Source organism: Vulpes lagopus, chromosome 3 (assembly GCF_018345385.1).
Source record: "Vulpes lagopus strain Blue_001 chromosome 3, ASM1834538v1, whole genome shotgun sequence".
NCBI lineage: Eukaryota > Metazoa > Chordata > Mammalia > Carnivora > Canidae > Vulpes > Vulpes lagopus.
In genome coordinates, this window is record NC_054826.1 from 68,318,445 (window position 1) to 68,442,898 (window position 124,454).

Consider the following 124,454-nt stretch of genomic DNA (forward strand, 5'->3'; position numbering starts at 1 on the left):
TCATCCTTCTGAGTCTTCATAGAGATCTTGTCCCATCCTATATTCTTTCTCTTCCTTGCTCCTTTCTGGTTCCTGCCCATATTAGTCCATGCTCTAATTTTCTTCATCCTTCTCCAATGCACATGTACAAAAATTTGTCATCTCATGTCCTTTCTTTTACATTCACTGTTAGCTTATTCCTCCCTATCTCACAGCCAAGTTTCTGGAAGACGTTTGCTGTCCCTAGTTCTTTCTCTCTCATTTCCTACTGAACCCACTGCTAAATGGTTTCTACTCTCCATACTTCATTATACGGTTGCTCCCCATGTCAAATGTCTCCTTTTTTGCCAAATCGGGTGGCCATCCCAGGCGCATCTTCTGGTTCCTTGAAAGCCTCATATTCCTGGGCTTTCTACCATCTTCTTACCTCCTCTTGATGGTGATGGGATTTCCTTCTTCTGCTATGCAGTAAATACATTAGTCTCTCTGGGTTCCCTCTTTAGTCCTCTTTTCTTACTATACTTTCACTAGATAATCTCTTCCACTGCCTTAAGTACAATTAACATTTTTAAAAGCTATGCCCAAATCTTGACACCTCCAGATCTCTTTCCCGCTTCAAACGTATAAATCCAACTGCCTACTGTTTATCTCCTCTTACATCTTTTATTATCTCAAGTGCTATTCAATATTAAAATATACCCAATATTGAACTAATCATATCCTTTTCTCCCTCCCTGCATCTGTCTCATCCTCCAATTCAATCAAGTACTAGTCCTAACAATTTTATTTCCTACAACTTTGGAGGTGCCTGGTTGGCTGGGTTGGAGGAGTATGTGATTCTTGATCTTGGGATCAAGTTTTGAGTCCCACACTGGGTGTACAGATTACTAAAAAGAAATAAATAAACTTAAAAAAAAAAAACTAAACAAAAAACTTTGGAAATCTATCCATGTTTCTCAGTGTCACCACTGCTATTTAGCATAGTGGTTAAGAATGCAGATTCGGAAACTAGACTTACTTGGGTTTAAATCCTCACTACCCTACTTACTATCCAGCTGTGATTCTGGAACAAGTAATAAGCTCTCGAATGTCTCGGTACTTATCAGTCAAAATGTTACCTAACATTAGTGCAGACCACCATCATCTACTTCAGATTACTCCAACAGCATCTTAAGAGGTTTCCTGACCTCCAGTCTGGCCCTTCTCCAATCCAGTCTCTTTGGTGTAGCTAATAATCTTTCCTAAAACACAGATCTCATCATGTTACTCCTTACTTTAAATCTTTTAATGGTTTGCCACTGTCTTCAAGAGTATGTTTAAACTTAACAATGTACACAAGCCCTTAAAATCTGGTCCCTGTTAAATACTAAATCATTCTCTCTTATGCCTATCTCTGCCTCAGTAAACCAGACTAAACTAACTGTAGGTCCTCACACTTCCTATGGCATTCTCTGGCTCTGGGTATCTGCATATGCTGTTCTCCCTGCCTGTAAACCCTCTCTCTTCTAAACTCTTCTTCCCACTATACACATACTTGCTTAGCTCAACAGATACTTTTGTTCAACTTCTTCTTTTGGGTATCACTTCTTCTAAGCCTTTCCAACTCCTAAGACTGGTTTGGTGCACCCCAACTAGGTCCTTAGCATTCCATACTTGCCTTTGGATGTTAAACTCACTAAATTGCTTGTTTTCAGACTGTAAGTTCCTTTAGGAGAGAGCTGTGCCTTGTGTACTACTAATATCCCTAGCAATTAACATAGTGATAGGCACATAGTAGACTTCAATCATTACCTGGTGAATAAATTGAGTGTACACTGCTTGCACACCCTTTTAATGAACTCTGTCTAGAATTTAAATGCTACATCTAACCAACCAAGTCACCAGTTTCTACAGCCCTTGAATGTAGAAAGGATTTCTTATTTTCTACTATATATCCTATGAAAGGAATGATGTGGATAAAAATACATCATATGGGACGCCTGGGTGGCCCAGGGGTTGGGAGCCTGCCTTCGGCTCAGGTCGTGATCCCAGGATCCAGGATCGAGTCCCACATCAGGGTTCCTGCAGGGAGCCTGCTTCTCTCTCTGCCTGTGTCTCTGACTCTCTCTCAGTCCACGTCTCTCATGAATAAATAAATAAATCTTTAAAATAAATAAATAAATAAATAAATAAATAAATAAATAAATAAATAAATAAATATCACATTTTGCAAAATCCAAGTAATCTCAAGTAAGACTAATTTAAGTGTCACATTTTAGAAGAACCTGTAGAAGACTACATTGACAAAATTCTTAACACATAGTGAAAAGAGACAATAAAAGGCGTTTTTTTTTTATTCAAAGGTATAACTGGATAAGTAGATTTGTTTACAACCATTCTTGTGAAATACTTTTTAAAAAAATATGACCAACTTCTTTGCAAAGAGCAGACACATACCTCAACTATGATGACCTAATTTTTGGTGGATAATGTACATGATTAGGCAGAAATAGGCAAGCTCACACTGGTAGATTAACTATCAAATACTCAGTCAAAACTCCGTTTGTGGCCCCCGCTTCTTGATCGATTTCTATTCCCACTTCGTCTTCTACCATCTTGTCGACTTCCTGACCGACTTCCCTGTCGACTCTGTCTACCGGACCGGCCACCAGATCGACCACCTGACCGGCCTGATCGGCCCGCCCGGCCACTTGACCAGCCACTCCTCTGCCTGGTGTTAGAAGATGTGTTTCCATCATAATATTCTTCAATTTCAGGTAATTTGGCTGGCAATGAAAGTATCCAGTCTGAATCATGCCACTCTGCCTATTGGGGGAATTTACAGGATTAATATAAATGCAAGATGGAAACCATAAGCAAGCATATGAGTACAGGAGATTCTTTTTTAATATCTATCATCTATTAGCTAAAGTCCATCTATCCATTAAATTTAAAGTACCTGGAACAAATCTTAAAACCAGAAAAAAGCATATTAAAAACTCATTCATTAAACTTCCTAAATTTTAGTCTTAGGAGAAACTCTCAGGCTCATTTTGAGGGTCATAATTTCATACTCAGTTTATACATTCTAAAAGTTAAACATTTGGGGTGTCTGGGTGGTTCAGTTGGTTTGAGCATTTGGCTCTTGGTTTCGGCTCAGGTCCTCTTCTCAGGGTTGTGAGATGGAGCCCTGAATCAGGCCTGGTACTCAGTGGGGAGCCTGCTTGAAATTCTCCTTCTCCCTCCCTCCCTCTCTCTCTCTCTCTCTCCCCCTCATCCCCACTCTCACTCTCTCTCAAATAAATATATTTTTAAAGATTTTATTTGATAGAGCGCGCACAAGAGAAAGGGAGTGCACAAACGGGGTAGTGGCAGGCAGAGGGAGAGGGAGAAGCAGGCTTCCCAAGGAGCAAGGGGCAGGATGCAGGACTTGATCCCAGGACCCCAAAACCATGACCTAAGCCAAAGGCATATGCTTAACCAAATGAGCTACCCAGGTGCCCTCAAATAATTTTTTTTTAATTAAAATTAAAAAAAGGGAACACTGATTTCTCAGTATGAAACAAGCAGGCCATCATTAATAAGTAGTGCATTGCTTTCAGTGGTTATATTGACAGAAGCAAGAATTGAGAGCTAATGATGGAGACTAAAAACCTGTCAACATAGCTGAGGATGAAAATATGTAGCCACTGGGAATAATTTGGTGTTGGGAGTAAACAACTCAAGATGTGCGAATTAGTAGCTCAAGAGCATCAATCACTACATTAGATCTTATTAATTAACTATTCTTCACTGTGAACATGAGTTGCCAAGGAAACTGAATATTAAAATACCCTGTTGAAGGGCATCTGGGTGGCTCAGTTGGTTGAACGTCTACCTTCGGCTCAGGTTATGATCACAGGGTTCCTAGATTGGCCCTGCTTTGGGCTCCCTTTTCAGTGGGGAGTCTACTTCTCCCTCTTCCTCTGCCCTTGGCTCGTGCTTTCTCTCCCCCCCCCCCCACCTCACAAAACACACACACACACACACACACACACGTACGTGTATATAATACCTGTTGGTAAGAACGAGCAGAGACAAACACACAAACCACTGGTGGCAATATATGACCAAAGCCTTGAAAATGCACAAACTTTCTGGCCAAGTAGTCATCTTAACAAATTTATCTTAGGGATGCCTGGGTGGCTCAGTCAGTTAAACTACCAACTGTTGATTTTGGTTCAGTAATGGTCTCAGGGTCATAAGATCAAGCCCCAAGATGGGCTTCATACGTGACAGAGTCTGCTTGAGGATTCTCTCTCATCTGCCCCTCTCCTTGCTTATGCACACACGCTTTCTAATAGACAAATAAATCTGTTTTAAAAGTGTCCCTAATTAGGTATGTAGAACTATTTATGGTTGAAATGATAGAATACCTACAATTTGTTTCAAAAAAATACATACAACTCTTAAACTCCTTCATCTATTTCACCCAACCTGCCACCCACCTCCACTCTGGCAACTATGAGTTTGTCTCTGTATTTAAGAGTCTGTTTTTTGTCTTTTTTCTTTGTTCATTTGTTTTATTTCTTAAATTCCATATATGAGTGAAGTCATATGGTATTTGTTTTTCTTTGCCTTAATCTTACTTTGTGTAAAATAAAAAATTATAAAAATTTATTTAAGCATACTGGGTGTCATATGGAAGTACTGAATGTTGTATACCTGAAACTAATGTAACACTGTATGTTAACTATACTGGAATTTTAAAGTTTATTTAAGCTAAATAAAATATTGTCACTTTCTCCCAGTATAATATGAATGAGAAAGAGACAAAGCTGAGTTTGGAAAAAAAATACAGGAGAGTGGGAAAATGGATGGAAGTGAAATGAAACCATGAAACAAACTGGGCATGAGCTTATCACTGTTGCAGCTGGGTGATTGGTACATGAATATTCATTATGCAATTCTTTTTTTTTTCTTTTTTAAAGATTTTATCTATTCATTCATGAGAGACACACAGAGAGAGAGGGCAGACACACAGGCAGAGGGAGAAGCAGGCTCCATGCAAAAGAGCCCAACGTGGGACTCAATCCCAGGACTCCAGGATCATGCCCCGGGCCAAAGGCAGGCGCTAAACTGCTGAGCCACCCAGGGATCCCTTGCAATTCTATTTTTTATATTTAAAATTATTTATAATAAAAAATGTTTTAAATTATGATATAGACTAGATATATTACATTAAGGAATGTTAATTGATTTAGGCATCATAATGATATTGTCATTTTTCATTTTTAAAGATTTTACTTATTTATTCATGAGAGACAGAGAGAGAGAGAGGCAGACACATAGGCAGAGGGAGAAGCAGGCTCCATGTAGGGAGCCCGATGCGGGACTCAATCCCCAGGCTCCAGGATCACGCCCTGAGCCAAAGGCAGACGCCCAACTGCTGAGCCACTCAGGCATCCCTCATTTTTTTTAATTTCTATTTTTTAGAGAGACATTCAATTATTTAACAGATGAAAATTTTCAAATACCTGTAACCTTTCTGACTCAGTTGTGGGAACATCAAAACAAACACCCTAAAAGCAAAATGAAAACATTTTTATTCAAATGCAAACCAGTTAATTTTTTACCAGTACACTAATAGTTGCTAATTATACAGTAGGTACAAAAAAAAAAAAAAAAAAAAGAAAAAAAAGATAAGGTGTGCCTTATGAATGTTTATAAGATTAAAACAGCTAACATATAATAATACATGACACAGAGTAGCTGCTTATTGTATTTTCTAAATCTGAAAAGTAAACACAATTCTAACAGGAATCTACTACTACTATTACTAAGAATCTAGAGTATTCTCTAGAAAAGTTCTTGTAGACACTGTAATGCTTAATATATAAATCCCTTGAAAAATTTAGTGCCAAAAAGTTTCTATTTTAAAGAGGTGTAGTGTTTATCAGACAGTAAGAATGATGTAATCCCAGATGTTTCTTCTTTGGTCCTAGTTGCTAATAAATTAAAAGTTAATTTAATTCTCAAGTACGACAACTAGTTTGGCCTAAGGATCTTGTTATATTTTCTCTCCTTTCCATAATTTTTCTGAATGAGTGTATTTGTCTCATACTTGCCACAAAACTTGATGGTAATAGTAAACTTTGAGATGAAAATAAACAATCAAGTTAATAAATTCTAAGCTAGAATAAACCTATATAGTAAAGTCAGATGAATAAATATAACATCTTCTCTAAAACCATTAAAGAAACAAAATCATTAAGATTAGAGATGTTTTTAACTTTGCTACTTCAAAAATGTATGATACTTAATTTATTTCATTGTCCTCATTAACAACCAACAGGCCACTCTAAAGTCAATATTGCATATTCTCTAATATTAATAGAGCTGTTTAGCTGTTGAAATTGTAAGCTAGTTAGTCATAAAGTAAAACACCACATGCAACCACACACAATCTGTATACAGGAGCAGAAACTTAGGTAACTTAGATAACTATTACACAAACTAAGCAAAATGACTTACAGCTTTCTAGAGGAACAGGTTATTTACATAACTCCCCAAATTCACAACTGGAAACAAACTATCACGCAGAGAAAACTGTATTGTTCATCCCATTAGACTTCAAAAAAAGAAAGAAGGAACAAAATCTGATCTTTAAAAACATTTACAGTAGTTGATTATAAAAGCTTTTTATTTTAATTCTAGAAAAACCTACCATATTTCCTTTTAGGAGGCACATTCTGGTAATTTGGGACACAGCATTACTACTCAGCTTTCTGTTAAGTTCTTTCCATGCACAGCTGACATCCTGTATTTCTTCTGGGCTTTCCAGAGTCATGGTGACAAATCCCTTAAGAAATAAAAGTCACATCATCTTTGAAAAAAAAAAAAAAAAAGCAGCAGCAGCAGGACAATGAAGTTCTAACTCTGCAGCCCTTCATGACTTCACTGTACATTTCTCATGAACCATTAGTATAACATGGCTGCTAAAAAAAAACTTCTTTAAAACTATATTAATAGAAGACTAACGTTTACAGATCATTGAAAAAAACATTCTTTGTATTTCTGTAAAGACTACGTATTTAATTCTAACTATCATGCTTTGAGAAATAAACTACAGCATCAGAGAAAAAGATAAAGTAATAAAGAACTAAGGAAATGCTGAAAGAGTCAAGGTTAGCTTGGGGTAAAAAAACAAGAGGACATTAAATCTCTTTAAACTTTTGAAGAACTATTGTATAACCAAAAATTACTTGTTCTATGAAACTTCACTGGACTGCAAAAGGATCAACATGAAGACAATATAAGGAGGGATTCATCTAATAATTTTGTTTTTGGGGGCACCTGGGTGGCTCAGTGGTTGAGCGTCTGCCTTCGGCTCAGGTTGTGATCCTGGGGTCTTCTATGTCTCTGCCTCTCTGTGGGCCTCATAAATAAATAAATAAATACAATATTTTAAAAATATAATAGTAGCATATTTTTTAAGTTAGCTCTATGCCTAACACGGGGCTTGAACTCATAAACCTGGGATCAAGAGCTGTATGGTCTACCGACTGAGCCAGTCAGGTGCCCCTCATCTAACAAATATCTAATGAGTGTCCCCTACGTATGTGCCAGAGACTGTAGAGATTCAGCAGTAAGTAGTCCTTTCTCTCATGAGGGTTACATTCTATTGTTGGGGGTGGGCATGGTGGGGACAAGGTGGGGTAGACTGTAAACAAATAAGCAAATACATAAAATGCCAAACAGTAATAAGCATCATGAAGAAAAATAAAGCAGGGCAAGGGAATAGAGTTTAAAGGGAAAGGTAAGCTATTTTAGACAGGGTGATTAGGAAAGACCTAATATGCTGATATTTGGAGACCTAAATAAGGTGAAGGAGGAAGCCATGTGGTAAAAACGAATATCTGAAACAGTGCAAGTGCAAAGGTCCTGTGCAGGAGGTTTATGTTTGAGTAACAAGTGGGTTAGGGTAGCTAAAACAACCAAGGATAGAGTGGTAAGAGATGGGTCAAAGAAGTACCAAGGGGAAGACCTTGTAGGACATTAATGATAAAGACTTTGGATTTTGGTTTAACTATAAAAGAAATTTCAAACCCATTAATAAACAGCTTCTGAGGTATTTAATGAGAAGTTAGATGACCCATCTGCCAAAGAGGGATTCTTTTATTAGGTAAGGGCTGGGAATAAATGATCTCTTAGGTACTCCTTAGATCTAAAGGCTATCTTATTATTTTCCTAAAAGATATGGTTTAAGTATTTTCTTAAGAAGTATTTGGTGGTGGGGGGGGGGGAGGGCACCTGAGTGGCTCAGTTGGTTAAGTATCTGCCTTTGGCTCAGGTCATGATTTCAGGGTCTTGGGATTAAACCCTACATTGGGCTCCTTGCTCAGTGGGGAGTCTGCTTCTCCCTCTCCCCCCACTCATGTTCTCCCTCTCAAATAAATAAAACCTTAAAAAAATAAAAAAACAGAAAATAAAGATACACAGTGTGGTGGGCGGGGGGCGGCGCGGCTGGATGGCTCAGTCAGTTAAGATATCCAACTCTTGGGATCCCTGGGTGGCTCAGTGGTTTAGCGCCTGCCTTTGGCCCAGGCATGATCCTGCAGTCCCGGGATCAAGTCCCACGTCGGGCTCCCAGCATGGAGCCTGCTTCTCCCTCCTCCTGTGTCTCTGTCTCTCTCTCTCTCTCTCTCTATCATAAATAAGTAAATAAATCTTAAAAAAAAAAAAAAAAAGATATCCAACTCTTGGTTCTGGCTCAGGCCCTGGTCTCGGGATCATGAGACGGAACCCTAGATCAGGCTCTGCACTGAGTGTGTAGGCTGCTCGGGATCCTCCCTCTCTCCCACAGCTCACACTCTCTCTCTTATTCTACCTCCTTATTCTACCATAACTTCATGTGTTGGGGGGTGGGGTGGACACATGAAGGAAGTTACTCCCAGCAAAATGACATTTCACTAAACTGTTAACACTTGCCAGATGGAAAACATCACACACCCCAGATGTACTCATTTATATTACACCAAATAGTCGCATGCAAGTTTACCAACCCTGACCTTTTTGTTCTCCTCTCCTACCAGCTCTCTTTCTCCCAATTTCTCTGTCCCCACCCAGACATCAGGGAAATTTCTTGCTGAGATGTCCTGTCATCCAGTGACTCTCTTCACTTATACCATGATGAGTAATAAATCTTTCTTTTTTATTTTTTTTTAAACTTTTTTTAAAATTTATTATTTATGATAGTCACAGAGAGAGAGAGAGAGAGAGGCAGAGACACAGGCAGAGGGAGAGGCAGGCTCCATTCACCGGGAGCCCGACGTGGGATTCGATCCCGGGTCTCCAGGATCGCGCGCTGGGCCAAAGGCAGGCGCCAAACCGCTGCGCCACCCAGGGATCCCAGAGTAATAAATCTTTGAACTACTTGCAACCAATGGGTCTGGTGTGGTTTGTTTTAACATCTGATACTGACCCGGCAGGGGTCTGAGTCAGACGGTGTCAACATGACACACACACCCCATCCCCATGCACATACCCCCTCCACATATACAGGCAATCCTTACTTTGCATGGTAATGTGTTAAGTGCACAGAATCTAAGCTCTGATTTGCATGGTTCCATGGCAACTTGAAAAATAAAGAATAGGGTCTAGTGTGTTTCAGTTGATACAGTACTGTGCAGGGACGCCTGGGTGGTTCAGCAGTTGAGTGTCTGCCTTTGGCCCAGGGCGTGATCCTGGAATCCCGGGATCAAGTCCCACATCGGGCTTCCTGCATGGAGCCTGCTTCTCCCTCTGCCTATGTCTCTGCCTCTCTCTCTTTCTCTATGTCTCTCATGAATAAATAAAATTTTAAAAAACAACAACACAGTACTGAACAAAGTGAAAGTTTTCTGTTTTTCTTTCTAGATAGATGGATTATTTATGGCTCAATGTTAATCTTTTCTCAACCATATTCGGATTTTCTCACAGATTTCTACCTTATCAGAGGTGATCAAAGATCGTGGTTCAAAACTTGATGCACCAGAGATGTGGGCTAATGCTGCAGCCAATGCATCCACTGCCCCTTTCTCTTCTATCAGTCTCTGAGCTGATGGTCGGAAAAAATCAACAGCAGCATAAGAAACGGAAGCCAGAGACCTATGGTTTAAAAATAGTAAATTTTCTTGGTCAAGATAAATGTAAAAAATTAAAGATAAGAGAATGAATGGGAAAAGAAAGAGCAACGTTTTCGTATTTTAATATAACTAAAAGTCTGCTGGTAAAACTGGTGATTAAGTTTTCTGATATTTGAACTAGGAGAGCTTAAAGATGAATAGCCTAATACAAAAGAAAAACTTATTCAGCAAGGTCAGAAAGCATACCTGATGGCATCCATGCTTTTAGATTTAACTAAATCCATTGTAGAAGGAACACCTACACGTTTAAAAGTAATTCCCTGAAAATGAAAGAATTACATTAAAGAAAAATGGAAGTCTTTACAATTAATTCCTAAATTCATATAGTTTGTTGAATTTCCATTTCTTGGACTTAAAGATTTCCAAGCCCCAGTAGATCAAAAGACCTGCTTTTTCTAACAAATCAATTACAAATTCTAGGAAGAGAAAAAAAAATTTAATTGCTCTTAGTTACAATCATGAAATTTCACTTGCAAAATAAAGCTGATTCCAAAAAAGGAAATAAGATGCTGATTACCTCTATCAACTTTTTTTATTACCCTATCTCATTTCACAAACTAGGTGAAATAGTGTTTAAAACACGAATCATGAAAACAGGGAAAAATGTAAAATACCACACACAAAAAAATACAGGCCACAAAAATTGTATATAATTTCTTATAGAAACTGGCCATTGTGTCATTATTCAATAAAACTTAACAAATACACCAAGACTATGGCAGTCACCCTTTTACAAAGCTGGACTATGAGATACTGAAATCACAATGCACTTCTGATTTTAGAATCAAGGGAGAAATTCAAGGGAAAAATGAGAAAGTCAGCTCTTCTGTCTTCACAATAAAAGCTGTATCAAAACAAAGTCTTGCAGCTCATATAAATTTAGCTCTCCACATGCTTCACATCCAAATGCAGCTTAAACTGAGAAAAGTTATAAGGATCTATTTGTGAGAACAAATATAAAAAGTGCTCTTTTCTATGGCACCGTTTAGATAATAAGTCTGAAATAATTTAACTGTACTTACTGCTTTTTGCTCCACATATCTTAGTTGACCTCTTTCTCTTGGTTGATAAAAACATATGCAAATCCCTGTCCGGCCAGCTCTACCTGTGCGTCCAGAACGATGAATATAGGACTCAACATCCTGAAAATAAAAGAGGCAATATTTTTTTAAAAATCTAGCAAAAAAAAAGAAATCTGACAAGTTACACAGTCATTGCAACATCCAAATAATAACTAACAATAGCAAAACTACTAGTACCAATAATAATATTTTTATTTCAATCTATTGCTCTTTCAACAACCCAAAGAACTTTTACACTAAAATTTTTTAATAAAAGGAATAGCAGTTAAAATCTTTTTATCCTCCTCATCCTTTATGTGACAATTTTTTATAATCCCCTTGTATGATTCCATGCTTCAATTCCAAATAAAGAAGTGAATCATTTGCTAAGGCATCAGATTCTGACCACTTTAACACTGCATTAATAAATAAAAAAAAAAAGACTAACAGCAAGAACAGATAACATATTTTTCATATCCCAAGCAATATCTTATAAATAAAATGGCAATTTACACAGCTATTCTTGTATTCCCTAAATAAAATCTTATTTCTTACCTGGGGAGGAGAACTTTGAATCACTAGGTCAACCTCAGGAATGTCCAAACCACGAGCAGCCACATTGGTTGCCACCAAAACTTTAAAACTACCTTCTCTGAAGCCTTTCAGTGTAATTTCTCTTTGTGACTGTGCAATGTCTCCATGTAAACACTGGGCATTCTATTTGAAAAAAGGAAAAGGTACAACTCACACCTGGAATTGATAGCGCCCTAACACCATGCAGTCTGTGTTATTTTTTAATCTTTTTTTTTTTTTTTTTTTAAGTAATCTCTATACCCAACATGGGACTCAAATGTTTTGAGTCCAAAATCTAGAATCGGATATTCCACTGACTGAGCCAAACCAGGTGCCCCAATGTACTTATTTTCTGATCATTATAGCAATGCATGTATATTGTTCAAAAAGATCAAACATTACAGAAAATATCTAACACAAAATGTAAAAGCTTTCCTTAATATTAGCCTCCTAATAATTCACTAACAGTTTGGTGAATATTACTCCAGATATATTTTTTTTAAGATTTTTTTTTTTCATGAGAGACAGAAAGAAGCAGAGACATAGGCAGAGGGAGAAGCAGATTCCTCGCAGGGAGCCCAATGCGGGACTTGATTCCCAGACCCAGGATCATACCTTGAGCCGATAGCAGACACTCAACTGCTGGCCACCCAGGCGTCCCCTACTCCAGATATTAAAAAACAAAAACGAGATAAACAAAAAAACCCACCCACACACAATCCACATGAAACAGCATACACTGTAATTTTATGTATTTACTTATAAAATGGGATCATACCATATAATAGCACTGTTTTGAAGCCTGCTCTACAAATTTTCTTAGCCATTTTTCCACATCTATAGAGATAACTCTACTTCATTTTTTTAAACTATATGACTTCATCATATGGATGTAGTACCATTTATTTCAGCAATATCCTATTGATGACCATTTGAGTCACATCTAAGTTTTCACCTTTAGGAACAATACCAGAAGGAACAACATCATACTTACGTCTCTGGACCCCTCAGTATATGTGTATTTCAGTAGGACACATATCTAGAAGGTGAATTTCTGGGTCAAAAATTATGAACATTTAACATTTTAACAGTGACTGCAAAACTGTGTTGTAAGAAGAGGTTTTGGGGAAAGGGGCACAGTAACTGGCTCAGCGGCAAGAGCATGCAACTCAATCTCAGGGTCATGAGTTCGAGCACCATGTTGAGTACAGAGATTATGTAAATAAATACATTAATAAAAAAGGTTGCACCCATTTACTCTTCAACATTTATGAGTCTTTGTTTCATCTTACCCTACATACCCCAAATATTATGAATCATTATAACCTTTGCGAAGCTAAAGAGGCAAAAATGATTTCCTAATGTTGTTTTAATTTACATTTCTGTAATATTTAGCAAAGCTGAACCTATTTTTATACAATTTATATATTATCTTCTACTGAAAATAATTTTCCTGTTATAAACAAATTTTCTGGTATTCTAGCCACTATTAAAATTCAAAAGTTTGGGGGGATCCCTGGGTGGCTTGGGGGTTTGGCACCTGCCTTTGGCCCAGGGCGTGATCCTGGGGTCCCGGGATCGAGTCCCACGTCAGGCTCCCTGCATGGAGCCTGCTTCTCCCTCTTCCTGTGTCTCTGCTTCTCTCTCTCTCTCTCTCTCTCTCTATCATCAATCAATCAATCAATCAATCTTACAAAAAAACAATTCAAAAGTTCGGGCAGCCTGGGTGGCTCAGCGGTTTAGTGCTGCCTTCAGCCCAGGGCCTGATCCTGGAGACCCGGGACTGAGTCCCATGTCAGGCTCCCTGCATGGAGCCTGCTTCTCCCTCTGCTGCTCTCGCTTTCTCTCTCTCTGTGTTTCTCATGAATAAATAAAAACAAAATCTTTTAAATAAATAAATAAATAAATAAATAAATTAAATAAATAAATAAATAAATAAATAGATAGATAAATAAATAAATAAATAAATAAAATAAAATAAAATAAAATAAAATAAAATAAAATTCAAAAGTTCAGGGGAGCCTGGGTGGCACAGTTGGCTGAGTGGCTGACTCTTGGTTTCCACTCAGGTCGTGATCTCAGGGTCCTGTGGTTAAGCCCCACATCAGGCTCTGTGCTCAGCGCAGTCTGCTTGAGACTCTTTCTCCCTCTCATTCTGCCCTTCCTCCCTGCTTGCTCTCTCTAAAATAAAAATCTCTAAAAAAATTTTTTTTAATTTTTTAAAAGTTCATAAGAATGATTTAACCCTTACCATACCCAAACCTTAGTAACTAAGCCTAATGCATTCATAAGTGAATTCACCAAGTACTTGTTATGTACCAGATTCTGGAACAATCATAAAGAAACAGCCCTGGAAGAGTCAAATTGACAGGCATTCTCACTACAGTATGGTATGTACTATAACCAGGTGCAGAGTGCTACTGGAATACTTAAGAGGGAAACTTTGTTTAAGGGGAAGGCAGCACTGAAGGTGAGACCTGACAGATAATAAGGAACTAGTAGGTAAAAAGGAGCCCAGGAGAGGCTCGATCCCACCACCCTGAGATCATGACCTGAGCTGTAATCAAGAGCTGGATGCTTAACCAACTGACCAAGTGCCCCATTAATATCACTTTTTATTTTTTTTTTAATTTTTATCTATTTATGATAGTCACAGAGAGAGAGAGAGAGAGAGAGAGGCAGAGACACAGACAGAGGGAGAAGCAGGCTCCATGCACGGGGAGCCCGATGTGGAATTCGATCCCGGGTCTCCAGGATCGCGCCCTGGGCCAAAGGCAGGCGCCAAACCGCTGTGCCACCCAGGGATCCCTAATATCACTTTTTAAAAGGGACACATGGGCAAAGAAACATGAAGTGACTTGCTGAAGGTTACACAGCAAGTAATACAACTGGGATTTAAACCCTAATATGTTCTACTCCAAAGTCTGTGATATTAATCACTATGCTCACGAAGAATACATTGAGAAGAAACAAATACCAAATAGTCGGCTAATACAGAGGTTAGATCTGTGAGGAATGCCAGGATTTAAAGTTTGAACAAGAAAGTCAGCAAGGCAAGTTCTCCCTATGAGATAAAACAATAACTTCTGCAACACTGCTCCTGCTGAGTATTCTAATGCAGTGACAGGAGGGGAGCCTGGGTTGCTCAGTTAAGCATCTGCCTTTGGCTCAGGTCATGATCCCAGAGTCTCAGGATGGAGCTCCAAGTCAGGCACCCTGCTTCTTCTCCCTCTGCCCCTCTCCCTGCTCATGCTCTTCTCTCAAATAAATAAGTAAAATCTTTTCTAAAATAAAGAAGTAACAAGAAAGGTAGAAAGGTAAATCAACTACCCTCTATCACTATCACTATTTAGCATCCATGTATACTGTATACAAAACTAAAACTATATAGTTAGTTAAAATGATGGGAAAGATGTTGACAGCACAGTCTTTGAACTTCCACTTCCCACATAAAAACAGAGCAATTAGGATAGTAAACTTAAAAATCCACAGACATCTACAACAAAAAAGACAAGTATTTTCACGATTTCCAAAACACGAGCAGGGACAAGACCTGTATATATGGCGGGGCGGCGGGGGGGGGGGGGGGGGGTGTTTCCTGGTCCTAAGAACACATACTCCTCGAAAAGCACAACGGGCCAATTTGAGCATAGCAGTTGAAACCAGGAGCGTTTTTGTACATGGAAGGGTGATTGTGAGGATCGAGAGGTAAGGTCTGAAGGAAGCTGGAGAAGTCTGGACCCTTATGAACTTTCAAAACTAACAAGTCAGTGCTTCCTTGCCAGAACAAAAAGGCTCACAGTGAGGAAAAAGAGCTGGAGCTAGGATCCAAACTGAGGATGCCAGGGATCACAGAAGCAAAGGAACAGAAGATTCAGAGAAAAGTGAGGGAAAAGACAGCCAGAGCTCACAAAGCAGGAGATTTTTTTTTTAAACAGCTTTATTGAGATATAATTTACACACCAAACACTAACAGAAGAAGTAGCTCTAGACCTGTGAGGCTTGAAAACTATTCTGACCCATGCCTCCCCATTTAAAGTTCATAAAGATTAACCTCAACCAAGGGGTGTCTGGCTGGCTTAGTCAGTAGAGCATGTGATTCCTGATCTTAGGGTTGTGAGTTTGAGCCCCAAGTTGAGTGTAGAGATTATTTAAAAATCAAATCTTAAAAGATTAATTTCACCTAAAAATGAGGAACACAAAAGATCAGTTTCCAACACACACACACACACACACACACACACACACACAGAAATCCAATTAAAAAATGGGCAGAAGACATGAACAGACATACAGATGTTCAACAGATACATGAAAAGATGCTTATCGTCACTCACCAACAGGGAGATGCAAATCAAAATTACAATGAGATATCACCATACACCTGTCAGAATGGCTAAAATCAAAAACAAAGAAACGGCAAGTATGGGGAGGATGTACAGAAAATGGAACCCTTGTGTTCCACTATTGGTGGGAACACAAACTGGCACAGCCATTGTGGAAAACAGTATAGAGGTTCCCCAAAAAGTTAAAAATAGAACTACCCTATGATCCAGTAATTGCAATACTCGGTATTCACCTCAAAAATACAAAACACTAATTCAAAGGGATACATGCATCCTTATGTTTACTGCAGCACTATTTACAACAGCCAAACCATGGAAGCAGCCCAAGTGTCCACTGACAGATGAATAAATAAAGAAGATATGGTATGCATATACAATAAAATATTACTTAGCCATAAAAAAAAAAGAACGAAATCTTGTTGCCATTTGCAACATGGTGGAGTAGAGAGCATAATGCTAAGTGAAATAAGTCAGAGAAGGACAAATATGATTTTACTCATACATGGAATTTAAGAAACAAAACAAACAAACAAAGGAAAAAACAAAAAAGGGAGAAAGATAAACCAATAAACACACTCTTACCTATAGTTAAGAGAGAACAAACAGATGGTCACCAGAGGGGAAGACAGAGGGGTGAAACAGGTGATGTGGATTAAAAAGTACACTCATCATGATGAGCACACGAAGTAATGTATAGAATTGGTGAATCACAAAAAAGAAAAAAAAAAGAATTGGTGAATCACTTTACTGTATACCTAGAACTAATATAACACTGTATGTTAACTATACTGGAATTGGGATGCCTGGGTGGCTCAACGGTTGAGTGCCTCCCTTTGGCTCAGGGCGTGATCCTGGCAGGGAGCCTGCTTCTCCCTCTGCCTTTGTCTCTACCTGTCTCTGTGTCTCTCATGAATAAATAAATACAATTAAAAAAAAAAAAAACTATACTGGAATTAAGCTGAAAACTTAAAAAAAATCGCAGCTGAATCCCACAAAAAGTAATCAGAGACAGAAAAAAATAGGCAGAATAATAAACCCATAAATCATGAAAGAGCTCTAGAAAGGCACGCCCACAAAGCAAATGAAAAGTATAGCATTATATTTCTGAATAAGCCAAGAGGAATTTTTTAAGATTTTATTTCTTTGGGAGACAGAGAGAGAGACTACACAAACAGGGAGATGCAGAGGAAGAGGGAGAAGCAGGCTCTTCGCTGAGCAGGGAGCCTGATGCAGGGCTTGATCCCAGAACCCTAGGATCATGACCCAAGCTGAAGGCAGACGCTTAACAGAGTCACCCAGGCACCCCAAGCTAAGAGAAATTTTTATGTGTTTTTTTTTTATTTTTATTTATTTATTTATTTATGATCACAGAGAGAGAGAGAGAGAGGCAGAGACACAAGCAGAGGGAGAGGCAGGCTCCATGCACCGGGAGATAAATTTTTAAATGATATATGAAAAAAACAAGAAAAGTCAAAATGAGAAAAACAAAAAAATGAGGTGAAATGACTCAATAAGATGAAATGACTCAACAAAGAAGTAGAAATAAAGACTTTTCACAAATGATGACTTTATCGGAGGGAATACAAGATTGAACAAACATTAAGAACTAATGCCTTAGGGGATCCCTGGACCGCTCAGCGGTTTAGCACCACCTTCGGCCCAGGGCGTGATCCTGGATACCCGGGATCGAGTCCCACATCACGCTCCCTGCATGAAGCCTGCTTCTCCCTCTGTCTGTGTCTCTGCCTCCCTGTCTCTCACGAATGAATAAATAAAATCTTAAAAAAAAAAAAAAAAAAAAGAACTAATGCCTTAAAAATAGGAAATCTTGAGAAAGTGAGATAAAGAGATGAAAGGGATTTGAGATAAGGTAACAAAGAAGAGAGGAAAAAAAAGAAATCAACATGCACAAAGAGTTCCTAAAGAAAAAAAAAGCAATCAAACCAAATACCAAAATATTATAATTCAAAATAATTTTGCTGAAATATTAAAGAATATATTTGAAGCTACAGTGCACCTGCAAAAAGTGACCATGAACATGCCAAATAACATTCTAATAAAATAATGCGGAGCCTAATGTGGGGCTCTATCTCACAACCACATAAGATAGAACCTGAGCAGAAACCAAGAGTCAGATGCTTAACCAACTGAGCCACCCAGGCGCCCCTGATTTTTAAAGAAAAATTTAAAAAATCTTTTGCCTAAAGGCAAAATCTTCTTTTTTTTTTTTTAAGGCAAAATATTTTTTTTTTAAAAAAAATTTATTTATTCATGAGAGATAGAGAGAGAGAGAGAGAGAGGCAGAGACACAGGCAGAGGAAGAAGCAGACTCCATGAAGGGAGCCTGACGCAGAACTCCATCCCAGGTCTCCAAGATCAGGCCCTGGACCGCCTTCAGCTAAACCGCTGAGCCACCCGGGCTGCCCAAGGCAAAATCTTACAAGGAAACAAAATCAGACTGGAATGAAACTTTTTATAAAATGCTTTACTCAAAAAACAATGGCAAATATATTTAAGATATTGAAGGTAAGAAAATATGAACCAAGAATTTTAATATCCAGCCCAATGATTTTGGGGTATATATTTACAAACATGCCATTATCAACAGGCAGTATGATTTCCATAGCCCTTCTTCAGGAATCTACTAAGTAACAAGTCACCAACAACACAAATGATTGGACAGACATTGACACAGAATTGATAGCATTACTATCAATGGATGTTAATTAGTATAAAAAAAAAAGAGCAAGAACTACACATTATATACATCTATGACCTAGCTTTGCCCTAAATAAACAAACTAACTTGAATTTTCAGGAAATACAGAAAACAGAGGAATATGTTAAATGATTCCACAAGGAAGTAATACTCTAGACTATGAAAACTTGGTTTCTTAAACAATTTTAAAAAGCTACGAGAAAAAAACAGATGAGGAAGGAATCCATATATTAAAGAGATTTAATGGGATCCCTGGGTGGCGCAGCGGTTTGGCGCCTGCCTTTGGCCCAGGGCGCGATCCTGGAGACCCGGGATCGAATCCCACATCAGGCTCCCGGTGCATGGAGCCTGCTTCTCCCTCCGCCTGTGTCTCTGCCTCTCTCTCTCTCTCTGTGACTATCATAAATAAATAAAAAATTAAAAAAAAAAAAAGAGATTTAATGAAATCATACAATTTATGAATCTTATTTGGATCCAGATTCAAGACAAAAACTGTAAAAGAAAAAAGCAGTCGAGGCAATTGACGATCTGAACACTAACGGACATTTGAAGATATTACTTGCTGTTAATTTTTAAATGTGGCATTGAGTTTAAAAAAAAACCTATTCTTTTCTTTTAGGGACATATACCCAAATATTTATGGATGTAATATGTTAACTAGGGTTTTTATCAGAATAATTCAGGAGCAGAAAGTGAGTGGGCATATGGACAAAGTAAGGTAATTGTTGCAACTGGAGTTTGAATGCACAGGGGTTCATTACACTGTCAACTTTTGTATATATTTTAAATTTTCTATTATAAAAAGTTAAAAGAAAAAAGAGATATGGCCTCAGTATTCTGATCCATTCATTCAATAAATAATTGTAATTCATTTTATAACACAGCTTTAAAATATTACCACCTCTTACCCATAGAAACTTATTTTGTTCCAACCTTTATATTTTCAAGATAACATTATGCAAAAAAGTCTTCTTGTGAAAATGGGTAGACTTCTATCCTGACTTAAAAGATCATGATAGACTGGCTACAGCTTCCTTCTCAATTAGACTCAATTCTAAAAATGACTATCTTGAGGCACCTGGGTGGCTCAGTTGGTTAAGCAGAGTCTGACTCTTGATTTCAGCTCAGGTCATGATCTCAGGTCGTGAGATCTCAGGTCGTGAGATCAAGTCCCAAGTTGGGCTCCACACCGGGCATAGGGCCTGCTTGGGATTCTCTATCTCACTCCCTCCATGTTCTCTCCCTTCTCTCTTCTCTCTCAAAAACAAACAAAACAAAACAAAAAAACTATCAAACCTAGCTTGCAATGGACAGTATTTTCATTCATTGAGTCAACCCTATAATGTCAATTAGAGAAGCGTGAGAGAAGGCTTACCTGTTTTATGTGTGGATTCATGGCCATTTCAGTTACATTCTTTTTGGTCTCACAGAAAATAATAGCCCGGCCTTCAGACCCACTGTAGACTTGAAGGACGTCTCCAATAACTGCTGGCCTCTGAGACCAATGGCACTGGATGGCCAAATGCTTTGAGGAAAGAAAATACCAAGTATCTGTTTCATTAAAATTAGTGAAAAAGATTTCTCTTGTATATTTTTTTCTACCTGTTCAAGAATTGGCCTTTTTGGCACACAATAAGACAATTTTCCCCAACTCCATTTAAAAACAATATACAAATGGCCATCAAGAGGTGAAAGGATAAACAAATTGTAGTATATTTATACAATGTAATACTATTCCATAATTAAAAGGACTACTTACACATGCAACCATATGGATTAATCTCAAAACATATGTTAGGTAAGTGAAGTCTTACAGAAAGAGAATACACACAGTAGGATTTCATTTATATCAAGTTCTAGAATAGGCAAAACTAACATACAGTAGGAAAAAAAATCAGAACAAGAGTGCCTGGGTGGCTCAATCGGTTAAGCAGCCAATTCTTGACTTTACCTCAGGTCTCAATCACAGGGTCATGAATTTAAGCCCCACATTTTTAAATAGGCTCTACGCCCACTTAAAAAAATAAAAGGAAAGGGACGCCTGGGTGGCTCAGTGGTTGAGTGCCTCCCTTCCGCCCGGGGTGTGATCTGATCCTGGAGTCCCGGGATTGAGTCCCACATCAGGCTCCCTGCATGGAGCCTGCTTCTCCCTCTACCTAAGTCTCTGCCTCTCTCTGTGTCTCTCATGAATAAACACATAAAATCTTAAATAAATAAATGAAATAAATCAGGATAGTGGCTATCCCTGGATGGGGGACTTGACTGAACAGGGCACGAGGCAAATTTTTGGGATGATGGTAATATTTGTTTTGTAGGGGCTTGGGTTATACACATGTATAAATTTGTCAAAACTAAACAAATGTACTTAAAATTCTGGGCTTTGGGATCCCTGGGTGGCGCAGCGGTTTGGCGCCTGCCTTTGGCCCAGGGCGCGATCCTGGAGACCCGGGATCGAATCCCACATCAGGCTCCCGGTGCATGGAGCCTGCTTCTCCCTCCGCCTGTGTCTCTGCCTCTCTCTCTCTCTGTGACTATCATAAATAAATAAAAAATTAAAAAAAAAAAATAAATAAAATAAAATAAAATTCTGGGCTTTTTGTATGTAAATCTTACCTTTAAAAATTATATTTTATGACCCTCAAAACCCAACACAAAAAAGTCACATATTGTATGATTACATTTCTATGAAGTATCCAAGATACCAAGTTAAGTCCCTAGGGACAGAAACATTGGCGATGCGGGGGCTAGGAAATGAGAAAATGGGGAGGAACTAACTGCTTCATTGTTACAGAGTTTCCTTTAGGGGTGATGAAGTGATCCCGGGGTCCTGGAATCAAGCCCCCTTGTTGGGTTTTCTGCTCAGCAGGGAGTCTGCTTCTCTCTCTCTCCTTCTGCCCCTCCCCATTGTTTGTTCTCTCTCAAGTCTTAAAAAAAAATTGTAAATATTGAACTCTAGTTAACAATATGTCTGCTAAAGTACTTATGAGGAACTGTGCTCATTTCTGCAATATGAAAAGAATCAAAAAATAAAATGGATATAAGGATAGGTAGATATGTGATAAATATAGTAAAATATTAACAGTAGGATCTAACTGGTGGCTATATGAGTATTCCCTTTTGACTTTTCAGTGTTTGAAAATTTTCATGATAAAATGTTAGGGGAGGCATGCTGTGCTGGTTCAGTTGATGGAGCATGCAATTCTTGATTTTGAGGTTGTGAGTTTGAGCCCCATGTTGGGTGTAGAGATTACTTAAAAAATAAAATCTCTAAGGGGCACCTGGATGGCTCAGTCAGTTAAGCATCTGCTTTCAGCTCAGGTCATGATCCCAGGGTCCTGAGATCAAGCCAGGTAGAGCCAGGCAGCCCTATCCCAGATAAGCTAGGAGTCTGTTTATCCCTCTCCTTTTGCCTCTCCCCCTGCTTGTGTGCCCTGTGTCAAGCTTGGTGCTCAATGCAGAGTCCGCTTGTGACTCTCTCTTCTGCTGCCTCTTTCCCTACCCTGTGCGCTCATGTGTTCTCTCAAATCTTAAAAAAAAAAAAAAAAAAAAAATTCTTTTGAGAATTTTCTTGGTATAGGGAATAAGATAGAGATCTAACTTTTTCATCTAAGCTTTAACATATTACCCCCATACTGTTCTCTTCAAATTGATATAAACTGCCTCCTTTGTCCCTTTATACAATACTTTAAGTCTATCTCTACAGCTGCTTGTGTATCACCTGTTAGGACGTGTCTATCAACATACTTTTCTTCTCCAACTTATTCTATTCTACTGCTCAGCCTCAGACCATAGAAGTACATAGGTATCTTACTGACTAAAGGCAGAAAGGAAAGATGTAGCCTGAACTAGTACCCAAAACTTAAATTTAGCTTCAACAAATTTCAAATACCAACTAAAAGCTACAATCTATCATGCTGGAAAGCTACTTACTTCCACAGTAGTTGCAGCCTTTTGAGTCATTTTTCCAACAAGGTCAACCTGTTCGTATCTGGATTTCATGTATTTTTTTGCAACTTTGTATACCCACTGTGGGCAAGTTGCAGAAAAAAGTAAAGTCTGAGGATTGTCTTCAGAATCTCAAATAAACAAAAAGAAATCAAATGCTTTCTTAATATCCATGATGTAGTCAGATTTTGAAAATCCCCCCACAAACTTCAAAGAAATCATAAAAAATTCAAAATTTGGGGTAAATTTGAACATACAAACTAATTATAATTATTAAAACCTTCAATTTTCAAAACTGGGGGAAAATATGAAGAAAACTGAACTCAGAAAAAAGGTGAGAATTTAAGGAGTGACAATGAGCAAAGAAATCAGTAAAATGAGTTAGTAAATCTAACCACTGACTATAATTGCTAATGTTTTTATTTTGAATTAGGATATACCAGTTTTGTAGGATTCATGGATAATATCTTCAACTTGTTCAGCAAAACCTAAATCTAACATTTGATCCACTTCATCAAGCACAACATGGCGCAGTTTAGAAAGATCTAATCGGCCGCTCTGCAGATGGTCTTTGATACGACCAGGAGTCCCCACCAAGATGTCAATACCATTTCGAATATGATTAACTGTGAGAGGAGAGAAATATCAGTAATACATAAAAATCAAATATACATTTTCACACCATTTCTTCAGATTTAAGTAGCAAATACATCTTTGCACTACTATGAGACATATTTACTCACTTTGGCTTTGATAGGATGTTCCACCATAAAAACATGCCACACTGAGTTTCCTAGTGATATCTTTGAAGTCTTTGGCTACTTGGTTTGCCAGTTCCCTTGTAGGAGCCAAAACAAGAACCTAAGCAAGAGGTTTAAAAAATAAAAAGAGACTTTTCTAAAGACATCTAAATTCAAACTGAGAAGGCTTTTTTTTAAGTGCATTTAAAACTAGGAATCTCAACATTAAAGTCATAATATTTAAAGACAGAGTACAAAAAAAATAAAATAAAATAAAAAAAATAAAGACAGAGTACACACACACAAATTAATTTAAAAAAAATAGAGACAGCACAAATGACAACTAGAACAATAGCTTATATTTATAATACCCTCCCCTCTTCCTTCAGGTGTCTTTTCAAAATTCACTTTCTCAATGAGGTTTTTAACCCTTTCATATGCGTCACACTAGTCCCTTAATTACTTCTCTTTAGCATTATGTCATATAAAATATTTCTATTTTACTTATCCATTTATTGTCTATCTTACCCACTAAATTATTAGTTCCATGAAAGCAGGGATTTATATTAATTTAAGTTACTGTATTCCTTATACTTCAAACAGTGCCTGGCACAGAACTAGTGCTTTATGAGAATTACATAATTCAATCCTCACAAAACCCCTGTGAGGTGACATTATCTTAATTATACAGGTAAGGAACCTAATTATTAAAGAAGTTAAGAGTTTTGCCCAAGATCAAACAGCTAGAAGTAGTGGAGCTGGACTCTCCAATAATGTCCTTCTAGCATAAAAGCTTTTTAAGGCAGTATTAGAAATGTGTCCTATTTTCTATTACTTGCAGTCTTTCCTAATTTCACCTAAGAATCAAAACTCTCTAAAAAAAGGTTTTTTCCTAAAAAAAATAAAAAATATAAAAGGTTTATCCTGTTGGCCAACCTGTTCCAAGACCATTATGTCTTAATTACACTCATATATGAATTTATTTGCATAGTGCAATACCATTTAGGAGTCTCAAAGAACAAATTACTTTTACTCATATATCTGTTCAAATACTGATACTGATATTTTTCTTCTTCACTTTATTGACCTTAAAGTGACTATAGGTTCTGAAAACACCAAATTTTAGGCTAGTATTTTACTAGGTCCTCTCTGTTCTCTACTACTTATAAATTAAGACAGATCTCCAGTACCTCAATAACATAGGGTCTAGCAAAATCATTTCTTTAATCTCTTCGTAAAAAGTCAACCAGTGAAACAAATGATATTATTAACTGAATGACTAAATAAATGAATACCTCTTTAGCAAATTCATTGTTTAAAAGCAAAGATCAAGACTGAAAAAAAAAAAAGAAGAAAGGTCACTAAATATACTCACTATACATATACCTAAAATTAGGCATGCTGGCTTCATAACATACATTTATCAAAGACATCTATGGATCCATATACATTACATTCATATGCAATACCTACACTTCATTCAGCTTTACTTGAGATTTATGTTAAAAATCAACTAATTTTTGCTGTCGGACCTAAATTTTTACTTTATGCCACAGAGCTACTTTTCTATCTTGAGGATACTTGAATTTTAGATCAGTATACTCTTCTTTCCCTTTTCATTAGAGTATTATTTAAACCTTTTATTCCCTATAATGGTTACCTTTGGTGAGCGGCTTTTTTTAATTGTCTCTTGATTTCTTTGGAGTCTTTCAATCAAGGGGATGGCAAAAGAAAATGTCTTCCCTGTTCCTGTCCGTGCTTGAGCAATTAAATCTTTTCCTTCATATACAGGATCAAAGGTCTTAACTTGAATAGGAAAGAGATATGATACCCCTCGACCTGTAAAATGAGATTTCATTGAAATATATTTAAGACTAAAATTAGGAAAAAATATTTTTATTTGAAAATGACAATCCAGATTCCTCAATGTCAGCCTAAAAATACACCACCTAGTGACATTTACAGTTATTCCTACCCCAAAGAGGAATTTAAAAAATTGGTCTGAAATCTTTGACAAATACATACAATTATTTAAAGTTAAAAACTGGTCAGAGTACCAAAAAGGATGATGTAGAAATAACTGCAATTAAAGAAGAGCTATTTCTCTTATACTTCCTATATTCTCCTTTTGGTCAGAAGAGGCAAAAATTTTTATAAAATCTAGTTGTAGATTTTCAGTTTTATTTCCATTAAAATTCATAGTACCTTTTAGAAGCTTTATTGTCTCTTCAGAAATAGGGAAATTGGAGAAGGCTCCTTCTTTCTGTTCACGTGTTAGGGTCTGTCAAAATGAAATCAAAGTTCTAACTAATATAGTTCATATTCAACTAGATATTTAGAATCTTATTCATTTACCTTTTGTTTTACTGAATGAGCTAGCAAATCAACTTTAGTTAGTAGGCAAAAAAGTGTATAGATTAACTTACACAATAAATTAGTGGAAAATCCTTTTAATTTCAAAAGTATCCCTTTAAATAGCAAGTTTACTCAATACACTCTCCCACAGTACATTTTTTTTTTCTTTTTCCTTTTTTTTAGGGGTAGGGGGAGGAGGGGAACAGGGAGAGGGAAGGAGAAAGAATCTTAAGAAAGGTTCCATGCCCAGTGCAGAGCCAGACGCCAGGCTCAATCGCACAACTCATGAGATCATGACACGAGCCAAAATCAAGAGTTGGACACTTAACTGACTGAGCCACCCAGGCGCCTCTCCCACAGTACATTTTAAAATGATTAACTCACACATAAAACTCCCTTTGGAAATATATCTACTACATAAATCAAAATATATTTTCCATTTGATTGAGATATTACAGAAGAGCTATCTGATCGTCTAAGTCATATTCACAGATACAGACAATATTAATTACAAGGGCTAACAGAAGCCTATAAACCAGCCTCAAAAAATTACACAATGAGGAAAGTAAATCATTTCTAAAAATAAATGTTAAAAAGTCGTTCTATGGCTCTAAAAAGCATGTTTTAGGTCACCAAAACAAAGAAAAGTTCCTATAAGCTGGAAAATTTCTTTAACACGTATATACAGGTTAGCATGACATAATTAACATCTATTGAAAACTTTATGTACTACTCACTGTGTATATAGAACAAAGACAATATAGCTACCTGTCAACTTTATTATTGGTATGTTTAAAGAAAGTAGTTCCAGAACCATACACAATAGCAGTTTTCAAACAGAGAACCAGATAAAAGACACAATATCAAACTGAAATTGTAAACCATTTAAGCAAGCTTCAAGACTATTACCTTTTTAAGATTAAAAGAAAAAATTTTATTACAAAAATAATACATTTTCATTGTAGAACAGAAGCCACATATGAACAGAAATAAAACTATAATCCAGTCAGCTAAAGCCACATTCGAAACAAACACTCCTCCAAAGCTTACTCTATGTATATATAAATTTATTTATTTATTTAAAAGTAATCTCTAAAAAAAAAAAATAAAAAATAAAAAAAAAATAAAAAATAAAAAAATAAAAAAAAAAAATAAAAGTAATCTCTACACCCAACATGGGGCTCAAACTCATGATCCTGAGATTAAATCACATGCTCTACCAACTGGGCCAGCCAGGCACTCCTAAATTTTTTAAATAAAAATAAGGTAATACTGTATATACTATTTTGTAATATACTTTTCCCATTTAATAAGATACACTGAATTTTTTAATTTTTTTTAAGTAGGCTCCATGCCCAACATAGGGCTTGAACTCATGACCCTGAGATCAAGAGCTACATGCCCTACTGACTGGGCCAGCCAGGCGCACCCTGAATACCTTTTTAACATTCTTCTACAACCTTTAGGATAGATGTCATCTATCGTATAGATACAGCATATTTTCTAAAACCAAATGCCTATGATCAGACATTTAGGATGCATAATTTTTCACTATTATCAATAACACAGTGATAAGAGTTTCATACATCCCTGTACACTTCATGATTATCTCCTTAGGAGGACAAATACCTAAAAGTAGAATTCCTGAACCTGAATGTGATCTAAAACAAAATAATAATTAAGCCTATTATAACAGAGTATTGTACCAGGTAAAATCCCAACAGACCATTGTACCAGGTAAAATCCCAACAGAGCAAAAGCAACCCTGTACATTCTGCTACTAGCAATACAAATTTGTAGGGCCTTATTTAGATCAACTCTCTAACATATGTGCTTCCTGACAAATATCAAATTCACAAATTTAAAAAAACACCATATTTTAAGGCAAAAATTCAACATGATTTCCCAAAGTTCTCCGAAGATTACACATTAAATTAGGCTCAGATGTATTTAAATTATCGGCAACCATCAAATTTTAAAATATAAAGAATTATTAACTACCAAGAATTATTAAGACTATCAAAGTTGTTTCTTTCAGAGGACCTGAGTCCTGACAATTTATGATATCAAGGCAAATCTATGAATTCTGCTAGAGGAAAACTGCAAGAATAAACTGAATAAATTCTGCCCAAGAAAATATCTACTCTTACAGGTATAGGCAAAAGTAGTAACTCCAGTAATGCAAATTCTACACTAAGTATGTTTCATACACCTCCCAAAAAGTTGATATCCAGGAGAACAGACTTCTTCAGATCATTTTTATGTTTCATTGTTTAAAAATATGTAAACACCTTTAAGATTGAGTTACAACAAGATCTAAAGATAACTTAAAGTTGCTATTGTTACGGAAGCAGAAAAAGCAGAAGGCAAAATACACAAAGTCAAGAGGCTTTATGTACCTTGTTTCAGGAAGTCATATGTCAATTCATGAGTACTGGTAGGGACTGAAATAACCATAAGAAATGCAGGAAGGTGACCATCAATAAGCAATTTGGAAAAACTATTTAGGGACCCAAATGTACAGGAAAGGTTTACATTTAACCACCCCTCCCCACCTCCACCCAAAGAAAAAGGCAATATAATGACAAAAGCAAGGGACAAAGAAAAAGGCTCCTCAGGTTTCAGCTGTACAGACTCCTCTGTCCAACTGAGGGTATTGGACACTAGCAGGAAACATTATGGAATCAATTCTAAATAGTCTAAAAATCAAATTAGCCTGTATTTCAAGGATAATGGCAAATGCAAAACAAAAAGTATCCATACCTCCTCTAGTTTATTATCACTTGATTTATGAGTAGAACTATCTAAGGATGACACTCGCTTTGATTTTTTTTCATATTCATCAATATCTCCATTTGACAGATCTTTTCTTCTTGACTTATGAGATTTAGAAAATTCATCTGAAAGTATATTATTACATCCTTCTTCAGTGTCTCCATTTAACTTCTCTTTCATTTTAGCTTTTTTGGGCTTGGGAGCATCCAAGTTATCTGCAACACCATTTTCTCTTGTTTCCGATTTCTCATCTGAGTCATAATGGTGCCTTGATTTCCTTCTATCACTCTGTGAAAAACAAAAAAGCAGTGACAAGAGGGTCACAAGATCTCTTCTTAAGACTCTAGAGAACTTAAGAGTGTGACTCCCCAACCAGCAAAGCTCAATCTATCATCACCTTGAAAAGTTACCTGGTAGAAATCCAGACTGGTTGCTAATGCAGAGCCTAAGTTTCACCTCTTGCTTGCTTTCTTATCCCCTTTCTTGCATTCTCAAGACTTAGCCTCTAACCCCTCTCTGATCCCATTACATGATTTAAGGGAAATCAAAACAGCTCCTTTCAGAAAAAGATGAGAACTCAAGATTTATAAATTAAAAAGCAAAGACCTCTAATATCTCCAAGAGAAAAGAAAAAGTTAATATTATTGAGTACCTACCCAGCATTGTGTAATGTGTTTTCGGCTTGTTTAAATCTTCATAACAACCCTATAAGGGAAGTACAGGTCCATAATCCCTTATCCGAAATTCCGATATCCATAAAGCTCTGAAAACCGAAAGTTTTTTGGTAACTTATTTGGAGACAAAACCTTACCTAACTTGAACTCACTTGGTGGAAAAATTTGACTCGAACTGATGTGAGGCTATTTATAACCTTTATTTATTCCACTTAGTATGCATATTCATATTTGATATTAATTTAAGGTGTTTGATTATTGGTTGGGGGCCCCAAGCCCTACTGCGGTGTTAGCCTTCTAAAAATCCCCAAGGATTTTGGATAAGGGATAGCGAACCTGTATTACCTTTGCCATTTTACTGATGCGGAAACAGAAGTTCTTAGCAGTAAGTAACTTGCCAAAGACTCACGCAGGATTTCCTTCAAGTGGAAGTGCTAGTAATCAAGCTCTGTCAGATTTGAAAGCCCATGCTCTTTTCATACCATGCTTCCTCTTTGAACTTTGATAATTAACAGGTTAAAGAATAAACAAACCAAACAAAACTGTATAATTCACAAAGTTCCAATTGTTATACTCCCATGGAAAGGCAAGTATATTAATAATGCTCAAAACATTTAAAAAAATTTTTTTAGTTAATTAATATAACTTAAAAAAAAGACTACTCTGCAACTTTATTTTTATTATTTTTTAAAAGATTTTTATTTATTTATTCATAAGAGACACAGAGAGAGAGGCAGAGACATAGGCAGAGAGAGAAGCAGGCTCTATGCAGGGAGCCTGATGTGGAACTCGATTCTGGGACTCTGGCATCACGCCCTGGGCTGAAGGCGGCGCTTAACCGCTGAGCCACCCAGGCGTCCCTACAACTTTAGTTTTAAAATGTCTAAATCGTGACCAGTGTTTTAATATTTGCAAGCAGCAAGAAATTATTTGGCAATTTAACACTTCGGAACTACTTGGTCAAATGTTCAATATAAATTAGAAAGTAGTTATTAGTGACAGCAGAAACCATGAAACTAGAACATAAATTTTACAGAGTATTTTCACATACAATTTTCTCATGCAGAAAATGGAGGAGATGCTGTGAAAACAACGTGGAAATGCTTTGTAAACAGTAGAGCTTTACATTAACATAAGTTACGCAGTTACATGTTGTAACATTTGATCTTTCATTAACTGAACTAGCCCATATCCAATAAGTTCTCCCCAAACCAATAAGTTCTATAGAAAAGCAAGGTTATTTACAGAGCCAGCTTTGGGGTTAGAATCACTTTGGAGCCCTGCACTTCAGGAAGATGAAGCAAGGTAAAGTGAGACCTCAAATCCAAGCCCAGCAATATCCCAAGGTGATGAAATATATCATTCCACATCAGATCCATAGAGAGTGCTTGACACTCTCCACTTTCTCAGCTTCCATGACACTCTATATTCCTTCCTTATCCTCTTACATCTACCGCTCCAATGGTTCCTCTCCCCCTTATTTAAGTCTCTATTTTCTTGTATACTTTCAAATCATTTTCATGGCTTCAACAAATACTTCCATGCTTCTTTTGTCACCTGCACTCCAGGTTTGAGAACCTAAGGCTCAGCTCCATAGCTCCGCATATTCAAAGCCAGTTACCTTCAACTCAATGCCAAATCACTACCTGAATGTTGTTTCTATTAGCTGATACTCCAATCTGCTTCCCAATCTTTAGTTATCTTTCATAGTTAGAGGAAAATCAACAAGCATTTCTGGAGGAACTACAATGTGAAAGCCACCAATTTACAACAATGTATTAATATGGATAAACAAATATATGGCCATCTCCCTCAAGAATCTTTGGAAACGTGGGGAAAGACGCGCACTGGAAAAGTGAGCTAACTTTACAAAGAAGCACATAATAGATGCCAACCAAATGATAAAGACAGCACTGGAACAAGACTTCAAAGGAGAATGAGATTCCTGAAGGTGAACACTGAAGTGTTTAGAATAGACACAAACTAAACCTTGACAGATATAGGTAGGATTTGAATGCAAAAAGAGAGAGAAGTATTTGAGGAGCTAAAATTGCAATTGCTTGATGATTGCACTTACATAAGATTATCTAGAGAAGTCAAACACTACTTGCTATCTAGTGGCAGCAAGTAAAATGATTTCCAGGGATCAAGGAGAGAGAGCAATGGGAAGTTGGTGTTTAATGGGAACAGTGTTTCAGTCTAGAGGGTGAAAAAGTTCCAGAGATAAATGGTAGTGATAGCTACAGAACAATGTGAATGTACTTAAGGCTACAAAACTTACACTTTAAGATAGTTAAAATAGTTAATTTTATGTCATGTAGATTTCACAATAAAAAAAAAAATAACTGGTTGACACTAATGGCTAAGTTTACGTTGGTGATAAAGTAGGAAAGGTAAGTTCTGCTCTCTAGAGCTATACAGAATTTTTATTTTATTTATTTATTTATTTTTTTGCCAAATGTCAGCCTTTAAATACCGCCTCCTCACCCACCTAAGGTCTGTTTTCTTTCCTCTGGGCCTTCTTTTTTTTTTTTTTTGGAGGGTTGGGATGAGAATTCTCTGCAACTCCTTTACAGGGTCCTTGAGGACAGGGACTTATTTGAACTTCTTGGTGCCAGCAAAGAGTGTGGCACAAATTAAGCTCCTTAAATACTTGTGGACTGAATGAAAATACTAACAGTAAAGCCTACTGGTGAAACAACCCACACGATCTCCATCACAGCCAAATCCTAGGAATGCTGGCTGTGACACTTTTCCTTAAGCCTCTCAACAGGAGCTATCGAGATATGTAAACCTAAAACCGCTTTCCCCCCAAAATTCTTCCTCACATGCCAGGATGACGGAGAAGTAACACATATTCAAGGCAACCATCTTTTCAAATAGTCTTCTAAGACGGCCAACAAGACACAAATAACAGGCCTCACTGCTTAAGGAAGAAGAGGAAAGAAAGAACAGATTCCGCAGCTATGGGAACTGGAGGCTGCCCATGTCCTACGGGAAAGGCTGAAGGAGCGCGGGAGGCCGGGCCAAAGCCTAGCGCAGCTCTTACCCAGGTTACGGGTGTGGAGGTGGGAATGGGCCCGCAGCAACCTCAAAGGGACGCGGGCTGCGCTGGGGGAGGCCCTGGGATGCTCCGGCCGGGCTGTGACAGGCCATCAGATCGGAAACAACTCCCCTCCCCGCCCAAGCCGGCGCAGCCCAAAAGGAGGCGCGGCCCATCCTCAGCGCACCTTTTGCCTCTCCTTCCTTTGGTTTTCGGTGTCCTCCAAGGGTGCCTCCAGCTCCATAATGTCCCCCCAGAGGAGTTTCCCAGGCATCATTCGCCGCCGCCGCCTCTTTCTGGGCTGGGTGGCCACAACCACCTACGGGCGGCAGCACCGTGAAAGGAAGCGGGGGCAGGGCGGCCGCCCGGCCAGGGCCTACGTCACTTCCGGGACACGCACCGCACGGCGGGGAAAAATAATCCCGGATACTCCGGGTTTAAACTCTTCCTTTGCGTTGCAACGACTCGGCCAATGAGAATGAGTGATCTCGACTGGCCCACCCTTGCTCTAAAGCGATTGGCTGTTAGGGCGAAACGCTGGCCAATCTCCATAAAGGACGCGCGAACTGATTACCACGAAATGAGTCGCGTTTTATTTCCCGCCCCCCCGCCTTCCCTCCCCCCCTCCCCCCTCCCCCCTCCCCCTCCCCCACTGCGAACATTTATCCTAGGTGGCGCGGAGACGCGCTGGGGCTTCCCAGCATGCACTGCCGCAGCAGGGAAGGCCCCCAACCGCGGCGGAGAGGGGTCGCGCGCGGCGCGCCGGCGCGTGGACAGGCCCGAACGAGGCCGATGGGGAGCGCCCCGCGCCGCCCCGCGCCGCCCCGCCCCACCCTGCCGTTCGCCGCCGGAAGCTGCAGGCCTCGGCCCGCCCAGTGCTGGGTGAGGCGTTAACGTCTAACGGCTCCGCGCGAGGTCGGCGGCCGGGCGCTGGTGGGAAGGGGCTTCGCGGACTCTGCCGCGGGGCTGGGGGCGCTTGGCGGGAAGGTCGGGACTGGACGGTCATCCCTCCAGCCTCCGCTTTTAGTCCTGAAGTCGGTCCTTGATTCACTTTAGGTCCTTTCCGCCCTTCCCACCGGCGGGAGGGGAAAGTGAGGGATTTATTTACTCGCCTGGAGACAGGCATCTCGTTAGTGACGCGGTTAGGCCTGAGAGCCCTTCGGAATCCGAGTGGAGGGCTCCCTCGGCCACACCAACCTGGAAGCTTTGTGTCGAAAAGCGTTTTGAGGAAGATGCTCCCACGACACAAAGGAAAGTGGGGGAAACCCTGGAGAAACGTAGAGTGAAAAAAAATAAGCCTCCATGTATTGCAGTGAATTAAAGGATTTCATCTTAACGGATGATGATCGACTGCCCCCTAAATTAAAACCTCCTACAAAAGTGCGGAGACCTTTATGACCTTCATGCAGAAGGCTGATTCCTTAGCATACACCTTGCTCACATCACTGGTGCTGGCTGGTTGGCGTTCTTTATCTCTTCGCGATGTGTCCAGCTACTCTCCCGGGAGTCCTCTCATCCTGAGATATCGGTGCCCTCGACAATGTCTAAGACACCAGCCTTGTAACCTGAGCATCAGACTTGTGTCTTAGCAAAATCGCAAACCTGCTACATGTCGTGGGAGTTGGGGCTTGGTCCTAATAGCTGGAACCACGAATGATTGTGACAAGCCTCTTGCGCCGTTGTGCATTGGGCTGAAGTCAAAGGGCTAGAGATGTAAAAGTTACCTTATGGATTCAGTATCCATACTGTGGACAAAAGGAGGAGTGTCTACTAATGATAGCGGAGAACTGCATCTCTCCTAGAGTAGGAGAACTGCTATGCATCTCTAGATCTGTGCTTTTCTAGACCCTTTCCTTCCATCTCCTCACACCGTCCCCAATTCTAGCATCGTAAACCAAGTCTTTGTAGACCTACAACAGAGTATGATGTGCACAGGGACAAGGAGTATACGTGGCAAAGAATGTCACATGTGTGAAAGTGGGATAGTAATAGGCACAGATGTTAGTGTGCTGTGTTCGAAGATCAACTACAGATGAAGTTTTTAGCTCTTTTTTTTTTTTGGCATTCGTTTGGAGGTCATAGAGCAGGCAGGTATGTGAATAGAAAGATTAGACTGTTCAGTTCTCCCTATGCAAGAGACTAACAAGTATATATATTTTTAAGATTTTATTCATGAGAGACAGAGACACAGGCAGAGGGAGAAGCAGGCTCCATGCAGGGAGTCTCCAGGATCAGGCCCTGGACCGAAGGCAGGCGCTAAACCGCTGCGCCACCGGGGCTGCCCCAAGACTAACAAGTATATTAAGTTTCAGAATCACTTTTCACATTTTTCAGAATGACCTGTGATTCACGACACTCTACAATCCCTGCCTTTCTAAGCCCCAAACCTATTGAATCAAACTTCTGTCTGCCTGAAACCAAGTCATAAGAAACTTCAAGTTGTGGCTTAGCTGGAAAAAAAAAATCTGAGTACTACCAAATTTGGGTAACTATGTTCTCTCCATGGATATCAACTGGAAAACTTGGGAATGATAAGGAATGGAGAATTTTTTTCTCTTATTCTAACTCTCAAAGAGATTTGTATCTGATGATAAAATGTATTGGAGAGAACATGGAGGAGTATAATTTAAATGTACAAGTAATTCAAAATATAATCTTATTAGAATCTTTATTTTCCAAAATATCTTTTTCAAAGAGTTTGTTTATTCATGAAACATGAAGAGGCAGAGAAGCAGGCTCCTTGCAGGGAGCCCCATGTGGGACTCGATCCCGGGACTCCAGGATCACGCCCTGAGCCAAAAGGAGATCTCAACCACTGAGCCACCTAGGCATACCATTTTCCAAAAAATCTTACCAGAGTCACTGATATAATTTATATCTTAAAATATAAGAGTTGGGGTGCTTCATCTATTGCTTTTCCATGAATCTGTAAAGATATCTCTTGCCTTTGGCTTCAGCTCCTTTAACTCCTTGACCTTAAGATATGAAAATAATAGAACTATACACTTACCCCTCTCTGGTCATTCTCAAAGGTACAGGGCTAGATTTTTTTTTTAACTCTATAGTTAAAAAAAAAAGGTTTAAGAAGGTTAGAAGGTTTAAGAAGTCCTTTTGCATCTGCAGGTCAATTTTTTTTTTTTTTTTTTGCAGGTCAATCTTACATGACAAAAGGAATCAAACTATCATTTAAAAGTGTTATAAGATGAAAAAAAAAGTGTTATAAGATGGAAATAGTTTAAGGAGCAATTATAGTTGATTAAAGAATACTGGAGGATTGAATGAGTGTTTTAGGGCTCAGCGGTTTAGCGCCGCCTTCAGCCCAGGGCGTGATCCTGGGGACCCAGAATCGAGTCCCATGTCGGGCTCCCTGCAAGGAGTCTGCTTCTCCCTCTGCCTGGGTCTCTGCCCATCTCTCTCTCTGTCTCTCAGGAATAAATAAAATCCTAAAAAAAAAAAAAAAAAAAATGAGTGTTTTAGAGTACTAAGAAGTAAGGAGAAAATGAAAGAAGGAACAGGAGGGATGTTTCTGCCATTGTTAGCTACATGACTCGGCCAACTCAACTCTAAAACCTGGTCTTTTTTGTTAGTAATATGGAGACAAACATGCCTTCCTCGCTGATAGTGCAGGGGAATTGGGAGGATCAGCTGAAATAGCAATACTGCAAAGATGATATACAGAGCTGCTTACGTTTCTACCTTTAGCTCAGGGTTTTGACAGTTTTTGAAAGCCTTGAAGAAAACATCTTTGAACACATTTAGCACATGTAAATTTATGTATATGTGTAGCTCCTAATTCAAACTTGGAAAAGCTTTTTTTAAGATTTTTAAGTAATCTCTCCACCCAACGTGGGGCTTGTACTCACAACCTCAAGATTAAAGAGTCCCCCACTCCACCAACTGAGCTCGCCTAGAGCCTCTGGAAAAAAGCTTTTTAACTTTAACCTTTGGAAAGAGATCATACAGTTTCTCTAGCCAATTACTTTGTAAATGTTTTGAGTCAAGTGCTGGAAGAGTAGTGACATCAGCAACCCAGACGAGGGCACTATGACCCAAGAAATGGAAGCTGCTACAGAGGCCCATGTTTCTAAGGTTTCAAAAGAGGATTTGTAGAGGCCAGCAAAGTAGTCATGAGTTTGTTTTGGATACTCCCCATTCTTGTTTCATGATTCTTGTGATTCTTGAGTCTCTCTTCCTCACTCATTTTGGCAGTAGTCTCTTCCCCATTCCCCAAAAGCCTTCACAGTAGAAGGGGTTCTCAAAATGTAGTGGTCCCCAATTTTCAAAACTACTGTTCTCTGCATTGTTTTTTTCCTCATAGATCTGACTTTTTAAGATTTTATTTATTCATGAAAGACACAGAGAGAGGCAGAAACACAGGCAGAGGGAGAAGCAGGCTCCATGCAAGGAGCCCGATGTGGGACTCTATCCCGGGTCTCCAGGATCACACCCCGGGCTGCAGGCTGCGGCTAAACCTGTTGCGCCACCGGGGCTGCCCTGACATTTTTTTTTAAAGATTTTATTTATTCATAGAGAGGCAGAGACACAGGCAGAGGGAGAAGCAGGCTCCATACAGGAAGCCTGACGTGGGACTTGATTCCTGGTCTCCAGGATCACACCCCAGGCTGCAGGTGGCACTAAACCGCTGCGCCAAGGGGGCTGCCCAGATCTGACCTTTTTTTTTTTAAGATTTTATTTATTTGAAAGAGAGACAGAGCACAAGCAGGGGGAGCAGGAGAGGGAGAAGTATGCTCTCCACCAAGCAAGGAGCCCAATGTGGGGCTCGATCCCAGGACCCTAAGATCATGACCTGAGCCAAAGGCAGAGGCTTAAACAACTGAGCCACCCAGGTACCCCAGATCTGACATTTTGAAATCTTTGTCTGCTAAACTGCATTTAGTAATAGAATCATAATCATTCTCCTAATCTATACATAAGATAGAAATTTAGTTTAGCAATGTCACACCAGCCTGTGATTGTGTATATTATTGAGCTGGTATCATTTCAACCACTGCCAAAGAAACTTGTTGTAATTAGCAAGGAGTTAATAAGCAAAGGGAATAAACAGTTTCTATTAGGATTTTCGAAATCTAGAAAATACCTCGCAGAAGCCAGCTACTCTCTAAGGATTCCTATGGGTCTGAGATTCCAGATAAGAGAGGATGATCTCAGAATATATGAAATGTCTAAAATAAGCCCACACTTTACATATTTTATTCCTATTATAGCATCAGATGTTAACTGAAAACTTGTTAGCCAAGGCATAATACCTTCCCAGGCAAATCTGGGTTTGAATTGATGAAACTTCTTATAATCTTTTTTTTTAACTTCTTATAATCTTAACCTAAAGGACTGAATCTCTAAATAGAGGAATTCCAGACAACCTAGCAAAAACAGAGGACCTGCATAGTAGGTGATGTATTCACCTGACAAGTTTTGTGAATATATAAATAAAAATATACACACAAATTTATAATATCAGGTGCCTCCTACATTGGGCACTTTGAATAGATCAGCCTCAGATCTTAATTTTTTAATTTTTATTTATTTATGATAGTCACAGAGAGAGAGAGGCAGAGACACAGGCGGAGGGAGAAGCAGGCTCCATGCACCAGGAGCCTGATGTGGGATTCGATCCCGGGTCTCCAGGATCACACCCTGGGCCAAAGGCAGGCGCCAAATCTCTGCGCCACCCAGGGATCCCCAGCCTCAGATCTTACAACAGTTCTGTAAGGTAGATATATCATTACTATCTCCCTTTTACAGATGAGAAAACTGAATCACAGAAGTTTGAAAACTTTTTCACACAGCTCCCAAGGATTGTAATTGGGATTTAAACTTGTCTGACTCCTAAGCTCAGGTCATCATGCTGCCTCAAGAGAACAGTTTTCTCCTTAGAGAATAGACCACAATGGGGAAGAGAAATCAAGAACTAATGTTATCATGCACAAATTAATATTGGGGGGAAAATGCAAGTCACCTTTTTAGAGAATAATCTCCCAAACAACTAACACATATACCCATCTTTAACATCTGTAGTCATATGTTGTATTTTGTAGAAGGAAAGTTTTATTGGTTTCATAATCTTCATTTTATTTTATTATTTTTTTAAAGATTTTATTTATTCATTAGAGTACAGAGAGAGGCGGAGGCGGACACACAGGCAGAGGGAGAAGCAGGCTCCATGCAGGGAGCCTGATGTGGGACTCGATCCTGGGACTCCAGGATTGCGCCCTGGGCCGAAGGCAGGCGCCAAACTGCTGAGCCACCCAGGGATCCCAATAATCTTCATTTTAATACATTCAGAAAGTGTCATAATGCATCTAGTGGCAAAATTAGATGGATTTCATTGGTCTCTACATATGACTAGAGCCACAAAAGACTTTGGATCCCTCCAGTCTATTAAGAAATTTGTCCAACTTCAAAATCAAAGATAGGACAGAGTTGTTGCTCTTTTTTCCCATGGATTGACAGGGATAGGTGTAGAAAAATGGAGAACTAAAAGAACTCAGGAATCTCGCATGTGCTTAGTATTTTGCAGGATCCTTAGTCTTTTTCTTTTTTCCTTGAGACACATTTGACATATAACCCTCACCATATTTTATAAGCACAAAACCTTACAGTTGGAAGGAATCTTCAAAATCATCTAGTTCAGCAATCCTGATAAGTACTGGAAATACCTCTGCAGCATACCAATCAAAGGATTACCAAGCCTCTGCTTGAATGCCCTAAAGAATGAGAAATTCATTCTTTTATAAAAGTGTTTGTTTCATCTATAGATGGTTTTGACTAATGGAAAGTTCTTTAAGTAAGCTGAAATCTTCTTTCATTCGCAGATAATGATTCCAAGCTTATAAGACCCCCCAAAACAATGCCTCCCCCATAAGCCTTTTCTTGGTACTTTGCCCAAGTTTCAAATGTCCTTGGGACCACAGCTGATTTTCTTCGAAAGCCATGGTAGGTTGTTCAGAGCCACTAAAAGCCAACAGTTAGGAGCAAGTGGGCCAACCGCTGCAAAACACAGCAACGTATCTGATCTCCCCTCCACTGCACTACACCACCGCCACCACCACCTGTACCAGGAGACAGTCTCCATGGTGCTGAGCTTCATCTTACCTTCACTGTTATCAGGACAGTGAGAATTAAAAGAGGCACTCTCCAATTATTTAATCATGCTTGAGATCTAAGGCCTTAACAATCCTTAGAAACGCCTTAGAAGAAACATCCCCTCAACCATAAGTCAGCATTAGCATCTATCCAATATGCTGAAGCCAGTCTTGACTGCTCCATGTTCCCCAAACCCAAGAGAATCGACCATTTCCACTATTTGGTCTGAAAAGGCCAGCCAGAAAAAATTCCAACAAAGTTATTTAAGTCTTAGTGGAAACAAATGTAAATGAACTATCCATCTTCCATCTTTTCTCCGAGTCTTTAATTCAGAACCTCCTTTTACTCACAAACCATTCTACAACCATTCTACTTCCTATCTCCACCATCTGAGAACATCCTGACTTCCCACCGCCATGCTATAGAGAGTGCCTCAAATGTGAGAAGAACCAGAAAAATAGTAGACCCAGATGCTGCCACAGGTATTTTGTACATTGACAGTCAGTACAATTTGGGGCCATCTGTTCATATTCAAGGTAGTTGCAGAGAAGATCTTGGCAGCAATGACTGGATAGAAAAAACTCTTATTGCAAAGTACCCAGTACATCTATATAAATTCTTTCTGAGAATAATAAAAGACTTTAGTTGTAAACAAAGCATCTAGACAACCCTAACACACTATTTCTGGATTTCTGTGCTGAACTCTAGCGAGATCCTTAAAAACTTAATGTGGGTAGAGAAATTCACTAACAGCACCCTATGTATTTGAGAAACTAATGAATGTCTGGTAATTTGATTTAATTACATTTAATTGGAAAAGGACCACGGACTTTATGGGGTTTTTTAATTGTGAAAAATCAATATATTCCCAATAAACTTCATAGTACAATAAGCTTTAAAAAAAAGCTTTAAAACATCAAAAAGGGAAAAAAGCCAGCAACTAGAACAAAATATGTAATGAGATTAACAGCACCTATGCTTGGCTTTAGAGAATTCTTCTATACTCAGCTAATTAAAATATTCTATATTAATGCTGTATGTTCTTATCAAAAGGTTTCCAAAAGAAAAAATAAGAATTAGACATTTATGACTGGAGTTAGTTGTAGTAAGGAATTGGATGTGAGTGTTTGACCATTCTTCGTGCCTTCAAAGTTCTGCAGAAAACTCTGTCTTCTTTTTAGTCCATCCAAAATGACTGAATTATTAGATGCCAGACTCTGTGTCCTAAGATATTAAAAATAACAGAATTATTACCTTCCAAAAGGGCCTGCATTTCTAATCAAAGCATTATGCCTTCATTTATTACTTTGAAGCAGCATAACATTTACTAACACTAAGGTGCACTTATCCTTTAAGTTAACCTTTAAAAATCTAAGGTGCTCCTTACATTTTAAAGGCTTCACGATAGCACCTCAGTTATTTGACCGCTACTTTCCAAGAAGTTCGTATTTTCAGAACATCTTTTCTCAGATCCAATATCCTTTATATTCTAGTCAAAAACAATAAGCTCCCAGGGTGCCTAGCTGGCTCCATGGGAAGAGCCTGCAACTGTTGATCTCAGGATTGTGAGTTCAAGCCTCAGTTGGGTGTAGAGATTACTTAAACAAACTTTTAAAAAGAAGAAAAGAAAAAGAATATTGTCCCTGAAAACCTCTTCTATACAACTCAAGTGTAATTTGTTTCTTCTTTGAGAAGTCATATGAAAGAGAAAAGCCAACTATAATATTTTTCACATTGACAATGTTCTTTTCCAAGGAACTAGCTATAGGTTAGGTTAGTCCTTTATCTAAACACATCTGCTTTGCTTCAGCCAAATCAAATTACTTGTTTGGGCATTTTGCTTTCGACATTCCCCATTTCCCACCTATTCTCTCTATTACATGCTCATTACATGGATATGCCTCAAAAATGTGTCCTCCAATTGAAGTGTTCCCTTAAACATCTCATCACTCTAATTCCACATCTCTGGCAGTTATGAAGAGTTTCTGCTTTGTCTTTTTTTTTCTTTTCTTTACCCCCAATGTGGGGCTCCAACTCACAACCCCAAGATCAACAGTCATGTGCCCTATCAACTGAGCCAGCCAAATCCCCCTCTGCTTTGTACTTGAGTTCAATTTGTCTGTTTGTTGGTCTACTTAAGACCAACTTGTCTGTTTTATTGTTTGTTGTTGGTCTACTTAAGTAAAGTGTAAGCTTCCTGTAGGTAGCAACAACATCTTATTCATCTCTATTCCTGTAATTCTTGTAACAGGGCATATAGTTTATGTTCAAATGCTATCTTCCCTCCCTTTTCTTCTACATATCTTTAATGCTTATACTTACAAGTCTTTCAAGAGAACTATATTATAAACAACTTTTAAGAAATTAAATTTCTCAAGATTTCACAAATTTAAATTCTCAGCTGCATGTCAAGGAGTAATATCCCTTAACTGTTTTAGGTTTGATTTTTTGTTGTTGTTGTTCCTGCTTTTGCCAGAGAGAGAGAGGGAACTCATGGCTTGTTGGCTAACACTACCATTGCTTACTTTGCGGACATTATGTTTTGATACTTTATTTTTTTTCTAAACCCAGATTTTATTTATTTGACGAGAAAGAGTGCACAAGCAGGGGGGAACGGCAGGCAGAGGGAGAAGAAGCAGCAGGCTCCCCACTGGGCAGGAAGCCCTATGTGGGGCTTGATCCCAGGACCCTGAGATCATGACCTGTGCTGAAGGCAGACGCTCAACGACTAAGCCATTTAGGCGCCCCATTTTTTGATACTTTAAAGACTTGATATAAATTAAACAATTGTTTCAAGCAGAAAAGATCTGTTGTCTAAAAAAGTGAAGATTATGTTTTAAAAATGCAGACCCCGGGCAGCCCTGGTGGCACAGCAGTTTAGCACCACCTGCAGCCCGGGGTGTGATCCTGGAGACCTAGGATCGAGTCCCGCGTCGGGCTCCCTGCATGGAGCCCGCTTCTCCCTCTGCCTGTGTCTCTGCCTCTCTCTCTCTCTCTCTCTGTCTCTATAAATAAATAAATAAATAAATAAATAAATAAATAAATAAATAAATATTAAATATAATAATAATAAATAAATAAAAAATAAAAATGCAGACCTCCAGGAATTTAGCCAAAGATATAGTCAGAAATACCTTGCAAGCATTTACATGTAAAAAGCAATCCACTGCAGATTGATTTATTACAGCAAAAATTGGGAATCTAAATGTCAAAGGAAGGAAAATAATAGTTATATAAATTCCACATAATGGAATTCTCAGACATGAAAAAGAATGAGCTGGATCTATATGTATTGATTGCAAGATATCCATGGTAAATTAGGTGAAAAAAGAAATGTCTCTCTCTATGTGACTATCATGAATAAATAAATAAAATCTTTTAAAAAAAATAAAAAATAAATAATTCTATTTATAAACACACAGATGTCTGAAAGAACATAAGCCAAACTATTAAAAACGTGTAGGTCACTTCAACAGAAAGGCAATGGCAAAAGTTGGGGAATGGAGACCTCAAATTTTACTATTTATTTAACGATTTTATTTATTCGTGAGAGACAGAGAGGCAGAGACAGAGGCAGAGGGAGAAGCAGGCTCCATGCAGGGAGCCCAAGCAGGACTCCATCCCGGGACTCCGGGATCATGACCTGAGCCGAAGGCAGATGCTCAACTGCTGAGCCATCCAGGCATCCCTATTTATTTATTTTTAAAGATTAATTTACTTTTTTAGTTTTATTTTTTAAAAATTTTATTTATTCATCACACACACACACACACACACACACACACACACAGAGGCAGAGACACAAGCAGAGGGAGAAGCAGGTTCCATGCAGGAAGCCCGACGTGGGACTCGATCCTGCAACTCCAGGATCAGGCCCTTGGCTGAAGGCGGCACTAAACTGCTGAGCCACCCAGGCTGCCCTATTTATTTATTTTAGAGAGAGAAAGCACATGCGCTAGCTGAGGGAGGAGCAGAGGGAGAGGAAGAATCTCAAGCAGATTCCCCACTGAGCATGGAGCCCAACACAGGGCTTGATCCCATGACCCTGAGATCATGACGTGAGCCAAAATCAAAGAGTTGGACACTCAACTGACTGAGCCATCCAGGTGTCTCCATTTTTACTTTTTTATATTTCCTTTTTTAAAAAATATTTGAGAGAGAGAGCACACAAGCGGGGTGTGGGGTGGCAAAGGGAGAGGGAGAAGCAGATTCCCTGCTGAGCTGGGAGCCTGACATGGGACTCAATTCAGGAACCCTGAGACCATGGCGTGAGCTGAAGACAGATGTTTTACTGACTTAGCCACGTAGGCACCCATATCTTTTACATTTCTGTATTACTTTACTTCAAAATGAAGCACACAAGTTTATGTAATAAAAAACTAGTAAAGATATATGCCAAATTTTAAGATGAGCTTTTTAAAAAAGATTTTATTTATTTATTCATGAAAGACACAGAGAGCCAGAGCCAGAGGCAGGGGGAGAAGCAGGCTCCCTAAAGAGAGCATGATGCAGGACTCGCTCCTAGGACCCCAGGGATCATGACCTGAGCAGAAGGCAGATGCTCAACCACCAACCCACCCAGGTGCCCCTAAGATGAACTTTTTGAAAACTAAGAATATGAGAAGAATGTTCACAATGTACTATCATTTGAAAAAAGCACCATGCAAAATAAGAACTACAGTATAGGTAAAACATTTAAACAAAATAAATGGATCAATATATTCAGACTCAAGTGTTATAAATATACCACATATAAAAGTGTTATAAAGATAAAAATATAAAAGGATTTTTAAAAAATATCTAAACAGTAGAGTAATTATAGGTGTTCAGTACTGGGGTGCTTGGGTGGCTCAGTTAGTTAAGCATCCAACTCTTGACTCTGGCTCAAATCATGATCTCAGACTCCTGGGATCAAGCGCCATGTCAGGCTCCAAACTCGGCCGGGAGTCTGCTTGAGGATTTCTCTTCCTCTCCCTCTGCCCCTGCCCCTGTCCACTGGCGTGCTCTCTCTCTCTCAAATCTTTTTTAAAAACCACTTTTCAGGACTTCTCAAACATTCTCTTATGATTATACTACTTTCATAATCTAAACAATGTTATTTAAACAAATTAGCATGGATAATATTGGTGGAAAGTAGATGCATCTCTTTCTCGACCTGTGTAGAACCAAAAATATAAGTGAAAACTTCCAACCTTCAGTTCAGAAAGCACTTCATTTATAGCAGCTCATTCCTGTTTTTTAGAAATAATTCAAGATTTAGGGCAGCCCGGGTGGCTCAGCAGTTTACTGCTGCCTTCAGCCCAGGGCGTGATCCTGGAGTCCCGGGATCGAGTCCCATGTCAGGCTCCCTGCATGGAGCCTCTGCCTCTCTCTGTGTGTCTCATGAATAAATAAATAAAATCTTAATAATTCAAGATTTAGAAGTAGTAAATTTTGGTTAACATAATGAACTCTATCCTATTATATAAGATATTTCATTGTAATTGTATACAATTTATTCAGTAAAGGCTGGTATATCACTATAAAAAGTTTATTCAGGAGTCTCCCACTAGATAATTCAATACATCCTTGATTTTAATAACTCCTGAGGAACACTGGTCCATCAAACACTTGTCCACATACTCACCGTGGAGAATCTATGCCACTGTCTCCTGCCATGCTATGATTTTCTGCTCCTTCCAAATGGCTGTGTTCACGTTGGATATCCTGAGCCAACACTGGCATATGGGAAGTGGTGAAAACTACCTTTTCTGTGAACTGCCTTCTCATTCCCTGACTCTGAGCGCTCGGACTCCAGCTAGCCGGTTTCTTTGCAGTGTCACCAATAGAGTCTTGTAGGGTTTCAGTCTCCGAATTGGCTTTCTTTGTGCTATAGTAATCAAATGTACTTCCCTCAGTTTGGCAAGAGGTCACGAAGCTAGGTTCTTCCTCATAGTTAAAACTGGACTGAGTCCCCAAACTGAGGCCACTGCTTCCAGCCAAGAGATTAGGTGTTTGGCTTTCACCTGGGTTAGTGAAAAACCCAGAGGGTCTATAACACTCATTTCCTTTCAGCACCTGTAGCTCAGACCTGTGTATTTTGCTGTTGTACTCAGTCACAGATCTTTTGGTCACTTTTTGTTTTCCCAAATGATTCCACTTGCTTCTCCCCGTAAAGGAATACTGAATGTGGCCAGGCAGCATTTGACATAAGTCCTCATTCCCAGAAAAGTCTTCCTCATCTAGATACAATGAACTACAGGCACCATCATCATCTTCCAATTCATTCTGATACAAGGCCTCATTATCATCAGAAAGCCCTTCGTTTTCTAGACTTATAGTCTCTGCTTCCTGGACAAGTGCCTTTCTCACTGATATGTCTTCTAAGTCTCCGTCTTGTCTCTCAGGTTGTCTCAAATAGTTCGTACCAACTGGGTAATCCAAAAGACCAAGATTTTGGAACTGGTGAATTGTTTTATCAACTAGTCTACAAGCAGAGGATGCATGGTCTACGGAGGGGGAGCCTTGTGATAACAGGACATGCTGTGTTTCTTTTGCCTCCCCTAAGGCGTCAAAGTGAGAATAACTTTTCCTCAAGACCTCAGGGATTACCTCGTTTTTTCCACCACATACATCATATCTCAACATGCTTTTCCTAAAGGAACATTTACCATCTTGCAAAACACTACATTGACAGTAATTTAAGAGGGGATCTCTTAAGTCATCACTGGTAGGTTTGACAGTAGAGTCACTCATATAAATGGATTCCACCACCGGTTTATCTTTACATGGCTCAGCATGTGGTTGTTTGGCTTCACTCTCAAAGATTAAGGAATCCGGAGACCCTGACCTTTGGAAAGGCTTTCCCTTTGGTCCAGTCTGACCGGCTTTTAGGTCACTGGTTTTCTGGATGTTGTGCCCTTTGGTTTTTGGGGTCCCTCGGTGAGGCAAACCCTGGAAAGGATTACTAATTCGCTTCTTGTAAATCGAGTGGGAACCCAGCACTGGTAGTGGTTTCTCAAGTGGTTTCTCAACTACTGCTTCATTTGGGCTCTTAATCCTGGGGGTGGGCTGTGTGGCAGGGAGCTTGGGATGCTTCTGCAGTCTGAGGCTTCCGGGCTGAGGCTCACTTCCCTGACTCCTGACTTTGTGTCTCTCCCTCTGAGAATGGCCTCGCCGCCTCCGAGACTTTGCAGACTGGCCCCGCCTTTTCCTAACTCCCTCTTTTGAAGTATATTTATGCTTAATAGTCAGCATATCAGTGGAAGTGCCCTGGCTATTACATTGTTTCTGTTCTTCGTATTTTTGCATTAAGACTGTATGTTTGATTAAGTTGTCAACGGTCAGAATGGGATTAATTCGTTTGATAATCTCATGTTCAATGTCTCGAGGGATATTGTCCAAGTTATCTTCATCTCGAACAGGCCATTCTTCTGGTGGGAACTGGGCAGAGAAAGTGCTGTGCTCTGTTCTGGACTTCTCCTTCCTGGATATACTACGCCACAAGAGGCTAAAGCCAAACTTCTTGCCTTTTTCTCTGTCTTTTGCGTATGGTAATGGTTTGGCGCTTTCACAGATGTGATGCTCAGACACTGAAACTGCTCGATTCTGAACCAAAGATTTGGATTCCTGAAGATCTTTCTGGCTTTTCATAGCCACTTCTGCAGCAGCGGGTGTCTCTACATTCGGAGGGCACGGATCAGGGAAACACCGGCAAGACTGGCAATGGGAAATGTGGGCAGCGTTTTCCGCTAACTCCGTACAGCTCGCCATGCTCACCAGATATGTAATGCGAGTTGGCATTGGGTGGCTTTCATCTGATTGGTCTCTCTTACTGTCTTGGGGGGTTGTATTTGTGATGAAGTAAGTCTGAGGAGTGACTATGAAGTATCCCTCTCCAGTGTGATAAATTTTCCTGTCTTTAATCAGAGTTCCCAGGGTGGTATACAGAACATCTTGAGATGGGATTGCAATGCCTAAAACAAAAAAGCATTTTATTGCACCGATAGATTTTGAATTAAAAAAAAAAAACACTTTGATGAGTGAAATCAGTAACTCAGAAATGACCACACATTTGCTTGATGAAACCAGAGCTAACTGTAACCCAATTAATATATGTAAGTAAAATGCCAAAGAAGCATCATAGTCACAATTTAATTGAGTATTGGTCTACACAAATAGATAGTAGTAAATTAATGGTTAAGTAGAGAAAAAAATCTGAGTTCACTTGAATACAAACAAGTTCTACAACCCCATCATGAATTTAAATTTTGATTTCTTGGAAGCAAACATGGGAATTTTTGAAAACTGCAGCTTCATTGCTCAAATCTTAGTAAGAATCTAAAGAGAAAATGGAAACCAGTCTGTGCCAGGTTGAAGGCAAACTACCTAATATCTGTATTATGATAGTTTCTCAAAGTAGGAAGTTAACGATTTTAAAAGAAATTCCATTTTCTAACTAGCAGGGTTCAAAATTGTATTTATACTGTGAAACATGTTTGTATAACACTGGAAGAAAATACATGAATATATTAACATTGATTTTCTTTGGGTGGTGGTACTGTAAGTGGTTACTTTTCTATATTTTCTTGATTTTTCTACAATAAGCATATTCATTTTATAATGGGAAAAATTAAAAATACTATTATACATCCATGCATTGGGATATCATGCAGGTGTGAAAAGAATGAAATAAATCTATATATAATAATATAGAAAGGGTCGCCTGGGTGGCTCACTGGTTGAGCATCTGCCTTTGGCTTGGGTTGTGACCCCAGTCCTAGGATAGAGTCTTATATCAGGCTTCCCTCAGGGAGCCTGCTTCTCCCTCTGCCTGTGTCTCTGCCTCTCTGTATCTCTCATGAATATATAAAATCTGGGCAGCCCAAGTGGCTAGGGGTTTAGCACCGGCTTCAGCCCAGGGTGTGGACCTGGAGACCCAGGATCGAGTCCCACGTGGGGCTCCCTGCATGGAGCCTGCTTCTCCTTCTGCCTGTGTCTCTGCCTCTCTGTGTGTGTCTCTCGTGAATAAATAAAATCTTTACTAACTAACTAAATAAATAAAATCTTTAAAAAAATACAGGAAGATCTCCAAAACTTTTTTTTTAAAAGATTTATTTGAGAGAGCATGTACACATGGGGGGTAGGGCAGGGCAGGGCAGGAGAGAGAGAATCTCAAGCGGACTACTCACTGAACTTGGAGCATGCTGTACGGCTCCACTCAGGGCTCAGTTTTACGACCCTGAGATCATGATCTGAGCCAAAATCAACAGTAAGGCATTCAACTGACTGAGGCACCCAGGCACCCCTCCAAAATATTTTTTTAACTTAGGCAAGGCGCAGACCGACTGTAAGAATGATCCAAGGCAGCCTGGTGGCCCAGTGGTTTAGCGTCTGCCTTCGGCCCAGGGTGTGATCCTGGAGACCCGGGATCAGGTCCCAAGTCAGGCTCCCTGCATGGAGCCTGCTTCTCCCTCTGCCTGTGTCTCTGCCTCTCTCTCTCTCTCTCTCTCTGTCTCTCATGAATAAATAAAATCTTTTAAAAAAATGATTCAATTTATATTATTAAAAGAATACATATACTCAAATACAATTTATGAACATATACACAGTAACTGATAAACAATAGGAGCTGTCGGGGATCCCTGGGTAGCTCATTAGTTTAGTGCAGCCTTCAGCCCAGGGTGTGATCCTGGAGATCCAGGATCGAGTCCCACGTCGGGCTCCCTGTATGGAGCCTGCTTCTTCCTCTGCCTGTGTCTCTGCCTCTCTCTCTCTCTCTCTCTGTGTGTGTGTCTCTCATGAATAAATAAAATCTTAAAAAAAAAAAAAAACAGGTGCTATCACCTCTGGGAAGTGGCAATGGAAGAAAGGGATGGAGGTGGGGGAGAAGATAAACTTTTCCTTTTTTTTGCTTTGTACTCCTTTCTACAGTACAATTTGTCTATTGCCATAAGAACTGGTTTCTAAAAAGCTCATCTGGAAAGTAAAAGAAAAATACCCTTCTTGGGCAGCCCGGGTGGCTCAGTGGTTTAGTGCCTGCCTTCAGCCCAGGGCGTGATCCTGGAGTCCCAGGATCGAGTCCCACATCAGGCTCCCTGCATGGAGCCTGCTTCTCCCTCTGCCTGGGTCTCTGCCTCTCTTTGTCTCTCTGTCTCTCTCTGTCTGTGTGTGTGTGTATGTGTGTCTCATGAATAAATAAATAAAATCTTAAAAAAGAATGCCCTTCTCAAATTGTTGATGCAGGCCTTTTCCTAGCAGGGCTCTAATACAAGGTTCGACAACAGAAGAAAAAAAGTGGTTATTGCCCAGTTTACTTACATATTTAAGATGATTTATAAAGAGAAAGCAAACACATGAAATGAACTAATAAAACTTGTCACGCTACCTGGGTAGTGTTTCATCAAGTGCTCCAATATCGATTCCTGTGTCACCACAATCTGAGCAGCATTCATATCAGATACAGCACAGCAAAGAACTTCAGCCAAAGGTATAAACTGAGACTGAGCTATTGGATTCATTTGCACTGGAAAGACATCACCTAATCGGAGGTTAAAAAAAAAAAAAAAGGAAAAATGATACATTTGTTGTAGAAACTCTTTGGAATTAGTGAATCAAGAATAAAAACTGAATAGCACATGGAATTGCTTTTTTTTTTCCATCAGTTTTTCCTCAGAATCTGATAACATGACATGAACAATGACAGAAAGCATAGAAGAAAAAGGTTTACATTCGGGTCCCTACTTTCTAAGAAGTTTATAGAATTTGTCACTACTTTACATGCAAGAGATAGTAAGTTTCCAGATGAAAGGCACACAGTACTATCAGACTTCAGGTTGGACAATGCTTATACGGTAATTCACATTTTCAAGGCATTTTTTTTCATATGAGCTATCCAAAGCAGCCAGGGATGGGATTCTTCTTTACTTAAAATATAGAAAGCCAAAGAAAGCTCAAGTAATTGTCCCAAGGTCAGAAAGTAGGGAGACAGAAATAGGTCTTCTGACTCCTAACCCAGTATTTCCATCATTCCATATTTTCCTGATTGGAATGATTAGGAAGATTTGAAGAAAGGGCAGTAATGTTTTCCAAAAGCATTAAGACATGGAGCAAAACCATGGAAGGAGGAAATCACAAGGTATATAAAAGCATGAATAGTTACTGCTTGGATAGAGTTTATATGTTCTATCAGACCAAAATGGAAGACAGACTGGAAGTATAAGCTAACTGTATTGTCTTTGCTTCTTGCTATCATCTTATAAATAAGTGTTCTTAACCTGCTACTACTCATGTTAGGAGTTTTAGATCCTGCTGAACAGCCAAGAGAACTATTCAATTACTTGGAAATGAAAGACTAGGGGGCAGCCCAGGTGGCTCAGCGGTTTGGCCCTGCCTTCACCCCAGGGCGTGATCCTGGAGACTCGGGATCAAGTCCTGCATTGGGCTCCCTGCATGGAGCCTGCTTCTCCCTCTGCCTGTATCTCTGCCTCTCTCTCTCTCTCTGGTCTCTCATGAATAAATAAATAAAATATTTAAAAAGAAAGAAATAAAGACTAAGGCTCAGGAAAGGGATCTGGGAATCAACTAATACAGAGGAGATGTGAAGCTAAGGAGTGGCATAAATTCTTCAGTAGAAGAAATAGGAAGAGAGCCAAGAAACACTGGACTATGGGGCTATCTACAGTCAATAGATAGTGGAAAATAAGGACCCACAAAAGAGAGAAGGCCCAATAATGGGGGGAGAGAAGTAAGAGTATGAGAAAAAAAGGCTCCAAAAATGTTTGAAAGGGATCAAAAAGGTTGAGGGAGGAGGGGAAAAGGCCATTGTGTTTCTTGATGAGAAGGTGACCATTGGTGTCAAGAAAACTGTTTTCATAGGAAAGAACACAAACTAAATGTCAGGTTGAAAGAAGGGAGTTGGTGAGAAAAAAAAAGTAAAGTTAACGGATCCCCTTGTTCTAGAGCAGGGCTTCTTAACTTTGGCACTTTTGACATTTGGGACCAGATATAAGGTGACCAAACATCTCAGTACGGCCAGGACTGAGTGGTTTCCTGAGGCATAGGATTTTCAGTGTGATGACCAAGAAAGCCAAAGGCAATCCAAGATGGCCTGCCTAGTCAGATCATTCTTCGTTGTGCGGGGCTGTCCTGTGCATTTTAGCATGTTTATTAGTGTCCTCGGTCTCTACCCACTTCTAGATGCCAGTAGCATCTCCACCAGTCGCAACAACCAAACATGTTTCCAGACATCGCCAAATGTCCCCAGAAGGGTGGGGGGGAGGGTCAAAACTGCCCAAATTATAAACCACTGTTCTATACAGTTTGTCGGAAAAATCTGATTCTGAAACAGGAGAAATAGAACACAAACCAGGAGTAGGATCAAGTGAATGTGAATGTGTGTGTATCTTGTGATTTTCTTAAAAGATCTCTGCACATTTGGATGCAAAAAGGAAGGGCTTAGCGGAAACAATGCACATGATTCTGTGAAAGACCAGTAAGGCACCAAGATCCCAGAAGAGGGGACTAGGAATGCCCAAAAGGTGCCAGTAGAAGTGCCTTAGAAATAAGGAAGATATTACTGCATCCGGACCTGAGAAAAGAATAGAGAGTGGTAGAAGGCCAAAAACCTACTGAAGCATAGAAGGAAACAAATTCTAGCACAGCAAGGTCATCTGACCTCTGCAAAGTTAAGGCAGGGAGAGAGGGGATAGGAATGGGAGGAGAAAAAAACAGGAATGAGGAGCTGAAGAGTGGAAAGGGGGTTTGAGGAGCTGTTCTTTGAGTATACTAGCAGATTATGAAGGAACCCTGAGCCTCAAGATGATTTAAGTATGGTTTCCGGCAGGTGAAGTGGCAATCTGGAATAGAAGAGAGTGAGAGCCAGGGAGGCCATTGATGCTTCTGACATTTTAATGTGCACATGAGAATCACCAGGGGCTTGTGCTAATACACAGATTCTGATTCAGAAGGCCCGAAGCAGAGCCCATGATTCTGCATTTCTAACAACTTCCCAGGTGAAGTCTGCTTGGGAATGGTAGATGGTTCGTGTGTTGATGATGGCAGTGCTAAAGTAGCTCACCATTCAACAAATAAACATGGTCCTGGGGCTGCCTGAAGAGTCAAGAGTAGCCAAGAGGAAGCCAAAGAATAGAGAAAACTTGGTTACACCCTGCAGTTGCCTCTCCCAATGATAGTGGAGAAGCCAATACTTTTACTGGTTGTTGAGGGGGAAGGCAGGTGGTGAGCATTGGCAAGGAGTGAAGGGCTGTAGCCAGAGCTGGTGAGTGGCCCATAGTATTTATTGTATCTGCATGAAGATAGAAGACTTCCATAAGGACACTGATAAGCAGTTTGCCATTATACATAATATTGGGCTGTTTCACTGTGTACTTAAGCTTCTCTATCAGGCAGGCTGGGGCATCTCTGAACACAGAAGGTCATAACACAGAGCAGAACTGCTGTCGCAACCTAGGTTAGGATCTCCTCTTGAGTGCTTGTGGCTATTCCACTAGATGGATACCGGGATACCTATAGCATTCTGAAAAGCTAGGATGACTGGCTAGTCAATTAACATTTCAAAGGGCAGTGATAAGAGATGGTACTATGGGGATCCCTGGGTGGCGCAGCGGTTTGGCGCCTGCCTTTGGCCCAGGGCGCGATCCTGGAGACCTGGGATCGAATCCCACATCGGGCTCCCGGTGCATGGAGCCTGCTTCTCCCTCTGCCTGTGTCTCTGCCTCTCTCTGTGTGTCTCTCATGAATAAATAAATAAAATCTTTAAAAAAATTTTTATTCGTAATTCCCACTGCAACATAGCAAAAGAGTGTTTTAAGAGTAAACAAAGGTATTATCAAGTAGGAAGTGAGGTGCCTAGGTGGCTCAGCGGTTGAGCGTCTGCCTCGATGCCTTTCCTGCATCGAACCTGCTTCTCCCTCTGCCTCTGCCTCTCTCTCTGTGTCTCTCATGAATAAATAAATAAAACCTTTAAAAGAAAAAGTAGGGGCAGCCCGGGTGGCTCAGCGGTATAGTGCCACCTTCAGCCCAGGGTGTGATCCTGGAGACCTGGGATCGAGTCCCATGTCAGGCTCCCTGCATAGAGCCTGCTTCTCCCTGCCTGTGCCTCTGCCTCTCTCTCATGAATAAATAAATAAAATCTAAAGTAATAATAAAAAATGAAAAAAGTAGGAAGCCAAATTGCCTTTTTTTTTTCCTCCTTCAAATTAATACAATGATATGTCCGTTGCATTTCAGAGAACGTGTTAAAATGTATTTAACCTCTGGTTTGGCGCTCCCTCCAAACAAAGCCTGGAGAAAGTTTTTCAGTACATTTCCTTCACAGCAGCCGTTGCTAAGATACGTCTTCAGGTGCATAAATCATCAAGGGTGTTTTTTTTGTGCAGGAGAGCGGAGCGAACCCTGCGCAGGGACATTTGTGATAGACTCAGGAATCACTTTCATGCTCTAGCCATCTTTTTTGTTTCAGTAACTTTCGTTTGGATTTTTAGAATGCAATAACCCTTAATAGAGTTTTCCACCAAAAATCAACTTTCTGTGTAGAATATCCCATTTATAGATGTAAGCAGATTTCATAGCAAGTGAAAGCCAGTCTTTTGGCTTTATCCTCCATTATTATGGAGTAACTGAAGAGCACCCTTCAGTGCAGGCCTGCCATGGACCTTTGCCCCTTGACCTGTTGCAGGGACCAGAAGGCTAGGAGAGGCTGTGTGCCAGAGTAAACAGTCCTCTCTGTTTATACAGTCTTGTACTCTTGGGTGCTGCAGAAATGGGAAAAGCATTTGGCCTGAAAGACTGGTCTGACAAAAAAGCTGACAAAGTACAACCATATATATTGGTGCCTACTACATTTAATGCCATCTTTTCTGCAAAGAATAATTTTGTTGCTACCTTGCTACACTCCCAAAGGATTTAGTTGGTATTTTAATTTTTTTACATTTTTGATGAGTTTTAAAACAAGTATTATTTTAAAATGCACTTTTGAAGAAGAAAAAACAGCACAAGGCAAATAAAATGTGTGTAGTATGTAGCCGCCCAATCAGCAAGTGAAAGTATGGAGTTCTGAACTGTCAAAGATTGTTGATAGGATCCCTGGGTGGCTCAGCAGTTTAGCATCTGCCTTCGGCCCAGGGCATGATCCTGGAGTCCTGGGATCGAGTCCCACATCGGGCTCCCTGCATGGAGCCTGCTTCTCCCTCTGCCTGTGCCTCTGCCTCTCTCTCAGTCTGTGTCTCTCATGAATAAATAAATAAAATCTTTAAAAAAAAAAAAAAAAAGTCCTCATCAAAGCTCTGAGGAAAAGGAGGTGACTTCTTTCTCAGGACCCAAAGGCCTCCTCCATATGCCTCTGGTGGAAGGCCTCTAGAAGAATACCCTATCTTGACAGTTTTCCATCTCTGAAGAAAATGGCTAAAAGAGCCATTTCCTGACCAATTCATGAGGCACAAATATTCATGCCCTGGTGTGAAACATCCAAATGTACGTTCATGACAAATATGGGCACAACCAGGCTGCCTTTCACCAGAAAGCTGCTGGACTAAACAAATTGTCCCCCAAAATTGTGGTACTGGAAAAATCTTCAGCCAAGGACACTGGACTCCTAAATCTGCCAGTTACAGATCATCAATTAGAAGCTTCCACAAAATTAAACAAGCTGATCAACGTGAGACTGGTATCAACATAGTGGCCGGGACAGCAAGATTATTTTCCCAGGAATAGTGGCTGTGGGGAACACAAGCCAAAAGAAATGTGTCAGTCCCAGAGCCCTGAGTGAAGGTCTAGAGCAAGGGCAACGATACCTGGGCTCAAACAACAAACTCTTTCACATCTTGAAAGTGGTTATCAGACAGGTGAAGGGGAGGTTTAGCATCCTGACCATTTTGGAGGAAAGAGCCAGATGTGAAGAAGGCATGTGATCCCAGGTCTCCCAAGTGAGAAAGTCAGAACCAAAATCAAGTGACAGTCTGCCTGGCCCAATCCTGTGTTTGCTTTGTCCACCGAGAAAATTTCTGAGGAAAAACATCTTTACTGAGGGACAAAATTAAAGTTTTATGTAAAAATTAGACCTTAAAAAAAAAAAAACCCTGTACCTTTAGAGGGAAAAAGTTAAATACTATCCAATATTAACATTTATCTTATGCTTTTAAGATGCCTAAACAAATTCTAAGAGGGCCTCCACGTGGGATCTAGATTCTGACATTTTTTATTCAGGGTACTTGAATTCGATTTCAAGGTTCCCAAGAGCCTGTGCTACCAAATATGCAAAAAGAGGGAAGACTTCTTTGCAAATTTGGAAAGCACTCACATCAAGACTTTTTTTGTATCATATTAATATATGAATTTGCCATAAAATTATATTCTAGGCAAAAGTAATCCTAACACTACTTATTTCATATTTAAGACACAAAATTCTCTCTATAATAAAAATGTTGAGTCCCTATACAAGTTTATGGACTCAGTGCTAGGCAGTCTGCCAGAAATTCATGCATTATTGACTTTCAATGGTTTAACTGAGCCGCTCAAACTCAGCTAATTACCCCGGACACATGAAATCTGAGACCATCTTTTTAGGCGCCTGTACTGAATCACACTGTGGGAAAGGTATCTTCTATGTGCATTAGAGATGACAATAGAGCATGAATAAAACAGCCTGCAGATACACTCGAGTTTAATAAAAAAAATTTTTAAAAAAGATGTTTTGTTCTAAGTAATCCAAGAAGTTCCCCTGATTTTTAAACTGCACTTTTATCCAAGACAGAATTTCCAGATTTCTTTAACATTAAAATTAATCCTGTACTTTTAAAAATGCAAGTATTATGTAACAATGTGTATCTCATCAGAGATCAGATGCTGTGCACAAATTTCCATGGCTTTAAATTAATTAGACCTATTGTGTTCAGAAAATCAAATGAAATTGGAACAAAAAGAAAGGTTTCAGGCCAGCAAAACCAAGCCCCTCTCCATGTCTCTCTTTTATTTTAGCAAAATAAAAGATTGCAAACACTTTCCTCCACATTTAGAAACAAAAAGAGGACGAAGACTCAGAAACTGGCTGTAGATCTAAGGGTGGTTGGGTTATCTCCCATGGAAGCTGGAATTCTTTCTCAAGGGCGGTGGTATTTATTTTAAACTCCTAGGCACATACCTCCCCTCCTGGGACATGCCCTCTGTTGAAGAGCTAAAGGCTTCCCTCAGAATGCTGGGCCATTCCAACACCAGGGGTTCTTAGTGCTCCCTTCCCTAATACTTCGACCTCTCAGGATTAGTATATTAACAGCCCCTTTCTTCTCAAGTGATCGATCCACAAATAGCCACTATCAATTAAACTGCAGAGGCTTTGGGCCATTTGTGACCAGGACCCCGCAATTCAGCTGTCAGACACAACATGGGATGTAGAAAAGACACAGAGGTGGCCCGACTTCGGGGAGCCCTTTGGCCTGTAGCACCCTTCCCCCCCTTGACCGCCACCCTCATTGTGGCTAAAGATACAGGGGCTCCTGGCTGGGAGGAGAGAATGTGCATGACTCAAAAACCAGCTGTTTTTTTTTTTTAAGATGCTAAAACTCAGTACTTCAGCCTCCAAAGCCCTCCAGGCCCCATGGTGCCCTTTCCTAACCTCTCTTCCCTTCAGGCCTCCACTTTGGATATGTTAATGATTTTACCCCAGCGGTGTCAGTTTTCTAAGGCTGTCAAAATTAATTACCATAAATGCAGTGGCTTAAAACAACACAAATTTATTATCTCACAGTCTATACATTAGAAATCCGGGGGGGGGGGGGGGGGAGCTCCACTCAGTCCTCTGCTCCGGTCCGTCGCTGGGGCTCTAATCAGAGGCTCTAGGGGAGCAGTCTGCTTCCAATCTCATTCAGATTTTTGGCAGAATTCAGTTTCTTGTGGGTCGTAGGACTCAGGGCCTGGTTCCCCTGGTGGTTTTTAGAAGGGAACCCCTTCCTCAGCGATTTAAAGCCACCTGTATTTGTCCTGTTGTCCCCTTCATCTTCAAAGACAGCGTGGAGTCTTTTTCACACTGCCATTCTCTCTGACTTGCCCTTCTGTTGCTTCACTTCCGTTCCAGTCAGATAAAGTTCTCTGCTTTTAAGGGCTCATGTGATTAGATTGGGCCCACCCAGATAATCCAGGATAATCTTCCTAAAGTCTGTAACATAATCACATCTGCAAAGTCCTTTTTGCCATGTAAGGTAACATATTCACAGGGTCCAGGATTTGGACGGGGACATCTTTGGGGCACCATTCTGCCTACCACCCTAGATACAAGGGTCGGGGGCAAGGAACAGCTGAGGACAGAGGCACAGGTTGTAAACTGCAGCAGTCTTGTATCTCCCTAAAAATGGCCGTGCAGGAAAGTATATTTTCTTTGCCCTCAAGGCCAACCTGGGACTGATTCAATTTAAGGTGAACCTTCTTCCCAAGATTCTGGGGGCCACACATGTAATGACTGTGACTGGCAGCTCAGAGACATGGTGATGAAATAAAATACCATTGAATACCACTGTGCAAAAAAACGGGCAGGGGTGTGTGTGTAGCCTCAAGGCTGTTGTTTGAATAACAAAATTCCCGTGTGATGAAGAAGCTGTCCTTTATGTCCCTAGTCTTCACGTTACAAACCAGCATTATCCTGGGGGTCAAGGGACCTGATTGGGGTTTCAATCCAGGTTCTGCTATGTGGCTCCGAGAAACCACCTCTCTTCTCTGAGTTTCAGTTTTCCTTGTCTAAACATGTGGGGCTGAGCTAGATCAGTGTTTCCCAAGATGTGGTCTGTGGAGAACTCATTCCACGGAATGCTCTGCAAGAAGAGGGTCCCAAGGCCGAATGTTTGAGAAACACTGCCTGCATTGTTAATGGCTCTGAGAACTGTAATGGATAATTTAGTTTATCTAACCCGATGTTTCTCAGTCATACTTGGCCACAATCTCCTTTCTCCCAAACCTGGTATTACCCATCAGCTGTGACTCCTCTCCTTCCAAACCGGCCCTCTCTCTGCATAGTCTGTACTCTCCTCTGGGAGACCTCATCCTTGTCTCCTCCATCTAAAGCACTCCTCCCCCTGCCGGTGTTTCCCATCATGAAGACTGGCTCAAATGCTGACTCGACTCTCCCCTGGACTATTCTCTGAGCCCATCAGCTGGAGTTCTCCTTCCCACAGGGACCACTTATGAAAACTTGAATGAGCAGCTACTGTGGCATAGCATTAGTACTCATAGTACAGCGATATTATAATAGCTTATTATAACAGTCCTTCTATTATTTCTTATCCCGCAAATATTTATTGAGTACCTACTATATGCCAGTTCCTGGGGATACAACTGTGAACAGAACACAGTCTTTGCCTTCAAGGGGCTCTGATTCTAATAGAAGAGCAGTGGTTGGAGGCAATCATAACCCAACGGAGGGCTGCAATGGGCAGGACTGGGACTCAGTCTTCCTGGTCCCCCTTCTGAATGCCACTCTCAGAAGTTTGTGGATAACAGGGCAGGATCACCATGAGTAAGAAGAGCCAGACGTGTTGCTCTGGGGCCTTGGGGTACCGAAGGCAGCATGGGATAAAAAAGGGAGCCCTGCAACTGGTCAGCCTGACCTGGGGCTCACATCTTCCAATTCCACTTACTGACTGTGCCCTCTTCAAGCGTTCATTAGTGACATCGACTGTCCAACACAAATAACAATATCTGACTCAAAGGTTGTTGTTGGAAAACATGCCAAAGAACCTGGGATAATATCTGACACACACCTGCTCTCCTATTGACATTAGTAGTCTTTAACTTTTCTTCTCAAAGGAGGGATATGAAACTTGATCACCCCTGGTTCCATGTTGTTATTGGTACTTGGAGTTTTTCTTGTAGGGCACTGGTTCTGCACATGAATGGGTTTCTCAGCCATTCAAGACTTTTCTTTTCCCAACCCCCATAGCCTATGTGACCAGACACCAGTTATGCCAAGTTCTCCCCACTTGAGAGGAAATAATTCGTGTTGGTCAAGCCTATGGCTAGCCTTGCTTTGTTCTATTTGGGAATAGTTTACTGTGACGCCTTGTGGCAGATATTGTAGGTTGACAGATTCAACACACATTCCCGATCATCTTTTTCCTGGCCTTCCTCCAGTGCAGGGGTAGGAAAATTACTCGATTTCCCAACTGCTCTTGAAACCCATGGAACCGGGACATCACTGTGGTCCGAGATAAGGCAGGCAGCTGCCACTGCTAGAAGCGACTTCACCAGGAAAAGACCCTGCCTTCATCTTGTTTCCTTTCATTCTTAACTCTTTTTTCCAGCCTGGATCTTGAAGAGGATGCAGCCACCTTGTGACCATTAGGTGACAAACATGATGGCAAAAGACCACTCTTTAAGGAAGGCAGAGCAGAAAGAGAGAAAAAGCCCAGATGTATGGTAGCCTTGCTGAGTCCCTATCCCAGGCCCAGCCTGCCAACCTCCAAACCTCTTGTCATGAGACAAATCTACCCCTCATTTGTTCATGCCATTGTTCGAGCGTTTTCTATAATCCACAACAAAACACATCTCCAGCCAAACTACTTAGTCAAGGTCTCTGATATGTGTTTCCTCCTCATATTCTCTGCGGTGGGGAGTGTTTGCCCTGCCGAGGGCCGGAATAAAGCTTCTGGATTCTCCAGCAGCTGGACTTTATTTTAGCAGCTTAAATGCTGTGAAGCTAGAATGCCACAGCGGTGGGTATTCAGAAAAGGTGTTGGGGCTTCAGCAGCTTTACTCTGATCACGCCAAGTCTGGGATGTGCCAATGAGAAGAATGAGAAGCAGAAACTTTAGCTGACATTGCTAATTTTTAACTGCCTGGGGACATCTGTTCTAAGAAGGCTACAATAGGCACTCTCCTCGGGATGAAGGATTTCCTTCTTGCACGTAGAAATAACAGAGGGGAAGATAAAACTATCACAGCGGTACAGCTGGCGCTCTGAATGGGTATCTACGGTTACAGCCCTGAGAACGGGATGCCTTTCAATCTCTCCTGAAAGGAAGTCTTGTGAAATGGAGCCAATAAGTCAGTATCACCGTTCCCATCGATGTAAGATTAACTACGCATTTAAAGAGTCAAATAATAACACCATTTCTGCTTCAGGAGGAGGTAAACCCTACCATTTGTTGAAGAAAGTTGCCTTTGGTCCTGAAAGAGCCTGGATCCACCCACACGTCCCCTTCCCCCTCCCCCCCCTCTCTACAGCTGGGTCTGTACCCAGGTGGATTAAGCCCAGCAGAGGCCTCCTGCTCCGATGAGGACTAGGACTAGGACCTGTGGTGACAGGAGCTGCAAGAGGGCTCTACTTTACATCATGAGACACACACTTAGTGTTGCCTTTTATCCCAGACTATACACACATGCATGCACTCACACACGTGTACTTTACCAAAAGAATCACAAAAATTGTAACCTTGCCTGCACCTTTCCTGTTGATGGAGGATGGGGGTCAGGTGACTCAGAGAAATGAACAGGACCTGCCCCAGAATCCAGGGAGGATTATCCATGGCCACAGGTGCTTGCCCAGGCCCCCGCAGCAGGGTGGCTCAGCCTGTTCAGCCACCCTCACTCCCACCTGGAAACTGCTCCTGCCCCAATCTGGAAAGCATCACTGAGTTTCTGCCTCAATGGTCTCTTTCACTTCTCCCAGACTGCTGTGCTCCAGCTGCTTTCAACTTGATTACAGATTTTTTTGACCTCCTGAAATATTAACTTATAAAAGATAAAAGCTACTCCAGGGATACAATTCATATAAATGTAGTTTTACTGAGAAGCACTTCTAGGCTGCTAGAGAACTTTAAAGATACAAACTTTTCGGTTTTAAGATTGTGGATTCCTTTGATTTGGCCCAGAAGTCTTCACATTACATCTGGGCAGATGTGACTGCACCTTTAGTATATTTTCACAAGGTCACTGCCTTAGAAATGAAATGAAGGTGCACCACCCTGAGAAATCTTGAAAGAAGCTGTAGGTCTTGCTTCATATCAGTGATTCTAATCTTCCTATGTGGGGTCATATAACCATTGCTTCAAGGAGCCAACCCCCTACTTCACACTAAGCCATCTATTACTGCAGCTCTGACCCAAGGCAGCCAGATGTTTTCTCAGGTTACATGCTGGGAGAAAGAGAGTGGGTTCATGCACATCATGTTGTGTGTCCAGGCAGAAACTGCTAGGGCCCATCTGCAACGGTTAGCTGACTCCCCCCCCACCCCCTTGCCTTCCACACAGATATGGTTTCCCTACCCCACTCAAAGCAAATGCACTCTTCTCTTCACTCTCTTGGGTTTCAGCCTAGAAAAGGGGCTCCAACATATCTTTTATTATTTTAATAAAGCTCAACATGGGGCTTGAACTCACAGCCCTGATGTCAAGACCTAAGATAAAGAGTTGGATGCTTAACCAACTGAGCCACCCAAGTGCCCCCAACATATCTTTTAAATACACTACTTCCTAGATTGCTTGTCTAGCCCCTTCTTTTTCCTGTCTCAAAGACTTAAGACTGACATTCTCCTTTTACTTATGAAAGATCCCCTCCTCCAAGGGCTGTGCAGACAGTATTCCTGCTACCAACACACTGCTCACTTCACCAACTCTCTTACTCAGGCCACCCCTCCCTTTCCAGTGTCACCTCATGTTTTTGCCTGGCAGCCCAATGTATGGTGCCGAAACTCAGGTGTAGGAGACCAAGGACAATTCTTGTGGAAGTTCCTGGAACAGCACAGACCTCTGGGTCATGAGAATCCTGCATCCGTCCTGCTTCTAACATGGAACAATGGAGCTAGCTGTTAGCAAGAGAAGCAGAATCTTGAAGAGCTGGAGCTTTCTAGATAAGTGTTGCTGAAATCTTGGGATCCTCAGCTAAGTTAATTTATAACTATATAGCGAGAGAACCCTAGAGAGATTTAACTAACTCTGAAGGTGTGTTTACATTTTAAGGGCAAATGAGGCCCATGACCTTGGAAACAGTTCTAGGTCATAAAAACTGGAGCCACCAAGGTTTGCTCTGGTTCCTGCAGAGATGTGTTTATACTCCAAAAAGTCAGAGGGAGAACCCAGAATCTTTTCCATCCTGTCTCCAAGCAACAAAGGTTTTTCTTCCCGCTGGGGGAGGATAAAGAAGCAGTTGCATCTTTCTCCTGTATACAAGCAAGGAAAATCCCCTTTTCTCCATCCCTCCACCTATGGAGTCTCTAAGCATCTATGCTGGAGATTTTTCCATCTGGCTTTCATCATATTGCCCTAAGCACTGGAGCATGGGGGTGGGGGTGATGATGGTACCATTACAATTATTTACGTAAAAATATTTTTTATTTTTGTGTAGTTTGTGTTTCATGTGCATTCAGAATAAAATTAATAAAGATACTTATTAAAAGCCCAATGGGGGTGGCCCAGGCGACTCAGTGGTTTAGTGCTGCCTTTGGCCCAGGGCATGACCCTGGAGTCCCACATTGGGCTCCCTGCATGGAGCCTGCTTCTCCCTCTGCGTGTCTCTGCCTCTCTCTCTCTCTGTCTCAAATAAATAAATAAAAATAAAATCTTTAAAAAATAAACTAAACTAAAATAAAAGCCCAATGGCTATGGCAGCAAAGATGACGGTATCCTAATATGTCACATAGCTTACTGGAAGAGACCGACAGAGCCCTCAAGCAGGTTAGTAGGATTTGAAGAATATCCACAGGAATTAGCAGCTCTGTTGAAAAAGACTGAGCAATTTATTAGTCCGGGATCAGGAGATAGCCTTGGAAAAACCCAGATTAGGATTTTGCCCTGTGCTCTGGGTGGGACCCAGAAGTCCTTAGAGGTGGGTTTCAAGTGGGACAGGAGGAGCTTGTGTCGCTCTCCTACAGGTGAGGAGAGAGAATAGGCTCCCAAGTCTGAGAGGACCTCAGACCTTTGGGTGTCGAGTCCACACTGCAAGGGAAGGGGTCTGGATTACCACTTTGGAGACCCTTCCCAGCTCCCTTCTGCTCCTTAGTTTCCCTGCGACCCCAGCTGATTTTCCTGTCTCAAGAGGCACTGCACTAGTCCCTTTACATGGCGAGAGAACAGGAAGACTGGAATGTTGACAGCTCTGTTGGATGCTGGCGTCCATGCACCATGTGGAGAGAGGACACGACACGGAGCAAGTGGTGTAAATGGAGATGCTGAGGAATGCAGAGTGGAGTCTCCACGCGTGGGCACAGCGAGTCCTGGAGCATCCTTGCACATGCCAGGCAGAGAAAGGAGAGGCAGGTTATCAAACCTCACCCTGCAGCCTGCATTTTGCCCCGCTTCTGCATTCCCCACCAGGGAGGAAACAGCTCCTCCCTTCCTGCAGCTGTGATTTTATCCCCATAAATGCTGATTTTTAACTGCTAGGAGTTTGTGTAAAAACTTTGAACGTGGGATCCCTGGGTGGCGCAGTGGGGATCCCTGGGTGGCGCAGTGGTTTGGCGCCTGCCTTTGGCCCAGGGCGTGATCCTGGAGACCGGGGATCGAATCCCACGTCGGGTTCCCGGTGCATGGGGCCTGCTTCTCTGTCTCTTTCTCTCTCTCTCTCTCTCTGTGTGTGTGTGTGTGTGTGACTATCCTAAATAAAAAAAAAAAAAAAAAAGATTAAAAACTTTGAACGTACTTGGATGTTATATGCTTGTCCTAAGTGCTTGCGAGGGATTGTCTCACCTCTTCCCTCCATCAGAGAAGGCTGCCCTTGCTTTTTTTTATCACCTGTGAGTGGAGTGGATGTCTCTTAGTCCTGAGGTTCCCTGGCAATTGGGAGAAAACTGTTGGCTCCTTACCATCAATGTGGAGGCCTGAAATCTCACTAGATTCTAGGTGTGGGAGACAGAGCAAGTCTCTGTGCCAGATGAGCGCTCTGATGTTTGCTCAGGATGGGTGGTATGCCAAGAGAAGGGGAGAAGCTCCTAGATTCAGGTACACTTCAGACATTGTTGACATGGATATTAAACAGTACCTTCCTGAAAAGCGGCTTATAAACTTGTTAATGAGCTCTTGTGGAAATCAGATGCTCGCATTTATGGAATGTGTCAACTGGGACCCCAGGGACTTCCACGACTGACAGGTAAAAAGCACTTTTACAAAAATCCTTGCAAGAAAGGCCCTGCTAGCCAGGCATCAGTTCTCCTTTGCATGAGAAAGGGGTAAGCATCTCCTCTTGCTGCCCCAAGCAAGGAAAAGTCATTGGCTTTGGTGGTGGTGGCAGTGGGGTGGGTTCAGCTCTGTTAAACTGCAAACAGGTGTGGTAGCCCTGCTCTGTGGGCTCAACTCTGAGAATGTTGAAAAACCTTTTGTGGGGCTATGAGCTGTGGAAACAAATCATGAATGCTGGATCACACACAGGTGCCACGGGCACAAATGCCATGGGCTGTTGTCTGATGAGGCCGCTGCTGATGGAGCCTGCCTCTCTCCTGGCGGGGTTCCTAGGAAAGCCACAGGGCAGAGGAAGGTCAAATCACCAGACCCTGTCCTCTCTGCCGGCTCAGGCAGGCTGAATCGGATGGGACTTTGGGCCCTCTCTTGGTGAGATCTCATTGCTATTGGCTTTTTGCTTTCGGCCTTTCTGATGTTTGGATCGGGCAATTTGTGCCTTTTCTGGTTCTGCCTGAGGTCACTCAACAACCAGCGGCTGCTCTGACTCACCTTCTCCTAGGGCACAACACCTCAGTAAGGTGGCTTGATTATTCAAGGCAGCAGTCCCCAGGGAGGGCTGATCCTCTCTAGCTTTTCAGTGTCTCATGGTCAGAACAGTAAGTGTGGGGCATATAGATGTATTTCAGGAAATGTTTTAATTCAGAATTCTGCCCTGACCAGATATGATGTAGCTTTCTGTCTCCCCTAACAATAATCCCAGATCAGCTTGCCCAAAAACAGTCTCAGGAGATGCAGAAGTAATAATTAAGTCTGTTTGAATTGTGTGAAAATGTTCTGTGAAAAGGCTTTTTGTCTCTTTTGCACCTAACTCTTGTGGGCAAAATGTCTGGGTGAGGATGACAGAAAAAAACCCGTGAAGTTACAGTCATGAGACACACGGATTTAGTAACAGTGAAAGGAAAGCCAAGAGCAAGGCCCTAGAGAAGGGAAAACTTCAGACCCAGGAGATGAAGGGCGGGGAATTCATGACATTTGTTTTTCAGGATCTGCTCCTGGAGCTCCCAGAACATTCCATGCTGCTCTCCTGACCTGCTGCCCACCATGCTGCTGTCAGCACTCCAAATTCAAACTGACCACTAAGGATGCTCCTGTGCCTGACAGCTGACCAGACAGGAGGGATGATCCCAGCTCCTGCATATTCTACGGAGAACAACTCCAGCTGTCCTCTGCGCCTCAGAAATAGATGAGCCAGCATCGTGAGCAAGCTGGATGGCTTGATATTGCCTGAAGTTATTCCGTCTGAAAATAGGAACTGAATGGAGTTTTTTGGGCCAAAGTGGGGAACCCCCAAATTTAGTAACTGGTGGAAGGCCTCCTTAGGGATCTTGTGCATTTATGTTGCCTAACTGATGTATCATTCCACTTGGGAGCCCTATCAGTTGTAAATGCTTTGTTTCCAGGGATGCCCTGTGTACCCCTGGGGCTCTATGAAAGGCAGGTATTAACTTCTCTCTGGTGAAAATACCAACCTAGGGGCACCTGGGTGGCTCAGTTGTTTAAGCGTCTCTCTGGCTGGTGTCATAATCCCAGGGTCCAGAGATCGAGTTGCACATCCATTGGGCTCCCAGCTCAGTGGGGAGTCTGCTTCTCCCTCTGGTCCTCCCCCCTGCTCGTGCTGTCTCTCATGCTCTCTCTCAAATAAATAATCTTTTTTTTTTAATTTTTATTTATTTATGATAGTCACACAGAGAGAGAAAGGGGGGCAGAGACACAGGCAGAGGGAGAAGCAGGCTCCATACACCGGTAGCCCGACGTGCAATTCGATCCCGGGTCTCCAGGATCGCGCCCTGGGCCAAAGGCAGGCGCCAAACCGCTGCGCCACCCAAGGATCCCTCAAATAATCTTAAAGAAAAAAGAAAAAACATTGACCTACACCTAGAGGGGGTTATCAGATATATTCTAAGGGTTTATAGAAACATCCCAGGTCGACCAAGTATAACCCTCAGACATGTGTTCTGAAGGCAGCTGACCTACAATACGCTATTCCATTAGACGGGGGGTATGAAATTTATTCTTCACTTTTTAGCTGGAAGTGATGATTCATGGCCCTGCCTCAGCCTCAAAGACATTCAGGTCAGCTTTAACTCACAGGGGCCAGTTATATGGATGGCAGAATTTGTTCCAGATTTTCTTCTAGCAGGCCACAGCAAAGTCCACACAAAGCATTAATACATCCAGCTGAAACTGGCCCTATCCTATGCCTCAGGCCAGGTAGGCAAGGTTAATTCAGGAATCTGAGGACACTACCAGCCATTCTCAGGTAGACCTTGATGGTAAATGAGATTTGTTCAATTGACTACAACCAGAAGGAGCCCTGGAGGCTGAGGCTAAGACCACTGCAATGGGAATGCCCTTGTCCTGCCCTTGGAGTTCTGCGGGCAATAGCTAGGTAAGAGTCATTTGCAACAAGCCCCATGAATTTGGTCCTATCGCCTGCTGGTCAGAACAAAATTAAAATGACCAGCGGAGTGGCATATTATGGAAAAATTTATCAGTAGTCAACTATGGAGAAACACAATAGGTAGAATCACTTGGTAGAAAAGTTTTCTGTTCCTGCACAGTTGGGGTTTTCTGAATAAATTTGCTAAAAACATGGGATCCTGGGCTAAGAGCCACATCTTGGAAAATTAATTTTCAACTGCAGAAGTAGAGTGGTTCGGAGAGAGTCACCTAATTCTGGAGGTATGTGTTTATATTTCAAAGGAAATGAGACCCATAACCTTAGAGGTCAAAAAGCTGGAGTTTTTCTGACCTCAGATGTTTACATTGCAAAAGGTTAGAGAACCCAGAATGCTTTTCACTATGTCTCCCAAGTAGCAAAGTTTTTTTCTCCTTTTGAGAGGGAAAGGAGAGGCAACTGTCCTTCTGTGGAAAAACAGAAAACTGATTCTATGGAATTCTAGCCACTTGCGTGGGATGTTTCCCCAACTGCTGCTCATGGTGTTGCCTGAGGACCTATGTAGTTATGTAAGTAATAACTAATCCACTTCAGGATGCCACTTTGGACCATACCTACCAAAACAAAGCTGGTAGAAACCATAAAAAAACAAAGTCTCTGGAAATTCTAAGAGCATATGCCAAATGAAGAAACATTTATTACTGATAAGAGTGGTGGGACACCCAATAAAGCAGACATCTTAACCAAAGAATCCAGGAAAGAGACAAAGGGCCCCAAAGAGCTAAAACCACTGGCAGCCCTTGTGCTTGACCAGGACTGCACTCTACCAGAAGTAACAGCAAAGGGTTCCTGCTGTAGGGGAAACACATCACTAACCTAGCCTACCTAGTCAAGCCACAAAATCAAATACAAGTTCCAGAGAGGGGAAAGAGGAATCTGCACCCAGAGATGCTATAATAGATCACCTGAAAGGTCCAGTTTTCAACATAAGACCTGCAAAGAACCAGGAACCTGTGGCCCACCTGCAGGGGGAAAATCAGGCAACAGAAATGCCTACGAAAGGGACCAAATGTCAGATGTAGATTTCAAAGTAGCCATAATCTGTCCTAGGAACTAAAGGAAACCATGCTTAACGAAGTAACCTATGAAAACAATGTTTCACCAAAGAGAGAATATCGATGAAGAGAAACTATCAAAACTAAATGAAAGTTCTGGAGTTGAGGGATCCCTGGGTGGCACAGCGGTTTGGCGCCTGCCTTTGGCCCAGGGCACGATCCTGGAGACCCGGGATCGAATCACACGTCGGGCTCCCGGTGCATGGAGCCTGCTTCTCCCTCTGCCTGTGTCTCTGCCTCTGTGTGTGTGTGTGTGTGTGTGTGTGTGTGTGTGTGACTATCATTAATTAAAAAAAAAAAAAATCTAGAGTTGAAAAGTACCATGACCCAACTTCAGAATTCATTTGAGGGAGGCTTAACAGTAGACTTGAACAGTAGACTTGAACTGGCAGGGAACTTGAAGATAGATCAACACAGATTATACAAGCAAGCCAAAGGACAGAAAACAGAATGAAGAAAAATGAAAAGAGCCTCAGAGAAATGCAAGACTCCTTTAGGTGTACCAATCTATGTGTAAGGAGGAATACAACAAGGGTAGGAGAAAGAGAAGGGAGCAGAAGAAATATTTGAAGAGATAATAGAAATCTCAGATTTGCCAAAAACCAATCTATATATCCAAGAAGCTCAAAGAACTTCAAGTAGGATAGTGCTACACATGGACACATTGGAATGAAAACACTGAATGCCAAAGACAAGAAGAAAATCTTGAAAGCAGCAAGAGTAAAACAACTCCTCACATACAAAGGAGCCCCAGGTAGATTAACAGCTGACTTCTCACCAAAAACAATAGAGGCCAGAAGGCAGTGTATGATATATTTTTTCAGTGTACAACATAAAGTGATGAAAGAATAAACTGTTTCTGATCCAGGACAACTCAGGTGTGCATTCCAAATAAAATTAATAAAGATGAGTATTAAAAACCCAACAATACTCTAGTCAAAAGATGTTAAATTTTAGGGATCCCTGGGTGGCGCAGCGGTTTAGTGCCTGCCTTTGGCCCAGGGTGTGATCCTGGAGACCCGGGATCGAATCCCACATTGGGCTTCTGGTGCATGGAGCCTGCTTCTCCCTCTGCCTGTGTCTCTGCCTCTTTCTGTGTGACTATCATAAATAAATAAAAATTTAAAAAAAGAGATGTTAAATTTTAATGACTTTTTACTGCCACAATTAGATGACAATTGTATTAGAAAGTGAGTTAAGACCCACCATTCATTTTGTTCATGGAGTAAACTCTCTAGAATATTGGGGCTCCCTCTTCCTCCCATTCTTTTTGAAGGATGGAGTAGTGTTTTAACTTTGTGTGTTTCCCCTTATCTATCATGGAATGATATTTGGTCTCTATCCCCAGTTCTTGGCACAGTTCCTGCTTCCTAAAACCCTTGGAATTTCCTGAGTGATAAGAGTGACTACTAGGCCCTTTTAGATAGCCTCAGGATGGTTGCCAGAACAAGCCTTGATTAGAAGAAGCTTGGAAGTTTCAGCTCCACTCCCCAACCTCTGGGGCTGGGTGAGGGACTGAAGATTACACTCATTACCAATAGCAAAAAATTTAATAAATCATGGGGCAGCTGGCTGGCTCAGCCAGTGGAACGTGTGACTCTTGATCTTGGGTTATAAGTTTGAGCCCCATGTTGGGTGTAGAGATTACTTAATAAAAAAAATTTAAATAATGATTTGATCATGTCCAAATAATAAAACCTCCATGAAACAAAGTTGGGAGAGCTTTCCAGTTAACGATTAGACCAAGGTGCTGGAGAGGGCAGGAAGCTCTGAAACCCTCTCCCCCACTCCTTGCCTTGTGTATCCCTTCCATTTGGCTGTTCCTGTGTTATATCCTTTGTAATAAACCAATAAAAATAAGTAAAGCACTTTCCTGAGTTTTGTGAGTTACTTGAGCAAATTAATGAGCCTGAGGTGGTTGTGGGAACTCCTGATTTTGTAGCTAAGTTAGAAGTGTGGGTAACCTGGGGACCCAATACTTTCGACTGTCATCTAGAGTGGGGCCAGTCTTGTAGGACCATGTGGAGTCTGACACTAACTCCAGTGTCAGAATTAAATGGTAGGACACCCAATTGGCATCTGCAGAGAATGAACTGGTGTCCAGAGAAACCCTACCTCTCACTTGTCCTGCTTCCTTGGTCAGGAAGGCCCCAGCCCTCCCACAGCCCCCATGCTCCAAAAGGCAGGCAAAACTACACAGTCTAAGTATAAACAAATGAGATGTTATGGAATCTCAGCTACTGACAAAGTATCAACTTGAAAATGAGCATGTAACACGATATTCCACCCCAGGGAAGCTTCTGCAACACCAAACCCACCAGGGGGCTCCTTACTGTTTAGGGAAGTCAGAAAGTTAGTGTCTCAGAAACCCTACACCATTGTTTCCTAAACATCAATCATTTGGTTGCCTTTGGGATTTGGGACTTATCCACATATATAATAACATTTATCTTAAAATCAACTGTATTAAAATTATTACTAAGGAAACTTTATGTCCCTACTTTAAGTGGAAAATCAGTACCATTTGCTGTAACAGAGGTATACCTTACACCATTTAAAAAATGCTTGGGGTGCCTGGGAAGCTCAGTCTGTTGGCACCTGACTCTTGGTCTCGGCTCAGGTCATGATCTCAGGGTTGTGAGATCAAGCCTTGAGTCAGGCTCTGAGCTGAGCTCGGAGTCTGCTTCTTTACTTCTCCCTTTTCCCTCTGTCCCTCCCCCTGCTCTCTTTCTCTCAAATAAATAAATCTTTTAAAAAATGCTTAATGTCTAAATGCATATCTAAATCAACTCGTGTACCACCACCAATCCTATACATGCCACACCTTGCCCTAACCCGCTGTGTAGGATGAAAGAGTGAGAATGGAAACAGATGGCACTTTGTGACATGCCCTGAATTTGAGAACCAGGCTTCCTTCTGAGAAGACTGAATTCAACATTTTTCTTTTTTAAATTTTTATTTATGATAGTCACAGTGACTAGAGAGAGAAAGAGGCAGAGACACAGGCAGAGGGAGAAGCAGGCTCCATGCACCGGGAGCCCGACGTGGGATTCGATCCTGGGTCTCCAGGATCGCACCCTGGGCCAAAGGCAGGCACCAAACCGCTGCGCCACCCAGGGATCCCTGAATTCAACATTTTTCTAAAGGCACATGAAGTAAACACTAACCTCTACAGTGCCTTGATTCTGTTAAATCAGAACACTAAATTTTTAAGTAATTTTTAAAAAGTTTTTATTACCAGTCAACTAGCAAATATAACATACAACTATGGGCGAATGCCCATATGGGCGACTGCAGGCTAGACAATTAAGCTCAGTTTAAAAACAAAAAACACAGCCCTGGACTTTCTGAAAAGTGCTATCACCAAATGCTATTGCTCTCCAGCACCGGACCAGTCTATGTGACCTACAGTTACCATTTAAAGACCCACCAGGGTGCTCGCTTTGGCAGCACATATACTAAAGACCCACCAGGGGTGCCTGGCCAGCTCAGTCAGTAGAGCGTGTGATTCTTGATCTCAGGGTCGTGAGTTTGAGATCCACGTTGGATGTAGAGATTACGTAAATAAATAAAATTAAAAAAAAAATAAAGACCACACAACGCCTCTATTTCCTTTCTTAGGTTTATAGAGAGTAAGATGATGAAAAGTTTAAAAGAAATGGATTGTAAAAAAAAAAAGAAAAGAAATGGATTCTGGCAAAGGCTGTGTCAAAAAGCAAAGGCTTGTGTCAAAAGCAAAGGCTGTGTCAAAACAATTTTTTTTTAAAGATTTTATTTATTTATTCATGAGAGACACACACACAGAGAGAGAGAGAGAGAGAGAGAGAGAGAATGGGGCAGAGACACAGGCAGAGGGAGAAGCAGGCTCCATGCAGGGAGCCCGACATGGGACTTGATCCTGGGTCTCCAGATCACGCCCTAGGCCGAAGGCAGCGCCAAATCACTGAGCCACCCAGGCTGCCCAGCAATTTTTCTTTTGTAACCTCTATTGCAATAGGAATCAAAATCTAATACAGGGATAAGAACAATCGTGAAAAGAATGTGAGGAAAAGACACACATGCTCTGTCTTGCTAAGCTCCCACCCTTACTGGCTTTCCATTTCTGTGCACAGGGCCCTCAGCCAGAAGAGGCCTCAGCCAGAAGAGGCCCTCAGACAGAAGAGGGCTCCCATACAGAAGACAAAGCAGGGGCATGCCTCGATGCCCTGGTCCTCTGCAGTCTGATGCAGAGATGAACCTCCTCTGCTTAGGCCTCCTTCTGTAGCTCCCAGAAGCTGCAAGTGCCTCTGGTAGGTGGGATGTGGGCAGAAATCATATAATTTTAAATTTTTCAAAATACAATTTTTATTCACTCTAGATTAAAAGTAATATGGATTATTCTATATTTTTAGGAAATAGTGATTTATATACTAAGTGATAGGAAGAGGTCAGGAATTACTGGCTACAAGAAGTTACTCAATGATTCAGTGGGATGAAACCAGCACAACACTGCACAGAACATGCCCATTCCACAGACAAACTGAAGTGCAGAGACAGCAAGGGACTGGCCAGTGAGGGGACCAGTCAGGACCGGAATCCAGGTCTCATGGGCTCAGAGGCCAACAATGCCTGGTTGAATCTGAAAAAGCAAAGACTGGGACACACTAGTGCAGCCCTGATAAAGAAGAAAGTTGTCTCTGTGTCTATTTTAGCACAGTAGTGATCTTTGTGCATGGAACCCAGATGGCCAAAGTACACACTCCAGAGGACAGAATGAGGCCTCCCGGACAGTGTGATGGCAGGTAAGAACTGGCAGGGTACTGCGCCCTGCCAGCACCTGTGTGATCCACAACAATGAACCACTAGCACTCACTGAGAACTCAACTATTGCCAGGCATTTTTCTAAGTGCTTTACCTACATTGTTCCACTTAATCCTCCAACAACCCAACGTAGTCACAATATCTAAATTTTACCAAAGGGGAAGCAGAGCCATTAAGAGTCAAATAAATTTCACATCTTCTCAGTGCCTTGATATGATGTGAAACCAGGCAGTCTACCCCCAGAGCTGGTGTTCTCAACCAGGGATAATTACTGAGCACTATGTTCTGAAATCCCTCTTCCTCTTTCTTAAATACTGGCCCTGATCAGAGTGGCATCAGAGGCTCCTGCACAGCCCAGGCAAAAGCTGGGAGAAAGCAGGCCTGCAGACCACTTGGACTTTGATGGAAGACAGCAGTGAGGCTGGCTTGGGCCCGATGTGGTTGAGGTCTGGCCAGAATTAGCACCTTCCAGTTTGGGTCAATTAGCAGGAACTAGGGGCAGGCTCCTAGCTTCTGCCCTGAAGGAGACATGAGAACAAAATGACAGATCTGTTTCTCAATGCAGGAAACGCCACTTGGCCTATGCCCACGGGGCAAGGAGACCCAGCACTGCTCACTTTGCCCTGCCTCACACTCAGCTCAGAGCTGGCCTAGCACGGTTCTTGACCAATTCCAGGCAGGGTGCAGACGGGGAAAAATACTTGAAAACACTTTTACCCTCCAAAGAGTCCAAATCCACTCCTAACCTGACAAAATCAACTCCCCAATAACCTGGGAACCACCACAAAAATATATGTATCTGCTGATGCTCTTAAAGCTTAAGCCAGTGTCATCTTTTGTTGCCTTTCAAAATCCTTTCCACCTTCAGTTGATATGGATTTTCTAATTCTTCCTAAGGGATTTGTTCCTTTTTGATCTCAGTGCCTCTTGAGAATTTAAATAGGTCTTCTGAGATTTCTGTTTCCTCTGCTTTCTCCTGCACCTGCATTGCTTACTCCTTGGTATCTGGAAGGCATTTGGTTTCACAGGTTTTCAAAGACTCCAGAGGTTGGAGGTCAAAATTTACATTTGTAACACACAGTCAGAAAAACAGAAGATTTAAGAGAGAGATATACCCATCAGAAGACTCAATATTGTTAAGATATTAATTCTCCTCAAGTTAATCTATAGATTTAACACAATTCTAATAAAAACTCTAGCAGGATTTTATTTTCTGTAGAAATTAACAAAGCAAGTCTAAAGTTTCTACAGAAAAGCAAAGTGGGGGGAGCCTGGATGGCTCAGCGGGTTGAGCATGTAGCTCTTTTTTTTTTTTTTTTTTTTTTGAGATTTTATTTATTCATGAGAAACACAGAGAGAGAGGCAGAGACACCGGCAGAGGGAGAAGCAGGCTCCCTGCATTGAGCCAGATGCAGACCCGATCCCAGGACTCCAGGATCATGCTCTGGGCGGAAGGCAGCGCTAAATCGCTGAGCCACCCAGCCTGCCCAGCATGCAACGCTTGGTCTGGGGCGTAAGTTTGAGCCTGACACTAATGTAGAGATTGCTTGAGTAAATACACTTAAAAAAACTTTAAAAAATAAAAAAAAAGTGGGAGGGGAGAAATAAATAAGTAAAGCAACCCATGTAATTGAGACATTGTCCTAAAATGCAGTTACTGGGATATGACCCTTAAATTAAAATTGAAAAAAAAAATGTGGGGCCCTGGGAGGCTCAATCGGTTAAGTGTCTGCCTTCAGCTCAAGGTATGATCCCAGGGTCCTGAGATCGAGCCCCACTGTCAGGCTCCCAGCTCAGCGGGGAGTCAGCTTGTCCCTCTGCCCCTCCTGCTCGTGCTCTCTCTACCTCTCTCTCTCAAATAAATAAATAAAAATCTTAAAAAAAAAAAAAAAAAGAGGAAGAAATGAAAAGCAAAGGACCTGTAACAGCCAAAACAAAAAGAAACAAAGTTGGATTTCAAGATTTACAATATAGCTACAGTCATCAGGATAATGTAGTATTGGTGAAAGGGTAGGTATATACATCAAAGGAAGAGAACATAGTCCAGAAATATGTGGTCAACTGCTATTTGACAAAGGGCCAATGGAGAAAGGACAGTCTTTTCAACAAATAGTTCTTGAAAAATTAAACATACACACGCAAAACAATGAACCTCGACTCATAACTCACACCATATACAAATATTTACGTGAAATGCATCAGAGAACCAAATAGACCAGAAGTATAAGGTGTCTAAAAGAAAACATAGGGCAAAAATCTTTATGATCTTGGTGAGGTAAATATGTCTTAGGACACAACAAACAAAAAAGAAAAAACTGATCAATTGGACTTCATTAAAATTCAAAACTTCAAAAAAAAAAAAAAATTCAAAACTTCAAAAAAAAAAAAAAATTCAAAACTTCTTCACAAGATGCTGGTAAAAAAATAATAACAAAAAGACCAAACAAAGACTGGGAGAAAACATTTGCAAAACACATATCTGATAAAGAACTTGTATCTAAAAAAAAAAAAATTAAAAAAAAAAAAAAAGAACTTGTATCTATGGGCAGCCCCAGTGGTGCAGCGGTTTAGCGCTGCCTGCAGCCCAGGGCATGATCCTGGAGACTCTGGATCGAGTCCCACGTCGGGCTCCCTGCATGGAGCCTGCTTCTCCCTCTGCCTGTGTCTCTGCCTCTCTCTCTCATAAATAAACAAAATCTTTACCAAAAAAAGCCAAATATTGCATTTTAAAAATATAATTCATAAGCACTCGCAGTTATGTAAGATTAGTCAGCCTAACAGAAAAACTTGTGTTGCCGGGCCCTCCCATCAAATAAATACACTCACAACTGATGGTTTTAAACTTGGCAGAGGGATCCCTGGGTGGCGCAGCTGTTTGGCGCCCGCCTTTGGCCCAGGGCACGATCCTGGAGACCCCGGATCGAATCCCACATCAGGTTCCCGGTGCATGGAGCCTGCCTTCTCCCTCTGCCTGTGTCTCTGCCTCTCTCTCTCTGTGACTATCATAAATAAATAAAAATTAAAAAAAAAAAAAAAACTTGGCAGATAAAAGCTGTTCCAGTTTAAAGAGATTCTCACAAGGGACTTCCTGTTCTTAAATCAACAGCTACAGTGACACTGCAGAGCCACAGAGGGGAGCCAAATATCAGCAAGGGGATCATTTTGCACATTTTCCCCCAACAGATAAATTTTTTAAATTAATCGTGTAAAAAGCTTAATATTGCAAATGATCTTGAGTAAGCAGCTTGTTTCCTCATCTGTAAAAACTCAGCTGACCTAAAGAGTTCCCTGCATGAAAAATTTAAAGTCTCGGCACCTGGTTGGCTCAAGGGGTTGACCATCTGCCTTTGGCTGGTGATCCTGGGGTCCTGGGATCAAGTCCTGCTTCTCCCTCTGCTATGTCTCTGCCTCTCTCTGCGTCTCTCATGAGCAAATAAATAAAATCTCAAAAACAGAAAAAACTTAAAAGCCTGACTTTCCCTAACTAGCACAATTTAGCTGAACCTCCAGGGGGCCTTTGAAAGCCCTCTGATCTATAAAATCTGTGAAGTGAAACTCTACTCCTTGAAACCTCCATTGTGTGTGTGTGGTATGTGTGTCTGTGTCATATCTGATTAGGACATTTCCACATCCAAAGCCACAACTCTGGGGACACCTGGGTAGCTCAGTGGTTGAGTGCCTTTGGCTCAGGGTGTGATCCCGCCGGCCAGGATTGAGTTCTGCATCAGACTCCCTGCATGGAGCCTGCTTCTCTCTCTGCCTATGTCCCTGCCTCTCTCTCTCTCTCTTAAAAATTAATTAATTAATTAATTAATTAAAAAATCTTAAAACAACAACAGAAAACAAAGCCACAACTCTGGGGCAGGGCAAGCATGGTGACAGTCACTAATAGGAGGACTGCAGGATGGTTGTGCTGGGGAAACTCAATCCCGGGTCCCACGTTTAACACTCTTCAAACAGCCCAGATTCTGTCCAGTGTTCCCCAGTGCCTAGCCCCACACTCTATCCTCCGATGCTCATGCTCCCCAGGGGAGGGGTCCTTGGGCAGTTTTTCTCTCTCCAACCATTGCAGCTGCTCAGAAACTGTGAACCTCCGTAGGGCAGGCCTCTGGGCCCACTAGATGAACCTATCAGCTCCTTACACAGGAAGATGCTCCATAGGAACCCAGAGTTCCCAAGAATTCCTCAAACATCACCCCCAGAAGGAGTTTGGCAAAAGGGGTTTCCATGGTAGGATAAGCTTGGAGCACTTAAGAGTTTTCTCCTGTCTTCCAGATGGAGGCAGCCAACAGATTAAGTCTCCCAAAAATCTTTGCAGTAATAAAAACTGTTTAAATATGGTTCCCAAACCCAACCAGGAAACTCTTTTTCATGTAATACCTATTTACATGCCACAGAGCTGGTGTTTCCAGCGGGATCCCTGAGTGGCTCAGCAGTTAAGCATCTGCTTTTGGCTCAGGTTGTGATCTTGGAGTCCTGGGATTGAGTCCCGCATCGGGCTCCTCACAGTGAGCCTGCTTCTTCCTCTGCCTGTGTCTCTGCATCTCTCTGTGTATGTCTCATGAATAAATAAATAAAATCTTAAAAAAAAAAAAAAAAAAAAAAGATGCCTAGAGACCAAGAGCCCAGAGACACATCTGCTACTCCCTCCACACTGGAGACTGCCATGTGTTTGCTGTTTTCTTGATTTTAAGCCTGGAGGAGGCACAGGCTGTGTGCTCTCAGGTACTTGATCTTCAAAACAACCTGCAAAGGACAGATTGGGTCCTTATTTGTACCCATGAAGACAATGGAGCTGAGAGGGGTTAAGCAACTAGCTCAAGGCCAACCATAGCTAGCTAACAAGTGGCAGGAGTATAAACCCAGTTTTTTCTACTAACATGTGGTTCTGGGTGATCTGGAAACTTTAAACTATGACTTTAATGATTCTTCAAATCCATTTTGTTGTCTGCAATTGAAAATAATTTTGAGGACGCCTGGATGGCTCAGCGGTTGAGCATCTGCCTTTGGCTCAGGTCCTGATTCCGGAATCCGGGATCGAGTCCCACATCGGACTCCTTGCGGGGAGCCTGCTTCTCCTTCTGCCTATGTTTCTGCCTCTCTCTCTCTCGTGAATAAATAAATAAAATCTTTTTTTTTTTCATCTGACAAAATATTTTATTCCATGAGCTTTTCTCCTTATTTTTAAAATAAATCTGTACTATTTTTACAAGGATGTTGAGATGATTAAATAAGAAAAAATATAAAGCAGTATAGAATCTGTTATTAATATTAAAACATTGAAGTATAAAGATAAAATGTATTTTAGTATAACAGTATTAAATTTGTGCTATTTTTCCTTGTGGCTATTGCTAGATATTCAGTATGAGATATTTAAATATATTTTAATATTTTTATAAGTCCAAAATGAGGTTAAAAAATAGATTTTAATATTGACATAGGGAATCATTAGTTTTAGTGAGAATGGTTTTCAGTGAGGACTCAAGTAACATTTAATTGTTTTATGGTATCTTTTACAGAAAGAAAGATTCTGTTGCAACCATTTTGGTCTCAAAGGTCCCTTTAGAGAGAGCTAAATACTGTTAGAATCTTTTAATAAGTGAAACTACCAAGAAGTTCATAAAGATAGAACAGATAAAGGTAGAACAGAGGTTACATATAGGATGTCACACAGATTCTCATTTAAATTAATTCCATTACCATATAATGAGGAAGAACTGTATTATATACTAAAATTTCTTTCTATTGTCCTTCTTTTATTATATTTAAAGGTAAAAAGATCTTCACAGTTGAGATGTACTGTATAGTACATATTTATATCATTTTAATAATTCAGATATTTGGCATTTTGGGGGGGTCCTCTTAACATAGGTTGACATCTTAATTTCTAAATATTTGATTGAGCTAACCCCAATAAAGTTCATCTTTATTAGACCTAATACTTTTAGCGTAATATTTACAAATAAATAAAATCTTAAAAAAAGAATTTTGTGCTGGAGTTCTTCAATAGTAATGCACGTGAGATTCACAAGGATATTTAAAAGGCTCAATGGGGGCACTGGGTAGCTCAGATGGCTAAACATCTGACTTGGGCTCAGGTCATGATCTCCAGGTCCTAGGATCAGGCACACATCAGGCTCCCTGCTCAATGGGGAGTCTGCCTCCTACTCTCCCTCTGCACCCCCCCATACGCTCACGTGCTCGGTCTCACTCTCTCAAATGAATAATGAATAAATAAAATCTTTAAAGATAAATAAAAGACTCATGGTACAGCAGGAGAAGGAAGATGACCATCTTTACAAACATCTTGGAGCTGATCAACATCTTCCTGGGACATTGGCCCCTCCAACCAGCAACAGAGGTAAGAACAGAAGTGTCTAAAACTCAAGGATGAGGGGATCCCTGGGTGGCTCAGTGGCTTAGTGCCTGCCTTCAGCCCAGGGTGTTATCCTGGAGCCCTGGGATCGAGTCCCACATGAGGCTCCCTGCATGGAGTCTGCTTCTCCCTCTGCCTGTGCTCTGCCTCTCTCTCTGTGTCTCTCATGAATAAATAAATAAATTCTTGGGATCCCTGGGTGGCGCAGCGGTTTGGCGCCTGCCTTTGGCTCAGGGCGCGATCCTGGAGACCCGGGATCGAATCCCACATCAGGCTCCCGGTGCATGGAGCCTGCTTCTCCCTCCGCCTGTGTCTCTGCCTCTCTCTCTCTCTCTCTCTGTGACTATCATAAATAAATAAAAAAAAAAATTAAAAAAAAATAAATAAAAAATAAATTCTTTTTAAAAAAATAAAATTGTAAAAAAAGAACATAACTGAAGCTTCTCAAAAGAAATCCTACCTATGCATAGTAGCTTTGGCTGTGCCCAAGCATTCCAGAATGCCCTTCATGATGGCTAGGAATACAGATTCTGGGGGTGCCTGGGTGACTCAGTTAAGCGTCTGCTTTGGTCTCAGGTCATGATCCCGGGGTCCTGGAATTAAGCCCCATGTCAGGCTCTCTGCTCACCGGGGAGCCTGCTTCTCCCTCTCTCTCTGTTTGCTGCTCTACCTACTTGTGCACATGCTCTCTCTGTCAAGTAAGTTAAAAAATTTTTTTAAAGATTTTATTTATTTATTCATGAGAGATACACACAGAGAGAGAGAGGCAGAGACCCAGGCAGAGGGAGAAGCAGGCTCCATGCAGGGAGCCTGACGAGGGACTCGATCCCAGGTCTCCAGGATCACACCCTGGGCTGCAGGCTGTGCTAAACCGCTGAGCCACCAGGGCTGCCCAAATTAAATTTTTTTTAAAAAATATGGCTTCTGGACTTGCCTGCCTGGCCCCCACAACCTTGCAAAGCCAATTCCTCATAATAACTCCCTGAATTTGTATCTCATACTGGTTCTGAATCTCTGATTGAACTTTGATAACAGGAAGACAGGTACCTTTCAGAAGATGGGGAGAACAAGAAGGCTCAGGCTGGATCTGGATCAGGGAACACTGCAATGCATGTTAAAGGCTCTGGACTTTTTCTGAAAAGCTAAGGGGAGCAGCAGAGGGATCTGAGCAGATGAAGGGAAGAATTAGATCTGCATTTCAGATGTCGTTCGTCTGGCTACCTGTGGGATGGAGAATGGACTAGAGTGTACAGGGCCAGCCAGGAGGAGGCACCACAAAAAAGGGAAGAAGCTGAAGCCATCACTCAGGTAGGAAATGGTGAGATCTTGGGTGGACAAAGGCCTGGTAGGGAAAACAGAAAGAAATGCGTTTGAGAGACAGAGGAGTTAAGCCTCATGGAACTTGGTGACCTACTGGCCTGGAGTATGAGGAACAGAGTGGAGGAATCCAAGCTGACTTCCGGGTTAATGGTTCTTTTCATCCTACTGGACCTCAATACCACATGGCAGCAACTTGAGGTGTGTTCTCTTATCCACCAGTCGTTAAATCAAAACATGCGGCTAGAAACACTCATTAACTACCCATATGCTACATCCAGATCATCTAACTCGGGGACAATATGCCTACAAGATACCCTGTTGTAAGCCCTTTGGCTCTTTCAGACTGAACCCTTCAGCTGCCCCTGCACAGAATAAGAAGAAAGGTAACATCTGGCAGGACAAAACCAGAAAAACATGGCTGGAAAGATCCTGGGTAGGAAGGAGGGAGGTGAGGGTAGGGGCATGGTCTGAGCAGCTGTTTCTGCCATTTCCTGGGCCTGGAATGGACCAAAGGCACAGTGGGAATCTGAGAGCCTCACAGGGAGAGTGAGGACTAGGGCACTGGCTGATGAAAAATACCAGAACCTTCACAGGACCCCTGGGAAGATTGATAGCAGACAAAAAGTAAGGCAAGAAACCCACACAACAGCAGCACATCACAGCCTAAAGTCCACTTCCTGTCTGCAAAACGGGCAAAATTATTCCATCTACTCACCTAACAGAAGAAAAGGAATAATCAGGCTAGAAAAGACTGGGGATATATCAATATCTATCTGGGAGAAAGAAGAGATGGAACAGAGGTATTTGTTCTTGGTCACTGTCTAAACCATCTTGACATGACCATTAATTTCTCTGTAGGCTAGACATTTCTCATCACCAGAATGACATTTTAAGAGGAAAAGAAAGAATAAATATGCAAAGAATAAAGAGAAAGAAATCCAAATACATTGGGACAGCTGGGTGGCTCAGTGGTTGAGTGACTGCCTTCGGCTCAAGGTGTGATTCCAGAGTCCCAGGATCAAGTCCCATATTGGGCTCCTTGCATAGAGCCTAATTCTGTCTTTGCCTCTCTCTGTCTCTCTTATGAGTAAGTAAATAAAATCTAAAAAAGAAAAAAAGAAAAAAAAAGAAATCGGGCAGCCTGGGTGGCTTAGCAGTTGAGCCTCTGCTTTTGGCTCAGGGCATGATCCCAGGGTCTCTGGATCGAGTCCCACATGGGACTCTTTTCACGGAGCCTGCTTCTCCCTCTGCCTGTGTCTCTGCCTCTCTCTCTCTCTGTGTGTGTGTGTCTCTCATGAGTAAATAAATATGTAAAAAAAATTTTTTTTAAGTTTTATTTATTTATTCATGATAGAGAAAGAGAGAGAGAGGCAGAGATACAGGCAGAGGGAGAAGCAGGCTCCAAGCCAGGAGCCTGATGCAGGACTCAATTCCGGGACTCCAGGATGGTGCCTTGGGCCAAAGGCAGGCGCCAAACCACTGAGCCACCCAGGGATCCCCTAAAAATTTTTTTAATTAAAAAAAATAAAATAATTCCATTTATAATAGCATCAAAGACAAAGTTCTTAGGAACATAAATTTAACAAAATATATTCATATACTATACCGTACAAGTAAAAGCCATTGCTAAGAAAAATTCAGAACACTCAAACAGAGATATACCATGTTCATGGATTGCTTAAGTGTCAATTCTCCCCAAATGAGGGTGACCAATCATCCCAGTTTGCCTGGAACTGAAGGAGTTCCCAAGATGCAAGACTATCATTTCAAAAGTCAGGGCAATCTTGGGCAAATCAGGATGAGTTTCTCTTCTAATTTCATTTTTATTTTATTGTATTTATTTATTCATGAAAATACACAGAGAGGAGAGAGAAGCAGAGACACAGGCAGAGGGAGACGCAGGCTCCATGCAGGGAGCCTGATGTGGGGCTCGATCCTGGGTCTCCAGGATCACACCCTGGGCTGAAGGCAGCACTAAACCACTGAGCCACCGGGGCTGCCCTCTTTTCTAATTTCAAATTGACCTATGGTTTCAACACAATCCCAGCTGGATTTTTTTTTTTTTTTTAAGAAATTAACAGACTGATTCTAAAATTTATGTGGAAAAACAAAGAATCTATAGTAGCCAAAACAATTTGGAGGAAGAACAAAATTAGAGTGTTCACAATATCTGATTTCAAGTTTTACTATAAAGTACAGTAAGACAGTACATTATTGGGCAGCCCAGGTGGCTCAGGGATTTAGCGCTGCCCTCAGCCCAAGGCCTGATCCTGGAGATCCGGGATCGAGTCCCACGTCGGGCTCCCTGCATGGAGCCTGCTTCTCCCTCTGTCTGTGTCTCTGCCTCTCTCTCTCTCTCTCTCTCTCTCTCTCTGTCTCTCATGAATAAATAAATAAAATCTTTAAAAAATAGTATATTATTGATAAAAGGACACAATATCAATGGAAACAGACCCCCATATATATATATTCAATAGACTTTCAACAAAGACAATTCGATGAAAAAGGCTAGTTTTCTCAACGAATTGTCCTTGAATAATTAGACATCCATATGTAGAAAACTGAACCTCACCCACCATATCATTCACAAAAATTAACTTGAAATGGATCATAGACCTAAATGTAAAACAATAAAACTATAAAACTTCTAGGAAAAAAAAAAAAACACAGGAGAAAATCATTAGGTTAGGCAAAATTAATAAAGGATACAAAAAATATGATCCATAATGGAGAAAAAAGGATAAATTAGATTTTTTTAAAAAGATTTTATTTATTCATGAGAGACACAGAGAGAGAGAGGCAGAGATATAGGTAGAGGGAGGAGAAGCAGGCTCCATGTAGGGAGTCCGATGTGGGACTCAATCCCAGGACTCTTGAATCACGTCCTGGGCCAAAGGCAGACGCTCAACCACTGAGCCACCCAGGCATTCCAAGGATAAATTAAATTTAATCAAAATTTAAAATTTCTCTCTAAAAGATGCCACTGAAAAACTACATAGGTAAGCCACATTCTAGGCTGTATTCACAAAACATATATCTAACAAAGGACTGGTATTCAGGGTATATAAAGAACTCCTAAGATGCAATAATAATGAAATAATGAATAATAATAAGATAAAAATACTCTCCAGGGGGAATGCCAGGGTGGTTCAGTGGTTGAGTATCAGCCTTCAGCTCAGGTCGTGATCCCAGGGTCCCAGGATCAAGTCCCACATTGGGCTCCCTGCATGGAGGCTGCTTCTCCCTCTGCCTATGTCTCTGCCTCTTTCTCTGTGTCTCTCATGAATAAATAAATAAATAATCTGTAAAATAAATAAATAAATAAGACACAGGGACACCTGGGTGGCTCAGCGGTTGAGAATCTGCCTCCAACTCAGGGCGTGATCTCGGGGCCTGGGGATCAAGTACCACATCGGGCTCCTAGCAGGGAGCTTGCTTCTCCCTCTGCCTATCTCTCTCTTTCTCGCTCTCTGTCTCTCATGAATAAATAAATAAGATCTTTAAAATAAAATAAAATAGACACACGTAGCACAGTACCTGGTATATGAATGAATTAATGAAGGAAGTATGTAGAAAGAGCCACGGGTATTTTTATTCAATGATAACAGATGGAAGGCCATGCATGCTAGGGATCAAAGAGCAGGGATACCTCAGCTATAAATTTCAGGAGAAAAGAGCAAACTGTTTAACCAAGTGGCCTTCCCCGCCTTACCCCTCGGGAGGCCATCATTAACCTTTCACCTCCCCAGGAGGTGTGGTCCCAGAGTAACAACCCATTCAACCAAACAAATACAGGTGTCCCCCCACCCCTAACCACCTGCAGAGGTTCAGCTTGCTGAGCAGATATTTCCCTCCAGCTTCCAGAGTCATCCTTTTAATTTGTTAATGTCACTTGCTTATTAAAAACAAAAAAGACTGAGTAGCGGAGCACACAAGAAGACTTAGCCCCTGGTCATCAGGCTAAAGATCCTACATCCCTCTTTAGGGGTATATTTACGGGTATGTTCTCAACTTGGGAACTATTTTCCTCACCAGAGGGAAGTTGAGGTGGAGAGTAAAGAGGAAAAGAATAGGCACAAAACATGGAGAAAACATAAACTCCTCCAGGCCTCTTTTTTTTTTTTTTAAGCAATTGTGATTTTATTTTTTTTTTAATTTTTATTTATTCATGATAGGCACACAGTGAGAGAGAGAGAGGCAGAGACATAGGCAGAGGGAGAAGCAGGCTCCATGCACTGGGATGCCCGACGTCGGATTCAATCCTGGGGCTCCAGGATCACGCCCTGGGCCAAAGGCAGGCACCAAACCGCTGCGCCACCCAGGGATCCCTCCTCCAGGCCTTAAATTCAGGTGTGCACCTGAAACTCAGGTCACTCTTGTCTGCTCAACCAGGGCACTCCCTCCTCATATCTTATGAAGTAACAGACCAAATTGATCCTCTGTGTCTTTTGCTAGGATTTTGCTCTTTGCCACAAAGTTAACAATATCTACAAGAGTGCAATGTTGCTCTTCCCTTACCTTCCAGGGAGCCCATTTTAGCTTTTGAAAGTCAGTGCTGCCAGATTCAGGAAAGCAAGTGAACCAAAACTTCCAATTTCTTTAGGGAAAGGCAGCGAGCTCCTCTGGCCTTCTCCACATTCTGGGACTCTAAGACGGCCTAAGAGCTGCCTTAATGCCTCCTCTCCTTTGATCTGACTTAAGGACCTCAAGTTAGACTAGTAATTATCAATTCTATTCAAAATAAACTTCTTCCCCATATGTGTCCATTGGCCTGCCTCAAATAAGATCTATCTCCATTTTGCTTTTCAAATTGTCCTAATAGATGGTTTTGTACCAATTCCAGCTAAATGTCCAAATTCTCATCAGGCCTCTGTTTAAAAAACAAACAAAAAACAACCCTCAAAATATTCCTTCTAAGAGGGACACTTGGGTGGCAAGTGGTTGAGCATCTATGTTTGGCTCAGGGCTGAGATCTTGGGATCCAGGATCCAGGATCAAGTCCCACATTGGGCTCCCTGCATGAATCCTGCTTCTCCCTCTGTCTATGTCTCTGCCTCTGTGTGTGTGTGTGTGTGTGTGTGTGTGTCTCATGAATAAATAATAAATAAATATTTTTTAAAAATTCCTTCAAAAAAAAAATTCCTTCTAAGAGACCCAAGTCAGAGGTGATGGCCCAGCATAAAGACCACTGTTATTGCACACCCCATAGAATACAGTGTCCGTAGTACCCTGAGTTGTACAGTGAGGCAGCATTATCTAGTGGGTGGAGAACTGGAGCACCTGGTAACATGTCTTCTTTGTCCACTACACTGTTCAGATGGCAGCAAACAGGGCCGAGTCAGGAACCACCACTTACCACTGCTTGCTGGGCCCCAGACGGTGGCATCATGGCTGCCTCTGGCTTAGCATGAGTGTTCTCTGTGTCACCCTCAGGTCCAGACCCCCAACTCCATCCTCCCTCTCTGCAACACTCTATACTCACCCTTTGAAAGGGAGTGGGGGAACCAGAGAATGCAACCACTAATTCAAACCAGAAAAACGGAGGGTACGGAACTGAAAAGAGTTTTTCATCCAGCCAGTCTGAAAGACCCCTTCCCGGTGAGAATTTTGGCTTCGCTATTTGGCTCTCTGCTTTCAGAGTCAGAAACCTATTTTCTGCACTAACTCCTGCAAGTAAAAGGAGACGAAATGTGTATGTGGCTTTGCCAATGAGCTCTCTTTTGCTTTTAACATAAGAAAAAGTGGGGCAGGGGCACCAGACAGAATGGAAATGCATGGAGATGAAAAGCCAGGGTGCAGCCTCACTGGTGGGGTTGTTGAGACATCTCTAAGCAGATGATACAGAAGTGCCTCTTGCTACCCTCCCCTCTATCCCATGTCCCTTCTCCCTGGGGACTAAAATAAACGTGTTTTATTTGCTCCATCTGAGGAGGAGGATTTATGGGCTGAGAGAGTGAGGGGTTCCTGGGTAGGAGTCAAAATTCAGGGCTGGAACAACTGGTGACTTGTCGACAACACACCATCAAATGGTCGTCACAACCCCACAAAAATGCAAACAAACCAGAGTGTTGCAGGGAGTGGACATGCCCTCCTGGCTTTAGCGGTGGGTGTCAAAGACACTTAATGGTGCAGTGGTTTCAAATGAAGCTATTTCACACAAGTAAAAAGTTGCTGTCTTCTCACCAGCGGGCTCTCTTAAAAGACTGAAAAGAAGGAATTTTCTCTATTTAGCTAATGGGACGGGATGTGTTCAGAGCATCATTTGTCATTTCTTTTTCCCAAGAAGTTAATGACCTCAAACCTTCACCTAGGCCCTGGGCCGAGACCAGCACACCACCCAGTACAGAAGGGCCTGGAAACCACAGGCTGCTGTCCGCTCCAGGACTGTAACTTTTTAAAATAAATTAAAGTAAATAAATAAATAAGAAGGAAAAGAAAGAAAGAAGAAAGAAAGAAAGAAAGAAAGAAAGAAAGAAAGAAAGAAAGAAAGAAAGAAAGAAAGAAAGAAAGAAAAAGAAAGAAAGAAAGAAAGAAAGAAAGAAAGAAAGAAAGAAAGAAAGAAAGAAAGAAGCAGCCAGTCAGCGGTCCCCTTCCTAAGCGCCCCCAGGGCGCGGGGGGCAGAGGCCTCCACCTCCTGGCCCCAGCCCCGTGCCCCGAGCTCCCCGAGCATCACTTTTCTAAGGAGAAAGCTCCTTCCGCCAGGAACCTGCAGGCTCCCCCGCTGGCAGAGTGGAGACACGGAGGCATCCTGGCGGCGGCCCAAGGCGGCGGCCAGGTGGCTCCGGGGCCCGGCCGGCCCCCCCGCCCCCCTCCGCCGGCTCCCGCGGCCTCTCCCGCCCGGGCCCCGCACTCACCCACCGCCCGGATGCGGAAGCCGCGCGGCGGGCGCAGCGCCCGGCGGCCCCAGGCGTCGCGCAGCACCTGCAGGCTGGCGGGAGGCGCGTGCACCAGCAGCACCGCGCGCGGCAGCCAGCCCTGGAACACCAGCCGCGAGGCGGCGCGCGCCAGCCGCGAGTCCCAGAAGCAGCGCGCGTTGGCGCGTCGGAAGGCGCGGAAGACCGCGCGCCCGCCCGGCTCCTCGGCGCCCGCCGCCGCCTCCGGCGCCTGCAGCCTGCACAGCACCAGCGCCAGCGAGCCCGGCGCCAGCTGCACCGGCCGGGCCATGCCGCCGCGGGAGGCCGGGGCCCCAGCCTGGCGCACGGTCCGGCGCGGCGGTCGCGCAGCCCCGGTGGCCCGGGCGCCGCACGCCCGGCGGGAGGGATCGGCCGACTGCGCGCGCGGCGCCGGCTGCCGGGGAACGGGCTCCGGGGGCGGGGCCGGCTGCGCCCGGGGGCTCGGGGAGCGGAGGGGGGGCGGGCCCGCGGCCGCCGGCTGCCGGGGGAACGGGCTCCGGGGGCGGGGCCGGCTGCGCCCGGGGGCTCGGGGAGCGGGGGGCGGGGGGCGGGCCCGCGGCCGCCGGCTGCCGGGGGAACGGGCTCCGGGGGCGGGGCCGGCTGCGCCCGGGAGCTCGGGGGGGCGGGGGGCGGGCCCCGCGGGGGCTCTTCGAAGCCCTCGGGGAGCCCCGCAGCTCCCGGGAGCCTCCTTCAACCGCGCGCGAGCGGCAGGGCCAGCAGCCCCCAGAGCTGAGAGGACCGGGGTGGCCGCCGTGGTCCCGGCTTCGGGTCGCCCCTGGCGAGCGAGGCGGCGAGGAACAGTCTGCGGGTGTCGGGAGCCTCGCGGGGGCCGGGAGGCCGTAGACCAGGTTTGGGTCTGGGTCTTCTCCTAACCTGTCTTGCTCTTCCTCGCTCTCTGAGCCTCAGTCTACTGTCCTGCAAAATGAGGAATTAGAGGGGCGCCTGGTGGCTCCGTCGGTGAAGCGTCTGGCTTTGACTGAGGTCATGATCCCGGGTCCTGGAGTCGAGCCCCGGATCCTGCTCCTGCTCAGCGGGGAGCCTGCTTCTCCCTCTCCTCTGCTGTTCCTGCTGCTTGTGCTGTCTGGCGCGTTCTCTCTCTCAAGCAGAGATAAAATCTTAAAAAAAAAAAAAAAAAAAGGAGTTCGAACTGAATTCTAAGAACTTTCTTCCATCCGTGACTCCGACGTTCTAGGCTCTGGGCCGGCCCCGGGTAACAGAGGTGAAGGGCTCCAGGGGTGCTCCCCCCACTGGCGAGCGCAGTGATGAAGTCCGCAGGGATTCAGCCTTGGGTTGGATCTGGGCGTTCGGGAAAAGACTGAGAAACCGTCTTGCGCGGGAGCTCCCCGGATCAAAGGCAGAGGGGCTTGTGACCGGGCAGGCCCACTGTGCGAGGCCTCGAAGCAACGACGTCGAGTTCCCATGCTGGGGGACCGAGGCTGGAACTCTGCCTGGGGCCCTGGATGAGGGCTCCTGGAAGAAAGAATAGGAGAGATGAGAGGTTATTACTATTACTGTTATTCGTTATTACTATTAGAAACTGACCCTAGTAGAGGAAGCACAGGTGTTTGGCAAGACCTGGGGGTCATTCCATACTTCCTGTTCCCTCAGCTCATCAGTGAGCAACTATAATAATTCGAGAATATGTGCCCTGCCTCCTCCTGAGTCATCATCACAATAAATGATAGATGATTCTATTAAATAATGATAGCTAGCATTTACTGAACATGGTATGCTGGAGGCATTAATTTCACAACCCGGTGTTACCTACTGTTAGTATCGTTGTATTTTTTAGAAATGAGGAAAACCACAGGCTGTGTTAGCTTAAGAAGTGCATCCTGTGGGGGCGCCCGGGGGCTCAGTTGGTTAAGCGTCTTCCTTTGGCTCTGGTCATGATCTCAGGGTCCTGGGATTGAGCCCCACCTTGGGCTCCCTGCTCAGTGGGCAGTCTGCTTCTCCCTCTCCCTCTGCCTCTCCACCTGCCATACCTCTGTTCATGTGCTCCTTCTTTCTCTTTCTCTCAAATGAATAAAATCTTAAAAGGAAAAAAAAAATAGTGCATCCTGATCACACAGATAGTAAGAGACAGAGTTAGACAATTACCAATCAGGGTTCCCTATGACAAATAAGTCTAACACAATTTTTTTTCTGACACAGTTTTTAATTCAAATAAGCATGCAAACCTGAGACAGCCTTCCCACGTCTGAATTCTGACTCTGGTGGAGATGGATGGATGGATAAATACAACAGAGAGCCTAAATGAACTAAACTCCTATGTCTATAGAAGCTCCATGGGGAGCACAAAGTTTCTTCCACTGAGTTCTCTCTATCATAGCCCTAACCTTGCAAGATCAAGGATATGTTTGCTATGTTTCCCATCCTGGAGAACTGTGACTTATCTCTGTATCTAACATAGTGTCTTTTCCTTTTTTAAAAAAAGATTTATTTACTTATTTATTCATGATAGATGTAGAGAGAGAAAGAGAGAGGCAGAGACACAGGAGGACGGAGAAGCAGGCTCCACACCAGGAGCCCGACGCGGGACTCAATCCCAGGACTCCAGGATCGCGCCCTGGGCCAAAGGCAGGTGCCAAACTGCTGAGCCCCCCAGGAATCCCCTCTTTTCCATTTTAAGAAGGATAATAATACTTCTCATTTACTCTCAGCACACTCCGTGCCTGGAGCTATACTAAGGGTCTTACATGTGTGATCTAATTTTATCCTCAAAATTGACTCTCTGAAAGGTAATGTTATTAAGCCCCATCTTCCACAAGAAAAACAAAAACTTAGAAATGGGGTGAGGGTGTGCCTGGGTGGCTCAGTCAGTAAGAATCCAACTCTTGATCTTAGCTCAGGTCTTGATCTCAGAGTTGTAAGTTCAAGCCCCGTGTTAGTCTCCATGCTGGGCGTAGAGCCTACTAAAAAAGAAAATAAATAAATGAATAAATAAATAAATAAATAAATAAATAAATAAATAAATAAAATTTAAAGAAAATAAAAAGAACTAAAAGCTTAGAAAGCTTAGGTTACTTGCCTATAAGGACAAAGCTAATGGACAATCAGACAGAGATCCCAACATTGTCCACACACCTGGCTAGGCAGGGAAGCCAGAAGACCACACCCTCACCAGACCTGTTGCCTGGTCTGAAAAATTGTCCTGAGCTTGATTCTCACTGTCAGGTAGACCAGGCTTTGAGATTTGAAGGCCTGAAATTATGAGGTAGAACTGTCTTACTGTAGAGACTTTCATTCATATTTGTGACATTTCCATTATCATTTTACTTATGCTAGTCCAGTTAACAAAAGAATAAGGAAGAGTGTAAGGAGAAAAATTTTAAATTACAGCCAAATATGTATCCACTTGTTTTCCCAAAGAATCAGCTACCTCACAAATATCCCGAAACTACTAACAAATGGAACGTTTGATCTTAAGAGTTCATGGAAAAATGAAGATCTCCAAGCTAAATGGCCAGTATTACATGGCAAAACTGTAGTTTGTTTCTCTAAACAGAAACTTTTTTTTTTGAGTAAACAGAAACTTCTCAAGAGCTTTCGTCTTTGTGATCTCTGAAGACCAAACAGAAACATTTTTATTTTTTAAAAAGGATTTTTTGGGAACGTCTGGGTGGCTCAGCGGTTAAGCTCCTGCTTCGGCCGAGGGCGCGATCCTGGAGTCCCAGGATTGAGTCCCAAAATCGAGTCCCACATCAGGCTCCCTGCATGGAGCCTGCTTCTCTCTCTGCTTATGTCTCTGCCTCTCTCTGTGTGTGTCTCTCATGAATAAATAAATAAATAAAATCTTTTTAAAAAAAAAGATTTTTAAAATTCATTTGAGAGAGAACACAAGCAGAAGAGAGAGTCGGAGGGAGAGGCAGACTTCCTGATGGGCAGGGAGCCCAATGCAATGTGGGCCAATCCCAGGACCCTGAGATCATGACCTGAGCCAAAGGCAGATGCTTAATCATCTGAGCCATCCAGGTGTCCCCAGAAACATTTTTAGAAGACAGATTTGGTATCATTCTCCACTTTAGAGAGGCACACAGTAGTCAAACTAAAAGCTATACTTAAAAGTCTCAAAGGGATTTTTAAATTTTTTTAAATTTTCAATGGAGTCTATGCCTGAGAAAGGACAAAGTAATTCTAACACTATATGCAAATCTAAACAGCATACTATGCAATTGTTTAAAAAGATTGAGACAAAAAAAAAAGATTGAGACAAAATTTTATGCAGTGACTGATACAATATCCCAGATATGTTTTTTTAAGTTAATTTTTTTAGTAATCTCCATACCCAATGTGGGGATCAAACTCATGACCCTGAGATCAAGAGTCACACCCTCTTCTGACTAAGTCAGACAGACACCCCCAAAATATATTTTTAAGTAAAAAAGAAAGGTAGACCCACTACTTGCATTTTAAAAATGGGCATTTAAAAATGTGGCTGGAGAATCTCTGGAAGGGTACCTAAGAAGCTGGTGATAATAGTGGTTACCTCTAGAGAGAGGAATGAGGAACAGGGTAAAAGGAAGGCTTATTTTTCACTGTGTATTATCATGTGCAAATACTTCTTGTTCAAAAAATACTTTCAAAAACATATCAAGAAAAAAAAACATATCAGGACATTAAGAGATTAGCTCTGGTCATTTTGAGAAATAGGATTAACAACTGTCCTATTTATTCCCTCCAAAGTAAATAGTTACTAATGAGTTACCTCATTTTTCTCCTCTCCTATTTCTACGTGATCCCTCTCTTGCTCACCTTATCAGTCCTAAAATTCCTGGCCAGAAAAAAAAGAAAAAAAAAATTCCTGGCGAGAAATTCCTGCCCAGATAATCTCACTTTAGAAAAGATCATGTCTCCAAAGGCACTGTTAAGGGCATATACGTTGCCTTTCCCATTATCACATCTTTGTGAAGATTTATTGAGTTCATCCAATTTGCTGTTGACTTCAAAATTACAGTGGCCTAAAAAAAAAAAAAACTACACAAAAAAAGTACAGTGGCCTTTCATGGGACAGAACATAGGATCTCTAAAGAGCTTTTGAGCTTCAGAACCACTGAGGATGATGAGATGGCTTGTCCTTGGGGGTGTGTGGGTGGCTCAGTTGGTTACAAGTCTGATTCTTGAGGGATCCCCGGGGTGGCTCAGTGGTTTGGTGCCTGCCTTTGGCCCAGGGTGTGATCCTGGAGTCCCAGGATCGAGTCCCACATCGGGCTTCCTGCTTGGAGCCTGCTTTTCCTCTGTCTGTGTCTCTGCCTGTGTGTGTGTGTGTCTCTCATGCATAAATAAATAAAATCTTAAAAAAAAAAAAAAGTCTGATTCTTGATTTCAGCTCAGATCTTGATCTCAGGGTTCTGAGATCTCACACCCAGTTCAGAGTCTGCTTAAGATGCCCTCTCTCCTTCTCCCTCTGCCTCTCCCCACCTCTAAAAAAAATTTAATTTAAAAAAAAAAAAAAAGATGGCTTGTCCTAGAGAGAAGGAACTGGGAAGCTAATGCCTTTAATTGAATTGAGGGAGTAGCACTGCTGGGAGGTTCTTTCCCCAAGAGTGCTTCATATGGACAGATACTTGCTGATGCTGGTGCTAATGCCTTGAAAGCAACAGTGAGATGGCCCCTGAGGCAATTACAGTAAGGACCATGGCCGGGGCCGCTCTGAGCCAACTTAGAGCTTCAGAACTCAGTCATTGCTGGAGATGGAGGAGCAGCCCATGACATCAGGACCTTATGGCAGCAGAGGCTAACATAACTATAATGAGACCCTAGGATAAAGACCAGGACTGCTTTCCCCATTTTCTGGATACCATGTAAACCTCCAAGTTTTCTGATAACTCCAAGGAATGGATTCCCCAAAAACATAGCCAAGATTCAATTTTTGGCCAACTCTGGCACATGAAATTTAGATTTTATTTGGTTTAGAGAACTGAACCTGCAGGAAGAGCAAATGCATACCCACTACATTTGTAATTGCTGTAGAAGATAAACTTGACCATTGGATGCTCATAACCACCTTGGGTCTATTCTAAGTAGAGCATTTGATGCTCTTCACACTCTGATCCCAGCCTGTCTTTCTAACGTCATCTCCGTTTCTACCCTTGCCCTCCTCCTGCAGTCCACACCAAGGATCTTGTGCTCCAGTGACACAAAATTACACACCTTCCCACGTCTTTGCTCACATTATTCCATCTGCCTAGAAGGCCTTCTCCCTTCCATCAGGTGATATCCTGCAAAGCTCAGCCCATAAAACCTGTGACACATCCAAGGAGATATCATCTGTTCCTGGAGCACATTGTTAACCCTTTTATAGCACTTGTGTGTTAAGGGCTGTCATACTTAAATTATCTGTCTCATCGGGCAGCCTGGGATTCCTTGAGGGCCAGGTTCCTGACTGACTCATCTCTGTGATCCAGCACACAGCCCAATACCAAGGCCTTAACTTCATTCTATGTGAATCAAGTTCAGTTTAACTAGTACTCAATCCAGGATAACTCCACTTCTGCTGCTCCTCACGAGTCTGGGGTCACCACACACATAAGCATTTCTGGTTTGTAGGTGAATCACAGGAAGACCTGGTTATCCAATAGTCAATGCCAGGGCAAAGCCTCAAGGAATGGGCACACCCGGGCCTTACACATCCAGGCATTTGGAGTTCAGTGGTTTCTCTGGAGTCTGTTTATAGCACACATGTACACAGAGGATGATGTTTGGATTAATTGTCTCAAAATTTTTCCCACACCAAAATTCATCAGGCTGAAGTTTCTTCCCCTTAATTCAGAAAATGAAGCCTTGACACTTATGGCTGATTTAGAAATTATTTTCTGGGGTACCTGGGTGGTTCAGTCAGTTAAGCACCCGCCTTCGGCTCAGGTTATGATCCTAGGTCCTGGAATTGAACCCCACATTGGGCTCCCTGCTCAGTGGGAAACCTGCTTCTTCCTTTGCCACCCCCTCCCCCGGGGTTATGCGCTCTCTCTCTTTCTCTCTCAAATAAATAGAATCTTTAAAAAAAAAGAAATCATTTCCTATCTGAGTTCTCTTTATGACCATTTCCACTTCTACAGCATCTTTTTTCCCTGTACCAGGAAAAAAGAAAAAGAAAAAGAAAAAAAAAGTCCTGGAGACTTTTGTTTGTATTTCTCTAAGAAAAATGTGAGGCTTTGTTAAGCAACTGTGTTGATGCAAAGGGTAGACAAAAGGCGGTAGGGGTGGTGGGGGTGGGAAGTATTTAATACCGGTCCTTTTTTTAAAAAATAGATTTTATTTATTTATTTGAGAGAGAGAGAAGAAGCAGGGGGAGGGGCAGAGGGAGAGGGAGAAGCAGACTCCCCGCTGAGCACAGAGCCCAACTCAGGGCTCCATTCTAGGACCCTGAGATCGCAATGCAAGGCAAAGTCACATGCTTAACTGACTGAACCACCCAAGCACCCCTAATGTCATTTCTTAAAATACACATTCACGGATGTGTACATACACACGAAACAAATTACCTCCATTATTTTAGCTACCGAAATGAGACAGACTCTGGACCACAATAGCCTTATCTGTAAAAAGAGAGCAAAAATGCTTAACCAACCTGAAGAATTTCTTAGGGTCCCTTCCAGCTTCCTGGTTCTATAACTCCACTTTCACACCCAAAGATAGAAACCTTATTGTGTTTTAAATAGTTACTGAAAAAAAAAATAGTTACTGAGTCCAATGAGATACTAAGGGATGCAAATTTAGAGCCTGAGAGCTGTATCCCAAAGCTGATTCTGATTTGCCTTTAGACTGTTCTTTTCTTTATCTCTCTAATGGCAAACGGCCAATAAGGAAATAAATACTGGAGGTTCTCTCTTTCCGGACCTGGCTGAGCAGGAGGCGCCATCCTGGGAGTCGACATCCGCCACAAGGACCGAAAGGTTGGGCGCAAGGAGCCCAAGAGCCAGGACATCTACCTGAGACTGTTGGTCAAGCTGTACAGGTTTCTGGCCAGACAAGCCAACTCTACCTTTAACCAGGTTGTGTTGAAGAGGTTGTTCATGAGTCGCACCAACCGGCCACCTCTGTCCCTTTCCCGGATGATCCGGAAGATGAAACTGCCTGGCCGGGAAAACAAAACAGCTGTGGTTGTAGGAACCATAACGGATGATGTGCGTGTCCAGGAGGTGCCCAAGCTGAAGGTGTGTGCACTGCGCGTGAGTAGCCGTGGCCGGAGCCGCATCCTCAAAGCTGGAGGCAAGATCCTCACCTTCGATCAGTTGGCCCTGGACCCCCCTAAGGCCTGTGGCACCGTCTTACTCTCTGGTCCACGCAAGGGCCGAGAGGTGTACAGACACTTTGGCAAGGCCCCAGGAACCCCACACAGCCACACCAAACCCTACGTGAGATCCAAGGGCCAGAAGTTTGAGTGTGCCAGAGGCCGCAGGGCCAGCAGAGGCTACAAAAATTAACCCCAGATCCTGCCTTGTTATTAAAAAGATTTTGAATGCAAAAAAAAAAAAAAAAAAAAAGAAAAGAAAAAAGAAAGAAAGAAAGAAAGAAAAGAAATAAATACTGGAGGAAAAAAAGATCCTTAGTTTGGAACACTTAAAGGCTAAAAATACAAGAAATCCCCTGGTTCTGATGTGAGAAGTACTAAAGAAAAAATGATTCTGACACTTGTAAAATGGTAATGAAAGCTTTATTCAAGACCATTGCAAAGTCTAGACAGCAGACAGTTGTAAAGCAAAGACAGCAAAGAAGCTGGGGATTTTGACCAAGAAGCAGAGTGAGGGAGTCAGTGAACAGAAATTACTAATAAGGGACGTCAAGGGGTGGGGGTGGGGGATTCTTGCCAAAATGGCATAACAGCACTCCTGCTAAAGGGAGGTCAAGGATTTATACATCAAAGGTGGGGTGTTCCTACAAAACCAACCTTTTCAGGATTCTTGCTATGGCTGGGCTGAGCAGGCAAAAGACAGAATGGGGTCCAAGTTGGAGGCCTACTCAGAAAGAAGGCCTAGGGCACCTGAGGGGCTCAGTCGGTTAAGCATCCAACTCTTGATCTCAGTTCAGGTCTTGATCTCAGAGTCGTGAGTTTGAGCCCCATGCTTGGCTCTACACTGAGCATGGAGCCTACTAAGGAAGGAAAGAGGAAGGAAGGAAGGAAGGAAGGAAGGAAGGAAGGAAGGAAGGAAGGAAGGAAGGAAGGAAAGACTTAGAGGAGGGGCACTTAGCTGGCTCAGTCAATAGAGCATGGGACTCTTGATCTCAGGGTACTGAGTTCAAATCCTGTGTTGGGTGTGGAGACTACTTAAAGAAACAGGAAGAAGGAGAAGGAGAAGGAGAAGGAGAAGGAGAAGGAGAAGGAGAAGGAGAAGGAGAAGGAGAAAGAAAGGAAGGAAGGAAGGAAGGAAGGAAGGAAGGAAGAAAGAAAGAAAGAAAAGGAGAAAGAAAGGTTTAGAGGAGCCTAACCAAGTTTGGTCAAGGACAGTGTTTGTCAGGGAGCACCTGGGTGGCTCACTGGTTAAGAATCTGCCTTCAGGGATCCCTGGGTGGCGCAGCGGGTTTGGCGCCTGCCTTTGGCCCAGGGCGCGATCCTGGAGACCCAGGATCGAATCCCACATCAGGCTCCCGGTGCATGGAGCCTGCTTCTCCCTCTGCCTATGTCTTTGCCTCTCTTTCTCTCTGTGACTATCATAAATAAATAAAAATTAAAAAAAAAAAAAAAAAAAAAAAAAAGAATCTGCCTTCAGCTCGGGTCATGATCTCAGGTTCCTGGGACTGAGCCCCACAGTGGGCTCCCTGCTCAGTGAGGAGTCTGCTTTTCCCTCTCTCTCTCTCCCTGCTTGTTTTCTCTCTGTGTGTGTCAAATAAATAAGTAAAATCTGAAGAAGGAGGAGGAAGAGAAGGAGGAGGAGAAGTCTCTGTCAGAAGCCAATACAAGCTTCCTGTACTCTGCCCCTTCCCACTGGTTAAAGGAACTAACACTCATAAAGCACTTACAACACCCCAATAATCCCATTTTTGTTTGGAGAGAGGGAATTGGAATATTATCATTAACAGAAATCATTTCTGGATGGTGGCATTACAAGCAATTTTTCTTTCTTTCTTTCTTTGAGCTTTTCTATACTTGCTAAAAATTTTACCAGAAAAGAGAAGGAGGAGGTTTAAAAGAAGTTAAGGCAGCTGGCTCTCCTGTACTGGGGCCCTCAGAGCCAATAAGCTTTCTACCCAAAATGAAGAGACTCCATCATTCCACTTCCCCATTAACCCTGGGGTCAGGGGCAGGTCTGAAAGCTGGAAAATATTACTTTCAAAAAAAAAAAAAAAAAAGCCACAACACCAGCCTGTTAAATACGTGCAATGAAGTGCCCTGGAAAGAGAGCAAGTCAGCAAAATTCTTATTATTTTAAACCTGGAAAATCAGATTAACTCTTTCCCTACACCTAAAAAAAAAAAAAAAGGAGTAAAGTATGCAGGCCTAAGGCAAGATGCCAAGCCCAGTTTCAGGATTTTAAAGGAGAAACCCTTTCTCTTCAGTTTTATTACACACAGGGTGTAAAGCTGGGCCTCATATCCCACTATTTACATGCAAATCCCACCAAAAATGAGTTGGCCCCACTCCAGATGCCCAGATCTCAAAGGAACTCTGTTTCCAGTGAGGCCCCTGCCTGGTAGCTATGAGTCTCTTTTCTCTGCTTTCTTGGGGAAGAGAGAAGAAAAGATGCTAAGGGATTTCCCTCACACTCTGAAATTATCTTGAATTGAGAAACAAATGTTGCTTTGTTCCTTCTCACAATCTGTTACCAGTTATTTAAGCCTTTTTTTCCCCAAGATTTATTTATGGGGTGCCTGGGTGGCTCAGTTGGTAAATCGTCTGCCTTTGGCTCAAGTCATGATCCTGGGGTCCTGGGATTGAGTCCCTTGTCAGGCTCCCTGCTCAGCGGGGAGTTTGCTTCTCCCTCTCCCTCTCCCTGCTGCTCCCTCTACCAGCTTGTACTCTCTCTCTCTCTCTCTCTCTCTCTCTCTCGCTGTCAAATAAATTTTTAAAAATTTTTGTTTATTTGAGAGAGAAGAAAGAGAGAGTGGAGGGGCAGAAGGGGAAGGAGAGAATCTCAAGCAGACTCCAGAATCTGATGCGGGGCTTAATCCCATGACCCTGAGATCATGACCTGAGATGAAACCAAGAGTCAGATGCTCAAATGCCTCAGCCACCCAGACGCCTCAAGTTGCTTAAGTCTCTTAACAGGAATCCAGGATGACCTCGTATTCATCTGTTGACCCTCTAGAATGCCCCCCACAGCTTGGCTAAAGAGCCAGAAAACAGTTCTCTGAACAAGATGGTAAAGAACACAATAGGGCAGCCTGGGTGGCTCAGTGGTTTAGCACTGCCTTCATTCAGCCCAGGGTGTGATCCTGGAGACCGGGGATCGAGTCCCGTGTCAGTGTCAGGCTCCCTGCATGGAGCCTGCTTCTCCCTTTGCCTGTGTCTCTGCCTCTCTCTCTCTCTCTCTCTCTCTCTGTGTGTGTGTGTGTGTGTCTCATTAATAAATAAATAAAATCTTAAAAAAAAAAAACCATAGTATGATAAGGGGAGAACTGGATGTTCAAGTTGGTGCCAAACAGCCCTGGTGTAGGACTGCAGAGATGTGGTTCATTCAGCATTCTCCAGAGGATCCAAATAAAACAGGTGGCTTTGTAGACATACCTATAATACAACAAGAAAAGGTACTTATTGAGCCTGCTAAATTCCAGATGCTGCTTTGGGTAATTAAGAGGAGGAGATAAAGGAGACATGCCATTTGCCCAGATAGCTTGTAATCTAGTGCCTTTGTAACAAATTTATGATGAGAAAAAGCAGAAGAGAAGAGCATAAAGTAAAAAGAATGTAATGTCAACTAATGCAATAGTGAGTGTGGACCTTATTTGGATCCTAATTGGAACAAAACAAATGTGAGGCAATTTATGAGAAATAGGAACACTGACTAAGTATTTGATACAAAGAACAAAAGGAAAAACAAAGGGATACATGAATGTGATTTATGAAGAAATGAATATGCTCTTAAAATACCTTACTTACCTAAAATTAAAAAATAAAATAAAATAAAATAAAATACCTCCACCTTTTAAAAAGAAACAGCAGTGTGTTGGGTAAGTTGTTTGCTGATCTTCTTTTCTGATCTAAAGTAAAAATGATTACTAATCCTTAGTCATCACCTCTTACAATAAGGTACATCTGGTTAGCAGAGTGCTTATAAAACACACTTGTCAATTTAGACATAAAAACATTAATATTTTAAAATAACATCTTTGAAGGAAAACAATTTCTGTTTTCTACAAAACTCTGGGATCATACTTTCCCCATCCACAAAAAGAAAAAAAGAAAGAAAGAAAAGGAAAAAGGAAAAAAGGGGGAAAAAAAAACCCAACAACCTAGGAAAGAAAAAGAATAGCGGGATTGCCTGAGTGGCTCAGCGGTTAAACATCTGCTGTAGGCTCAGGGCCTGATCCTGGAATCCCAGGATCGAGTCCCACATCGGGCTCCCTGCATGGAGCCTGTTTCTCCCTCTGCCTGTGTCTCTGCCTCTCTCTGTGTGTCTCTCATGAATAAATAAATTAAATATTAAAAAAAATAGCATTGGAAAAACAGAAGGGATGAGAGCCTTCATACAGAGATAACAGTCTCTAAATCTTGGTCTTGCGTTCAGAATTGACACTGCTCCTCTTACTGGGACAAAGAATCACACTGAGAATATTAAGATGTATGTGTTAGCTTTTAATTTTTTTTTAAATTTATTTATGATAGTCACACACACACACACACACACACAGAGAGAGAGAGAGAGAGAGAGAGAGAGAGAGAGAGGGAGAGAGGCAGAGGGAGAAGCAGGCTCCATGCACCGGGAGCCTGACGTGGGATTCGATCCTGGGTCTCCAGGATCGCGCCCTGGGCCAAAGGCAGGCGCCAAACCGCTGAGCCACCCAGGGATCCCTGTGTTAGCTTTTATAGATTTTTATTTATTTATTTTAGAGAAGGGGGACAGAGGGAGAGAAAGAATCTCAAGCAACCCTTCTGCCAAGTGCCCATTGAAGGGCTTCATCCCAAGACACTGAGATAAGGACCTGGGCTGAAGCCAAGTCACCAAGAGTGAGATGCTTAACTGACTGAGTCACCCCAGCACCCCTATGTATGTCCTTAAATTAACTAATTTCTATTCCACATATGTAACATTGCTTGGGGTGACTTACACTCCTATAATAGAATCAGGAAATCTACTATTATAGCTAAAAGAAACTTCATTTCATTTGTTCATATTCCTCCCCATTCTGTCAAAACACACTAGATAGGGCGGCCCGGGTGGCTCAGCGGTTTAGCACTGCCTTCAGCCCAGGGCCTGATCCCTCTGCCAGTGTCTCTGCCTCTCTTTCTCTCTGTGTCTCTCATGAATAAATAAATAAAATCTTAAAAAGAAACACACACACACACACACACACACACACACACACACTCATGATAAAGAAACTTAGGCCCACAGAAGCTAACCAAGTGCCCAGTGTCTCATAGCTAGTTAGTGACTGAGCCAGGAGTGGAAGTGAGGGAGATCTCCAACTCTAGGTCTGAGACAGAGGTCACTAGTGCTTGCCTTGGCAGTATATATACTGAAATGGAAGTGATAGAGATGATCACGGCCTCTGAGCAAGGATGACACACAAATCTGTGACTTGTTCCACATTTTTTGGGTGAAATAGATAAAGGGGATTGAGAGTACACATCTCTTTCTTTTTAAAGGTTTTATTTATTTATTTAAGAGAGAACAAGCATGAGCTAAGGGTCGGGGGTGGGAGGGCAGGCAAAGAGAGAAACAAACTCCTGCTGAGTAGGGAGCCTGACTTGGGGCTGGATCCCAGGAGCCTGAGATCATGATATGAGCCAAAGGCAGATGCTTCACCAACTGAGCCACTGGGCTCCCCCAGAATGCACATATCTTGATGAGCACTGAGAAGTGTATAGAATTGTTGAATCATGAGGCACCTGGGTGGCTCAGTGGTTGAGCATCTGCCTTTCACCCAGGACGTGATCCTAAAGTCCCGGGATCAAGTCCCACATAGCCTCCTTTTCCCTCTGCCTGTGTCTCTGCCTCTCTCTCTCTCTCTGTGTCTCTCATGAGTAAATAAATAAAATCTTAAAAAAAAAAAAAAAAAAAGAATTGTTGAACCATTATAATGATTCTAATATAATTAAACTAATATAACACTGGAGGTTGACTATACTTGAATTTAAAAAAGAATTACGGCAGAAAAGTAAATAAATTAAAAAATAGAATAAAATAAAATAAATAAAGCAGAAGTCACAAACTACAGATGGTGAGCCAAAATGTTTTTGTATGGCCTGTAAGCTAAGGATAATTTTTACATTTTTATTTATTTTTATTTTTAAAAAGATTTTATTTATTTATTCATGAGAGACAGAGAGAGAGAGAGAGAGAGAGAGGCAGAGACACAGGCAGAGGGAGAAGCAGGCTTCCGCAGGGAGACTAATGTGGGACTCGATCCCAGGACTCCAGGATCATGCCTTGAGCTGAAAGCAGATACTCAACTGCTGAGCCAACCAGATGTCCCAATTTTTACATTTTTAAATGCTTGGAGAAAAAAGATTTTTTTTTCTTTTTCTTTCTTTTTAAGATTTGAAAGAGGAGAGAGAGAGAGCAACTGAGTGAGCATAAGCAGGGGTGAGGGGCAGAGGGAGAGGGAGAAGCAGACTCCCCACTGAGGAGGAAGCCTCATGCAAGGCTCCATCCCTGGACCCTGAGATCATGACCTGAGCTGAAGGCAGATGCTTAACCAACTGAGCCACCGAGGCACCCCCCAGAAGAATATTTCTCGACATGTGAAAATTACATAAAACTCAATTTTCCATGTCTACCTAGCTATGTTGGCAGATCGGCACACTCAGTCATGTAGGTATTAGGTGTGGCTGCTTTTGTTGGTAGAGTTGAGCGGCTGCAACAAAGTCTGGATGGTCTGGGAAGCCAAAACTATTTCCTCTCTGGCCCTTTACAGAAAAAATTTGCAAAATCCTGGTCTAGAGCCCTCTGAGCGCCCAGGCTGCTTTGCAGAACAGGGCCAGACATATGGAAAGCATTCTTAGGGCACACCTTGGGCCTCCTGGGGCCAGCTCCCGTGCTGTCCGTGTCCCATGCTGCTGGAGGAGGGCAGACCTGGTGGCTGGCCTCGGTGTCCGCCTGCCTACACGCTGCGCCGTGGTGGGGTCATTTAGTTTCTGTTCTCACTGCCTACTCGATCATGGCCTCTCGGCTAAGCCTGTCTGTCAACAGGGAGACCAATTAGTGCCAATTTCTATGTGAAAGGCGTTTCCTTAAGGCAAGACTGAGATCACCACCTCATTTCACACCAACAATTCAGGGTCACAAGGTTAACCCGGGTTAGATTTAAAACCAGGGCTTAAAAAGGGAAGGGCAGCCCTCTTACCAATCCTTAGAGCTCTCCAGACTCCTTAGGAACAAAGTGTCAACGAATTCACCTCATTTACCAGATGGGGACCTAACACTTCAGGGGTAAACAGCCAACAGACCCCGCAAATTTAATATCCCTCTACAAGATTACCCTCAGATTTTCCACAGACGTTTATGTTAAAACTTTATTAGAGCCATATGTAGCAATCCATTTCCTTGGAATTCAAGAGCACCAGATAGCCGGGCTTTCACTTTAGAGTTCTGAATTCTTTAAGAAATCAGTAACCCACCTCTGAGGGCCAGTGTGTTCTCAAAGCACATTTCTTACAAGTGCATGAGGGGAAAGATGGATTTATAGGCAAACTTGTTTTATGTTAGATTGTCTACAATTTTACTGTACATAAATTTGTATGTATATGTTAGACTATTTTATTTTATTTTTTTTAAGATTTTATTCATCCAATCATGAGACACAGAGAGAGAGGCAGAGACACGGTCAGAGGGGGAAGCAGACCCCCTGCAGGGAGCCTGATGTGGGACTTGATCTCGGGACTCCAGGATCACGCCCTGGGTGGAAGGTAGGCACTAAACTGCAGAGCCACCCAGGCGTCCCAGAATGTTTTAATAAGATGGGCAGAGCAAAACCTTTGGTGGATCGTTTCATAACGAATATCTCTTTTTTTCTTTTTTGAGAACTCATAGTTTATTATTCAAAAGAATCTCACGATCTTTTCAAATTGAAATGCCATTCATATAACTGTTCATTCCAAAGTGAACGACTCCATGGCATTCACAATGGAATGATTTTTTTTATGCCTATGTAGCCTTTTCTCATTTGCCTAAAATTTCACTTATATTTTGAATAGTAACAGTACATACACGCCTAGTGTCTCTGTTCCTCAAATGAATTTTTTTTTAAAGATTTTATTTACTCATGAGAGACACACACAGGGAGAGAGAGACAGAGAGAGAGAGACAGAGACACAGGCAGGGGGAGAAGCAGGCTCCATGCAGAGAGCCCAATGTGGGACTAGATCCCAGGTCTCCAGGATCAGGCCCTGGGCTGAAGGCGGCGCTAAGCCGCTGAGCCACCCGGGCTGCCCCCTCAAATGAATTTGAAGACAAGATTTGTTTTTTAAGTCAATAAATAGTCCCTCTTGATTATTCAAATTGCCAAATGATGATGAGAGGTAAACCACACTAGGAGACAACAGGAAAATAATTCTTCTTAACTGATTACAATCACTCAAAAGAAAATTAGCTGGGTTTTCTAGGATGTAAACATTTCATTGCAGATATTAATATCTCCCAACCAACCTTCTCCAAACCACATACTGGTTTTTTTTTTTTTAATACCTCTATTCTTTTTGAAAAACAGCATATCTCAATATTAAAAATAAAAGCTGCGGGATCCCTGGGTGGCGCAGTGGTTTGGCGCTTGCCTTTGGCCCAGGGCGCGATCCTGGAGACCCGGGATCGAATCCCACATCAGGCTCCTGGTGCATGGAGCCTGCTTCTCCCTCTGCCTATGTCTCTGCCTCTCTCTCTCTCTCTCTCTGTGACTATCATAAATAAATAAAAATTAAAAAAAATAAAAAAATAAAAAATAAAATAAAAATAAAATAAAAGCTAAAAAAAAATTCACTTGAAATTTTACCACCCAGAAATGATCATCTTTGGCCAGGTGAACATTTTTCTAGGTAGATACATAGGCAGAAAGAAATAATTTTCGGAAAATAGAATCATATTATATATCAAATGAAAAATATTAGACTTAGTTTCAGGAAGATGTAAGAAACACACGTTCCCCTATTCTTCCCATTTAGTGTAACTAAAAACCTTGGGATAGATAGATATACTTACATATCTGAAAGGTGGAGAGAGGGCAGCCCCGGTGACACAGCGGTTTAGCGCCACCTGCAGCCCAGGGCGTGATCCTGGAGACCTCCGGATCAAGTCCCACGTCAGGCTCTCTGTATGGTACCTGCTTCTCCCTCTGCCTGTGTCTCTGCCTCTCTCTCTCTCTCTCTCTCTCTCTCTCTCTCTCTCTCTCGGTCTCAATAAATAAATAAAATCTTTTAAAAAAAAAAAGAAAGGTGGAGAGAGGCAGACTGGTAGATCCACTGGCTAGGAATCTAGGAACTCAAGATTGAGTCCTTGCTGGTTGGTTCCCTGGGTTTTCTCTCTGCTTCTTATATCCCAAACTGAATACTAAAGAAGCCAGCAATCTAGAAATGCCAATGGGCAGAGACAGAACGAACACTTAAGAAAAGCTGGCTTTCTCTACCTAAGGGAATAGAAAGGGTCAGCCTAGCAAGATGGATACTTTAACACAATAGTCATTCCACTCAGGTCAAACGTCTTGGCAAAACTGTGATGGCAATGCCATCTCCCCAGCAAAGGCCAATTAGAGAGCCTATACTTCCACGCTTGCTAGGCTGTAATGATGTGTCCCAGCTCACTCCTCACCCCAACCCCTTGCAGGGTCAGTGAAGATGGCAAGAGGAGCTCGGACTTCCACCTGCACCCACCATGGTGTCAGAGGAGGCCAGGTGGACATGAGGACTTCCACCACAGCTCAGCAGTAACAAGGCCACCCCCTTCTCGGCATCTGTGGAAGCCACATGGAAAGCACTAACAAGATGCTCCACTACTTTCAGGCCTAATGGACAGCCTGAACCCTACCCCGCATCCCCACCTAGAAGTAATGTCTCCTCCTCCCTTGTCCCTCCACTGTCAAAGGAGCAAGAGTAAAAATCCAGGACTTCCACTCGATCTGGCAATAACAAGGTGGCACTCCTCGTCACCCACTGGAGTAGTGTCAGAGGTCAGAGGGCTGCGTGTTGTCTGCTAAAGTGCAAAAAAATTTTTTTTAAGATTTTTATTTATTTATTCATGAGAGACACAAAGAGAGAGAGGCAGAGACACAGGCAGAGGGAGAAGCAGGCTCTATCCAGGGAGCCCGATGTGGGACTTCATCCTGAGTCTCCAGGATCACACCCTGGGCCAAAGGCAGCGCTAAATCGCTGAACCACCCGGGCTGCCCTCTCATTACAATTTAAAAAGCATTCATTTTGGGCAGGGGGTGGGTGGTGGTTAGGGTTTTTTGTTTTTTTTTTTTTTTTTTAATTTATGATAGTCACAGAGAGAGAGAGAGAGAGGCAGAGACATAGGCAGAGGGAGAAGCAGGCTCCATGCACCGGGAGCCCGACGTGGGACTCGGTCCCGGGTCTTCAGGATCGCGCCCTGGGCCAAAGGCAGGCACGAAACCGCTACACCACCCAGGGATCCCGTGGTTAGGGTATCTATATGAGTTGAAGGATTTTTTTTTTAAGTAAGCCTTAAGTGGGCTCCACAGAGACGTCTGGATGGCCCAGCAGTTGAGTGTCTGCCTTCAGCTCAGCGTGTGATCCTGAGGTCCCAGGATCGAATCCCACATCGTGCTCCCTGTGTGGAGCCTGCTTCTCCCTCTGCCTGTGTTGCTGCCTCTCTCTCTCTCTGTCTCTCATAAATAAATAAATAAAATCTTAAAAAAAAATTAAGTAGGCTCCACACTTGTAGAGCCCAACATGAGGCTTGAACTCACAACCCTGAAATCAGGACCTGAGCTAAGATCAAGAGTTGGACACTTAACCAACTGAACCACCCAGGCACCCTGACAGGAAGGATGTCAAGTAAATTTATTGTGGTGATTTTTCACAATGTATGTAAGTCAAGTTATTGTGCTCTACACTTTAAGATTATATAGTGCTGTATGTCAATTACATTTCAATAAAACTAAAATAAAGGGACGCCAGGGTGGCTCAGTGGTTGAATGTCTGCCTTTGGCTAGGGCGTGATCTTGGGGTCCCAAGACTGAGTCCCACATCAGGCTTCCTGCATGGAGCTTGCTTCTCTCTCTGCCTATGTCTCTGCCTCTCTCTCTCTCTCTCTCTCTCTCTCTGTATCTCTCATGAACAAATAAATAAAATCTTTAAAAAATAAATAAAACTAAAAAATTTACAGATTAAAAATATATTAACATAAATAAAAAGCTCAGTGGATGACCCAGCAATTCCACTCTCTCCCAAATAAATCAAAACATCAGTTCACACAAAAACTTGTTACATGGGGGATCCCTGGGTGGCTCAGCAGTTTAGCCCCTGCCTTTGGTCTAGTATCGATCCTGGAGACCCGGGATCGAGTCCCACGTCAGGCTCCTTGCATGGAGCCTGCTTCTGTCTCTGCCTCTCTCTCTCTCTCTCTCTCTCTCTCTCTGTGTGTGTCTCTCATGAATAAATAAATAAAATCTTTAAAAAAAAAACTTGTTACATGAATTTGCAGGCAGCATTATTCATAACAACCAAAAAGTAGACACAATCCAAATGTCCCTCAACTGAATGAATGGATTATCAAAATAATGTGTATCTATACACTGAAGTATTATTCATCAAAAGAAATGAAGTCCTAATACATGCTACAACATGGAGGAAACTTGATAACATTACACTAAGTGTTAAAGAAGCCATACATAAAAGGCCATAAATTATTATTTCATTTATATGAAATGTTCACAAGAGGCAAATCCATAGAGAAAGTAGATTAATGGTTGCAGGGGCTTGGGAAGGAGAGGGATGGGGAGTGACTGCTAATGGGTTTCTCTTTAGGACGATAAAACTGTTCTGGAATTTGATAGTGATGTTGGTTGTGCAACTCTGAGTATACTAAAAACCACTGAATTCTACATTTAATTTTAAAATGTTGAGCAGCTGAGGATCTCTGGGTGGCGCAGCGGTTTAGCGCCTGCTTTTGGCTCAGGGCGCGATCCTGGAGACCCGGAATCGAATCCCACGTCGGGCTCCCGGTGCATGGAGCCTGCTTCTCCCTCTGCCTGTGTCTCTGCCTCTCTCTCTCTCTCTGTGACTATCATAAATAATAAAAAAAAAGTTTTTTTTTAATTAAAAAAAAAAATGTTGGGCAGCCCCGGTGGTGCAGCGGTTTAGCGCCACCTGCAGCCCAAGGTGTGATCCTGGAGACCGGGAATCAAGTCCCACTTCAGGCTCCCTGCATGGGGCCTGCTTCTCCCTCTGCCTGTGTCTCTGCCTCTCTCTCTCTCTCTCTCTCTCTCTCTCTCTCTCTCTCTCTCTCTGTGTGTGTGTGTGTGGGTCTCTCATGATTAAAAAAAAAAATGTTTTGGGTGCACCTGGGTGGCTCAGTGGTTGAGTGTCTGCCTTCAGTTCAGGGTGTGATCCCGGGGTCCTGGGATAGAGTCCCACATTGGGGTCGCCATAGGTAGCCTGCTTCTCCCTCTGCCTGTGTCTCTGCCTCTCTGCCTCTCTCTGTGTGTCTCTCATGAATAAATAAAATATCTAAAAATAAATAAATTTTTTAAAAAATTTATTTATTTTTATTTTTTAAAGATTTTACTTATTTATTAATGGGACACACACACAGAGAGAGAGAGAGAGAGAGAGAGAGAGAGAGGCAGAGACACAGAAGGAGAAGCAGGCTCCATGCAAAGAGCCCCATGTGGGACTCCCAGACCTCCAGGATCCCGGGACTCCAGGATGAAGCCCTGGGCTGAAGGGAGGTGCTCAACCACTGAGCAATCCAGGCATACTGAAGAGGGGACTTTTTTTTCTACTTAGCTGCTCTGATACCTGGGGAGCCTCCCTTTGTTATTTCAAATGCCCTTTCACCAAATCTGCTATTTGCTTTCTCTATGAATACATCTTCTTTCAGCTCTCAGAAATCAAGAGGATTGGTGCAAACAATTTGTGTCAGGCCCTCTACCTATGACCCCCACAGTACCTCTTCCACCCATTTCACCCCTAGGCCTCCTCCTTAAGTAAGCAGCTAAACCAAAGATCATACGAATGGTAAGGATGGCTTGCCTTATTCCCAGTTCTGCTTCCTGGACAGAAATTGGGTCTCCACAAGAATATTCTCTACGTCTCCAGTGACCCATCCTTAATATTTTGTTTGATTGCTCTAACCAAGAATATCCCTTTAAAGACTCTGGCACTGAAACACCTGGGTGGTTCAGTGGTTGAGTTCCTGCCTTTGGCCCAGGGCGTGATCCTGGGGTCCTGGGATTGAGTCCCTGCATGAAGCTTGCTTCTCTTCTCTCTGCCTGTGTCTCTGCCTCTTTCTCTCTGTGTCTCTCATGAATAAATGAAATCTTAAAAAAAAAAAAAAAAAAAGACTCTGGCACTTGTGGAAAAGATACAAATTGTTCAAGGTCAAGGAAGTGAAGTGTCAACTTTCCTTTTTTTTTTTTTTTTTAAGTGTCAACTTTCAACCCGCACTCTCACAATAGTTGTGACTGTTCTTTCACTGGAGAAGGGAGGTTTCCCTCTATTTAATTATTTTTGTATTTTTAGTGGGTTTTAATAGAGTATAATGAGCAAATATGACTTTATTTCACCATTTCAAATTCAATATGCCATTCGCCAACCCAAATGTTTGGGACAGCCCCTTATTAGGCATCCAGAATGAAGATGTCTGTCCTCTTAGCTTTCATTCAACCACTTTTCACTTTCAAACATTTTATATTTTTTATATTTTTTTAAGATTTTATTTATTTATTCATTAGGGACACACAGAGAGAGAGGGGCAGAGACACAGGCAGAGGGAGGAGCAGACTCCATGCAGGGAGCCTGATGTGGGACTGGATCCCAGGTCTCCAGGGTCACACCCTGGGCTGAAGGCGGCACTAAACCGCTGAGCCACCCCGGCTGCCCTCAAACATTTTATATACATTTGATTTTTCCATTATGGCTGATAATGTCTCCATTCTTCAACCCCTAAGCTCAACATTTGCAAAGGAAAAGGGGAAACCACAAAGGATTTCTGTGTATCAAAGTACCCAACTCATTGGTTGTGGAAACAGCAGTATAGACTTGTATGATAGGAGGGTACCTGCCTGACTCAGTTGGTAAATGCAATTCTTGATCCTGGGATCGTGAATTTAAGCCCCGCACTGGGCATAGAGCTTACTTAAAAAAAAAAAAAAGAAAAAAGGATCCGTGGGTGGCGCAGCGGTTTGGCGCCTGCCTTTGGCCCAGGGCACGATCCTGGAGACTCAGGATCGAGTCCCACGTCGGGCTCCCTGCATGGAGCCTGCTTCTCCCTCTGCCTGTGTCTCTGTGTGTGTGACTATCATAAATAAAATTTTAAAAAGTTTATGATAGGAACTATGTTAGGTACCAAGGAAAAGAGGACAAATGTGTGAAACTATTGCTGAGGCAGCAACACATAAGGTTTCTGATCAGTTTATTAGTTACATCATTTTTTTTTAAAGATTTATTTATTTATTCATTCAGAGAGAGCGAGAGAGAGGCAGAGACACAGGCAGAGGGAGAAGCAGGCTCCATGCAGGGAGCCCGACGTGGGACTCGATCTCGGATCTCCAGGATCACACCCCAGGCTGCAGGCGGCGCTAAACCGCTGCGCCACTGGGGCTGCCCAATAAATAAAATCTTAAAACAAAAAACAAAAAACCTACATCTATCATAAAGTGTTTTTCTAAAAATAGTCTAGGCTCTCAAAGAAGAATTTTTAGTAAATTTCCCTGAATTCCAGTTCATAATGAAAAGAATCCAAGACATCTTGTTTTTATTTGGTTTGTATCCTGAGAACTAAGAAAAGCAATCCAAATGTTTTCACTTCTTTAAGAAACTGGAGAGAGGGGGATCCCTGGGTGGCTCAGCTGTTTAGCGCCTGCCTCCAGTCCAGGGCATGATCCTGGAGTCCCGGGATCAAGTCCCACATCGGGGTCCCTGAATGGAGCCTGGTTCTCCCTCTGCCTGTGTCTCTGCCCCTCCCCCTCCCTCTCTCTTGCGTGTGCGCGCGTGCTATGATAAATAAATAAAATCTTAAAAAAAAAAAAAAAAAAGAAACTGGGGAGAGACTTCAGCTAGTGGTACAGGGTTTAGCAGGCAAACATTTCTCGAAGTGTAAGTGTGATCTGAGCTCAATACTCTTTTTTTTTTTTTTTTAATTTTTATTTATTTATGATAGTCACACACAGAGAGAGAGAGGCAGAGATACAGGCAGAGGGAGAAGCAGGCTCCATGCACCGGGAGCCCGACGTGGGAGTTGATCCCGGGTCTCCAGGATCGCGCCCTGGGCCAAAGGCAGGCGCTCAAACGCTGCACCACCCAGGGATCCCCTCAGTGCTCTTATTTTAGATTCATTGCCTGGGTGTTCTCATCCGCAAAGTGGGAGAATGGAGAAAGGCTCTATCTCTTAATCTTAAAAGGTGATTGAGTAAAGGATGATTTAGCATAAGAATTGGGATGTAAACAAGGGGCAGATAAGAAGAGGTGTAAACAAGGGGCATCTGGTTACACAAGAGGAGGTACAAAACAACTCGGAAATAAGGGGGCCCTTGGGTGACTCAGTTAAATATCTACCTTTGGCTCAGGTCATGATCCCAGGGTACAGGATTGAGTCCCATGTCATCAGACTCCTACTTCTCCCTCTGCTCATGCCCACACACTCTCAAATAAGCAAACAAATCTTCAAAAAAATATTATACTTTGAAATAGATTTTACAAAATATTTCTCACATCTATCTTGCAACTATAAATATCTCTAATTTACCCCAAATTTCAGAATTATGTCATATTTTTTCTTATCCTACCCTTATTTGTTATGATTTATATTTCTTATATCGTCCTCTCAAAATTTGAATATTAACATTTTCAGGGGATCCCTGGGTGGCTTAGTGGTTTGGTGCCTGCCTTTAGCCCAGGGCATGATCCTGGAGTCTTGGGATCGAGTCCCACATGGGGAACTCCCTGCATGGAGCTGCTTCTCCCTCTGCCTGTGTCTCTGCCTCTCTCTCTCTCTGTCTTTCATGAATAAATAAAATCTTTAAAAAAATTTTTTTTCATTTGAGAGTTGTTTTGGAAGTATTCAGTAAAGTTCCAGTGACCTGTAATAATGTGGTTATCCATAGGGTTACATCATTTAGGGATAATATATATTTGCTCAAAGTAATTTTTTTTAAAGATTTTATTTATTGGGGCTCTTGGTTGGCTCCGTTGATTAAGCATCTGCCTTTGGCTCAGGTCATGATCCCGGGGTCCTGGGGTCCTGGGGTCAGCCACTGCCTGCCTCCCTCTGCCTGCCACTCCCAATAGAGAGCACAAGCAGAGGGAATGAGAGAGAGCAAGAGCAGGAGGAGGAGGCAGAGGGAGAAGGAGAAGCACACTCCCCGCTGAGCAAGGAGCCCAACGCAGGGCTCGCTCCTCCCTCTGAGATCATGAGCTGAGCCCAAGGCAGACGCCCAACTGGCTAAGCCACCCAGGCCCCACCTGGGAAGCATTTTAAACTGGGCAAGAAGGCACTTCAGTAACTACTGGAAGACATAGTACAAGACAGGAGTGGCTCTGACCCTGCAGCTTAGACTTTCAACTCTGCTTTTGTTTAATAAAGAGTTTTATTGTCAATGTAAGTACCATTAAATAAATCATAGCTGGCTTAAATCAGGTGTTTTTTTTTGTTTTGTTTTTTTTAGTGCGGAATGGAGCTGAAGTTTGGATTCCTGATTTTTTTTTTTCTTGTAATAAAAATCCATTTTGCCATGCCTGGTCAAATCAATCCTTAGTATCTACATTGACTAAACCCCATACATCATACCTTTATTAGTTAGGTTCATTTCCCTTATGCTTATGCTGTGACACTTCAATTTTTTTTCTGTCATTTTGGTTATAGGTATATTAACAGATTAACTGCCAATCCTCCCAATAATTATAACAGAAGTATGATGTGTGACTTCATAATCTTGGGCAATGGAGCCAAAAGAAGTAATGATTGGGGCACTTGCTGGCCCAGTGGGTTAAGTGTCTGATTTATTTATTTATTTATTTATTTATTTATTTATTCATTCATTCATTCATTCATTCATTCATGAGACACAGAATGAGAGAGAGAGGCAGAGACAGAGGCAGAGAGAGAAGCAGGCCCCATGCAGGAAGCCCAATGTGGGACTCTGGGGACCATGCCCTGGGCGGAAGGCAGCCGCTCAACTGCTGAGCCATCCAGGCATCCTAAGTGTCTGATTTCGACTCAGGTCATGACCTCTGGTTCCTAGGATCAAGCCCCATATAGGGCTCCCAGTCCGAGGGGAGCCTGCTTCTCCCTCTCCCTTTGGCCCTCCCCCTGCTGGTGCCCCCCCTCAAATAAATCAAATCTTAAAAAAAAAAAAATGACTTTCTCAAAACCTTTGTCTATCCAAGCAAAGACTAGCTTCTGAAGATACAGGAACTGATCTGTTATTTATTAAAGAAGAATCTTTATTTATAACAAATCCTTTTTTTTTTTTTTTAAGATTTATTCATGACAGACACACAGAAAGGCAGAGACACAGGCAGAGGGAGAAGCAGGCTCCATGCAGGGAGCTCCATGTGGGACTCTATCCCGGGTCTCCAGGATCACACCCCCTGGCTGAAGGCGGCGCTAAACCGCTGAGCCACCCAGGCTGCCTTATTTATAACAAATCCTTAATAATTTAAAACAAAAGTCCTGCTGGAGCAATGCTGAATACAGAGGAAAGCAAGAAGCTTGTGGATCATTGCATCTATGCTGCAATGTCCTCAGGTGAATGTGCAGACTGCTGGAGGTCCCAGGCAACCAAGAGTTAACCATGATCCAGCCTTAAAACAGAACCAAATTAACTGTGGAGCTAAAGGATCAACTTTAGAATGGTAGCATTCTGGGATCCCTGGGTGGCTGTGTTTTAGCGCCTGCCTTTGGCCCAGGGCATTGACCCTGAAGTCCCAGGATCCAGTCCCACATGGAGCTCCCTGCATGGTGCCTGCTTGCTTCTCCCTCTGCCTCTGTCTCTCATGAATAAATAAATAGAATCTTAAAAAAAAAAAAAAAAAAAGAATGGTAGAATTTTCATTTTATTCCAAATTCCAATTCTTATATGGATGGTTGGTTGCCTGATACTCTTTCGGAAACAGTAGCTCAAAGGTTAAACATTCATCTCTTGGAAGCATTTCCAACAGCCAAGTAAGTGACTGCCTTCTGAGTTTGCAAAGCTGATAAAAACCCTGGAATAAATAATAGATAGATTTTGGAAATGGCCTAAGTATACCCCAAGGCTAGCGTATTTTATACCTTAAGAAGAATGGCTCAAAGTAGGTTTTAATTAAATATTTATGTTATAGCCAGAAACAGCAAGCGGTCTTTGTGTGGCCAGGGCCAGGATTTCAACAGGTCTATCTCAGCAAGGAGATGGACATAAAATATTTATTCTATACATGTTAAATGTACTCTGCTCTTTCCCTGCCTGAAGGAAGATAAAAAGGCTAGAGATAACCAGTGAGCTGCATTTGGAAGTACAACCTTATTTTAAAAATAAAAGGAAGAAAAAAAAAAATAAAAAAAAAAATAAAAGGAAGGTACTTTTTACTCTGTGTCTCTGCCTCTGTGTGTGTGTGTGTGTGTGTGTGTCTCTCATGTGTGTGTGTGTCTCTCATGAATAAATAAATAAAAATCTTTAAAAAAGGGGGGGGGGGCAGCCCGGGTGGCTCAGCGGTTTAGCGCTGCCTTCGGTCCAGGGCCTGATCCTGGAGACCCGGGATTGAGTCCCATGTCGGGCTCCCTGCATGGAGCCTGCTTCTCTCTCTGCCTCTCTCTCTCTCTCTCTCTGTCTCTCTCATGAATAAATAAATAAAAATCTTAAAAAAATAAAATAAAAGGAAGGGACGCCTGGGTGGCTTAGCAATTGGGCGCCTGCCTTCAGCTCCATGTGTGATCCTGGGATCTGAGATCGAGTCCCACAGGAGCCTGCTTCTCCCTCTGCCTGTGTCTCTCCCTCTCTCTATGTGTGTGTCTCTCATGAATAAATGAATAAAATCTTTAAAATAAATAAAAGGAAATGTAATCTTTTTTAAAATTTTTATTTATTCATTCATGAGAGACACAGAGAGAGAGAGAGGCAGAGACACAGGCAGAGGAAGAAGCAGGCTCCATGCAAAGAGCCCCATATGGGTCTTGATCCTGGGACTCTGGGATCATCCCCTGGGCCAAAGGCAAATGCTCAACCACTGAGCCACCCAGGCGTCCCAAAAGGAAATATAATCTTTTTTAAAAAATTTTTATTTACTTATGATAGTCACAGAGAGAGAGAGAGAAAGAGAGAGGGAGAGAGAGAGGCAGAGATATAGGCAGAGGGAGAAGCAGGCTCCATGCACCGGGAGCCCGAAGTGGGATTCAATCCAGGGTCTCCAGGATTGCGCCCTGGGCCAAAGGCAGGCGCTAAACCGCTGTGCCACCCAGGGATTCCAGGAAATATAATCTTATAAAAAGCCTGGGAGGCCAGGTTCAAGTAGGAAGGAGATCTGAGATTTTACTAAGGGGACATGATGTGAAGTATTAAACCTTTTATAATTTCCTTGAGGACCATAAAGGAATAACTTTTAATTTTTTGGTTGTGTTTTCTCACCTTTAGGATGGGGAAAACAACATGATTTTGTTTTCCTGCAGCAATCAATAATTGTTAAAAAAGAAAGAAAGACAACAGGGGGCACCTGAGTAGCTCAGTTGATTGAGTGCCCGACTAGATTTTTTTTTTTTTTTAACTTTTATTTATTTATGATAGTCACAGAGAGAGAGAGAGAGGTAGAGACATAGGCAGAGGGAGAAGCAGGCTCCATGCACTGGGAGCCCGATGTGGGATTCAATCCCGGGTCTCCAGGATCACGCCCTGGGCCAAAGGCAGGCGCTAAACCGCTGCGCCACCCAGGGATCCCTAGATTTTTTTTTTTAAGATTTATTTATTTATTTATGATAATGAGAGAGAGAGGCAGAGACACAGGAGGAGGGAGAAGCAGGCTCCATGTCAGGAGCCCGACACGGGACTCGATCCTGGGACTCCAGGATCATGCCCTGGGCCAAAGGCAGGCGCTAAACCACTGAGCCACCCAGGGATCCCTCCGACTAGATTTCAGCTTGGGTCAGGATCTCAGACATGGGAGATCAAGCCCTGTGTTGAGCACCCTCCTCGAGCCCCACATTGGGCACCACACTCAGCAGGCAGTGTGCTTAAAGATTCTTTCCATCTACCCCTCTCCACTCATACAATTTTTTTTTTTTTAAAGATTTTCTTTGGCAGAGAGAGAAAGAGCACATAAGCAGAGGGAGCAGCAGAGGGAGAGGGAGAAGCAGGTTCCCTGCTGAGCAGGGAGCCTGACAGGGGGCTTGATCCCAGGACTCCAGGATCATGACCCTCTGACCACCAACTGAACCACCAGGTGCCCTAAATAAATAAATCTTTAAAAAAGAGCTGCAGCTGATCCCAACCACCGCCTTCGGGTTGGCAGCCGCACAGCAAGGCGTGCAGCAGCATGGCCACTCCCAGGCGGTTTCCGACGCTCGTGCATTTGGAGCAGAGAGAGGGGACGCTATTCACGGTGCTCGGTAACCTCACCAAGCGGCCCTACTGGTTCCACATTGAGTACCTAAAGAATCCGAAGACAGTTCATCTCGAGGCATGGCTAGTTGAAGCGATCTTCGGCCGAGGAGCAGAGTACATTCCGCACGTGGAGTGTGTGTCGCAGACCCTACTCCACGTTAATCAGTGGGACCCCGAGGGCGAGGCCGAGATCTTTATATTTGGTCGGCCTGATTACCAGAAAGATGTATCCAAGATGATCATGAATTTGGCTGACTATCATCGCCGACTCCGGGCACAAAGAACGGAACTGGGCTCAGAGAAGGCCCCTGCCCAGGATGCAGTGACCCAGCGGACCCTCGACGCTCCCCGCGAGGCGGCGACCCAGGGGTCCCCGAGGGCTGCCCGCGAGGCGGCGACCCAGGGGTCCCCGAGGGCTGCCCGCGAGGCGGCGACCCAGGGGTCCCCGAGGGCTGCCCGCGAGGCGGCGACCCAGGGGTCCCCGAGGGCTGCCCGCGAGGCGGCGACCCAGGGGTCCCCGAGGGCGGCCCGCGAGGCGGCGACCCAGGGGTCCCCCAGCGCGGTGGCCCGGGAGGCGGCGACCCAGGTGTCCCCCAGCGCGGTGGCCCGGGAGGCGGCGACCCAACGATCTCCTGACGCTACCCAGGGTGTGGTTACCGGGTTATGAAAGTACTTCGGGCCCGGGAGCAGGAGCCAGGCAAGGATAAAGTGGAAGACCTTACTAGTGCTCTGTTCATCTAAGTCTTGCTGCTTCTGGCAGAAGCTGGGGAAGGGATGGTTGTGGGTGATTTTGCAAACATTGATCTAAAGAGTTCTAATAAAGAATTGAATTTCAAAAAAAAAAAAAAAAAGAGACAATAGGCCCAAAATGGAGTCATTTGTGCTAAGCCCACATTAACCAAACCAAGACATAATGCCTAACTTCAATTATAATTTTAACCTCTCCCAGGAGTAGAATCTTAAACTATTCAAGCTGGAATTACCTGGACAACTCTACGGAGGTAATCAGCTTGCTAGAACCTTGCCATCCCCTAAAGGAAGGTCACCTTGCCACAAACAATCCACTCTGCTAAAAGGAGCTTCTTTGTCCTACCCGCAGCTCTTTAGAGTCCTTTTTATTCGCTAGATGGAATGCTGGCCAATTTATAAATCCCTGAATAAAGCTAGTAGAATATTTAAAATTTACTTGATTTTTTAAAAAGTTTTATTTGAGAGAGAGGGAGAGACTGAGAGAGCATGAGTGGGGGGGGGGAGAAGAAGGAGCAGACTCCCCGCTGAGCAGGGAGCCCGGATGTGGGGCTCAGCCCCAGGACCCTGGGATCATGACATTACCGGAAGGCAGACACTTAATCTACTGAGCCACCCAGGCACCCTGAAATTTGTTTTTTAACACTACTAACTGCTATATCAATTCTCCAAACTCTTATATGACTGTTGCAAAGGAGAATTTGTCATAGCAAACTAATCTCAATACTAATTTGGTTTTTGTTTATCTTAAGTCAGAAAATTTAGAATATTTTGTCTCTTTAGATGTGAGTTTTGAAAAAGTTTTAAACTCCAAGATCAATATTACAATAACCTCTATTAAATGGCTTTCTATGTGTTACACTTCAAGTTATTCCCTGCCCATAGAATTGCCTGGCTGGCTCAGTCAGAGAAGCATGTGACTCTTAATCTTGGGGTTGTAAGTTTGAGCCCCACATCGAATGGGGAAATTACTTAAAAACAAAAATATCTTTTAAAAAAAGCTATTCCCTGCACTTTATAAAGTTTCATTTGCCTGAACTATAATGGTACAATATCAATTTTTGTTGGACCACATGTATATGCAACCAAATGTTCCACCTGTACATGGACATTTCCACCTGATTTAGTAGCTTAGAGTTTGTAGGGCAAAGGTCATGAAAATACAAATACAATTATAAAAAATGTTTGGAAAAGTTCAATTCTGAAGTTAAATTAATTCCCCAAATTTGATGACTTAGAACAAACTGTATACAACGAAGGGACCCCCTTAGCCACATTAACAAAAATGAAACTCAGTAGTGCAATAAAGGATAGAAATTAATTATATGACATTCTTTGATGTTAGGTCCAAGGCACATGTGTTCTAAAACTGATGAATTAGAAAGCCATCTGCTCTCAAGACACTGTAAAGCAATGCCAAGAGCCAAATATTTATTTATTTATTTTTAAAGATTTTATTTATTCATGAGAGACACAGAGAGAAAGAGAGAGAGGCAGAGACACAGGCTCCCTGCGGGGAGCCTGACATGGGACTCGATCCTGGGACTCCAGGATCATGCCCTGGACCAAAGGCAGGCGCTAAACTGCTGAGCCACCCAGGGATCCCCCCAAGAGCCAAATATTTAAAAGGTGATAGATATATCTAAACTAGACTTAAAATATTCTTTTTTAATGTTTTTTTTTTTTAATTTTTATTTATTTATGATAGTGACAGAGAGAGAGAGAGAGAGAGAGGCAGAGACACAGGCAGAGGGAGAGGCAGGCCCCATGCACCGGGAGCCCGACGTGGGACTCGATCCCGGGTCTCCAGGATCACGCCCTGGGCCAAAGGCAGGTGCTAAACCCCTGCGCCACCCAGGGATCCCCAGACTTAAAATATTCTTTTAAACACCTTAGTAAAGAATAGATGTTTTAAAATGTCCACTTATGGGCAGCCCCGGTGGCGCAGCGGTTTGGCGCCACCTGCAGCCTGGGGTGTGATCCTGGAGATCTGGGGTTGAGTCCCACATCAGGCTCCCTGCATGAAGCCTGCTTCTCCCTCTGCCCTGTGTCTCTGCCTCTCTCTCTCTCTCTGTGTCTGACATGAATAAATAAATAAAATCTTTAAAAAAATAAATAAAATGTCCACTTAGAAAATATGAGGAAAGAAATAATCCAGAGTAATCCAGAATCTACAGTTACTCCAGCAATGTCCACCGTAAAATTTTTGTTACTATTAGAAGTTCTCCCAATATATCCATGCACTATATATGAATAAAATCTCTTTAACACACAGATTCACAATAGTTTAGGATTTCCTATAGCAAACACAAGTTTTTACCCATTGGTCTTGAATTTGCTTATGAACTAGAGTACTACAAGGTTTTTTGTTTGTTTGTTTTAAGATTTTTTATTTGAGTGCGAGCATGCATGGGGCAAGGGCAAGGGAGGAGAAGCAGATTCCCAGCTGAGCATGGAGTCCGCCTCAGGGCTTGATCCCAGGACTCTGAGATCATGACCTGAGCCAAAGGCAGAAACTTAACTGAATGAGCCACTCAAGCACCCTACTGCAAAGTCTGAAACAAAAATTAGGGATGCCTGGGTGGCTCAGCGGTTCAGCATCTGCCTTGGGCTCCGGTAGTGATTCCGGGATCCTGGGATAGAGTCCTGTATTGAACTCCCTGCGGGGAGCCTGCTTGTCCCTCTGCTGTGTCTCTGCCTCTCTCTCTCTGTGTGTCTCTCATGAATAAATAAATAAATAGAATCTTAATAAAAAAAAAAAATTAACTGGAACTGAAGTCTTATCTTTAGAATGGCAGGGTTCCTATTTTATTCCAAATCTAGATTTACTCTAGATTTCATTTCACCGAATTTGAAATGTGGTTGACTCACACTAACAAAACATATTAAATATATTAAAATGCTTAGATATTTTTGATTAATAAATGTTTGTAAAACAACTCAAGGTTAAGCCTTCATTTCAGCCCTACCTAGCTCTAAGTATGAGATACCTTTAAACTGTAGATTTAGGTTCACCAGGTCTCTGAGCTGACATGTAAGGAGGAGTTCATCATCCCAGTGGACAGAAATTAAAACTTTCATTGCCTTGGGATGCCTAGAGGCTCAGGCATTGAGTGTGTGTCTGCCTTTGGCTCAGGGCATGATCTGGATTTCGGGGATGGAGTCCTGCATCAGCCTCCTTGCAGGGAGAGCCTGCTTTTCCTCCCTCTGCCTGTATCTCTGCCTCTCTCTCTGTCTCCCATGAATAAATAAAAAATCTTAAAAAAATTTTTTTCAGGGCGGCCCGGGTGGCTCAGTGGTTTAACGCCGCTTTCAGCCCAGGGTGTGGTCCTTGGAGACCCAGGATCGAGTCCCATGTTGGGCTCCCTGCGTGGAGCCTGCTTCTCCCTGTCTCTGCCTCTGTCTCATGAATAAATATTTAAAATGTTTTTTTCATTGCCTTAAATGTGGTGTGCACCCAAATGGCACCAGCCACATCAAGCTCTTGTCTTCAATATCTGTATAGATGAGCCTCTACTTTGGTTCCTGGCCTCTGCATAAATTGTTTGAAATGAAGTTGGGACTCCAGCTCTCAATCCTGCCTCTGTGGTTGGGGTCCCGACAAGTCTGCAAAATCCTCTCTTTACGGACTGTGTCTTCATGGTTCTGCCACTGGCTGTGGTCTAATTCAAATTGATCGATTTCCCTGGACCTAAGATTATAATCTGACTTTCAGTACACAGCCTAGAGGGCTATTACTTCCTCAACACCCCATACTCTCTCCACTCACCAGATTATACCTTTGGACAGTTAAGTCAGCCTGTACACGGGAATCTGAACTCTCAGCCACCCTTGGGTAGGACATGGGGGAGCAGCACAGTTAGGATGCCCACCACACATCACTGGTCTCATTGATTACCGAAATACTCTATCTACATCCTTAAAAACTTGACGGAGCAACATTTTAGGATTTATCTAATTTAGCCAAATAAAGTTTCTCTCACCATTTGCTTTGCCCCCAATTCAATTGGGGCCCTAACTAGTCATGGAAGCTCCCTTTCTGCCTTGAGAGAATACAGCCTTTCCAGTTAAGGCTTCAGAAGATGGAGTCAGTGTGTTGAAGAATAGTCCCTTTAAATTCAGGCAGACAACTAACCCCTGGCTGGAGCCACACAGCTGAAACCTGTCTTTGCACACAATCCACATCTCAAGGTCCTCCCTCATTGCTTGTTATCTCTCTGCCTAAGTCTTGCCTTGCCATTTTCTTGACCTCTCCATTGTCAAAAATATGTTTACTGTTTACCCCTCCCTCTGCTGACCCTATCAATTCTTTTTTTCCCTTCTCAGCCCAACAACCTAGTGTTCTTGCCCAAGCCAGCAGCTGATAGGCCCCTTCACCACCTACCTGCTCACCCAATCAAGGTCTTAACTACCCTTCATAAACTATTGTTTGGGCATTCTGCTTGTCTGACCCCAAGCAGATGGTGGGGACCACATCAACCACAAAGACACTCTACCTTAATAGATTATGTTCATTATATGATATCTCACAAGAAAATTATATAGTCATGTCAGCTTGAGGGTGAGAAGTGAAACAAGAAACTATGAAGAAAATGGATTTTTCCCAGCATATTTGTTGCTTAAGTAGCTGTGACCCTTCCTGTGAAGAAACTATCTCAAAGTAGTTTTTAAAATTTTTTTATTTACTTATGATAGTCACACACACAGAGAGAGAGGCAGAGACACAGACAGAGGGAGAAGCAGGCTCCATGCACTGGGAGCCCGACGTGGGATTTGATCCCGGGTCTCCAGGATCGCGCCCTGGGCCAAAGGCAGGCGCCAAACCACTTCGCCACCCAGGGAGCCCAGCTTTTTTTTTTTTTTTTTTAAAGATTTCATTTATTTATTCATGAGAGAGACACACACACACACACAGAGGCAGATACCTCTGAGCAGAGGCAGACCCGACTGAGCCACACAGGCAGAGGGAGAAGCGGGCTCCATGCCGGAAGCCCAATGTGGATCTCAATCCTGGGACTCCAGGATCACGTCCTGAGACAAAGGCAGAGATGCTCAACTGCTGAGCCACCCAGGCATCCCCTAAAGTAGCTTTTCAAAGTACATACCCTGCAGGTTCCTAGACTTGCTTATCCAATGAAGAAATACCTACCCCTACAGAAAAAAAGCCCAAATTGCTCAGATAATATCTAAGGCAACTGCTACTTTTCTTGGAATTGTTTTGCTTTTATTTATTTATTTTTTAAGATTTTATTTATTTATTCATGATAGATATAGAGGGAGAAAGAGGCAGAGATACAGACAGAGGGAGAAGCAGGCTCCATGCAGGGAGCCCGATGTGGGACTTGATCCCAGGACTCCAGGATTGCGCCCTGGGCCAAAGGCAGGCGCTAAACCGCTGAGCCACCCAGGGATCCCCTTGCTTTGCTTTTAAAAGATTTTTTGGGGGGTTGCCTGTGTGGCTCAGTCGGGTCTTGGTTTTGGTTCAAGTCGTGATCTCAGGGTAGTGACATCTAACCCCATGACAGTCTCCATGCTGGGCCTGGAGCCTACTTAAGATGCTCTCTCTCCCTCTCCCATTATTGTCTACTTCTACTAGCACAGTCTTTCTCTCTCTCAAAGCAAATAATATATTTTAAGTAATCTCTACCTCCAACATGGGGATCAAACTCAGGACCGTAATGAGTTGCATGCTCCACTGTCTGAGCCAGCCAGGCACCCCTCCTGGAGTTTTTAAAATCACATATTAAGGAGGGAAACCTGTTATACATACCTTAGTCAAGAGGATGTTTAAGCTTGTTAACCTAGGAGAGCAGCAGGTACCTGATGACTTGTTAGAAATGCAAACTAGGGCCCCACCCCCCCAGACCTTCTCAATCAGAAATTCTGGAAAGTAGGCCGGGCAATCTGTGTTTTAACAAGCTTATCAAGTGATTCTGCTGCATAACAGTTCGCACTTGATCTTAGCCAAAAGGCCGAGAAGTGATACTGCTGCATACCAGTTTGAAGAACCACTGCCTTAGTTTAGGCATAATGATCACATTCAAACTCCATCATTAACGGGGCTCAAAGAAGGAGCTGACTCAGTACTTAAGTAGTACCCTATTTTCACTATCTGATACATGTCCTCCATATACACAATAAAAACACTTTTATGGTCAAAAGTAGTTGGGGCGAAATCTTCATTCATGTATAAACCTGAGGCTTGTTTTTAAACTGGTAAACACCAAGAGCAGGTCAATATTACCCTCAAAATGAATACTAAGTAGGCAATAATCAGCTTGACTTAGTCTTGGTTTATACCCAATATCTTGGCTTAACTATCCTTGGCCCCCTCTTTTCAAAGAAGTTCCTAGTTTAGACAATAAAAATTATGGTCTAAATACCACCCACCTCTATTAATAAATCATAAAATAAGGCAGTGAAAAGTGTCTGATTCTTGAAACATTCTCATCATTCCATTAAAAGCTCTAACAAAAAGTTTGTGACGATATTCTTAGATGTTCATTTTAATTTTCAAAATAATCGGAATACAAAATTAGAGTAGAAAGGAAACTTTTTTTTCATGGAACCCACAAACATGGCAACTAGTTTTGCAGTTAAAGCAAGAAATGTGCTGCACATTACATGTCCAATAGAAGCTTTTATGGTGCCTCTAATTACTGTGTTCACTTCAATTGATTAAAACCAACATGTTCTTGAGAGGGAGAACACGTGCAAGCATGTGGAAAGGAGAGGGGTGGAAGAAGAATGAGAATTTTTTTTTTTCTTTTTAGATTTTTAAATTTATTCATGAGAGACACAGAAAGAGGCAGAGACAAAAGCAGAGGGAGAAGCAGACTCCTTGCGGGGAGCCCAATTTGGGACTTGGATTGCAGGACCCCAGGATCACACCCTGAGCCAAAGACACTCAGCCACTGAGCCACCCAGGCATCTCAGAGAGTAAGAATCTTAAGCAGGCTCTGCAAGAGTGTAGCTCAACTTGGGATGTGATCTCATGGCCCTGCTGACATTATGACCTGGACCAAAACCAAGAGTCAGATGCTTAAGTGACTGTGCCACCCAGGCAACCCACCAATACATGTTTTCTGTACTTATTTTGACTTCACACTCACTAGGAGCAAACCTACAGAACTTCTGACAATGGAAACCTCAGGTTATCTCAGACCCAAATAAATATTCAGTGCCATCTCAGAGTTAACTTGCAGACTTGCAAAGGTCTCATGAGAGGAGTCTGCTGGGTTAGAAAGGTCATGTGGAAGGAAGTAGGGAAGGAGTGCCCCCTGTGCACTGTCAGAGTGCTCTGAAAGCCTGTTATAGTAGTATGTCAAACCATATTTATAGTGCCCACTCTAGT

The 124,454-nt window shown here is 42.4% G+C and overlaps 4 protein-coding genes and 1 non-coding gene across 7 annotated transcripts; 3 read left to right on the forward strand and 2 right to left on the reverse strand.

The window, feature by feature from the left end:
- Positions 1-2,296: 2,296 nt before the first annotated feature.
- On the reverse strand, positions 2,297-32,737 carry DDX50 (DExD-box helicase 50). 2 transcript variants are annotated; one of them, XM_041750108.1, is made up of 16 exons: positions 32,542-32,697; positions 29,294-29,400; positions 28,626-28,925; positions 25,713-25,788; positions 25,168-25,346; positions 23,511-23,628; positions 23,208-23,393; positions 22,753-22,898; positions 20,198-20,347; positions 11,741-11,902; positions 11,147-11,266; positions 10,311-10,384; positions 9,927-10,086; positions 6,665-6,799; positions 5,475-5,519; positions 2,297-2,784 (listed from the first exon to the last, which is right to left on the reverse strand). In XM_041750108.1, the coding sequence occupies exons 3-16, from the start codon at positions 28,815-28,817 to the stop codon at positions 2,506-2,508; spliced, it is 2,022 nt and encodes a 673-aa protein (XP_041606042.1). In that variant the 5' UTR covers positions 28,818-28,925; positions 29,294-29,400; positions 32,542-32,697; the 3' UTR covers positions 2,297-2,505. The 2 variants fall into 2 exon arrangements, with proteins under 2 accessions (XP_041606042.1, XP_041606041.1); XM_041750107.1 differs by lacking the exon at positions 29,294-29,400 and having other exon boundaries at positions 32,542-32,737.
- Positions 32,738-37,835: 5,098 nt separating this feature from the next.
- On the reverse strand, positions 37,836-88,601 carry STOX1 (storkhead box 1). 2 transcript variants are annotated; one of them, XM_041750921.1, is made up of 4 exons: positions 87,473-87,855; positions 49,825-49,977; positions 45,085-47,413; positions 37,836-40,682 (listed from the first exon to the last, which is right to left on the reverse strand). In XM_041750921.1, the coding sequence occupies exons 1-4, from the start codon at positions 87,780-87,782 to the stop codon at positions 40,535-40,537; spliced, it is 2,940 nt and encodes a 979-aa protein (XP_041606855.1). In that variant the 5' UTR covers positions 87,783-87,855; the 3' UTR covers positions 37,836-40,534. The 2 variants fall into 2 exon arrangements, with proteins under 2 accessions (XP_041606855.1, XP_041606856.1); XM_041750922.1 differs by lacking the exon at positions 87,473-87,855 and adding an exon at positions 88,385-88,601 and having other exon boundaries at positions 37,837-40,682.
- A 6,286-nt stretch (positions 88,602-94,887) lies between these two features.
- On the forward strand, positions 94,888-95,944 carry LOC121487016 (ribosomal protein L18-like). Its single transcript, XM_041748493.1, has 2 exons — positions 94,888-94,894; positions 95,363-95,944. The coding sequence occupies exons 1-2, from the start codon at positions 94,888-94,890 to the stop codon at positions 95,935-95,937; spliced, it is 582 nt and encodes a 193-aa protein (XP_041604427.1). The 3' UTR covers positions 95,938-95,944.
- Positions 95,945-101,104: 5,160 nt separating this feature from the next.
- Positions 101,105-101,206, forward strand: LOC121488518. The gene has a single exon (XR_005987136.1). It is a non-coding gene; the product is annotated as a U6 spliceosomal RNA (small nuclear RNA).
- A 15,043-nt stretch (positions 101,207-116,249) lies between these two features.
- Positions 116,250-117,020, forward strand: LOC121487017 (KH domain-containing protein 3-like). The gene has a single exon (XM_041748494.1). The coding sequence runs from the start codon at positions 116,286-116,288 to the stop codon at positions 117,018-117,020; it is 735 nt and encodes a 244-aa protein (XP_041604428.1). The 5' UTR covers positions 116,250-116,285.
- Positions 117,021-124,454: the final 7,434 nt, after the last annotated feature.

Bases quoted from the DNA above. Each gene is read 5' to 3' on its own strand.
- LOC121487017 (XM_041748494.1), top strand. From the start codon at position 116,286: ATGGCCACTCCCAGGCGGTTTCCGACGCTCGTGCATTTGGAGCAGAGA.
- DDX50 (XM_041750107.1), bottom strand. From the start codon at position 32,631: ATGATGCCTGGGAAACTCCTCTGGGGGGACATTATGGAGCTGGAGGCA. The intron at 28,926-32,541 runs GTGCGCTGAGGA...TGTTTTTCACAG, and splicing joins AAAGGAAGGAGAGGCAAAAG to AGTGATAGAAGGAAATCAAG. The intron at 11,903-20,197 runs GTAAGCCTTCTC...TTTTTCAAATAG, and splicing joins TGAATCCACACATAAAACAG to AATGCCCAGTGTTTACATGG.
- STOX1 (XM_041750921.1), bottom strand. From the start codon at position 87,782: ATGGCCCGGCCGGTGCAGCTGGCGCCGGGCTCGCTGGCGCTGGTGCTG. The intron at 49,978-87,472 runs GTGAGTGCGGGG...ACCTCCGATTAG, and splicing joins CTTCCGCATCCGGGCGGTGG to GTGATGTCTTTCCAGTGCAA. The intron at 40,683-45,084 runs GTGAGTATGTGG...TTAATATCTTAG, and splicing joins AGTGGCATAGATTCTCCACG to GACACAGAGTCTGGCATCTA.